This window comes from Schistocerca cancellata, chromosome 3 (assembly GCF_023864275.1).
Source record: "Schistocerca cancellata isolate TAMUIC-IGC-003103 chromosome 3, iqSchCanc2.1, whole genome shotgun sequence".
Lineage (NCBI taxonomy): Eukaryota > Metazoa > Arthropoda > Insecta > Orthoptera > Acrididae > Schistocerca > Schistocerca cancellata.
The window spans coordinates 76,354,136-76,498,314 of record NC_064628.1 but is presented as its reverse complement, the minus strand read 5'-3'; the positions used below and the strand labels follow the sequence as shown (position 1 = coordinate 76,498,314).

At 43.3% G+C, this 144,179-nt stretch overlaps 3 protein-coding genes across 4 annotated transcripts in view; all 3 read left to right on the top strand.

The window, feature by feature from the left end:
- The first annotated feature begins 9,639 nt into the window (after positions 1-9,639).
- On the top strand, positions 9,640-12,515 carry LOC126177041 (cuticle protein 16.5-like). The gene is made up of 2 exons (XM_049924275.1): positions 9,640-9,688; positions 11,914-12,515. Exons 1-2 carry the CDS (start codon positions 9,677-9,679, stop codon positions 12,385-12,387), a joined length of 486 nt encoding a protein of 161 aa, XP_049780232.1. The 5' UTR covers positions 9,640-9,676; the 3' UTR covers positions 12,388-12,515.
- Positions 12,516-45,389: 32,874 nt separating this feature from the next.
- Positions 45,390-96,641, top strand: LOC126177044 (cuticle protein 18.7-like). The gene is made up of 2 exons (XM_049924278.1): positions 45,390-45,433; positions 96,058-96,641. The coding sequence occupies exons 1-2, from the start codon at positions 45,422-45,424 to the stop codon at positions 96,508-96,510; spliced, it is 465 nt and encodes a 154-aa protein (XP_049780235.1). The 5' UTR covers positions 45,390-45,421; the 3' UTR covers positions 96,511-96,641.
- A 24,357-nt stretch (positions 96,642-120,998) lies between these two features.
- LOC126177042 (cuticle protein 38-like) overlaps positions 120,999-144,179 on the top strand; it is a 24,735-nt gene continuing 1,554 nt past the window's right edge. The window contains exons 1-2 of one of the 2 annotated variants that reach the window (XM_049924276.1): positions 120,999-121,042; positions 122,616-122,915. In XM_049924276.1, the coding sequence (XP_049780233.1) occupies positions 121,031-121,042; positions 122,616-122,915 (312 nt within the window). In that variant the 5' untranslated portion in view covers positions 120,999-121,030. Of the gene's footprint in view, positions 121,043-122,615; positions 122,916-141,730; positions 141,830-144,179 lie in introns of those variants that run through there. The other variant, XM_049924277.1, reaches the window with a different exon arrangement.

Genomic DNA, 144,179 nt, shown 5'->3' with positions numbered 1-144,179 from the left:
GGGGCAGGTGGAGGCTTTGTCTGTTAGGCTCATCGAGCTCGAGGCGCAGGCGTCGGCTCGTAGTGGCGTTGGGGCAACTGTGGTGAGACCTATGCCTACTCCGGTGGCCTTGGAATCACATGGAACCCCTGATGTCGCTGCGTCTTCCGGCAGTGAGCATCTTACCGGTCAGCCATCACTCCAGGGTGAATGGCGGACAGTGGTGGGCTCTCGCGTGCCTGGCCGAAAGGCGAAGGTGGGATCTGGCCGCGTGGCAGCTGCCTTACCCCTTTCCAACAGGTACGGGGTGCTTCCTAGTGGTGATGACATCGTTTCCGAGCCACCACAGGATGCCTCGCCTGTTGGGCCAGTGGCCGATTCTCCGGCAAGGTCCCGACAGTCACAGAGGGCGGGCCTATTAGTTATAGGGAGCTCCAACGTTAGGCGGGTTATGGAGCCCCTCAGGAAAATAGCGGGTAGGTCGGGGAAGAATGCCAGTGTGCACTCGGTGTGCTTGCCGGGGGGTCTCGTCCGTAATGTGGAGAAGGCCCTTCTGGCAGCTATTGAACGCACTGGGTGTGACCGGCTGCAGATAGTAGCACATGTCGGAACGAATGACGCCTGCCGCTTGGGTTCTGAGGCCATCCTTGGTTCCTTCCGGCGGCTGGCTGATTTGGTGAAGACAACCAGCATCGCACGCGGAGTGCAAGCTGAGCTTAATATCTGCAGCATAGTGCCCAGAGTCGATCGCGGTCCTCTGGTTTGGAGCCGTGTGGAGGGTCTAAACCAGAGGCTCAGACGACTCTGCGACTATAATGGTTGCAAATTCATCGACCTCCGTTATTGGGTGGAGAACTGTAGGGCCCCCCTAGACAGGTCAGGCGTGCACTACACACCGGAAGCAGCTACTAGGGTAGCAGAGTACGTGTGGCGTGCACACGGGGGTTTTTTAGGTTAGAGGGACCCCCCCTTGGGCGAAACGATAAAATACCTGACGGCTTACCAGAGAGGACATTATCATCGTTGATAAAGAACGTCCGTCCTCAGAGACCAAAAACAGGAAAAGTTAACGTAATATTGGTAAACTGCAGGAGTATCCAGGGCAAGGTTCCTGAATTAGTATCTCTTATTGAAGGAAATAGTGCGCATATAGTATTAGGAACGGAAAGTTGGTTAAAACCGGAAGTGAACAGTAACGAAATCCTAGACACAGAATGGAATATATACCGCAAGGATAGGATAAACGCCAATGGTGGAGGAGTATTTATAGCAGTAAAGAATTCAATAATATCCAGTGAAGTTATTAGCGAATGCGAATGTGAAATAATCTGGGTTAAGCTAAGTATCAAAGGTGGGTCAGATATGATAGTCGGATGCTTCTATAGACCACCTGCATCAGCAACCGTAGTAGTTGAGCGCCTCAGAGAGAACCTGCAGAACGTCGTGAAGAAGTTTCGTGATCATACTATTGTAATAGGGGGAGACTTCAATCTACCAGGTATAGAATGGGATAGTCACACAATCAGAACTGGAGCCAGGGACAGAGACTCTTGTGACATTATCCTGACTGCCTTGTCCGAGAATTACTTCGAGCAGATAGTTAGAGAACCAACTCGTGAAGCTAACGTTTTAGACCTCATAGCAACAAATAGACCGGAACTTTTCGACTCCGTGAATGTAGAAGAGGGTATCAGTGATCATAAGTCAGTGGTTGCATCAATGACTACAAGTGTAATAAGAAATGCCAAGAAAGGAAGGAAAATATATTTGCTTAACAAGAGTGATAGGGCACAAATCGCAGAATATCTGAGTGACCACCATCAAACGTTCATTTCTGAGGAAGAGGATGTGGAACAAAAATGGAAAAAATTCAGAAACATCGTCCAGTACGCCTTAGATAAGTTCGTACCGACTAAGGTCCAAAGCGAGGGGAAAGATCCACCGTGGTATAACAATCATGTACGAAAGGTACTACGGAAACAAAGAAAGCTTCATCATAGGTTTAAGAGTAGTCGAATCATAGCTGATAAGGAAAAGCTGAACGAAGCGAAAAATAGCGTAAAGAGAGCAATGAGAGAAGCATTCAACGAATTCGAACATAAAACATTGGCAAACAATCTAAACAAGAACCCTAAAAAGTTTTGGTCATATGTAAAATCGGTAAGCGGATCTAAATCCCCTATTCAGTCACTCGTTGACCACGATGGCACCGAAACAGAGGACGACCGAAGAAAGGCAGAAATACTGAATTCAGTGTTCCGAAACTGTTTCACTGCGGAAAATCGTAACACGGTCCCTGACTTCAGCCGTCGCACGGACGCCAAAATGGAAAATATTGAAATAAACGATATCGGAATTGAAAAACAACTGCTATCACTTAGTAGCGGAAAAGCATCCGGACCAGACGAGATACCCTTAAGATTCTACAGTGATTATGCTAAAGAACTTGCCCCCTTTCTATCAGCAATTTATCGTAGATCGCTGGAAGAACGTAAAGTACCTAGCGACTGGAAGAAAGCGCAGGTCGTTCCCATTTTCAAGAAGGGTCATAAATCAGATGCGAATAATTATAGGCCTATTTCGCTTACGTCAATCTGTTGTAGAATAATGGAACATGTTTTGTGTTCTCGTATTATGACGTTCTTAGATAATACAAATCTCCTTCATCATAACCAACATGGATTCCGCAAACAGAGATAATGTGAAACTCAGCTCGCCCTATTTGCCCAAGAAATTCACAGTGCCGTAGACACTGGCGAGCAGATTGATGCCGTATTCCTGGACTTCAGGAAGGCATTTGATACGGTTCCGCACTTACGTTTAATGAAAAAAGTACGAGCTTACGGAATATCGGACCAGGTTTGTGATTGGATTCAGGATTTCCTAGAAGAAAGAACTCAACATGTCATTCTTAACGGTTCAAAATCTGCAGACGTAGAGGTAATTTCGGGAGTACCGCAAGGAAGCGTGATAGGACCTTTATTGTTTACAATATACATAAATGACTTAGTTGACAACATCGGTAGCTCCGTGAGGCTATTTGCAGATGACACGGTTGTCTACAAGAAAGTAGCAACATCAGAAGACTCGTACGTACTCCAGGAAGACCTGCAGAGGATTAATGCATGGTGCGACAGCTGGCAGCTTTCCCTAAACGTAGATAAATGTAATATAATGCGCATACATAGGGGCAGAAATCCATTCCAGTACGATTATGCCATAGGTGGTAAATCATTGGAAGCGGTAACGACCGTAAAATACTTAGGAGTTATAATCCGGAGCGATCTGAAGTGGAATGATCACATAAAACAAATAGTGGGAAAAGCAGGCGCCAGGTTGAGATTCATAGGAAGAATTCTAAGAAAATGTGACTCATCGACGAAAGAAGTAGCTTACAAAACGCTTGTTCGTCCGATTCTTGAGTATTGCTCATCAGTATGGGACCCTTACCAGGTTGGATTAATAGAAGAGATAGACATGATCCAGCGAAAAGCAGCGCGATTCGTCATGGGGACATTTAGTCAGCGCGAGAGCGTTACGGAGATGCTGAACAAGCTCCAGTGGCGGACACTTCAAGAAAGGCGTTACGCAATACGGAGAGGTTTATTATCGAAATTACGAGAGAGCACATTCCGGGAAGAAATGGGCAACATATTACTACCGCCCACATATATCTCGCGTAATGATCACAACGAAAAGATCCGAGAAATTAGAGCAAATACGGAGACTTACAAGCAGTCGTTCTTCCCACGCACAATTCGTGAATGGAACAGGGAAGGGGGGATCAGATAGTGGTACAATAAGTACCCTCCGCCACACACCGTAAGGTGGCTCGCGGAGTATAGATGTAGATGTAGATGTTGCAGTCCCATCGTCCCTGCATCCTCAAAAAGTACTGGTCTGGGCCGCCATTTCTTCCAAAGGAATCATTGGTCCATTTTTCAGATCCGAAACGATTATTGCATCACGCTATCTGGACATTCTTCGTGAATTTGTGGCGGTACAAACTGCCTTAGACGACACTGCGAACATCTCGTGGTTTATGCAAGATGGTGCCCGGCCACATCGCACGGCCGACGTCTTTAATTTCCTGAATGAATATTTCGATGATCGAGTGATTGCTTTGGGCTATCCGAAACATACAGGAAGCGGCGTGGATTGGCGTCCCTATTCGCCAGACATGAACCCCTGTGACCTCTTTCTGTGGGGACACTTGAAAGCCCAGGTGTACCGGCAGAATCCAGAAACAATTGAACAGCTGAAGCAGTACATCTCATCTGCATGTGAAGCCATTCCGCCAGACACGTTGTCAAAGGTTTCGGGTAATTTCATTCAGAGACTACGCCATATTATTGCTACGCATGGTGGATATGTGGAAAATATCGTACTGTAGAGTTTCCCAGACCGCAGCGCCATCTGTTGTTGACAATTGTAACTACTGTAATTTCGAAAGTTTGTCTGCCTGAAAATGTACTGTTGTCCCAAGCATATTGCAACAAACGGTGTATTTCTATCGCTGCTCGTTTAGTTTTTATTGCCGTTTCAAATATACCGGTCATTTTTGAAACACCCTCTACGAATTCCACATATTCGAGATGCTGACTGATAACAAAGCTACAACTCCGGCAGTTGCGGCTTTGGTCGGTCGCATCCAGACCTCAGTTTAAGAATAATATATCTAAACGGCGTTGATGCCGTTCATTGCTTGGCAACTTGTAATAGCGATAGTGGCGTTTCGTTTTCTTAGCGTGTTCACTGGCGCCACTACGTTTGCTAGCCTTGTCTGTCAGCGATTGGCAGCAGCAGCGGTTAGCAGTAGCACGTACTGTGCTACCATCTTTGGAGCGGCCTCTAGTATTTCCGGGTCGTCGTGTGTCGAGCGAAGCAGCAGTGAGGTGCGGACAGCCAGCACCCGCCCGACCGCTGGCGTCACACACATGCACTGTCCGATGGAAGGATGTGGTCGCGAGAGTGCACGACCAAGTCAAGGACCGGATTCAGCGAGTTTTAGTTGAATGCAGCGTGATATTCGAGTAGTGTTTGTGTGTGTGTGTGTGTCCGCCCGTCGAAGTGACCTCATGGCAATAAGTCGTCAGTCGACGACTTATACTGGGATCTTCCCCGTGCCTGACTTGACTTGGGACGATCGTTGGTTGGTCGTTCGGTTGGTCGTCGCAAAGGACGACGTGCATTTGGTCTTCTCACCGCTTCTGGCTTCTTTGTGTTTGTGCCGACTTATAATTCGTCCGTGTTGTTTCACAGTGAGTGGTTTTAGTATTGTTGGTGGAATTGTTTTCCCGGATCCGTGTGTATCTTGTGCTTTGAATGAGCAGTTATTTTAATGCTGTCTGCGTACTGGATCTGAAAGGAGTTACGAACAGACATGAGTTGGGGCTTCGGACGGAGCAGCGAGGAGCCCCACAGCGTGAGGGCGGGCCGGGCTCACTGGAAGCGTGCAGGCACTGTCGGACTGAGGGGCCGAAGCCGACGACCGAACCCAGGACGTTTGAAGTTGAGTGAACCGTGTCCAGTACTGAAACCTCCACTGTTTCAGATCACGCTGTTGTTGGCACGTTGCTGCACCCAGAGTCGGTGAGACCAACAGCAACAGGTGGAATAGGTCAGGTTGGCGGAAGTTACTAGCCACCTTCTACTCCTTGATGTTAGTTTGGATTTAGTATTATTCTTATTAGTGAAGTGCAACCAGCGGTATTTTCTGCCTTGTGGCCGCTAACGCCCCAGTTACCTGCCCTGGAGGTTAGCGTACTTTTCCGGCAGTGTACCTTTCCTCATCGTGTTGATGCTGTTCGACACAGCGTGTAGTTCGACAGCCTCTTGAATTGTACTGTGCATATGTTTTGGGGGGTCTACCTTGGTTCTCGTGTTTTCTTCGGTCTTGGGTGTGGTTCTGAAGACGTGATGCTGTCAGGCTCTTTGCCCTTGCCTAAAAATATACCGTCTTTGTACCGGTGATCGCGCGTTAGGCGGATTGTTTAGTCGGTCGGTCGCCGCTTAAACTACCTCTAGTGTGAGTTGCCATCCTGGTGCGTGAGTACGACTCTTGGCGGCCTGTCTCACTGCTTACACAGCTGTAGTCACCTTCCTCAGATTGATCCAGGGAGCACTGTCTGCCGATCACTCCGTCTTATTTGGACAGGTTCTCATAATTGTTTGAAATTTACCCTAATGTGTTAACATGTTATTGCCTTCCCAACTGTGATTCCGGCTTTCAGCCGTTAATTGTTTGTAATACTTACTATTAAAAACAGTCTTGATCACGATTTATTTAACAAGGTGACCGGTTTCGACCACTACTGTGGTCATCTTCAGACCATTGAGTAGGAACCCCTTTCTGTTGGATTCTGTTGTGATTCTCCAACAGAAAGGGGTTCCTACTCAATGGTCTGAAGATGACCACAGTAGTGGTCGAAACCGGTCACCTTGTTAAATAAATCGTGATCAAGACTGTTTTTAATAGTAATTATTTACAAGACATTGATCACTGCTGTTCCCGTAATGCATTCAATAGTTTGTAATACTGCTCGTGACCTTCAGCTGACAAATAATTTTCAATCTTGTTTTAGTAAGGCCTTCTGCCATCACTATAGCTTGTTACAAGTTATTAAGATTAATAGAAAGGGTTTTAGTATTTTTAAAAATGTAATTGTCCACCTTATTTGCAATTCAGGCCTTCAGCCCTTGTGTATTCTGAAATATCTTGTGGACTTCAGCCCACGAATAATTTTCAAGCTTCTTAAGCAGCCCTTCAGCAATTGATTGTGTGTAACATTGTTTGTGGCCTTCAGACGATCAATAATTTACAATTTTTTCTTAATAAGGCCGTCAGCCAGTACTATAGTTTGTTACCGTTTTGACTGTTAAGAAGAAAATATCTTAGTATTTGTTAATGTGTAACTGCCTTCCTCACTTGTAATTCAAACCTTCAGCCGTTGTGTATTCTGAAATTGCTGCTGGCCTTCAGCCGTTAATTGTTTGTAACATTGCTTGTGGCATTCAGCCGACAAATAGTTTCAGTTCTGTCTTGATAAGGCCTTCGGCCGTGACTATAACGTGGTACAGTTATTAAGATTGTTAAAAGGGTTTTTTGGTATTTTTAAAGTGTAATTGTCCACCTTACTGGTAATACAGGCCTTCAGTCGTTGTGTATTTTTGAAATTGCTTCTGACCTTGAGCCGACGGATAATTTTGAACCTTCTTAATCAGTCCTTCAGCCGTTGATTGTGAGTAACATTGCTTGTGGCCTTCATCCGACAATAACTTGCAATCCTTCTGATAAGGCTGTCAGCAGCCAGTGTAGTAAAATCTTTTAAAACTGATTGTTGAGAGTTTTGCTTTTACAAATAATGTGTGTTTTCCTTGCACCCAACAGTAACTGATTAGGCCCCGTCCACACCTTCCCTGCTTTCCCTAAGTCCCACGTTTCAGCTAACTAACGGTAAACATTAAACATTATTCAAACAAACTGCGGAAACGCAGCTGCGTAATGTCTTCGACACATGCCGATATTTCGATAGTTGAAGAACCCGTCACTTTAGAAGCACAAATACAAGAGAGAGCTGGGAAACTACATTTAACACCTCGGTATGCATAGGTACGCCGATCAAGAACTATAAACATTGGTCATCTTTGTTTACGTGGGGGCGCTAACTTTTCACAATGTGAGTGTGTGCGTGTGTGTGTACCTCGTCCTTCTCAATATGTCTCTACTGTAGTTCTTGGTCGGCGTAGCCACACATATGGGGGAAGTATGTTTTCTTGCACAGAGTTCTCTCGTCGCATTTGTCCCTTGAAAATGATGGGGTGTTCACCTGACGAAATGTCGGCAGTTGTCGAAGAAATCACACGGCTGCGTTCCCTTACATTGTTTCAACATTTTACACTCGGGGAGAATTTCGAAGCACCCTTTTTCTATGAGTAGCATCTTTGATTCGTAATCAAAACGTCATGTTTCTGAAGTCTGAACTCAACCACCGCTTAAGTTTTGAATAAAAATCGATCAGCAATGGCGGCCGTGGATTTTCGGCATTAGAAGTCACCACCACTCGGCCAACGGCCTTGCAAAGTAGGTGTAGGAGAGGTCTCTCTTGACCCTTATGTGGGAAACTGCCACGAAAGGCGGAAGATTCAGCAATGAAGGCGCAAAACACAATGGAAACCTCTACACAACCGTCGTATACTGTTCATCCACAGGACATGTGGCCTGTAATTGAAAAATGTAATAATGATCTCTCCAGCGGGAAAATATTCCGGATTAGTACCTCGTTTGGATCTCCGGGAGGGAACTGACAAGGGGGAGATGAGCATAAGGAAGAGATCTGATCATGCAAAATGGTTTCGAAACTCTTTACAGAGCTCTTAAGTTTTCATTCATAGCTAGGCCCGAGGAGGTGGTTTACACGTCATGGGAGTTGCTTCTAACGTAAAAAATAAAAAAATAAAAAAAATAGCTTCAGGATTTGACATACGGTCTGAGACATTTGATGTCATTCCGCCCAATTCCTGAGGTACTTCCTAATTGTTCGTGAAAGGCAAACTCATAATGCATTGGAGAGTACTAGATAGTATGCATATGTTGCCTCAAAACTTAATGAAAGAAATTGTGCTGTTGATTTAATACCCTAAAGAGAGAATTTTTAAATGTTGTAGTTTTCAGTCTGATGACTGGTTCGATGCAGCTCTCCAGGCTAATCTATTCTGTACAGACTTCTTCATCTCTGCATAAATTCTGCAGTATACATCCATTTGAAGTTGCTTAGTGTGCTCAAGCTTTAGTCTCCCTCCAACATTTGCCCCCCCTCCCCCTCCCCACTTCCTTCCACTACCAGATTGATTATTCCTTGAAGACTCAGCCTGTGTCGTATTAATAGATTCCTTCTTTTAGTTAAGCTGTGCCATGTATTTCATTTCCCACATTACAAATGCTTCTATTCTCTTCTTGCTGCGCTTCTCATCGTTTACTTTTGTACAAGGCTTCACTCTTACAAAAACTTCCAGAAAAGACCAATATTTAAATTTGTATTCTAAGTTTACAAATTTATCTGTTTTCCAAACGCGTTCCTTGCTAATGAGGGTCTGCAGTGTAGTTGTCTCTCCTTCGACCATCATCGGTATTTGGCTCCCAAATAGCAAAACTCATATGCCTCGTGCCTCATTTTCAAATCGAATTTTATTAGAAGCACCTGATTTAATAAGATTATTTTCTATTATCCTTACTTTACCTTTGCTGATGTTCATTTTATAAACTATATTCAAGACACTGTCCATTTCGTTGAACTCTGAAATTATTTGTCTCTGGTATCTTGTATTCCTGAATTTCGCCAATGCAGAGAAAAATCACTCAAATCAGGGTACTGCTGAGGCGTTAGCTCAGAATTCTTCTAACTGTATTTCTCCTATAGAAATATGGCGAAAAGCTATGGAAAGTATCTGCTACTAGCTATAAATAAAATTCATTGCTTATCATACGAGCAGCAACGACCTGGGTACCTTCGTCGCATGTAGGGTGTATTGCGTCAGCCGCAGTGCATAGTTAACGCCCAAGGAAGACGAGGCTGGAAGGACATTCGCAAGCACTTTCACGCCAGTGGGTCGCTGGACTAGGGTATAAATAGCGCGGGTGCGCTGCCCGTAGTCACAGTTCAGCAGCTGCAACAGCCGACAAACCACTGAGCCTGCCATGAAGACCCTGGTGAGTGCAAGTGTCTACCCTGATGTTCACAGAAGTTCTGGATGCGCCGCCTCTTGGATGTCGTCACCCATATCGTTATCACCTACATGGTGCTCATATCTGCAGTTTCGCTCCGACGAGATGTGCTGCTGTATCCTGGCAACAAATATGACTTCATTAAGCAACACAAAATACGATGGAGTTGCAATGTCGGTAGTTCACACTCTGTCCACAGTAGGATGTAGAATACGACTTCTAATACTGATCACACCTATCTGATCCGAGGCATTCGTGGATTAATGTAATGCTGCTAAGTACACGCAAAGTTAGTACCTGGAAACAAAGGCCGATGTGTATCCGAACTAAAAATAAATAAAGTCCTTGGTCAAATGCATCTCGGACTGTTTCGCATTTAGATTTTCCAAGTTTTAAGCTAATAGGAGAATATAAAGATTAATGCTACGAAGAGGGTAAGACAGAATAATTGCCCCCTTCTGATACCGCAAGACATCTGGTGATTTTTTCCGGAAATCTGAAATTAACACCAGCATCATAATTAAAATTGCTACACCACGAAGATGACGTACTACAGACGCGAAATTTAACCGACAGGAAGAAGATGCCGTGATATGCAAATGATTAGCTTTTCAGAACATTCACACAAGGTTGGCGCCGGTGCCAACACCTACGACGTGCTGTCATGAGAAAAGTTTCCAACCGATTTCTCATATACAAACAGCAGTTGCCGGCGTTGCCTGGTGAAACGTTGTTGTGATATCTCGTGTAAGGAGGAGAAATGCGTACCAGCAAGTTTCCGACTTTGATAAAGGTCGGATTATAGCCTATCGCGATTGTGGCTTATCGTATCGCTATATTGCTGTTCGCGTTGGTCAAGATCCAATGACTGTTAGCAGAATATGGAGTCGGTGGGTTCAGGAGGGTAATACGGAACGCCGTGCTGGATCCCAACGGCCTCGTATCACTAGCAGTCGAGATGACAGGCATCTTATCCGATGGCTATAACGGATTGTGCAGCCACGTCTCGATCCCTGAGTCAGTAGATGGGGAGATTTGCAAGACGACAACCATCTGCACGAACAGTTCGACGACGTTTGCAGCAGCATGGACTATCAGCTCGGAGATTATGGCTGCGGTTACCCTTGATGCTGCATCACAGACAGGAGCGCCTGCGATGGTGTACTCAACGACGAACCTGGGTGCACGAATGGCAAAACGTCATTTTTTCGGATGAATCCAGGTTCTGTTTACAGCATCATGATGGTCGCATCCGTGTTTGGCGACATCGCGGTGAACGCACATTGGAAGCGTGTATTCGTCATCGCCATACTGGCGTATCACCCGGCGTGATGGTATAGGGTGCCATTGGTTACACGTCTCGGTCACCTCTTGTTCGCATTGACGGCACTTTGAACAGTGGACGTTACATTTCATATGTGTTACGACCCGTGGCTCTACCCTTCATTCGACCCCTGCGAAACCCTACATTTTAGCAGGTTAATGCACGACCGCATGTTGCAGGTCCTGTACGGGCCTTTCTGGGTACAGAAAATGTTCGACTGCTGCCCTTGCCAGCACATTCTCCAGATCTCTCACCAATTGAAAACGTCTGGTCAATTGTGGCCGAGCAACTGGCTCGTCACAATACGCCAGTCACTACTCTTGATGAACTGTGGTATCGTGTTGAAGCTGTAGCTGTACACGCCATCCAAACTCCTTTGACTCAATGCCCAGGCGTATCAAGGCCGTTTTTACGGCGAGAGGTGGTTGTTCTGGGTACTGATTTCTCAGGATCTATGCACGCAAATTGCGTGAAAATGTAATGACATGTCAGTTGTAGTATAATATATTTGTCCAATGAATACCCGTTTATCCTCTGCATTTCTTCTAGGTGTACCAATTTTAATGACCAGTAGTGTATTTCATTTCTAGATAGTTTAGAGGCTGATAATGTCTGCATCAAAAATATATATCTTCATGCTTCTCGCACATGTATTGTCGTGTAGATGGGGATTAAGTGCATAAAGCACACGTGGCCATTATTGAATGAGGCTCTTCAGTCAGCAACAACTATCGAGTATTATTATTAGTAGGCAAATAAATGTACGAGTGGAGTCAGTGGCACTGAAACGCCAGAGATTAAAATCAAACAACTGGATTCATGACTACTGTGAACATAAATTAGTAAACGATTCTTTCGTTTCAGATATATGTCTTTTTTCCTCCAGGTCGTCCTGAGCGTGGTGCTGGCCGTGGCGGTGGCGAAGCCCGGCTACCTGGGCGCTGGACTGCTGGGTGCCGGTCTGGCAGCCCCGGCCATCGCAGCCGCCCCCATCGCCGTGCCGGCGATCCCGCAGCCCCCCGCCAACATCATCATCGGGCCTGGTGGCGTGCCCCTGGACACCCCTGAAGTGGCGGCAGCCCGCGGCGCACACCTGGCCACGGTCGCCCAGACGCGGGCCCGCGACGCCATCATCAACTCGGCGCCCATCCTCGCCGCCCCAGCCGCCATCGCCGCCCCCGCCGCCATCGCCGCCGCCCCCGCCGCCATTGCCGCCGCCCCCGCCTACGCGGTAGGTGCCCCCGCGCTGATCGGCGGCCTCGCCCCCTCGATCGCCGCCCTGGGCCCAGCGGTGGCTGGAGCTCCCGGAGCCCTGGCTGCTGCCGCCCACCTGCAAGCCAAGGCTGCCCTGCTGGGCTGAACTGCACTCTACAACGACCTCTGTCGCCAGAGTGACCCTATGTATGTCACTGACCTTCCTTTTACACCACAACACAGAGGCTACAGACCTTTATGTACATAGGTTTTATAAATAAATATGCAAAATTACTTATCTATTTCATTTAGCCATGAAACACATTCCCACATTTTCGCCATAGCAAGAAGCATACAAGGCATACAGACACAACTGAGATATTTGAAAGAAAATAATTGACCAGGTCTGGATGGAATCCCAGTTCCGTTTTACAAAGAGTACGCTATGGCATTGGCCCCTGGCCTAGGGAGCATTCGTCGCGAATCTCTCACTCAGCGCACTGTCCCATGTGACCTGAAGAAAGCACAAGCGACTCCTGTATAAAAGAAGGGTGGAAGTGTGTGTGTGTGTGTGTGTGTGTGTGTGTGTGTGTGTGTGTGTGTTTGTGTGCGAAAGTGAAGAGAACTAGTAAAATGTGACCATACACATTGATGCAATCGGAAAGAAGAAAAGATGCTATACTGGAGGCTAAAACAGAAGTAAAACGACATAGGATCTAAAAGGAAGGCACAGGAAAATGCCACTGGATGGTCACTTACGTAAAATATGGACGAGCCAGTCACAATACGAACATATTAAAACCATCTCCCTAAACTCTTGTTGAAAACGTTGGAGAGTTCACAAATTTGAGACTCGAGCCACATTCATTTGATGAGCGCCTAAAATAGACTGTAGATCTGTCGGGAAATCAGACACGGCCCGTCGTTCGCAAAATAAAACGCAGTCCAATAAAATGTGCCTGGTGCACAGTGGTCAGTATGCCACAAGGGTCCTCTCGCTGGAGCAAAAAGCCGTGCATCATACGGCTGTGGCCTATGCGAAGGCGAGTGATCTCGTTCCATCGACGTGGCTGGAAGGTGGTAGGCCACGGTCTGGTTGTGGGCTTTACGATACGGAGCTTATTGTCGATTACTTCCAACCACTCATCCTCCCACCGACGCGATACTATGGAGCTCAGCAGTGACGTCATAGCACGCAGGGGGATGGGACACAGAAAGACCTGAGACACACCTCCTTGGAGGCTAGATCCGCGTTTCCCACAATTCCTTCGCGCCCTGGTACCCAGCAGATAGATACCTCCTTCCCTGGACGTTGTAAGTGGAGGAGGCCATCCTGGATAGTCTGGACTACTTTGTCTGCTGGATACAAACGTTTCAGAGAATGAAGGGCACTCAGAGAATTGGAACAGACCAGAAATTTATCACTTGAAGAAACTTTCATCTGCTCCAGTGCCCGCAATATTGCATACAATTCTGCGTCTACAACAGTATAGGCTTGAGGCAGTCTAGTCTTGAGGATACAATCCGAGAAAACAACATAGGAACCAACAGAATCCGCCTGTTTCGACTCATCCGTAAAAAGAGCAACATAATCGTGGCGTTGAGAAAAAATGGTGGATAATATCGCATTAAAAACGGAAGCAGGAGTCCATAATGAGATTTTCACTCTGCAGCGGAGTGTGCGCTGATATGAAACTTCCTGGCAGATTAAAACTGTGTGCCGGACCTAGACTCGAACTCGGGACCTTTGCCTTTCGCGGGCAAGTGCTCTACCGACTTTTTTTTTAGTGCTCTATCATCTCTCTTTTTTTTTTTGTTAAGTTGCAGGTAAGGAGAAAACAAATAAACACCTCTTGCGTATGAAAATAGAAGACAACATTCTTCATCAAATAACACAATATCCTTGGAAAACGTAAAACATAAAAGGTAGCTATATTTCCGCAACGGCCTTCTTTTTTTTATTTATTTATTTATTGTTTTTTGTTACATGTGTAAGGAAAAAAAACTTAGAAGAGGAGGAGAAAAGAGAAGTGAAATAAAATAGGAATACTTTCCGCGCCATGCTCCACTTCGGCGCGCCATCAGAACAGAATGCATTCTATCATTGACCATTAAAGGGGAACGTGGGATCGTCCAGTCTTGGCTGGTACAGTTCGTTGAGATTCCAGCTTTGAGGCGGGTTGGTGAAAATACTCTGTAAATAGTTCGCGAAAGTGGCCCGATAGCATCGATGTCGGCGAAGAGTGTGGTGATGTACTTCGAGGCGCGTCCAAAAGTCCGCCGGATCGACGATGTCATCGCGGAAGAGGTAGTTGACAGCCATGCCACTGATCCATGTGATGGCGTGCCACTTCGCCGATGGAAAGTAGGTCGAGTCGGGATATATCATCATGGTAGGAGAAACGTCATGTGGTGGTACTCGGAGGTAGAAAGCCACAATCTTCTGTGCGAGGGTCTAGACAGCTGCTGCTGGCCCACACTCAAAACGATGTAAATCTGTATCTTCGACATTGCACTTGAGGCACAGGGGTGAGTCCACCAGTGCGATGCGATGCAGTACCGACTGAGCTACCCAAGCACGACTCACGTCCCGTCCTCACAGCTTTACTTTCGCCAGTACCTCGTCTCCTACCTTCCAAAGGATCGCAGGAGAGCTTCTGTAAAGTTTGGAAGGTAGGAGACGAGGTACTGGCGGAAGTAAAGCTGTGAGGACGAAGCGTGAGTCGTGCTTGGGTAGCTCAGTCGGTAGAGCACTTGCCTGCGAAAGGCAAAGGTCCCGAGTTCGAGTCTAGGTCCGGCTCACAGTTTTAATCTGCCAGGAAGTTTTCGGAAGCAGGAGTGTTATCTCTCCTGTACCGCACCAAATCTAAAATCACTCTGGGTCTCTCCAGTAACCAGGGCGGCAGACGGTTAAAATACAGGATTTGTGGTCGTACTGGCTGCACACACAGTGACTCCACGAAACGGCATTGTGGCTCGTGGATGGTTGGAAAAAACACTCTCCAAAGAAGGACTTAAAACACTATGGTGTTCTGATTAAATCGGAGCTGGAAGGAGCTGGCGCCATATGGTAATTGGTTTCCACGCCTCAGCACAGAGGATGGGTATGGGAGTGGTCCGATAAGCATCAGTGGCCAGCCGAATCCCCTCATGGTGGACAGCGTCAATGATCCACCAATAAGAGGGACTCGCTGACCCATATGACCCATACATCGTACACCCGTAGTCCAGTCGCAACGCACCAGAGCCCTATAAAACTGGAGGATACGCGCCCTGTCTGCTGGCCAAGACCTGTGGCTAAGGCACTTTCAGGCATTCAATACCTTCAGGGTTCTGCCTTTCAGGTCTCTCAGGTGTGGCAACCACGACAATCTGGAGTCAAAAATGAGGCTCAGAAAGCGCACTGAGTCTCTAAATGTGGGATGATGTACCCCACAAACAAAGCAGGTAAATTAAAAATACGACGAGAGCGATTTAAATGAACACACAGACGCTTATCCGTAGAAAACCGAAAACCCGTCTCTTCAGCCCACTCCTCTAACCACCGCTCTGTAAGTTGCAGCTCGCTGTGGCAACACAGGGGGATGAACAGAAAACAGCAGAATCGTCTACAAATAAGGACTCCCTACCGTAGACCTAATACTGTTGATGGCTGTTTTAAAGAGGTTAAAAAGAGGTTAACACCATTCTCAAGTTCGAATCGATATGACAGCGAGGCACCAACTCGGGTTTTAAAAAACTAGTGAGACAGGAAAGACCGTATGAAGCTGGGGAGGTTGCCACGAAAGCCCCATGCAGTTGTGCGAGAATGCAGTCTCCAAGTAGTATCAAATGCTTTACTGTTATCAAAGATTGCACCGTTACAATAATGGTTGCATAGGAAAGACAGCTACCTCTAGGGGGCAGGTTGTCGACATTGGACCAACATCTTCGGAAGCCACACTGAGAGTGGCTAAGGAGTTGTCTGGTCTCTAACAACCACACCAGACGACAGTTAACTGTTCGCTCCAGCGCCTCCCCTACACAGTTCGTTAAGGTGATACTCCTGTAACGACTGGGAGACGCACGCTCCTTTCCTCTTTCAGTAGAGGTACCAGAACCGCCTCCCTCCACGAGTTCGGGAAGTTGCCTGCCTGCCATATAAGATTAAAACGTTTGAGGAGGATTTCCATTGACGCCGCTGCCAACTGGCGAAGCATGCAGTACCGTATTTGGTCGTGACCGAGTGCAGAATCAAGAGTCTCAGGCAGTGCTGATTCGAGCTCCCACATGGAGAAAGAAGAGTTGTAGGCCTCAGTACGGTTGGGTCTGAAGTTCAACTTGCCTCACTCGACAGTTGCACGTTAGCGGCTAAATAACGATAAAACAACGCACCCGCAAAATTACCGACGAATATCCGTAACGCTTGTTAACTACAGAATCCCTGCACATATTCTCAGTTCGAATATAACAAATTGTCTTGAGACCGAGAAGCTTATGCTCACGAATCAGCATGGTTTCAGGAAGCATCACTCATGCGAAGCCAAGTTTGCCCCTTTTCTCACATGATGTACGGTTGTAAGGTGTCAGGCAAATCCAACACCTTCCATGAAAACCCTGACATGATAAGCATCTCTGTTACGTCAGGACCACCCCCCAGCCCATGTTAAAAGATAGAGCCCTCCAGAAGAACAGTATAGATCTTACGATAACACTAAAAGGACCACACCAGCTGCAAGTTTTAGCGTGAGACTTTTTCGCGTCTCTGTTACGTTGCAAACTTTAAAAACATTGCCCCACCACTAAAAGTATAACGTTTCTCATTGGATGGACAGAATTTTTGTAGGCGGAGCTTAAGGTTAACATTGAGACCCTGATTGGTCAGATGAAAACACAGCCAGATAGTTTTTTTTTAAACCAACTTCGGTAAATTGTAGTAAGGAGAAGTTAGGAGGGAGTTGCTTCCGAGACGGCGAGGTGAGCGGAGCTGTTCTGCCCGCTGCCCCCTGACGAACACCGACAAGGTAATGAACGCACGCGATGCCGCATAACAGCGCATAAAGCTTCACTCAGAACTGGAGAAGTCTCATCTATTACACCCCCTTTTTGCGTAATGCTAGTGTCGATCGTCAATTGAAGCTCATGGTATTCACATTTGCTACGTTAGTTAAAATCTGAAACGCGATGATTTTTCTGTTATATTGTTATTGAGAAGCGACATCAGCCACTGTAATTTACGACAAGTTAGATAAGTAATTAAAGATAATTGAGGGTCACTGAGACCATTTTGATAGTTTTTTCTTTTGTGAAACTTAATTTAAACCTAGATTATAGATGTGATATGGCGTAGGTCATCCTTCGATCCATTGTAGAACTTGGAAACCCATTCAGGGAATATTCGTTCACATTTTTGTTGAACGCAGTTGGTTTTCACCATCCTGTATTAAAACATTTCCTTTTATCAATAGTGCAATTTATAAACAATGTTTTGTGAGTAGAATAAATTTCCAATGCTAAACGTAACTGCTTTTTCGACGTTATTTTACCAGCTAACTAAAAATAGGGAAGCTTTGAACCACTACCACTAAATTTAGTTAGTATTAAGATTCTTTTACAGGGAGTGCAGTGGAGCTGACGCTGAAATCATTAAGTATTTGGCTGTATCATCGCTAGTCTCATTGAACTCTTCTGAACTCTACATGTCATGTGTGGTCTGGCGTCTCCTTACCAGCAACAGGTCCCAGGTTCAAACTAGTCAATTCCCTAAAAAACACGCTCAGAGCTTCGTTGCGCAAAAATGGTAGGGAGACACGGTATAGAACAAACAGACACCACGCAGAATGTTAGACGGTGATCTATGAACAGCCTCAGGCACATTCCATATTTCTAGATTTCAGGAAAACATTTGGCAACGTACGCTACTGCAGGCTGCTAACGAAGGTACGAACGTATGGAATAAGTTCACAGATATGTTAGTGGCTCGAAGACTTCTTAAGTTATAGAACCCAGCATGTTGTCCTCGAAGGTGAGTTTTCATCGGAAACAAGGTTGTCGTCAGGAGCGCCCCAGGGAAGTTGAAAGTACCGCTATTACTTTCTCTACATACATAAATAATTGGGCGGACAGGGTGGGCAGTAACCTGTGGTTGTTTGCTGATGATGCTATGGTGTACGGTAAGGTGTTTATGTTGGATGACTGCAGGAGGATATAATATGACTTACACAAAATTTGTTGTTGGTGTGATGAATGACAGCTGGTTGTAAATGTATAAAAATGTAAGTTAATTTGGATGAGTAGGAAAAACAAACCAGTAATGCTCGGATAGAACGTTAGTAGTGTTCTGCTTGACACAGTCACGTCGTCCAAATACCTGGGCGTAATGTAGCAAAGCGATATGAAATGGAACGAGCATGTGAGGACCATGGTATGGAAGGTAAATAATAGAGTTTGGCCTATTGGGAGAATTTTAGGGTAGTGTGGTTCATCTGTAAAGAAGACTGCATATAGAACGCTGGTACGACCTGTTCCTGAGTACTGTTCAAGTGTTTAGGATCCGTACGAGGTCACATTAAAGGAAGGCATCGAAAAATTCAGAGGCGGTCTGCTAAATTTGTTACTGGGAGGTCTGACCAACACGCAAGTGTTGCAGACATGCTTCGGGAACTCAAATGGGAATCACTGGAGGAAAGCAATGTCCTTTCGAGTAGCCCTAGTGAGAAAATTTAGAACACCGACATACTGAATCTGACTATCGAACGATTCTACTGCCGCCAACATATACTGCGAGTAAGGACCGCGAAGATAAGGTACCAGAAATTAATGCCCATATAGAGGCATACAAGTAGTCATTTTTGCCTCACTTTATTTGCTAATGGTAAAGGAAATGACTAGTAGCTGAAACGTTTCTTTTTATGTACAAATAAATTTAAGCCGAAAACTAAAACTCTGTATTTTGTATTAATTCCATGTATTGTCTTTAAATTGTCTTATAATATACAATTGAGATAAGTGATACTCTGTTTCTGTAGCTGTTTTTTAACCATGAACTATTGGTTAATGAATAAACTGGAACTGCTTATTTCCAACTATCTTCTTTTATAGGACGATGAACCAATTCTCAGTAGATCGTCATTATTCCCAACAACTCCTTTCCGCAAAAGGAAGGTATCTATCAACTTGAGGGAAGACAGTTGTTTCAAAACATAATTCCTCTGTACCACCTCCCTCCTCACTGACACTTGCCTCACCCACACCCCGTATACCAATTTATAATCAACCAAATAACTTACGCGTTTTCTGCCGGGTGACGTCGTCGACCACCGCCAATATTTCGACAAGAGCACACCCTGCCATTCTCAAGGCACAAATGCAAGGAGGAAGAAATGTGCAGGAAAATTTAGAACCTCGGTTCACAGAGGAGAAACAAGGAAGATACCACACACAGAACAAGTGTCAACACAAACAAAGATAACCAACATCAGAAATATGGATAGTGACTATTAATCAACAGGTGAGGTAGCACTAATTCTGTCCCTCTGTTTTTTGATGGGAGACAGATCTGGATTCCAAGCAGCATTTAATCAAAATCCACCATCTCTGTTAATAAGGTTGCTTGATAGTTTTATTTCAACAGCTTACTTAATACCGCTATCCCAATAGCTGGACGTGCAAGCCAGAATCTTCATGTTGTTGTATTCCATAGGATGACCGGTGTCAAGGCAATGTTCTGCAATAGCGGGTTGGCTTGGCTGTTGTAACCGTGTGTGACGCTTATGTTCAATACACCGGTCTTCCACAGTCCTGATTGTCAGACCCATATATGACATGACACAACTGCAACGAACACGATTGACCCAAGCCTTACGCAAACCAAGATCATCTTTTACGGACGCTAACAGGGCCTTAATCTTAGAAGGTGGTCGAAAAACAGATTTCGCGTCACATTTCCGCAAAATACGGCCAATCCTGTTGGAAATGCTTCCTGCGTAAGGCAAAAAGGCCGTAGACTTAGGTGCCACTTCGTCGCTGTCCTCACTCACCCGTTGCACAGAAGGCTGATGGCGCAACGCACGTTTGAGCTGCCTCTCACTGTAACCATTCTGACGAAAGGTGACTTCGAGATGTGCTATCTCAGCTGCCAAACTTTCAGGGTCTGAGATAACGTGGGCCCTGTGCACCAAGGTACGAAGTACTCCTTCACGCTGAGCTGGGTGGTGACAACTATCAGCTCGCAGATACAAGTCAGTGTGAGTAGGCTTCCTATAAACAGAATGTCCCAACGTACGATCAGTCTTCCTTTTGACCAACACATCAAGGAAGGGAAGGCGTCCATTTTTTTCCACCTCCATAGTGAACTCAATATTCGGGTGGATTGAATTCAGGTGTTCCAAAAACCGGCTTAAATTCTCACTAACATGAGGCCAAACAACAAAAGTATCGTCTACATATCTGAAAACATACGCAGGTTTCAAGGTCGATGACTCCAATGCACGTTCCTCAAAGTCCTCCATAAACAAATTGGCCACAATACGTGACAACGGGCTTCCCATTGCAACTCCTTCAGTCTGTTCATAGTACTGACCATTGAATAAAAAGTAAGTTGAAGTCAGCACATGTCGAAACAGATTTGTTAACTTGCCACCAAACTTAACCTCAATTAGCTGCAACGAATCAGAGTATAAAGGGAAACCACATGAAAACTGACTAAAATATCAGAGTCATTCAAACGCAATCCCTCCAATCGATGTAAGATATCTGCAGAGTTCTTAATGTGGTGTTCACACCTACCTACTAGTGGGCTCAACAAACTAGCAAGATGTTTAGCTACACGATATGTCGGAGCACCAATATTAGAAACAATAGGCCTCAACGGGACAACCTCTTTATGGACCTTAGGAAGGCCATATAATCTAGGCGGTACCGCACAGTAAGAATTAAGACTCTTGATAGTCTCCTGTGAGAAAGAACTTTTCTTCAGGAGGTTATTTGTCTTTCTCTCAACACTCTTAGTAGGGTCAGCACCGATTTTGCGATACGCCGAATCAGAAAGTAGACACTGCATCTTTTGAATGTAATCGTGCTTGTTCAACAAAACGGTGGCGTTAACCTTGTCCGCAGGTAAAATAACAATATCAGAATTCATTCTGAGTGAACGTAAAGCAGCCGCCCCAGCTGCTGTAATGTTACACTTGGGTGGACGGGCCCCAGTCACACACGACAAGCTTCCCTCCTAACCTCTTCCGCAGCCTCGGAAGGTAGTTTAAAAACAGCCTGTTCGAGAGAACTAATAAAATCAACGACTGACAAACTCTTAGGCGTCGGTGCGAAGTTCAAACCTTTCCCCAGGACAGACAAAGCTGTGTCGTCAAACATTTTCTCCGTGAGATTCATCACAGAACGTCGAGAATTAAAATTAGAATTAGACACTGAGCCAAGGAAACGTTCAAACTTCGCCGAATGACGAGCAGTTACAGATGGAAATTCCCAGTAAGACTGCGACCAAGAGGCACCGTCCACCCAATCCTAAGAAAATTCAGGAACATTAGACGCCATCATTAAATGAAGCTGAAATAATTCCTTAGAAAAAAATCTAATTGATGGCGAGTATAGTGGATCCTTTCACGAACAAGAGCTAAACCAGCACGTTGCTTGATGCGATTGGCGGCAGGATAATTAATATTACGCACAACCTAGACAAACGTTGGAACCACACAATGATTTCGACACCTGAATAATGAACAATCCTACCTCAGTCTACCGCTGCGAAGTTGATCCAACCTCCGCAAGCAACGATACATTTCCTCCCCGTAGAGGTAAACAATGTGAGACCTTAACTTTTCCCGGCGATTTGAATGTTCAAATAACTTACGGGTTTGCTGCTGGGTGACGTCGTCGACCACCGCCGATATTTCGACAGGAGCACACCCTGCCATTCTCAAGGCAGAAATCACCTATTGATTAATAGTCACTATGGATATTTCTGATGTTGGTTATCTTTATTTATGTTGACACTTCTTCTGTGTGTGGTACCTTCCTTGTTTCTCCTCTGTGAACCGAGGTATTAAATTCTCCTGCACATTTCTTCCTCCTTGCATTTGTGCCTTGAGAATGGCAGGGTGTGCTCCTGTCGAAATATCGGCGGTGGTCGACCACGTCACACGGTAGCAAACCCGTAAGTTATTTGAACATTCAATTCGCCTGGAAAAGTTAAGGTCCCATATAATTGATCAGATTAATATTTATGCACGACATTTGTTGTTTGTAAATCACTTTATTGTAGGACCCCTTTCTTCAGAACTGGCAGGAACTGACAGTCTTCAAGCTGCGTATGCTTTCTGTCTGACCACTGTCACTAATAATAATAACAACAATAATAATGTGTGGGCGCTACTGCTGTGTAGTAGCCATTACATACACTGAGGTTTTTGTCACCTCACCACCGAACATGGTGTCGGACCTTGTCTTGCCTTAGTGCAGCAACTCAACGTGGTATGGACCCCACGAGTTGGAAGTTATCTGCAGAAATATTAAGACATGCTGCATCTATAGCCGTCCACAATTGCAGAAGTATTAAGAGTGTAGGATGTTGTGCATGCATTGACCTCTCGATTATGTGCGATAACTGTACGATGGGATGCACGTCAGATGATTTGGGTGGTCAAATCATTCGCCCGAACTGTACAGAGTATTCATCAAACCAATCGCGAACAACTCAGCTCCGGTAACACAGCACACTGTCATCCATTAAAATCCCGCCATATTGTGGGGACCTGAAGTCCATGAATGGCAGCAAGCTGTCTCCAAGGAGACGATCATAAAAATTTAAGGTCATTGGTCTTCTCAGTTGGACCAGAGGAATCTGTCCATTTCATGTAAACACAGCCCACACCATTATGGAGCTACCACCAGCTTGTGAAGTGCCTTGTCAAGAACTAAAGTCCATGACTCCGTGGGGTCTGCGCCACTCTCGAATCCTACCATCAGCTCATACCAACTGAAACCTGGGAGACCATCTGATTAAATCACGGTTGTCCAGTCGTCTATGGCACAACGCTTACAGTATCGATCCGGGGAGAGGCGATGTCGTGCTGTTAGCAAAGGCACTCGGGTCGTTCGGCTGCTGGCATACCCCATTAAAGACAAATTTCGCTGCACTGTCCTGACGGTTACGTACTTCGTACGTTACACATTATTTTATGTGGCTATTTCACCCACTGTTGCTTGTGTGTTAGCACTGACAACTCTACGAAAATGCCTCTACTCTTGGTCGTTAAGTGAAGGCCGTCGGTCACTGCGTTGTTCATGGTAAGTATTTTTTTTTTTCGGTCATCAGTCTACTAACTGGTTTGATGTGGCCCGCCACGAATTCCTTTCCTATGCTAACCTCTTCATCTCAGAGTAGCACTTGCAACCTACGTCCTCAATTATTTGCTTGACGTATTCCAATCTCTGTCTTCCTCTACAGTTTTTGCCCTCTACAGCTCCCTCCATTGCCATGGAAGTCATTCCCTCATGTCTTAGCAGATGTCCTATCATCCTGTCCCTTCTCCTTATCAGTGTTTTCCACATATTCCTTTCCTCTCCGATTCTGCGTAGAACTTCCTCATTCCTTACCTTATCAGTTTACCTAATTTTCAACATTTGTCTATAGCACCACATCTCAAATGCTTCGATTTTCTTCTGTTCCGGTTGTCCCACAGTCCATATTTCACTACCATACAATGCTGTACTCCAGACTTACATCCTCAGAAATTTCTTACAATTAAGGCCGGTGTTTGATATTAGTAGACTTCTCTTGGCCAGAAATGACTTTTTTGCCATAGCGAGTCTGCTTTTGATGTCCTCCTTGCTCCGTCCGTCATTGGTTATTTTACTGCCTAGGTAGCAGAATTCCTTAACTTCATTGACTTCGTGACCATCATTCCTGAAGTTAAGTTTCTCGCTGTTCTCATTTCTACTACTTCTCATTACCTTCGTCTTTCTCCGATTTACTCTCAAACCATACTGTGTACTCATTAGACTGCTCATTCCGTTCAGCAGATCATTTAATTCTTCTTCACTTTCACTCAGGATAGCAATGTCATCAGCGAATCGTATTATTGATATCCTTTCACCTTGTATTTTAATTCCACTCCTGAACCTTTCTTTTATTTCCATCATTGCTTCCTCGATGTACAGATTGAAGAGTAGGGGCGAAAGGCTACAGCCTTGTCTTACACCCTTCTTAATACGAGCACTTCGTTCTTGATCGTCCACTCTTATTATTCCTTCTTGGTTGCTGTACATATTGTGTATGACCCGTCTCTCCCAATAGCTTACCCCTACTTTTTTCAGAATCTCGAACAGCTTGCACCATTTTATACTGTCGAACGCTTTTTAAGAATTAATGCCTTAAATTTGATATTCTCGTCGCACGCTCTACACTGTGGGTCCCAGAATACTGAAGTCACCGATGATTTCTTAAATCGAATGGCCCATGCGTCTAGCACAAACTATCGTTCCATGTTCAAAGTCTGTTAATTCCCGTAACGCAGTCATAATCGCGTCGGGCTCCTTTTCACATGAATCACCTGAGTACAGATGACAGCTCCACCAATGCACTGCCCTTTTATCCCTTGTGTACGCGATGCTACCGCCATCTTCATACCTGCATACCGCTATAACTTTGACGCCTAAGTGCATTTACTCTTGTGCTGTCAATTAGTTATTGTACCGAAGTGCATAATGAAGCAATTTATGGTTTATTCCGGGATCTACCAACAACTCTCAAAACGCAGTTGAAAGAGACATTTCTGTAAGTGTGATGTATAGTACAAAAAATAATATATGTGTTTAGCGTCTGGACTATGTCAAGTAAATGTTGTTAATGAATTCGTTTGATAAGGTATAGCCTCCGGCAATCTGTGTCCCATATTAACGCTAGTATTTTAAAATAAATTCTAACTGCTGGTAACTTTTGTAATCGATATTACAGTCTTACGAGATGGTGACAACAGTAAAGATTATTTAGCTTCACGACCGAAATGTAGTGGCGCCAGTATGTTTTTCCCACTCAAAAAATCTCATTTTACCTCTTAGCGGGGAAGTACCCCAATGTTGGGAACCATCGACCTGGAGTCTGGAGCCGCGCGGGATTAGCCGAGCGGTCTTAAGCGCTGCAGACACGGACTGTGCCGCTGGTCCCGGCGGAGCTTCGAGACCTCCCTCGGGCATGGGTGTGTGTGTTTGTCCTTAGGATAATTTAGGGTAAGTAGTGTGTAAGCTTAGGGTCTGATGACCTTAGCAGTTAAGTCCCATAAGATTTCACACACATTTGGAGTCTGGACTGAACCAGTCTCGTCCTTTGCTGCTCCGTGGACTGGATTTTGCCTGCCCTATTCGTGTAAAGCATGGTGGAAGTTGGAGTAAGATTACTGCCAAGATGGGTATTGATTTATTCATTTGAATGGCAACCTAGGCTCTCCGCCTAGAGTTAGTTAGTGAATTAGTGGCTCTGAGCACTATGGGACTTAACATCTATGGTCATCAGTCCCCTAGAACTTAGAACTACTTAAACCTAACTAACCTAAGGACAGCACACAACACCCAGCCATCACGAGGCAGAGAAAATCCCTCACCCCGCCGGGAATCGAACCCGGGAACCCGGGCGTGGGAAGCGAGATCGCTACCGTTCGACCACGAGATGCGGGCAGTGAATTAGTAATCAGCTCAATTTTGGCTGTACTAAAGCGATTCACTACGAGAAGACGAAAACTTTTCCACGTGTACGGTGGTAATGGACTACTTTCGCTGGTGAACACAAACAATTTGAACGATTTTCTCTAATGATGCTACATTTGAAAGAGAGGTCGACTTTTTTATCTCAGCGGCTTCCCCGTGGGAAGCAGGAATCAAATCTGTGAAGTCACAGCTCAAATGTGTCATTGCCATTACAGTACTGACATTCTAACAGTTAGCTACAGCGGTAACTCATAATAAAACATGCATAAGTTCAACGCTGTTCTGTGCCCTCTCTGACGACATAGATTCTCCATCTGCTCTGACTCGTGAACATTTACTCACTGGAGAGACACTTCGGGCGCATTCTGAACCCTCCATTCTTAAGATTCCCTCCCACAGATTATACAGGTGACCACGTGTACAACCAGCTCCCTTTGGAAGACATGTACACTGAGCTACTGCAGCAGTGAATGGACATTGAAAGCAGCATGGCAACCGCAGCCCCGCGAACATCTGCTGGTCAGGGAGGACAAATGGCTTCCGTTCGTGTAGAGACAGGGTCCCAGCGAGCATCTGTTTCCCGGTCCTGCTGAGCATGTTCGTGTAATGATGATAACTGCCAAAGAGCAGATTAGGAAATCTATAGAGAAATTATGTTCCCTTTCGTTTGTGTGGTGTACACGACGAAAGCCCATCACCAAATTGCTGTTCACACCAAAAATGTCGTAGCGCACTGTCTCACCTTAAGAGACTGTGGAAACTTTCTTGTAGTACGACTAACTACAGGGTAGTCCAAAAGTTCGGAAACACCCTGATAAAATCCAAATGGAGTAGGAAACAAGGAAACAGAGTCCCTACACACGAGGAACGGGAAGGGGGAAACTTTATAGGCTATGCCATCAACATGGCGGTCATCTTGAAAGCCGCCATCTTGGATTCAACTCCAAAATTTCAAATGGGAATGTGGTCACGTGACATATCAAATAGATAGAGAATTTCACCAGAAAAACAATGCCGTTGTTATTTTAAACATAGCTTTATTCATTCTCGGGTTATAGCCAATTACTTGCGGCAGCAGTGGGACGCTCGACAGCGTAAGTAGTACGTACTGAGAAGTCATAAAATGGAGTCTGAAACGGTGCAAAGTGACTATCCCATGCCTGATATGTTACATATGTTTAACTGTTAGGTATCATTTACTAATGCTAACGTTTTAATCATTGTTTCCTTATTTACAGTTTACAAAATGTCCTTAACACATGAAGAATGCATTGAAATCATCTTGATATCAGGAGAAAGAAACACACGGGTCATTGCTGAGGATTTCAACAGTCGTCACCCACCCAGACAGCCCGTCACTCACAGCACAGTTGCCAAGTTTTTGGCCAAATTCCGAGCAACAGGTTCTGTCGCAGATAAGCCTAAGGCTGGAAGACCTAAATCCGCCACCGATGAAGCAACAACAATGAGCGTGTTGGCATCATTTAGCAAGAGCCCGCAACGGAGTACTCGACGCCTGTCACAAGAATGTGGGGTTATCCGTACCTCCATACTGCGAATTTTATCGCAGCACAAATGACACCCGTACAAAAGTCAGCTGCTCCAACACCTGGGCGAGGATGACACAGACCGTCGGGTACAGTACGCAGAATGGGTGACACAGCAGCTACAGGTAAACCCACGTTTCCCCTATCAGGTGCTGTTCAGTGATGAAGCCAATTTCTTTATAAATGGCGAAGTGAACAAGAAGAATCACAGATACTGGTCCGACAGAAATCCACACTGGGTTGATGCTTGCAAAACGGTCAACTCACAAAAAGTGATGGTCTGGTGTGGTGGGCGGGGTACCAAAGTCGTTGGACCATTTTTTAATTGATGGTACGTTAACAGCCAACGGTTATCTGAGGTTATTGGATGAAGATGTGTTTCCCTCGTTGTTAACAGAGGACGGGACATTACCGGAATTCTTCCAGCATTACGGAGCCCCACCACATTATGGGTGCAATGTGCGAGCATACCTGGGTGTGCAGTTCCCTGAAAAGTGCATTGGTCGTAGGGGTGATGTGGAGTGGCCACAACGTTCACCAGATTTGACTCCTTTGGATCTTTATCTTTGGGGTCATGTCAAAGCACTGGTTTATTCTGTGAAAATACGGGATTTGCATCATCTATAGCAGCGCTTTGTTGATGCGTATGGTCAAATTCAGCAAGATGTGTTGGTCAAAGTTCATCAGGACTGGGTTCGGAGGATAGCATTAACAATCCAACATAATGGACAACATATCGAGCCATTCCTATGACTGTTGGTGGTCTCTTGGGACTGTGTAACATCGGCGTAATGTCTCTTCGGCACATAACACACATGCTGCCGAGCGTCCCACCGCTGCCACATGTAACTGGCTATAACTCGAGAATGAATAAAGCTATTTTTAAAATAACAACGGAATTGTTTTTCTGGTGAAATTCTCCATCTGTTTGATATGTCACATGACCACATTACCATTTGAAATTTTGAAGTTGCATCCAAGATGGCGGCTTTCAAGATGGCCGCCATGTTGGTGGCATAGCCTATAAAGTTTCCCCCTTCCCGTTCCTCGTGTGTAGGGACTCTGTTTCCTTGTTTCCTACTCCATTTGGATTTTATCAGGGTGTTTCCGGACTTTTGGACCACCCTGTATTGTCAGTATCAATTTCTTAACGGTCATATTGTGTGCAGTAATATATTTTGTGTGTTCAAAATGTTCATGTCTTTTGTTTTATGTGCGCTGGCATTGTGTGTAGAAATACTTTCATGTTGTACATGATTTGCAGTTTACATTTTCGGTTTTTGTGTAACGGCACGATAGCCACGAGCCTCGTAGTTGAGTGGTGAGGGTCTGGGTTAGCTAATAAACGCATAATACTGTAAAACACATTTATTACATATAACATTTCCCAGAGCATAAATAGAATCTTAATTGTTCCTTTAATTGATCACGTCCACAACGGACTTAAGCAAGCAACCATTAAAGATGAAAACCCAGTCGTAACTTCTCATTTCATCATGAAACGCTCCGTTAACTTTAAACTTGAGAAATTTATTGCAGTTACAAGCCAAAGAGTTATCACAGTGACAAAATTTACTAGTGACCAAAGTAAAAGTGCATGACAGAAACTTGGAAACCAGTTAAAAGCTGACACAGCATTCTGTTAAATGAGTTACTTCCTGAGTCACTTAAAGAACTAAACTTCACACACTTACAAGGCCGCACGTTGTCTCAATAATTACAGTAATAACACATCCAGGCATCACGCCCAGGACCAGCGGGCGTATATAGTGGCATCTGGTGACTGAATAATTACACGTAGTGGAGACAAACGACTACTAAGCCGTGACATACATACCGCTCGTCAGCCAGCAGTAGAAGCTCAAGGATTTACAAGCACAGTTATTGAGTTACATGGAACACACGAAAGAAATCAGAGCACTGGCTCGGAACAAACGAACACACACTGGTTAAAAGGAGCCTGTTCGGATTTCCACAAAGGAACGGAATTTAACTACCTGGACTTAAGTACCTTCGTGCTGACTAAGGAACCGACTCGGAAGAACCATTTAAATGTATCAATGGCTCCGACCAGTGTCTTGCACAATTAGTAATTACTAAACCAACGTGAAGATCTCAGTCTTCAAATTTGCCCGCGCTCAGCACACTTTAATTACTTTGCAAGTACCTGGACTAATTTTATCACATCTCGGAGACTTCACGGTGCGAAACAACGAGAGTGCGATAAGGCTGATAGGTTTCCCCATAACAATAATAGTTTCGCAAGGAAATTCATCAGAGCCCACCATTAAACAAAGGAAGTTTTCACAACAAGTGGATAAATCGAGCAGGAGACACAGGACGTTTACGATCCAGCTGAGGATCTACCATCGTACGACCATGTGGAAACAGCCATTGCTCCTCTCAAGGCGTGCAGCAAAAGTTTCCGTCCGCTATGCCCCAGGTCAGCCAGTCCTCTCGCCGTGGCGCGCTTCAAACCACGACGGCAGTGCAGGCGTGATCCATCCGTTCGCCACTCAAGTTCATAGCAAGTGCCCAACTTCCACTAGGCGCGTACTAGAGCTCCCGCCATTCAACGAGCGTCATAAGCTTGTTTCTCTCCTGGTCGCTCGCCAAGTATGCACTACCAAGCATCATCTCCCCTCTAGCCTAACTGCTGTCACTACCAAAGAGTCGACTACTACGATCTACCAAGCAAAGAGGATACTCACGCAAGGTAAATCGAACGCCCGCGGCACAGTTAGTTTTTGTTTGTTGAATTAGTCCTTATCTTGTAAACAGAGGATGTTCATATTAGAATGAATTAAGTATGGTGAGTTGTCCCACTCACTTTTGCTACGCCTCCTGACGTCTGGTGACATCTTGCAAACTGGACGCGCCTGTCCAGCCTGCTCCCTGCCGACATGTGCTGTGGCGTTTTGTTCGGTCCACCGTTTGTTAAGGGAGATAGAAAGTGCTGTGGCGGACAGGCTCATTCTGCCCATTGTGAAGCAGTACCAGAAAAAAACGTATACTTATGTCGAATGTTGTGATCCTGTAATAGAGTGGAAGTGAGGGAAGGACAGTGAGCTCTCTCGAGCGATACACTGTACTAACGACGTCAGACGTCAAACGAATAGTCTTGTGATTCTGTCTGTCAAATTTGGAATACAGGAAGCTTATTGGGTCGGGTTAAATACGTCGTCCCTGAGAAAAAAATATTGATCGGACCTCTTACTTCACAAAGCATTTATTGTGACTCACCCATACAGTATGAGTTACGCACGACTCATGTATGTTTACCGACATCTTTCTGTAGTGATAAATCACAGAACACTGAGAATAGTATTCTCGCACACGTCGACTTAAATTCGCTTCCGCTGATTTGATACTTATACTTCTGAGTGTTGTCTTTGCAAACACACTATTTTAATCACACAAAATTCTTTTTACGCACACTCCATGATGTGAATGAACTCCACGGCTACCTTCTCCAAGGGCAAACAACGTTCTATCACTATCCTGGGCAATCTTAACAGTCCTGCTCGCCTCCCATTGGCTGGGTGACATTCCCTCTTCTCTTAGAAAACTTTACATTAATCTATTATTCCTATCTTGGTCATGATCTTTTCTATATACATACTGTTCTGCATATTTTACGTTACTTCCCTTTGTGGTATAAATTTTTCGTTCCGTTAAAATTACTTGTCATCGTTTTTTATTCTAAAATATTCTCATTTCCCACCGAATAATGTAAAATGGAGAAGCACTTATAGGTACTAGACATTAACCTTACCTAAATCGCGCGTTCCGCACTCCTTACCATATAAGGTAAGGTTGTGGTACAAAAAAAATGGTTCAAATGGCTCAGAGCACTATGGGACTTAACATTTTAGGTCATCAGTCCCCTAGAACTTAGAACTACTGAAACCTGACCAACCTAAGGACATCACACACATCCATGCCCGAGGCAGGATTCGAACCTGCGATCGTAGCAGTCCCGTGGTTCCGGACTGCAGCGCCTAGAACCGCACGGCCACCGCGGCCGGCCGTTGTAGTACAGCTAAGTTTTCCATTGCATGAATGAGGTAGACAAACAACTCTCTAGTGTGTCTTCGGGACATTCCTGATGTCCAGCTCCCAACAGCTCTATAAATGTTACACACTGTCTCCGTGTAGGTGATGGCAATCTGCTGATGCCTACAACGCGGTTTGTTTGCGGTTCTGCTTCATGGGAAGCTAAGTTAGCAACAATGTGTAGGTTGACTTCTTTATTTTATTTTATTGGCTTTGGGAACTTGCCCTTTCAGTCACCCAGTCATAGGAAACGTTATCCTGCAAATGGTTTTGAGAATTCGTGGGGTAGACATTATTTAAGTCGTCCCCTGGCACGATATAACAGAATTAACAAAGGACTGATTTATCACAAAATAAGATTTACAATACAAAAACGACTAAACAAGACGAAAGTGGAACACGCGATACGCACTGGTAGTGTACTATAAAAATCATACTGTTAACACAGTAATAAATGATAAATCGCCGTTGGTACAACACTGAGGTATTCCCAATTCAGTCCGCGTTAATGACTGTATGTCTAAATTAACAACAAAAGTTCTTCGTACGGCCTGTTACAATTGTTTCAAAAGCTGCGGATGAGAATTGAATATTTGTACAGGTCTGTGAGTTCCATCTAGACAGAATAAGAGATCAGTTTACAAGAACAAGAGGTGTGTATGACAGCCATAGATATAGTTACACAGGTATCCAGACTAGTACGCATAGAAGGCACAGAAGAGCTGAGCGTTCCATATTCAGTAGATAGCACGTGTGGATATAGTCAGTTAATTGATCTTTGGTCTTCTCCTGGCATTCTGTGTACCAGGCGTATTAGATTAACAGCACAGGGAGCTACATCTTCATGTTGCACTGTTGACGAGCTCGTACAGTCGCTTATACATTACAACATCGTTGGATGCTAACAAAGTTTGGAGGTTGCTCGGGAACTGATGACCATGAGCCCGAAGATTTATAGGAAGGACGTTTATGTCGTGCGTGTTCCGAGAACTTTGTAGAAATACATGATTTGGTTCTTCTTCCTCTCGTCAGACACGTAGAGAGGTGGCGCTTAGCTTGAACCGATAAAGGTGATCATTGAACTTTCAATGAAGAAATTTCATCCAGCTATAACTATCATGAAGCTCCTCGATGTTTGCGCCTCGAATAAAAATGTAAATGTCGTGTGACTAGGGCCTCCCGTCGGGTAGACCGTTCGCCAGGTGCAAGTCTTTCTATCAGACACCACTTCGGCGACCTTAGCGTGGATGGGGATGAAAGTATGATGATTAGGACAACACAACACCGAGATTCTGAGCGGAGAAAATCTCCGACCAAGGCGGGAATCGAACCCTGGCCCTTAGAATTGACGTTCTGTCGCACTGACCACTTTTTTTTCTATAGAACATTTATTTATTGGTATTCTAAAAAAAATCATTGTTAAACAAATCACAAAGTTAAAGGAAGTGGGATGTTGTATTTTTATTTTTTATTTATTTATTTATTTTCAATAAAGATCACTCAGTTAAAAGGAACACGTAGAACAGTTCATGGTAAAGTACGTGCATTACATACTGAGTGGCGAGAGAAGCGTGAGGTTCATTATCAGCTGTCAAATATGCACACCGACTGCACCCGGCACATCCCAACTGCGTGGTGGGTCGAGGAAGACTTCCTGAAGATAGTTGGCAAAGGTTTTCCGATAGTGTGACCATCTATGAACCTCACTGTGTGCTTGCTGCAAGAAATACCAAAAGTCAAGTCGCGACTTGGCAGACCAGTCAGCTACCGGGAGCGGACATTGTGCCTTATTATGCCGTGATACTATGGGAATCGTGGGGTGAACTAATACGTAGTGCCTACCTTTGATTTGACATGTACGCGACCACTCTTCCTGCCAGGCTGATGACAAACGCCTTCTGAGCATAGGTATCATACTTATGAGAGGGAGTTTATCATATTTAATTAGTCCCTGCAGAGATTCCTGCTGCCAGATGATCCAGAGTGGCCATTCATCCATACCATCACGATGTTATGACAGCCCCTCTGTACCCGCCACATGTAGACCTGCGTGGTTGATCGTCACGCAAAATCGGTGCATTGTAACTTTGGAAAATTGGTGACAACTCTTCTATAAAAAAGGCGTCACTAATCAGTTTAAGGAAGACAGAATTTCCCAAAACTCGTGCTGTAGCAGAAGTACCCTATCATCGCCTACTGTTTTGAGCAAAATCCATGATAGAAAGTAAATGCCGGTCTCTGCGAGCAACTAATGCGTAATTCGTCCTGTCCTGAACATTGCCAGAGGCTAGCTACATTTGGCTTTATAGTCAAATACTCTGTTATTAGACCAAGATACGCGCATTTGTTTATACTGATGTTTAGCCCGTGCACCAAGCGCTGATTATCATTGCTTCGCATCGAAAAATAATTTTCTAATAATGAGAGCTTGTAACACCATAGCTCTAATGCTGTACGGATTTATTTTGCCTTTTGTTTTGGTTTAATGTTATAACATTGAGTATTTGTAAATGTTGTTGGATTGAATCAATATCATGAGAGTGTTTATTCTTTTCTGTCTAAAAAACTTTGATGTCATGATTTGATTCTATGCAATGTAGTGTAACTGTCATTTAAATTCTTTGTCCCAATTAGAGGGAACAAAACTTACTGTATATAATTGTAATTTCTTTGTGAATAATTTTTTGTAGAAATGTCAATATGTGCAAATGTTCTGTTTTGTTTAAAATGATTGTTCGCCGTTATGTAAACTGCTGACCTTCACTTAGAATTCTTAGTTACCTTGTGTGTAAGAGATAGTATGGTTCCACTCGGGAACGGAACAAATTGTGGTTGGCCTAGGTAGAAAAGGTGGGACAAGAGTCAGTCGGGGACGAGCTACCAAACTGTGCACTGCCCATGTAAAAATTGTATATTGTGCTGGTTCTGAGAGAGGCTTTTCCTGCCGCTTTCCAATGCCTCGGATGGATGGTAAAGAATTGGAACTATTCTGGAACTGATGTCTACCATCACCACCAAGAAATGTTCAAATGTTCAAATGTGTGTGAAATCTTATGGGACTTAACTGCTAAGGTCATCAGTCCCTAAGCTTACACACTACTTAACCTAAACTAAGCTAAGGACAAACACACACACCCATGCCCGAGGGAGGACTCGAACCTCCGCCAGGACCAGCCGCACAGTCCATGACTGCAGCACCTCAGACCGCTCGGCTAATACTGCGTGGCCCACCAAGAAATGACAGAGTCCAGCAATTATACCTGCAATTCCACCTACCAACATGCAATCGCCACCACATTGAGCAATCACTATAATGGAACACTATAGTAATGTACCGTGAAGAATCAGCTCATTGGATGTTTTAGTGTGCACAAATATAAGGTAACTTATAACTGAATTTATGTACCTACCTTGAATTCTTCCCTATCACAACACCTCTCAGGTTCCTCTCCATTTGAACTATGATTACCGAGTGTCCTAGTTTGTGGAAAAAATGAAAGCCAAATAGTTAATTAAATAATGTTGTTTGATCTTTGGTAAGAAGGGAGTATTCAGATTTACTGTGGATTTAGTGAAATTGTGGAAGGTAGTAAATGTAGTTTTGTGAAAATCTCCCAGTGATGTATACAGTCTAATTTAAAGTTTTGTGGAGTTTCAAAGTCACCTATTTAATCATTTACTCGAAAGTAGAAGACGGTGTGTAACCTCCCCCTCACTTATCGACCTTAATGACAGTGAAAAATTAAACCGCGTGTACCTAATGGAAATTTGGGAAAAGCATTCGTCACCGAAGCTAATTTGTCGGTAAAGAGGGAGGAAAGGGTTACATCTAAATGAGAGGAAAAATGCAAGTGAAACTGGCGGAAATTAATTTTGAAAAGGGGTAAAGTTAATAAAGAAAGTAAATGTGCGGTCGTCACGTTAACAATTAATTGGCGCTAATTAGATATTTGAGATTTGGGGGAAATTACGGTCGCCCCCAAGGACAATTACTATAGTAACTGAAAAAGAAAGGTTATTACACATATAATTAGCACTAGAAGCGTGGCAAATGAAGGTTGACACGTGTAGTGTGAAAACTGAAAGTTTGTCAGAAGTAATAAATTTCGCTACACTCTGACTTAATTTAGCAAAAGAATTAATAAAACAGGAAAATCGAAAGTTAATTTAGTGACTGAAGTTAATAGTGAGCTTTCTTTCTGAAGCACATTGAAATTCAGTAAAATACGGTTAGTCTTGGACTACCTCAACAATCATTTCAAAAGCTACTTGAATCTACGCAATTTAGAAATAAGAGATTTAACTTTGAACTTGAATTAAATGATTCTGAACAATTAACAATAGTAAAATTTAGTACGTACCAAGCTGAGCTGTAGTCACAGGTAAGCTAAAATACGGTACCAAAACTCGCAGTCTTAATTTGTGCTTGTGTAATCTAAATATTGTAGCCAGCTATGAATACCTTAACTGAACTTCGAAATTAAAGCAGTGAAATCGGATGATGCTGGCGTTTGAATTTCAACGACACTCGGGTTCATTCCGGAAAAGGAAGGGACCGTGCTTGGTAATGCAATTGGGACAATGAGCAACAAACCTTCATGCTAAGTTGCTGTAATTTTGTGATGCAACAATTTTAAAAGTTTGAAAAGCTGAGGTCTGCCATACAGTTCTGAAACTTTACGTGCTTTTAGTTTTCCTTGTTGGTCGATTGAAGGTTTGAAGTCGTCGATCGAGGAGGTGGCGACAGTCACTCATTGTCGGTCGTCGCTGTTGCAGAAGCTGGATGTTGGCGCCTCTTCTTCTCGACACGGTCACCAGACGAAACGGGCTCTTGATGTACGCCAGCTGCTTCCCGTCCGCGACACCATGTCAGAAACTATCATCGCAAGTCGAGCACAATTACATGCTGCCCAACCCCGAAAGCGCGGCAACTCGCGGGAGCTTCACACAACACACCTGCTCCACTGCCCTACCCCAGCCAGACCCTCTCTGCTCAGCCCGCACTCCACGAGGCAGAGTTAGCACTACCAAAGATCCTACACACTTTGATTCTTCACACGACCTATCGATGTAGTCGTTCGATAGCAGTTTTCCCTAAGCAAGACCCAGCGTAAAAATACAAATAATATTTACGAAACAAACAAATTATACATCGACTTAAATGCATAAATATATATATATATATATATATATATATATATATATATATATATATATATATATATATATATACAAATAGTAAAACAATTACAATATGTAAAGACACAGAAATGTCATATATCCAGGTAACAAAAATAAGGAATACAAATTTATAGTACAATAGATGGAAATAGGAGGATATTAATTTCAGGCGTTACAAGTGGTAATAAAGACAATTTGCTGTTTTTTGCTTAGATAATGATCATAGTGCTGCCTGTAGTAAATTTTAAAAGGTGAGTCAGTTTCTTGCAAATTTGTCAGCATTGTGTCTCACTGTATAAAAGTGGAAAACTGCAATAGTGGAAAGTTATATACTCATGCTTGCTAAGTACTTGTTTCTTTTGGGTAATGAAAGTGCATATTAATAGTATAACAGGATCCACAGTTTGTCTATTGTGTTAATGCTGGGTAACAAGTAACGGGAAGACCACTATCTATGAAAACAATAATTTCTTTATTCAAAAGACAGTGAGAAGTAACCTGTTAGGGAATTCCATTTAACTTTCATTCTAAATAGAAAAGTATTCAATAGGGGAGAGGCTTAACCTGTGATCAGATCATAATTTTGCAGTGAACTACATTTATAATTTTATGTCAACTAGGAAAATGTTTGAAAAATAATACGTAACCTATGTCCAATTTTTGATTCTGCAGTGAATATTAATAGTAATGTTATAAAACGTATTCGGTTTGAATAAGCCCTGAAAGTAATAGTGTGTTCCGTTATCTGTTATATTTATGCAAATAGTCTGTCCTGCTCTGTCAGATTCCAATCTGAACCGTGAACATATGCAGGTGTCAGAGTTCATTGCACTCGCGTGTGGCAAAATATAGGGTAGACAGCCAAAAACTTGTTTGTTACTGTTCGAATACTTACATAATTCTGACTTTTATTTCCGATAAGCCACCTCCGTTAGGTACAACACGGTCAACATAATTATGCGCTCCGTGAGAAGCCACGGCGAACATAAACCCATGTTCGTCAACTGTTTACATCTGCTGTGCACGGTAATATTCCTATCACAGTTCCTTTTGGTGCACCGGACGTTACGTTCGTCTCCCTATTAACGACGACGTGCAGGGATATGTTTGGTAAGGATTCTTCAGTCCATCAGCATCCTTTCTACTATATTCTGCAAGCAAGATTTTATTAAGTACACAAGGTGACGGATCTGTTTCGAAGGAACTGAATAAACTTGTGCTTCGCTATCGAGAACCAAAAGTCGATAATGCATTACTTTTGAAAATTTTCCTGCAATCCCTCTTTCAAAATGGTATGATTTACACATTTTTCCAGTATCCAGGTACGCTTCATTGTCCCGGTGAACTAGTACAGACATATTACAAGAGGAACCAATTCATGACCATGTACAATCTAAGGGAAACCTGGTCAGCCCCAGCAGCTATCTTCCAATTGTGCGATGGTTTATTTTTGTATCTGTTACATTAGCACCTGTGTTGAATATCACTGCATGTCCTGTGACAATTTCTTCTGATGTCTAACTCAAAGGCCGTGTCTTTCTACGTGCACTTAGAAGCCTTGTGCGTTGGTTACGTTGACTAAGCGTTAGTCCGGTTTAGCCGGCCATGTAAAGCAAAGGAAGGTCACCTAGCACAACGCTTTCACAGTAAAACACTCTAGGTCGGTGAAACAGTCAATCTGTAGAAATATTTGCGTCAATATGGAACCATGAACTTCATTATACATTTATGGGGCATAATCAAGAGGTCAGTTCGAGCACAAAATCCAGCACTGGCAACAATTTCGCAATTATGAATGGCAGCACATCTCAATATTTCTGCAGGGGACTTCCAACGTTTCGAGTCCATGCTAATTCGAGTTTCTGCACTACGCCGGGCGAAAGAGGGTCCGACACGGTACTAGGGGATATCCCATGACTTTTGTCACGTCAGTGTAAGTACACGCACGTGCGCTCAATACCAGGACCTAAACGTTTACAAAAGTTCACATGAGGCGAGTCACATGGACGTCGTTGCTTCCAACTAACGACCAAACGTCAAACCCAACGCAAACTGAACTATAGACAGCGGGGATTTCAGCTAACTGCGGAGACGTGTGTTCAGTACTCAAGAAACGCCAAAAGACAAATACCAAAGGCCAGACACTGTTGTAGCAAGCGACAACATAACTCGGTGCACACAAATTCGTCGAACAAAGCGACAAGTTACAAGACAGTTCATTGCCACACAGCCAGCGTTATTTAACTCTCTCTTGGCCCTGGCCTTCGCTATCCACCCGTACATAAGTTAGTGAGCCTTATGACAGCCCATGGGACGATTAAAAAGGCACGCACTTTTGCTTCCAGAAGCATACAGCACGGCAGCTAACTCTGTACCGATTTCATTTTACATCGCGAAACTGACTAAACTAACACGATGTCACTGCCGTAGAATGGGACAGTTCATAACCGTAAGGTTACACAATCAAACAAATCTGTTTCGTACAACTGACGGTACGAAACATCGACAAATAACAGTGGAGAACGAAACCTGCAGCGAACATCACCTTTCCACCGGTAACCACACGTCAGAGTGGAAAAATCACAAAGTGACCCAACAACAATATCAATTGACGTGGTAGCTAAACTCTGGCGTGCCACAGGGGAGTGTTATGGGACCATTGCTTTTCACAATATATGTAAATGACCTAGTAAATGGTGTCGGAAGTTCCATGCGGCTTTTCGCGGATGATGCTGTAGTATACAGAGAAATTGCAGCATTATAAAACTGCAGTGAAATGCAGGAAGATCTGCAGCGGATAGGCACTTGGTGCAGGGAGTGGCAAGCTGACCCTTAACATAGACAAATGTAATGTATTGCGAATACATAGAAAGAAGGATCTTTTACTGTATGATTATATGATAGCGGAACAAACACTGGTAGAAGTTACTTCTGTAAAATATCTGGGAGCATGCGTACGAAACGATTTGAAGTGGAATGATCATATAAAATTTGTTGTTGGTAAGGCGGGTGCCAGGTTGAGAGTCATTGGGAGAGTCCTTAGAAAATGTAGTCCATCAACAAAGGAGGTGGCTTACAAAACATTCGTTCGACCTATACTTGAGTATTGCTCATCATTGTGGGATCCGTACCAGGTCGGGTTCACAGAGGAGATAGAGTAGATCCAAAGAAGAGCGGCGCTTTTCGTGACAGGGTTATTTGGTAAGCCTGATAGCGTTACGGAGATGTTTAGCAAACTCAAGTGGCAGACTCTGCAAGAGAGGTGCTGTGCATCGCGGTGTAGCTTGCTGTCCAGGTTTCGAGAGGGTGCGTTTCTGGATGAGGTATCAAATATATTGCTTCCCCCAACTTATACCTCCCGAGGAGATTCGATTGCGCACGGAGGCTTTCCGGCAGTCGTTCTTCCCGCAAACCATACGCGCCTGGAACAGGAAAGGGAGGTAATGACAGTGGCACGTAAAGTGCCCTCCACCACACACCGATGGGTGGCTTGGGGAGTATAAATGTAGATGTAGATGTAGATGAATAACTTCTCTGTCCTAATCAATATCTACACTACATTACGAAAACACTCGCAGAGGAACCAACACAAATTTCCGAATGCACAATGCAGAGCTGACTAGGAAAAGACACACGAAGACTAAAACCACTGCGAAACCACGCTGCGTCAGCACGCCGAATACTACACCGCGAAAGCATTACTACTGCTGGTAGAATGTAGACATTCTAACCGATGCTCAAATAGTTTTCCACTTAGTAACGAAACAAGGAAAACACCGAGAAAAATAGTGATAGCGTGTCCACTCGAGAATAACTCAGAACAGAATGCAGTTCGACTCACTCAGCTACCTATAACGGCGCGATCGAAAACATGGCACAACAACTTCTACATCCGTGACTACACGCCTCCGCGACACAACGAGGAAAATTATCCCACAACCGCTAAAGGCGGCACATACTGGCGGCAGTGACACACTGCACCGCTCGCTGTTACGAGAAGGGAGACAACGGCTCTGGCCGCTGTATTGCCTCAGGTCGTGGGAGCAGCCGCCAGAGGGCGTCACTCCGACAGCAACCTCGTACACGGCAGGTGGTGCGGTTTAAAAATCGTCGCAAGGGGGGGCAACTCGGCACAATGCGCTAATCTGCCCGACATAAGGCTGTCCACACCCATAACATATTCTGTACATCACGGGCGTTCTGAAGCCTAACAAATCTGGCAATTGTCAGTCCCGAACATTTAACGATTATGCTACCACATTTATATTGGAACCAACATAGTCTCTAATGCTCTGTGATTTTTATATGATAGAAAGTCACAAACTTGATTTCGGAGATTACGAATCTTCGCTGATGTATATGTTAGAGAAAACGACTTAAAATAATATTAATCGCATTAGGATAATGTACGCTTTGTTTCGTATCGAGATAAAGGTAGACGTCAGTAAGGTAAGATCAAAATGCATAATTAAATTCCGATACTCATTAACTCACCTGCACAATATGTCACAGTTTTTTTCGTAGGTGCATGAAGGAATGCAGATTTTGATAAAGAGGTTACATTCAGTATTGAACATGAAACTGGACTTCAGTTGTAAGACTTTAAAAGTGTTGAACTTTTATATCTGGCATTGTAATCAGTATTTAGCTCTCTAGTGAGAAACAAACAAAATATTTGATTACAAAGTATGAGAAAAAATTAAGAGAAGCAATACATCTGTTTTACAGTCAGTTGTTTTCCCCTGTATGTTGCAATTGATTAATTTTTCTCAATGCATGTGAGCTTTTTTGTTTTTTCTTTCATTCTGGCTTTGAACCTCATTTACATAGCATGCTACGTGTGCGTACATTAACGGGAGGTTTACTACCTTTTAGTTGAAAGAATCGAATTTTTTAAATTCCATTTTTGGAGCCATAAGAATGTTTAGAATCCACCCCTGAAACGGTTTGTCCGAATACGGAACGGATATGTTTGTTATTCGCGGTTGAACGAAAAAATGCACCTGCCTGAAATCGGCCTTTTCCACGCACCAATTTTGTTCTTTCGGAGGACGAGTTGGGAGGAAACACACAAAATTTAAATGAAAGTTCGAACGCGTGTGTTTGGAAGTTGACCCCCAAGCATTTGCATTCTGGTGCGAAGACTGTGGAAATTGCCACTTTCCTGACAGTGACAGCTTAAACGAAAGGTATTCAGCAATTCTGAAGACCATGAAAACGATGGACGTCACCCTGAGACTCTATTCAACGCGGTTCGCCAAGCATTCGGACGACCACCAGATTCAAGCGGCCGAAAACCGCCTGTCACCGGCCGCACGAGCGGCTCTGGAGCAGCGCAGGATGGCCCAGATTGAGCATAACGCCCTCTATGAGGAAGAGGAAGGATTAGTTTATGGTCCTGAGATAGCAGATTGAACGTAGGTTGCATAGTATTGCATTTACATGTAGTCAAAACTTCAAATGCGTTTTCCTCGAAATTCCGATCAATCAAGTATAAATATTTTTACTTGGCTGAAGAAGTCGAAATATCGATGAACAATACCCTATTTTTTTCAAATGGCCACCAGTTTGTTTCCTATGGTCCAAATAACTTAAGCGAAGTACAATTCCTAAAGAATCTTCTATACATCACTAACGTCAACTAAATTTTGATTTCAGACGATCCGGCTGACCTGTGCGGAGCGCGTGGAGGTCTACATCGAAATTTTGTTTCCGTCCGACGGCACTTCCGCCTTTACTTTTCAATATTTCCGGTCGAAAAAACTCCAGTTTATAGAGGAAATACCAGTAAACACTTTGACTAAATTTGACATTGATATCTATAACACGTCCCGAGAACAAAATTCTCAAAGAACATGCTTTTTACGGGTCAAAGATAGTAAACCTCTCCTTAATCTGTCAATCGTTCTGGATAAAGGTGATGTTTCCAATAATTATGATTACTACGAACTCCCGCTGTGCAGCGTGACAAATGAAAGTCTCATAGTTCGATGGAGTGGCTTTCGGCTATTTATCTGAGGAAGAAGCGATTAGATGAAATTTAAATACGTTATTCTTTTTCTCTGTAATGGTTCTTTATTTTGTAAGTTCCCTGTGTATAGTCTACATCTACATCTGCATGGATATTCTGCAAATAACACTTAATTGCCTGGCAGAGGGTTAATGGAATGACCTTCACAATAATTCTCTATTATTTCACTATCGAACAGATCGCAGAAAAAAACGAACACCAACATCTTTCCGTGCCAGCTCTGATTTCCCTTATTTTATTATGATGATCGTTACCCCTTTACAGGTCGGTGTCAACAAAATATTTTCGCATTTGGAGGAGAAATTTGCTGACTGAAATTTCGTGTTAAGATTTCACCGCAACGAAAAACGCTATTGTTTAATGATGTCCATGCGCAGCAGGATTGCAAAAAAGGACGTAGAAGCGTAGTGTAGGCAGTATCTTCAGTTAATCTTTTACATTTTCTAAGGGTTCTGCCAATAAAACCTAGTCTTTGCTTTGTCTTTCTCACAACATTTCCAATTCAAGTTGTTGGTAATTGTAATTCCTAGGTATTTAGTTGAATTACGGCATTTAGATCTCACTGATTTATCGTGTACCTGAAGTATAACGGGTTACTTTTAGCACACATGTGGATAGCCTCACACTTTTCATTATTTAGGGACAATTTCCAATTTTCGCACCATACAGATATGTTTTATAAATCCTTTTGGAATTTGTTTTGATCTTCTGATGATTGTACTGGACAATAAATGACAGCATCATCTACAAATAACCCAAGATGGCTGCTCAGATTGTCTCGTAAGTCGTTTATATAGATAAGGAACAGCAGAGGGCCTTTAACATTACCTTGGGCAACTTCAGAAGTCGCTCTTGTTTTACTCGATGACTTTGCGTGAATTAGTACAAACTGTAACCTCTCTGACAGGAAATCACGAATCCAGTCACATAAGTGGGCGTTATTCTATAAGCACACAGTTTCACTGCTAGCCGCTTGTGTAGTACAGTGTCAAAAGCGTTCTGCAAAAATCTAGAAAGACGGAATCAATTTGAAATACCTTCAACAATTCGTGGGAGTAAAGAGCTAGTTGTGTTTCACAAGAACATTGTTTTCTAAATCCGTGTTGACTGTGTGTGAGTAGACCGTTCTTTTCGAGGTAATTCAAATGTTAGTTATGACAAATGTTCATAATAACTCTTTATAATACCTATAGTCGTTCGTTTTCAAGTAGTATGTACGTTTTCAACCAGTGGTCAAACATATTACCTCTAAACGAAGAATAAAACATCACATACATTGCCAGCTCCAACACAGGCACAAAACTCAGCAGTGGTACCGAAGTTGCGACCAGCATGCTAAAAGTATCCAGATGTATCTTGAATTCCTTTTTCATTCGTCAAGTAAATATTAATGACCGATATTGAGAATAAATAAATAAAACAGCAGCTATTTGTAAACAGTTAGCTGTGTGTAGCAAGTTGTATAGATAAGGATCGTCAGTATCTCCATAAGATATTAATTGTTTTCATCGAAACCAAAATTCAGTTTTAATTTTAATTTAACAAACGGATTTACCATAAATAAATCCTTACAGGTTTTTATATGAAAAGAAAACTATGTTCGAGAAGAGTGGTAGTTGGTAATGAGCGGTACTGACGATAAATATGTTTCATTTTAAATCATATTTATGTTCAAATGTTTTGAATAATGATCCTCAGATATAAAATTACATTTTCTTATATGTGAGTAGTTTTCTGCTATATTCTAGCAGCCGAAATGACACTAATTAAGGGCCATAAAATCTTATAGCAGCAGCCTTTTTTAGACTGACAAGCTGTCGGCATACATTCACTGTCAGATTTGTTAAAAATTTTGACATGTGCTAAAGCACCAATTTCTCACAACGTTCCATTTGAAAATGGCCAAAGGTTGAAACTGAAATCGTGGATTTAAAAATAAATAATTTTTGCAGTTGAAGGTGACAATGAAATCTATAAAATAAATTATATCTCTGTGTCGTTATGTCTTCGCTTTTAAAGCAAATTCATAACCATTTACTGACTAAGATGTTACAGGTCAGAACGCTCTGGATGCATTCACTATCGTGGCCTTACTCATTGGCTACTTACTATTAGCCACAAGCGCAAGAAGCAATCTTTGGTTTTATCATTTTTTATGTCTGTAAATCGTTCAAACACCTATTAATCCAATATTTGTGTCCTGAAGTGGGACATAATCAAATATTTTATTCAAACACCATAATATTTAAGGCGGTAAATATTTCAATTCATTGTAGCTGACACCTTGAAAGAAATAGCTATTTAAATTAAAAACTTATATATTATATAATATATATCAGTTTGTAATATCAACCAGCAACATTTTCGTATGATTGAAATGACTGGTGGTAACAACATTTTTTGGAAGTATTTGCTGTCGATGAACTTTCCTACCATGTAATAAACGTCTTGAAACAAGAATAGTACGTCCATTTGGATGTATACTTCCTTACTAAAAGTGTGAAAGTTGTAGGAAGGGTGTGTTGCATCAGCCACAACGTGCAGTTAACGCCCAAGGAAGACATGGGGGGAAGGACACCCGCTAGTACTTTCACGGCAGCACGCCGTAGAACTGGAGTATAAATATCACGAGTACGCAGACCGTAGTGACAGTTGAGCAACTGCAACAACCTGCCTCCTAGCCGACCATGAAGACCCTGGTAAGTGCGTGCGCTTACCATAGAGCTCACAGCTGAGCTAGGTGCGTGACCGGTACAACTACACACCTTACTTCGTGCAAGCGTCCGCTCTCTTGAACAATAGGTAGGACGTCCATTTGCGCTTACAGAAACTCTCATACAGCTGCCCAACATCACACAAATATGTGATTTCTATGGTTTGCTTCTCGTTCCAGAAACTAAGTGGGAAACTAAGTGGCTACACGAGATTCCATTTCTGTTCACTAGTAATGATTATAACATTTAATTCTGAGATTTTCCTTAAAGATGCATGTCTATGGTTGGTCAGGTCCTATTGGCAGTTGTCGAGGAATCACAGTGCCGTGGAGATGGAATCGAATTCAGCAATATGTCGTTCAGAATCATTCCTCAGTAAGTAGCATTTTTTAGAATTTGTGTAACCTCCTCAAATAATTCAGTGAGAGAGTCAATCTTATACTTCTCAGCGGAAATGCCAATCGACATCTAAAGATCTTTCCGGCGACTAGACATTAATCCTGACGGCTAACACAGCTTAACAATAATACTTCTCTATTCGCGCTTGAGTCTGAATGCTGTATTATTATAAGAATCAGGACATATAACTGCAACCGTTTGCTGTAATCGATTCACTATGAAAAGGCGATTTTTACAATAATGCAATTCTATTACTAAAAAAAAATTGTAAACGACGCTTCAGTAATAATCCACTTCCTCAAGCAGTAGGAAAGTTTTACTCCCATCTAAAACTGATGAAAATTACTACCATTTGTTGTATACAAGTTTATTCCGCAACGTTACTAGGTACATAGTGTCTCATCACAAATAATGACCTCTGAATTAATGGAAACTGACATATCACCAAATAGAAGCATTCCTTGGACTCTACAAAATGCTTCGTAAGGTGAATACGGCCAATAAACCCTTGTGATGCAACAAACTAACAGGAATAAACATTTCCAAGCAGATGAAAATTAACTAGAAGTACATATACGGAACATAGCAATGCACTCACATAGGCCGAAATTCATTGGGTAGCCTTCAGATCTGAATAACAAAAGGGAGATGCATTCAATAAGGAATAAAGTATGAACCAGCTGTAAGAAGAAGCGTACACTATCACAAAGCAACGCTGTCTGGTCAGATATTGTAAACTCTTAGATCAGGAGAATGCTGGCTAAAATCCGGTCAATTAAGAGGGCTGGAGGTAGCACTTGGCTTCTTCAGACCAATATGTACGAGGGTTGTCCAGAAAGTAAGTTACGATCGGTCGCGAAATGGAAACCACAGTGAAAACCAGAAACTTTCAATTTGCAACAGTCAGGCACACCTTCACAGTCGCCGCTCCAACGTCGAGTAGTGTTGTATCAACTTTCCAACGTCCTCGTCATACAAAGCAGCCGCCTGTGCTTTCGGCCAGTTATCTGCGCTGGCCTGCACCTCGTTGTCAGTGGAAACATTTTGTCTTCACAGCCAGCGGTTCTTGTGAGCAGAGATGAGACTCAGGGGGAGCCAATTACGGACTGTATTGTGGCTGATCAAACACTTCTCATCGGAAACGCTGAACGAGCGTCTTCATTGCCCCTGCAGTGTGCGGCCGAGAATTGGCATGAAGAAGGAACTGCTCGACAGTTGTGTTATGTGGGCTGCATGACACAGGCGAAATCTCTAACTAGGCACTCATACTTGGCGGCAGACGCTAATCTCTAGGCATCTTTACGTGCTCACTGTTCACTCAAAACCGAAAAGAGCGACGCAACACGATCGACGGGCATACTAGAGACACTGCCCAACACATCTGTGCAAAGCTTTACCAGATTTTCTTAGTGGTTTCCGTTTCACGACCGATCGGTACTTATTTTCTGGACAACCCTCGTATGTTCCATTTCAGTATTCTGTGAAGGGTTTCTTGGAGTGATGGCACAGGTAAATGTTTCACCACCTTTCTTTTTTCGCATCACTGTTAACCACACATACGCGACACTGCAGTCTGCATGGACTGCTCACAAAGTCAAATTATAGCCTGACCACCAGACTCTATAGAAGATGAAGAAAAATAACTTGCTACTATGGTAAGAGTAGGGTATGGGACGTACGGTAGAGGAAAGTTTTCCATATAACCATAGGCCAGAAATACATAACTGTGGAGCTACAACCATAACTACCTCAGTCAAAAATTTTGGGTTGGAGACGTTAAATGGTTTATAATTTTTCAAATAACCGTTTGTCACAGATGTACCACTGTGGAGGTGAGTTCTAAACGACTGTCAATGATGAGCACTAAGAAGTGTGTAAGTACAGCCTATGTTGCCAAGCTAATAATTGTACTCGTTTCAGTATCCGCTATCATGATCCGACCTTATTAACAGGCTGTTTTTTTCCCCGCTATATGTTACTATATTAACGTTCTCCTTTAGGCTCACACAACTCAATTACCCAAAAATGGCTTTAGAAAAAAAAAAAGGCTCTGAGCACTATGGGACTCAACATCTTAGGTCATAAGTCCCCTAGAACTTAGAACTACTTAAACCTAACTAACCTAAGGACATCACACACACCCATGCCCGAGGCAGGATTCGAACCTGCGACCGTAGCAGTCCCGCGGTTCCGGACTGCAGCGCCAGAACCGCACGGCCACCGCGGCCGGCAAATGGCTTTAGCGAGTTGGCAATAATGGGCAGAAACAATTCATAGATTTCGAAACATTTCATGTTAAAAGACTGTCGAAGAAATACTTTCAGAGGCTACTGTTGAAGTTTTGTGCAAGCTTCTTGCGTAGGTTAATTGTTTTGTCTAGCTTTATCTCAGACTATAAATGGTGCAATCACTTGATGCGTGGGTTCCACAGATCATCCTGAGCGCGGTGCTGGCCGCGGCTGTGGCGAAGCCCGGTTACCTGGGCGCTGGACTGCTGGGTGCTGGTCTGGCGGCCCCGGCCATCGCCGCCCCCGCTGCCATCGCCGCCCCCGCCGCCATCGCCGCCCCAGTCGCTATCGCCGCTCCTGCCGCCATCGCCGCCGCCCCCGCCTACGCGGTCGGTCCCCCAGCGCTGATCGGCGGCATCGCGCCCTCGATCGCCGCCCTCGGTCCAGTGGTGGCTGGAGCCCCTGGAGCCCTGGCTGCCGCCGCCCACCTGCAGGCCAAGGCTGCCCTGCTGGGCTGAACTCGACAACACCGTCCTCTGCTGTCCACCGACTGACAGTCTCTATGTCCAACTGGAGGCGACAACACTGAGGCTCAGACAATGATGTATATAGATATTTATCAATAAATATGCAAATTTACACATCATTTTTGTACAAAAATTTCTAATTTTTTATCTATTGAGAAGCCACCATGGAGCTGTTTCGTGAACCGATATTAAGAATGTTGTGCACCAGCTATCAAATGTGTGATATTTTCGTCACAACATGTTTCAGTGCTAGATTTTCCTACTATCAAGTGCTATCAAACAAGGAAATAAATCGATGAATCGCACTCTTACACGTACTGGGATGCACATAAATTGTTTGTATTGTCCTGCATTATAACATGTCTCAAAGCATCCAGCCTGTCAAGAACCATCAAAATTAAAAACTCAGCAGCAAACATGCATGGTCACACATAAAACACTTCCTAGAACATCTCATGTTGGCGTGTTATTCTCTCAAGGCAGCTGCTGTCATCTATCCAAGCTCCATACCTCGATCGTAGGATAAAGAAACATCAATTCGGAGAACCAGTTATCAGTAGGAGAATTGGACCTGGAGGGAAATTAATTAAACAGTTCAGCGGTATGCTTCGACAATGGTACAGCTACAATGAAACTTTTTTGGTTAAGAGTAGACGGGAGGTGGCACAACCGACTCTAAAGGACAAATTATATGACGGTGCAAGGTTGGCTTCATTGGAAGTAATTAATTTGTATACATATGTGCCAGTTGAGGAAACGATAGACACGTTGGGAAACAGCTGATGTCAGCATGGTAAGACATATGAAGCTGAAATAGATGTATTTGTAGGATTACTAAAGATTGTATTCCAATTCAACCATTTTAAATTTAATTGCAAATTATATGTACAGGAGAACGGTTTAGCAACTGATTGTGCATTAGCAGGGCAGGCCATCGTTTTCAAATGCATATCAAACTGTTTATTTAAAGGAAAATGATAAGTACAGTGACACAATACGTTAGTCCAGAAGTTATGCTGACGTTATGCTTATAGTGTATCATGGATTCGAGGAAGAAACAAGTGAATCAGTGAGTGATCTTAACAAAATGCATAGGAATATAGTACTTGAATTAGAGCATGAACAGCAGGGAGTTTTAAATTATTGCTTTGAAGACCCAGAATAAGAAAAACGGGCTTGAGATAGGAATATTTAGGAAACATACGTTTACAGGTGGAGCAACTGATAAGACCTCACGGCATCCCCGTAAACACAAACTGACATTCTTGAAAAATGTTATGCGCAGCATTAATTTCATCCCACTAACTCACTTAGAACAAGGATGAAGAATCGAAAAAAAACTTAGGAGAATTTCGGTAGAAAATGATGTTGATGCAGCTTTAATTGATAGACTAGAGGCAGTCATAGGGCATGTAAACCAGCAAAACGGGAGAAAACCGCAGAAATATAGAGGCATGGTAAAATGTCGCGTTACTTCATATGAAAACGGCAAGGTTATTTGACAATGAAGGGTGAAACTTGCTTTCAGGACGGACAATAAACTTGAACCGAGGCTGAAGGATGAGATTGGCACAGGTGAGAACTGGATGGGGCAAGCGAGAGTTTGTGAAATGAAGTGTCAGGACTATGAAATAAAGTTGGTACAGGAAACGGGAAGAAACTTTAAAGTAAGGTTTAAAGACCAAAATTATAAAGAGAAAGACTCGTAGATAGTGGCGAAATACCTAAACAATAAGCAGAATTCGTTGGGTAACATGAAGGTGTTTCCCTTTTAGGATAATGCGTAGTTGTCGTATTGAGAAGAAATGAAGACTGTTTGCACTTTAAGAAGGGTACACTTGAGCGTGCTAAAAGAGAAGACAGATGTGCCCAAGGGGCGTTTCTGAACCCTCTTTAGCGATGTCCTCCCTGGGATTTTTTTTTTTTTTTTTGAGTCGCAGCCCGCCACGAATTCCTCACCCTGTCATTTCTTCTTGTCAGCGTTTTTCATATATTCCTCTCCTCTCTGCTTCTGCACAGAACCGCCTCATCCGTTACCTTTGTTACATTCTCAGTCATGACAGACACCTTTCCCAACGACTCACCGTGCTTTTGTTCACTGCCAGGCGTCCGTAGGTGTTCTGCAAGCGCCTGGTCATGATGCACTTGATTACAGGGTATATATGAATTATATGAGAGGTGTTCAGTAAGTAATGCAACATATTTTTTCTCGCCCAGTTTCGGCTGAAGAAATTCTGGATTTCTTATGGAACATCGTGGAATATTACCGCTTCGGCTTATAGTGTTATGACGTCCTGATAATGGCGGGTCCATACAAAGCCTTAAAAATAGCGTCTGTAACGAACATGCGTTCCAAGCTGAGAGATATCAATGACTTTCTTATGGATGAAAACCAGAGCGTCACAGATACTCGTAGGCGCTTTCAGAACGTCTACGGAGGCCTGGAAGTGAACAAAAGCACGGTGAGTCGTTGGGTATGCTGTCTGTCACCATCACAACAATATCGCGCAAACCTGTCCGATCTCCTGCGTGCCGACCGGCTGCATGCTGTGACTCCTGCAATGCTGAAACGTGCTGACACTCTCATTCGAAGTGATCGAAGGATCACAACAAAATACCTCGGTACGCAACTGGACGTCTGTGCTGTTAGTGCTGACACACTCGCCCACTAGTTGTGGTACTCAAAGGTGTGTGGCCGCTGGATTCCTAGCCGCGTAACAGAAGACCATGAAGTGCTACAAAGGACCATCTGTGTGGAGTAGCTTGCGCGTTACGATGCAACTTTCTGTTGAACATGGTCACAGGTTACGAAACATGAGTTGATCACTCGAACCAGAAACAAAACGGCAGTCGATGGAGTAGCGCTACACCACCTCTCCTCCAAAGAAAAAGTTCAAAGCCGTACACAAGCCGGTCTTCTGGGACTCTGAAGGGGTTATTCTGTTTGATGTCCTCAATCATAGAGCAACGTTCAACTCTGAAGTGGATTGTGCTTCCCTCAGGAAAATGAAGAAAATACTTCAGTGTGTTTGTCGACACAAAAAAAGGCAGACGAACTTCTTCTTTTTCAATGAAAACGCAAGATTTTATGCAAGTCGGCGCACCCTAGAAGAGCTCACAAAAGTTCATTGGACTGTTCTTCCTCACCCACCCTACATCCCGACTTCTCTCCGTTTGGACCCATGAAGTATGCACTTCGCAGGAGGCAGTAGGTGGATCATGATGAGGTTATTGGCGCAGCAAGACATTGGGTCCGACGTCGACCAGTAGGATGATACCATACGGCGATACAGGCCCTTCCAGTTTGTTGGTGTAAGGAGTCGCATGGAACAGAGATTACGTTGAAAAATGGGGTTTTTAGCCAAAAGAGAGGGCAATAATGTGCTGCCTTAAATCTTGAATAAAGCCGATCTGCTTTCAGGGGAAAAAATGTATTGCATTACTTATTGAACGCCCCCCGCAAAACCTAATGTTAGTGGCAATTACAGAAGGAACTCCTCCATCTTTTTGATTTGCTGCTCCTTGTATTGGTCGTGTTTGCTGTTAAAATTTTTGGATGTGAGGTCCGCCAGTTACGCAAAACACCGTTTTTCTCGGTACCCAGACATGTTTCGGCACCGCTGTGCCATCATCAGTGGGTTTTCGTTTTATTTATTCTGCAATGGGAACATTTTGTTAAAAGATTATAAAATTATGTGTATTTTTAGTTCAAACAACAGATCGTTTCTTTTTGTAAATACCTTTACATTTGGTGAAGATGACTTTTCTGGATCACTTTTTTTGTTAATTATTACAGATAGCTTGTCATCTGCAACCAAACGATGTTGATGAGAAAAGTTTTTTGCTGGGACTTAACCTATCTTCTAGAATGTAATTCAGTTTCTTGCGATGAATATTTTTCCAGTGGAGAGATTACCATGACCGCTCTTCAGTTCTACACTACAATTCCTGCGGATACGTATTACACTGTGTTGATGTAGCCATTTCCTTTGCCTTTTGAAACCCCATGCCGTTGATCGTTGGTGTTTAGGGACACTTTACTACTCCAAGGATAAGAGCGTGACCTTAACTTCTATTTCCTCTTCCGCCTTCCTTGATAAGGCGAAAGGCAGAGTTACGGTGACTTCCTATACCGAAAGTGTTCGGGTACCATGGCTGATGATTTTTGTTTAAAATCCTAGCAGGCGCCTGGATTGAACCGATGCAAAACACTGGTTTTCGTGTGCACTGGTGGATCGAAACACCGAAGACAGGATATTCTATCCATTTTGTGGTAGCGTATAATTCTGGGATTTTGATATTGTAATAAAATACTAGACCACAGAGAAAGCCGTCTTTTTTTCGTTGTTCTACAGATTGTAAGTCATAAAATTTTCCAAGATAATATCTAACACTGGGGTGCGTTCAAAAAATAATGTAATTTTTTTCTGAAAATAGGTAAGTTTTATTTTGGATCACAATACACCTTATTATTCCCGACGTTTCCGGCTACAAAACCCTATTTTTCAACATGATTTCCGTTCAATGCGACGGCCTTACCTCACCATACTGGGAGGATTTATATGGCTATGTGGTACCACTTTACTGGTCGATAGCGGAGCCAACGTCTTGCTGTAGCAATAACCTCCACGTCATCTTCGTACTGCTTCTCGCGGAGTGCATCCTTCACTGGGCAAAGCAGCTGGAAGTCGGAAGGTGCGAGATCGGGGATTGAGGGTGGATGTGGGAGAGCAGATTTTGCCCGACCTTGTCGCGATGACAGCTCACCGTGCTTTTGATCACTGCCAGGTCTCCGTAGACATTCTACAAGCGCCTACGAATATCTACGACATTTGGTTTTCCGCCAAAAGAACATTAGTATCAGTTCTCTCTCCTTCGAACTCACCTCCGTTACAGACACCATTTTGAAAGTTACATATAGCGCCACCACCTACTGGAATTTTGGGATACTATAGGGGCTGAAGCGGGAATATTCAACAATTTCCCACAACAAGTTCCGTTTTCTGTCAACCGAAATCGTTCGATAAAATGGTGTGTTGCATTACTTATCGAACACCTCTCGTATAATAGATTTCAAGTGTCTCCACCATAGCTCGTTGATGATCAACTGATTGTCATCAGATGCTTTATCTGCCACTGCTGACAGTCATCTCTATGGAAATTTCACAGCTCATACTTTCAGATTTGCCAGCCCAAGTACACTCCTGGAAATGGAAAAAAGAACACATTGACACCGGTGTGTCAGACCCACCATACTTGCTCCGGACACTGCGAGAGGGCTGTACAAGCAATGATCACACGCACGGCACAGCGGACACACCAGGAACCGCGGTGTTGGCCGTCGAATGACGCTAGCTGCGCAGCATTTGTGCACCGCCGCCGTCAGTGTCAGCCAGTTTGCCGAGGCATACGGAGCTCCATCGCAGTCTTTAACACTGGTAGCATGCCGCGACAGCGTGGACGTGAACCGTATGTGCAGTTGACGGACTTTGAGCGAGGGCGTATAGTGGGCATGCGGGAGGCCGGGTGGACGTACCGCCGAATTGCTCAACACGTGGGGCGTGAGGTCTCCACAGTACATCGATGTTGTCGCCAGTGGTCGGCGGAAGGTGCACGTGCCCGTCGACCTGGGACCGGACCGCAGCGACGCACGGATGCACGCCAATACCGTAGGATCCTACGCAGTGCCGTAGGGGACCGCACCGCCACTTCCCAGCAAATTAGGGACACTGTTGCTCCTGGGGTATCGGCGAGGACCATTCGCAACCGTCTCCATGAAGCTGGGCTACGGTCCCGCACAACGTTAGGCCGTCTTCCGCTCACGCCCCAACATCGTGCAGCCCGCCTCCAGTGGTGTCGCGACAGGCGTGAATGGAGGGACGAATGGAGACGTGTCGTCTTCAGCGATGAGAGTCGCTTCTGCCTTGGTGCCAATGATGGTCGTATGTGTGTTTGGCGCCGTGCAGGTGAGCGCCACAATCAGGACTGCATACGACCGAGGCACACAGGGCCAACACCCGGCATCATGGTGTGGGGAGCGATCTCCTACACTGGCCGTACACCACTGGTGATCGTCGAGGGGACACTGAATAGTGCACGGTACATCCAAACCGTCATCGAACCCATCGTTCTACCATTCCTAGACCGGCAAGGGAACTTGCTGTTCCAACAGGACAATGCACGTCCGCATGTATCCCGTGCCACCCAACGTGCTCTAGAAGGTGTAAGTCAACTACCCTGGCCAGCAAGATCTCCGGATCTGTCCCCCATTGAGCATGTTTGGGACTGGATGAAGCGTCGTCTCACGCGGTCTGCACGTCCAGCACGAACGCTGGGCCAACTGAGGCGCCAGGTGGAAATGGCATGGCAAGCCGTTCCACAGGACTACATCCAGCATCTCTACGATCGTCTCCATGGGAGAATAGCAGCCTGCATTGCTGCGAAAGGTGGATATACACTGTACTAGTGCCGACATTGTGCATGCTCTGTTGCCTGTGTCTATGTGCCTGTGGTTCTGTCAGTGTGATCATGTGATGTATCTGACCCCAGGAATGTGTCAATAAAGTTTCCCCTTCCTGGGACAATGAATTCACGGTGTTCTTATTTCAATTTCCAGGAGTGTATTAAGAGGCCACTCTACTACCTTCTAAGCCTAAAGAAACTCTTAAAATTGTCTATACATGCGTATACTTGATTCACAGCAATCCACAGTGATTTGTCCTTAAGATGAGTACCTGTTCTATCTAGATCCAAATAACAACTAGTGTTGTGTTCCTTACATGACAAACCTCTTTCCTACTCACTAAGAAGTCATTGAAGAGATGAAGTAAATTTCATGAACTAACGCTAGCCTATTATCACAACACCTGCATGTAAGAAATTGATGTTAAAATATGAAACAATCAATAATTCCTCAATGATTGACAGTACTGGGACACAGTTGTCAAGACGAACCATTGTGTAAAAGAGACGGACTGCGGCCACAGGAAGTACAGTGATCTAAAATCAGTGTAAGTAAATATATTTATTTGTTTAACTGGTTCTTTGTGGGCTGAAAAGTCTTCACTTTTAGAAGGGTGAAGCGATGAAATCAAACATTCTACAAATCCGTTTACTAACTCCTCAAAGAAAATATGATAATCTAAGGGCTATGAAGTTATTCAAGGTGTTTTAATAACAAAAAGTATATTTTTCAAATAAATGGCGAATATTTTTCGCAATGAACACTTATCGACCATCGCCTCTTCGAAAAAGTTTGTCCTCGCATGTCTGCCCAGTTCTCTTTCCTGTAAGATTCTAAGACCACATTACCATTTGACAGATATCGTAGAGTAAAAGTTTCACGTATGTAATCCTTTTGCTATTGGTTACCAAACTTTTATTACTTAAAACCTGAACATTGGAGTGAATGCCCTCTTTCCATTCCAAGATCCTTCATAGGAATGGAACGCAAGTCTGACATATGGTAGAAGCCGGCCGGAGTGGCCGAGCGGCTTTAGGCGCCACAGTCTGGAAACGCGCGACCGCTACGGTCGCACGTTCGAAACCTGCCTCGGGCATGGATGTGTGTGATGTCATTAGGTTAGCTAATTTTAAGTAGTTCTAAATTCTAGGGGACTGATGACCTCAGCAGTTAAGTCCCATAGTGCTCAGAGCCATTTCAACCACATGGTAGAACATGTAGTCATCTCCACTGCATCTTCTCCAACACAGTTACGTTTAAATCCTTAAGACGTCTCAGGCCTTATATTATTAGAAACTAAATTTATTTTGAGGCTCTAGATAACTTGACTAGGTTAGCACTCGAAATGTTGAACTGTTCGCTTCTTTGCTCCTGGTCAATTGGAGTTCCTTCTATTCATCTTTTCGAAATGATAATTCCAGTCAGTGGATCTCTTACGAAGCAAATGAATCAATTCTACTATTGACTATTCTGTCCTTCCGTATTTGGTTCTCCATTCCATCCAGTGAGATATTCCGACGTACATGTCTTCCTTAAATCGTTTGGACTGCTCTAGCAAGTCAGCGGATTTAAATGTGTGACAGATTTCATGTTTCTTGGCTTCAATAGCGTCTAGGGGATTAGCACAAGCCGGTCAAGTACCCAATAAATAGTTTCCCTAATTATCTTAACAATCATTAGTTCCAGGCAGGATTGGCGTCCCTAGTACAAAAAAGAAGTCCTAAGCACCAGATGAGGAGTAGAAGTGATATTTCATTTGTCTGCCCACACTCATTACCGAATATAAGACTAAGTAATAACGAAGCTTAAGGTGAATAATGTAAATAATAAATTAATGTTTAAGGAGTTGGAAAACATGAAATAGAAAATATGTAATTAATTGAAGCGATCAGCATGTAAATCAAACTTATGGTTTGACTTCTGTGCAATTTTAAATCTAGCGGAGTAGCAAGTGCAGCTAAGTTTGACATTGTTGCGAAAGCCGAGAGAACAAACAGCCGAGCGAACTGTGGGGACGCCGTTGTGGGAGGAGAATGAGACATGGCGAGGGGTTAAAGTGGCTTCTGAAATCTTATAGAAGATTGGCATATGGGTACATTGCCGGACAAAACAGAAAGTGGCATTTAGTTTGAGTGGAGAGACACCGACGGCTGCAGTGGCCGAGCGGTTCTAGGCGCTTCAGTCTGGAACCGGGCGACTTCTACGGTCGCAGGTTCGATTCGTTCCTCGGGCATGGATGTGTGTGATGACCTTAGGTTAGGTTAGGTTTAAGTAGTTCTAAGTTCTAGGGGACTGATGACCTCTGATGTTAAGTCCCATAGTGCTCAGGGCCATTTGAACCATTAGGAGGGACACCACTTGAGCTTGTCCATGTGTATGAAGTGGGGGAGACATGAAATACTTTATCACTAAAGATAAATTTTAGATAATAAACGTACATACTAAAATTTTCGTAACAGTTGATCAGTTGATCCGAGTGGATATAAGAGTTCGTCACACTTCGCCTAAAAATATATTTCAGTTATGTTTGCTATGCAGACGGGTGTATCTGGCATCACTAGCGAGAAAACCTTACAAATAAGGGTAGTGGATTCAACTTTGAAGTAGATCATGATGAGATTTGGAAAAGCACAGATCACGTTGCTGGTTGCAGGCGAATCTCAGTGGAGCAATAAGCTGAATCGGCGGTATATTTCATATTGCTACTCGAAATATGTTTGTTCGCATAGGAAATGTCTTTAAGACGGAATGGTAATAGTAATTACAGTCTTAAACATAGATAGATCAAAGGAACAAAGCTTATGCTCTTCCATTGCGTCATTTTTCTCCGCTGTAACGGAAAGTAGGACTATGCTAACTATCCTGCTGCAAATATTCTGTGTTCGTTTATACGATTACAGATGGCTCTTTGATCATGACTGAGTGGGTATACGATATAGAATTGGAGTAACCGTCGGTGGATGGTGCCAAACAGTATTTCAGTATCCTGGCGTTTGGTGTTCAAGGCCCCGCATTGCAGAATATTTTGTGGAGACGTCGTCGAATATGTGTGAGTAATACTGACCTGACTGTTTTATCTCCCTTCTGTGTTACGAGATCGTACAGAGTACTTTGGGAAGACTCGGAATTAGAGACTTCTGTGACTTTGTGATGGATCCTTGAATTCTTGAATTCTGGTATTGTGCACATATCGCTGCGGTTATGAATGTGGTACTTTTGTATACGAATTAAATTCGAGGACACAGACTCTCAACAGTATAGTCTGTTTCTGCCATACGAGTTTGGCATTTACATTGGTGTCCAAGATTATAGCAACAAACCGCTATTTTCCCTTCCTGTTTTCTAATTCACGATATAATCATACAAGCTGTCACCCAGATGTCCGTACGATTGTGTTCTGCACGGGAGATGACAGTCCGGTCAAGGAACAGCCATGCCAACGATGACGTCAGGCCACTTATGATGCGAGATAGTGTTTGCCGGGTAGCCCCACATCCCCAGTCGCTGTGTACACAGTCACAGACGGTGCAGTATGGCACGAGCAATATGCCTATCAGACTCTTTGCGGGGGATGGCCGTAGAAAGAAAGGAAGCAGGACAGTCGCCAACTGATTTGGCCCGATGGCTTAATGTGAATCGTTCTGTTGTTTCTCAGACGTGGAGACTGTTTATAGAGACCGAAATTGTATCCCGAAGGCCAGGGCATGGCCGACCACGTGTGGCTTCAGAAGAGGGGACCGTTATTCGGCTGTAAGTGGGTGACATTGCTGCCTTAGTACTGCACGGTAACTGGCACGTGAACTCGCGGCATCCACTGGACCTGTTGTATCGAGGCAAACGGTCTGCAGAAGGCTTCGGCAGAATGGCCTTTATTGTCAGAGACCTGCTGTAAGGTACCTCTGGTGCGTCTTCAGAGAAGAGAACGTCTAGAGTGGAGTCATCAACAAGACACCTCGGCGGTCGATCACTGTTGTTTTCATAGATGAGTCCCGATTTAGTCTGGAGCCGGCCGTTGTAGGCGAGCGGTTGTAGGTGCTTCAGTCTGGAACCGCGCGTCCACTACGATCGCAGGTTCGAATCCTGCCTCGGGCATGGATGTGTGTGATGTCCTTAGGTTAGTTAGGTTTAAGTAGTTCTACGTTCTAGGGGACTGATGACCTCAGATGTTAAGTCCCATAGTGCTCAGAGCCATTTGAACCATTTTTTGTCTGAAGAGTGATTCTCGATCGATTCGCATCGGAAGAGAACGTGGAACGCGAGTTGTGGAAAGCGACTGAGATCCAGGAGGATCCCTAATGATGTGTGCAGAGGTTAGGTTTGCCACTCGAACCCCTCGTCATGATATATGTGGGTGACGAGGTCTTGGGACCTCATCCGCGGTTGCTGCGAGGTGTTGTGGCCGAGACGTTGTACTAATGGACGATCATGCTTGACACCATGGAGCATGGGTGGGTGACGTTTTCTTGGAAACGGAAGATATTGCACGCATGGCGTGGTGCGTTCGCTCTCCCGACTTGAATCCTATGCACTATGAAGACGGCTTGCATCACATCAGCATCCACCAAGCACTCTCCGACCCTGCGAGCAACTCTGGAGGAAGAATTGGCGTTACCGCCTCAACATTCACTGCATGCTCCATCGTTGTCAGGCCTGTATTGCTGCCAGAGGTAGTCACACCCCGAATTGACAGTTGTCGGAATGTGTGTGCAAATCCGTTAAGTTGGAAGAAACCGTTATGCATTTTGCAGTCATTTGTGTTCTGTATTCTTTACACTGTTTATAATTTACTATAACCTTTTTATAGTGTTTTGTGACAAAATAAACGCAACCCTGCAAAATTTCCGTTCATTACTTTAATTTTGGTCACCAGTGTATTTGCTAGCCGACCGACCTCTTTCCCGGCCTCTCATCTCAATCAGAATGTATGAAAGTCGAAACAGACCACGTTAGGGCTTGTGCAATGGAAGGGTAGCAGGTGAATTTTAGAGGCTGCAGCGTCGTTGAAGTCATTCGGAATGTGTGAATGTCTCTCCAGACAATGTTAAAGCTTGTGCAATGAAAGCGTGGCCGTTGAGTTTTACAAGCTAGGGCGTTGTTGAACTCGGCGACTGGTCAGACCAAGACGGTGAGCGCGAGTCAGAGTGGCTGTAACTTGGCTAGCCGCCACTACTGTGAGTTCCTTATCCTTGAGGCGTTGTGTTTTTTTGCTTTTCATTTATCTGGTAGAAACCGTTGCAGAACTAGGAAATCAGTGAATAAATTACAAACCGGTTTACGTTTATAATTGTAATTGTTCATTAAACCTATATTCATGTGAAAGCAACACAACAACAGACAGAGTCCTTAGCAATTACTGCACACAGTGTTACTGTAAAACGTTAATTTTCCTGTGGTTAACTGCTGAAAAATTCACAAGTCCACCAAGCTTCCATTTAAAGTTAATATTCGCTGAATTAAAAATTACGAAGTTTTACATGTGCCAGCGTTTCACCAGGATATCTACTGAAATGTTAGCAAGTCCACACACTAACTGCTCTGATGTAAGATCTACGACACAGACAGCATGAAAGGCCAGGTGCGTTTCTGTACAATAGTTAAAGCTCGTCATTCTGTCAAAACACTTCCAAGTCTAATTTGGTAACTGCTCAGCGTTAGAGTCCATAAACTAACTTTAGAAACTGTACTAAGTCAGCGTCACTGTCGCCCTCAAACTCTCAACCACTTACGGCCCGGTTCTCATTCAAACGAGCAAAAAATAGGCAACGTTTGGAAATTTTCTTGAGACTGTCAAAGATATACAAAGGGGATTAGGATTGATCAAGCTTTGAACTTTATTTTAGATTTTCAGTGGAAAAAATAAGAAAATGGCACCCATAATTACGGTCTGATCAAGGGCCTGCGAGTTTGAAGTGCTCAGACTGCGTGCAGTGCAGCTCCTCAGGAGTTATCTGAAATAAAAAATGGGTAAAATAAGTCGATACTATATTAAATTTATGCGAGATTATACCTAAAAACAATGAAGCAGCCTTAAATTTAACAACACATTTCTAACTTGAACTTTGAGTTCGATTTTTGAGAGTTTGTTAAAAACATCAGTAAATTTCATATATTGCAGTTACAAGCTCTGAAGAAATCTGTTTACTTTTTGGGGTTCAAAGGTAGAAGTTAACACACTTAATCTTTTTTTTTTTATTCTGCACGCAAACTTCAAAAATCGTTTTTCGAGAAAAATCTGTTTAAAGTTTAGGGAAAACATTTACATGTATTAATATTTCAATTGCCATAAAAACTACACGTTATTAATTATTTTGATGTCGCCGAATGCAAATCTAAAGTTAGATTTTCAAAATTAAAAATGACTCCTCCAGTATGATGGATCAAAAATTATGCTAGAAAATTTTGACGATTATTTGACCAGAAAAGTGTTTTCGATATTTCCCTTTAGTCTTCAATTCCAGGACCGTCTATCAACACTTCCTGTAACTCGAATTGTTCCTGGAGAGCAATTCCCTCGTTCTTCTTGGCGAGAAAAGCCAGTCTGGCTGATGTGGGTATGCTGCGTTCGGCAGCTTTCACATATTAATCGTCAGCTTCATCTGTACTCGGCCAACTTCCAAAGTTAACTGTCCAGAGCAAATATGTACGTATCCGTATGTAGACACAATCTGTCATTACGAGATTCCCAAATTTAAAGTTAACTTTTTGTTAGAGTAGCCGCGCGGGATTAGCGTCTAGGGGACTAGCACAAGCTGGTCAAGTACCCAATAAATAGTTTCCCTAATTATCTTAACAATCATTAGTTCCAGGCAGGATTGGCGTCCCTAGTACAAAAAAGAAGTCCTAAGCACCAGATGAGGAGTAGAAGTGATATTTCATTTGTCTGCCCACACTCATTACCGAATATAAGACTAAGTAATAACGAAGCTTAAGGTGAATAATGTAAATAATAAATTAATGTGTAAGGAGTTGGAAAACATGAAATAGAAAATATGTAATTAATTGAAGCAATCAGCATGTAAATCAAACTTATGGTTTGACTTCTGTGCAATTTTAAATCTAGCGGAGTAGCAAGTGCAGCTAAGTTTGACATTGTTGCGAAAGCCGAGAGAACAAACAGCCGAGCGAACTGTGGGGACGCCGTTGTGGGAGGAGAATGAGACATGGCGAGGGGTTAAAGTGGCTTCTGAAATCTTATAGAAGATTGGCATATGGGTACATTGCCGGACAAAACAGAAAGTGGCATTTAGTTTGAGTGGAGAGACACGGCCGGCTGCAGTGGCCGAGCGGTTCTAGGCGCTTCAGTCTGGAACCGGGCGACTGCTACGGTCGCAGGTTCGATTCGTTCCTCGGGCATGGATGTGTGTGATGACCTTAGGTTATTTAGGTTTAAGTAGTTCTAAGTTCTAGGGGACTGATGACCTCTGATGTTAAGTCCGATAGTGCTCAGGGCCATTTGAACCATTTGGAGGGACACCACTTGAGCTTGTCCATGTGTATGAAGTGGGGGAGACATGAGATACACTCCTGGAAATGGAAAAAAGAACACATTGACACCGGTGTGTCAGACCCACCATACGTGCTGCTGACACTGCGAGAGGGCTGTACAAGCAATGAACACACGCACGGCACAGCGGACACACCAGGAACCGCGGTGTTGGCCGTCGAATGGCGCTAGCTGCGCAGCATTTGTGCACCGCCGCCGTCAGTGTCAGCCAGTTTGCCATGGCATACGGAGCTCCATCGCAGTCTTTAACACTGGTAGCATGCCGCGACAGCGTGGACGTGAACCGTATGTGCAGTTGACGGACTTTGAGCGAGGGCGTATAGTGGGCATGCGGGAGGCCGGGTGGACGTACCGCCGAATTGCTCAACACGTGGGGCGTGAGGTCTCCCCAGTACATCGATGTTGTCGCCAGTGGTCGGCGGAAGGTGCACGTGCCCGTCGACCTGGGACCGGACCGCAGCGACGCACGGATGCGCGCCAAGACCGTAGGATCCCACGCAGTGCCGTAGGTGACCGCACCGCCACTTCCCTGCAAATTAGGGACACTGTTGCTCCTGGGGTATCGGCGAGGACCATTCGCAACCGTCTCCATGAAGCTGGGCTACGGTCCCGCACACCGTTAGGCCGTCTTCCGCTCACGCCCCAACATCGTGCAGCCCGCCTCCAGTGGTGTCGCGACAGGCGTGAATGGAGGGACGAATGGAGACGTGTCGTCTTCAGCGATGAGAGTCGCTTCTGCCTTGGTGGCAATGATGGTCGTATGCGTGTTTGGCGCCGTGCAAGTGAGCGCCACAATCAGGACTGCATACGACCGAGGCACACAGGGCCAACACCCGGCATCATGGTGTGGGGAGCGATCTCCTACACTGGCCGTACACCACTGGTGATCGTCGAGGGGACACTGAATAGTGCACGGTACATCCAAACCGTCATCGAACCCATCGTTCTACCATTCCTAGACCGGCAAGGGAACTTGCTGTTCCAACAGCACAATGCACGTCCGCATGTATCCCGTGCCACCCAACGTGCTCTAGAAGGTAAGTCAACTACCCTGGCAAGCAAGATCTCCGGATCTGTCCCCCATTGAGCATGTTTGGGACTGGATGAAGCGTCGTCTCACGCGGTCTGCACGTCCAGCACGAATGCTGGTCCAACTGAGGCGCCAGGTGGAAATGGCATGGGAAGCCGTTCCACAGGACTACATCCAGCATCTCTACGATAGTCTCCATGGGAGAATAGCAACCTGCATTGCTGCGAAAGGTGGATATACACTGTACTAGTGCCGACATTGTGCATGCTCTGTTGCCTGTGTCTATGTGCCTGTGGTTCTGTCAGTGTGATCATGTGATGTATCTGACCCCAGGAATGTGTCAATAAAGTTTCCTCTTCCTGGGACAATGAATTCACGGTGTTCTTATTTCAATTTCCAGGAGTGTACTTTATCACTAAAGATACATTGTAGATAATAAACGTACATACTAAAATTATCGTAACAGTTGATCAGTTGATCCGAGTTTATATAAGAGTTCGTCACACTTCGCCTAAAAATATATTTCAGTTATGTTTGCTATGCAGACGGGTGTATCTGGCATCACTAGCGAGAAAACCTTACAAATAACGGTAGTGGATTCAACTTTGAAGTAGATCATGATGAGATTTGGAAAAGCACAGATCACGTTGCTGGTTGCAGGCGAATCTCAGTGGAGCAATAAGCTGAATCGGCGGTATATTTCATATTGCTACTTGAAATATGTTTGTTCGCATAGGAAATGTCTTTGAGACGGAATGGTAGTAGTAATTACAGTCTTAAACATGCATGAAATACAAGTCGAATGTTTCCACCACGAAACTGACCCGATCGCAGTGGGGTAGTCGACCTGAAACAATCGGAACGTCTGCAATTGCACTATGCTATTCTGTTGCAGAATATGCCTGGCCTGTTTGTTATAATTCAACTCATGCCAAGCTGATGGATGTAACTCTCAACGAAATATGCAGAATTATAACACGTTGCTTTAAAACCACTCCAGCCGAATGGTTTTACCACGTCGCAGAATAACTCCACCACCTGTTCGAAGAGAGATAGCTGCAAACAAGAATAGAAGGGCAGTAAACAGGAAATTACCCATCCTCTATATGGGCATGAAGCGAATCTGCAACGACTGAGGTCAAGGAAGAGTTTCCTTAGGACATCAAAGGAACTTAGAACCACTGCTGAAAAAGCTAGGTAACAACTATGGAGGGCTACGGCCTACCTTCCCCCTGATGGGAAAAGAGTTGTTGCAGCCTTATCTCTAGGCCATACCGGGAATGGACAATTTGGATTTCCCTGAAAAGTCTGAGATCCAGAGTTGGAAGATCAAAAGTTAACTTGGCAAGATGGGGATATACTGATCCAAATGGTATTCGGTGTAACTGTGGAGAAAAGACAGCTCGGCACATGCTTCAGCGTCAATTGTGCCCAGCCTCCTGTACAGAAGATGATCTTCAACAAGCAGCAGAAAATACACCGGAATTGGTCTAAAGTAATTTAATCATAACTGTGTAAAATGTATACTACTGACCATTAAAATTGCTACACCACGAAGATGACGTGCTACAGACGCGAAATTTAACCGACAGGAAGAAGATGCTGTGATATGCAAATGATTAGCTTTTCAGAGCATTCACACAAGGTTGGCTCCGGTGGCAACATCCACAACGTGCTGACGTGAAGAAAACATCCAACCGATTTCTCAAACACTAACAGCTGTTGACCGGCTTTGTCTGGTGAAACGTTGTTCTGATGCCTCGTGTAAGGAGGATAAATGCATACCATGACGTTTCCGAATTTGATAAAGGTCGTATTGTAGCCTATCGTGATAGCCGTTTATCGTATCGCGACGTTGCTGCTCGCGTTGGTCGAGATCCAATGACTGTTAGCAGAATATGGAATCGGTGGGTTCAGTAGGGTAATACGGAACGCCGTGCTGGATCCCAACGGCCTCGTATCACTAGCAGTCGAGATGACAGGCATCTTATCCGCATCACTGTAACGGATCGTGCAGCCACGTCTCGATTTATGAGTCAACAGATGGGGACGTTTGCAAGAGATCAACCATCTGCACGAACAGTTCGACGATGTTTGTAGCAGCATGGACTATCAGCTTGGAGACCATTGCTGCGGTTACACTTGACGCCCCATCACAGACAGGAGCGCCTGCAACGGTGTACTCAACGACGAACCTGGGTGCACGAATGGGAAAACGTCATATTTTCGGATGAATCGAGGTTCTGTCTACAGCATCATGTTGGTCGCATCCGTGTTTGGCGACATCGCGGTGAACGCACATTGGAACTGGCATATTATCCGGCGTGATGGTATCGGGTGCCATTGGTTACACGTCTCGGTCACCTCTTGTTCGCACTGACGGCACTTTGAACAGTGGACGTTACATTTCAGATGTGTTACGACCCGTGGGTCTACCCTTCATTCGATCCCTGCGAAACCCTAAATTTCAGCTGGATAACGCACGACCGCATTTTGCAGGTCCTGTACGGGCAGAAAATGTTCGAGTGCTGGTCAATGGTGGCCGAGCAACTGGCTCGTCACAACACGCCAGTCACTACTCTTGATGAACTGTGGTATCGTGCTGAAGCTGCATGGCCAGCTGTACTTGTACCCGCCATCCAGGCTCTGTTTGACACAATGCCAAGGCGTATCAAGGCCGCTATTACGGCCAGAGGTGGTTGTTATGGGTACTGATTTCTCAGGATCTATGGACCCAAATTGCGTGAAAATGGAATCACATGTCAGTTCTAGTATATTATATTTGCCCAATGAATACCCGTTTATCTTCTGCATTTCTTCTTGATGTAGCAATTGTAATGGCCAGTAGTGTATGTTCATGTATCTGTATGTTTCTGACTGAAGAATAATAATAATTTATTAAGTCAATACATATTACCAAATGTTAGATGTATACTGTCTTAAGTAATATTCTCTCTTCCGAATGGATGTTTAGACGCCCTTCCTTGTCACGTTTTTATCATTTCTTTTGTGTTCATGTCTTGCTTGTAACTGTAATGATTCCAATTTTATATATTTTCTGGCCGTGAAATGCAGTTTTGGCCACTGACTCTGCATCATGATTGTACCTTACACCACCAGCATGATGCCACCACCAAGTACATGGATTTTTACCCACCTCATAGTAACACTCCAGACTACAACCGTTCTGCTGTTAGCTAGCTTAATTTACGGCCTTTCATTCCGCCAAATGCAGAGCTGAAAGTGTCACTAATTATCAGAAATTTACAGTCGCTAGCTTCTCGCAAATGATGCTCGCCAGTTTCCAAACTTGCGCTCAGCAACCCCTTTCATCTATCAATTTCTGCATTTCTGCAATGCCTCGATTAGCCAACTTGCTACTCCAGAATGTAGAAAGTATAGTCGGAAGACGTATCAAATGTACCTACAATTCTGGCTGCCAAAGAGTCGTACTTTTTGAAGTACACAGAATATTTTTAAAAAATGTTAAGCTGTAGCCCTTGAGACCCTTTATCCCAGGAATGGACGTGGTGATCCGCATATGATATGTTGTAATGTTAGCAGCCGAATCTACGTTGTGACAGCCAACTGAGCGAGTTCTGGCAGCTGCGGCTGCCCCTGCTGAGTTGGACGAGCCTTGAACTGTCGTCAGTGGGCGGCGCCACCTTAGAGGCACGATAATTGGCAGATCTCAAAGTACGAGAAATCCTGAGTGCAGGTCAGCTAGCTGAGACTCTGACCACACGGTTGGAAAAACCTGTACGTTAGAGCGGACATGGGACGGTAGCCGCCAAGGCCAAATGGACTGAATAAAAAGATGTTGAAAAAGGGAAGCAAAATAAAAACTAAATCAAGCCATTGACAAAGAAGGCAATCACATGGTTTTAAGACACAAATCAGACGAGTGCACAAGTAAAGGCGCGCTCTCGATACTAGATTTCGTTTTCTAATTATTTAATGTTTTACATACAAAATTATCTTTAAAAATCAATAACTCACTAAAGCCTTAAGCGATTCATACAAACATAGTGTCTATGGATAGGTCTCAGTGCGTACTTCTATACTGTTATGGTAGATCTTCTGTGAATATTACGTTGTTTAAATTACAGGCCGGAATGTATATTCCGTGGATGAAAAAAGGGGAATTTCTTCTAAATAAAACATGAAATGGTGAAATCAGGGAGATATTCCTAATTAAATGTAATCAGTTTAGTTGTTCAATATTTACTGATGTTACGAGATAAAATAGCATCCGTATGAAGAAGAACACTAAACCATTACACCTACACAAAGACTACGATCAGAACCTAAGAGATGATAATATTTGCGTCCAAATTCGTGAATGATACATATATATAACATACAATTTATAGTTTAGGTATGTGTTCGGAAGTCAGAAGGGTACGAGTTTTAACCAACGTAGTTGTGAGGCTATAAGCAGCGGTGGCCGTTTTCGCACGGGTATCTTTGCAGTCAAGAGTCAGACGGAGTGGCCACAGGTCGCTTCTTGTGCAAGTGTGCATCAAAAATATTTTCTAAGTATTTGATCATGGACTTGTAAAAACTTCACGTGTGATGATCAAGACGTCCCTGAGACATTTTTAGCTTGTGAGGACTTAGAAAAATTAGCTTCAGGTGCTCTAGTTGCGTTGGGCCCTGTAATATTTCCCGTGTGTCAGTCAGAAAGCCTTTGAAATATTTTCAGTGTGAGGACTCTGAATAACTTCGGGATAGGCGACTTAGTCTACATTTACAAATACTGTTCTGCAGTTAACTTTGATAGTGATCTGCAGTTAGAATATTGTCAGTTCGTGAGCTTGGAATTTCAACCTTAGATTTATGCACAAGCAACTTTAACTACTTTTCGTGGATTTTCGAAAGTTCAAGCAAATACTTGACACTGGTAATTCTACTTAAACTCTCCATAGACAGATGTTATTTAAATAATGAACGATTTTATGTAGGGTTAAGACGATGGATGCATTGGTTGGGCCATGGATAGTAATGTAGCCAAAATTATGAAATCCATCTCGCATCAGGACGCCCGACGAACAGCGTTTATTCTTGTCTTCATTCAATTTTTAATTTGTTCTGTTGGACATGGTGGTTCACAAATCGTTAAATGCTGATAGCAAAATTTTTATCATTGTCCTCTGTCAATTATTTATCCAACAGGTACCAGCAAGAAGGACTTTTAATGAACATTCATTATCATTTAAACACTGTACATAGCAATCGCCAGAAAATCGTCGAGTAAAACAGAAGTGATACCTGACATTCCCCAAGGAAGTGTTATAAAACCTCTGCTGTTTCTAATCCACATAAACGATTTAGAAAATAATCTGAGCAGCCCTGTTAGATCGTTTACACATGAAGCTGTCATTTCCTGTCTAGTAAAGTCATCAGAAGATCAAAACCAAATGCAGATTGACTTAGGAATGGCATCTGAATGGTGCAAGAAGTGGCTGGAACTTGTTTCTCAGTAAGGGAAAGTGTGACGTCATCCACAAAAAGAAATCTATTAAATTTCGACTATTCCATAAGTCACACAAATCTAGGGGCTCTCAAATCGAATAAATACCTAGGAATTACAGTTACGAACAACTTTAGTTGGCTCGATAACATAGATAATGTTGTGGAGCAGCAAACCAAAGACTACGTTTTATTGGAAGGATACATATAAAATGTAACAGGTCTACTAAATAGACTGCCTGCACTACTCATGTGTGTCCTCTGCTAGAGCGTGGCTATGCTGAGTGGGATCGTTATCAGTACTGACGGAGGAGGTCAAAAAATTTCAAAGAAGGGCAACTCGTTTTGTATTACCACGAAATATGGGAGAGAATGTCACGTGTATGATAAGCCAGTTGGGATGGTGGTAATTGAAACAATCTGGTTTTTTCGTTGGGAGGAGGTATTTTCACGAAATTTCAATCAGCACCTCTCTCCTTTGAATGTGAAAATACACTCCTGGAAATTGAAATAAGAACACCGTGAATTCATTGTCCCAGGAAGGGGAAACTTTATTGACACATTCCTGGGGTCAGATACATCACATGATCACACTGACAGAACCACAGGCACATGGACACAGGCAACAGAGCATGCACAATTTCGGCACTAGTACAGTGTATATCCACCTTTCGCAGCAATGCAGGCTGCTATTCTCCCATGGAGACGATCGTAGAGATGCTGGATGTAGTCCTGTGGAACGGCTTGCCATGCCCTTTCCACCTGGCGCCTCAGTTGGACCAGCGTTCGTGCTGGACGTGCAGACCGCGTGAGACGACGCTTCATCCAGTCCCAAACATGCTCAATGGGGGACAGATCCGGAGATCTTGCTGGCCAGGGTAGTTGACTTACACCTTCTAGAGCACGTTGAGTGGCATGGGATACATGCGGACGTGCATTGTCCTGTTGGAACAGCAAGTTACCTTGCCGGTCTAGGAATGGTAGAACGATGGGTTCGATGACGGTTTGGATGTACCGTGCACTATTCAGTGTCCCCTCGACGATCACCGGTGGCGTACGGCCAGTGTAGGAGATCGCTCCCCACACCATAATGCCGGGTGTTGGCCCTGTGTGCCTCGGTCGTATGCAGTCCTGATTGTGGCGCTCACCTGCACGGCGCCAAACACGCATACGACCATCATTGGCACCAAGGCAGAAGCGACTCTCATCGCTGAAGACGACACGTCTCCATTCGTCCCTCCATTCACGCCTGTCGCGACACCACTGGTGGCGGGCTGCACGATGTTGGGGCGTGAGCGGAAGACGGCCTAACGGTGTGCGGGACCGTAGCCCAGCTTCATGGAGACGGTTGCGAATGGTCCTCGCCGATACCCCAGGAGCAACAGTGTCCCTAATTTGCTGGGAAGTGGCGGTGCGGTCCCCTACGGCACTGCGTAGGATCCTACGGTCTTGGCGTGCATCCGTGCGTCGCTGCGATCCGGTCCTCGGTCGACGGGCACGTGCACCTTCAGCCGACCACTGGCGACAACATCGATGTACTGTGGAGACCTCACGCCCCACGTGTTGAGCAATTCGGCGGTACGTCCACCCGGCCTCCCGCATGCCCACTATACGCCCTCGCTCAAAGTCCGTCAACTGCACATACGGTTCACGTCCACGCTGTCGCGGCATGCTACCAGTGTTAAAGACTGCGATGGAGCTCCGTATGCCACGGCAAACTGTCTGACACTGACGGCGGCGGTGCACAAATTCTGCGCAGCTAGCGCCATTCGACGGCCAACACCGCGGTTCCTGTTGTGTCCGCTGTGCGTGCGTGTGATCATTGCTTGTACAGCCCTCTCGCAGTGTCCGGAGCAAGTATGGTGGGTCTGACACACCGGTGTCAATGTGTTCCTTTTTCCATTTCCAGGAGTGTACTTTACTGTCGCCAGCCTACGTGGGGAGAAATCATCACAATAATATAAAATAAATCAGAGTTCATCAGAGCTGTTATAGAGTGGAATCGTAAAGAAATAATCTGAAGGTGGTTCGAGGAACGCTGCCAGGCGTTTAAGTGTGAACTTCACAGAGTAGTCATAAAAATAGGAGTAGCTGTAGATAGATTTATGGGTGCAGGTCCGGGACTGGTTCTCAGCGAACCGACTCAGTAAGCAGTGCAGGTTCGTGTCTCAAGGCAGTTCAGCGATCTGCACCGAACGTGTCGCCGAGTGCCGGGCAGTACCGGCGCACTGTAGTTACTGGGCGCCGAGCAGCCAGCTGCAGGGAAAAGTGGCGCGGAGCCAGCGGCGAGTTGCAGCCGCGGTCACTGCCAAGCAGCACGCCAGGTCGCGCTGCACTACGCCAGTTCACCACAGCTGGCAACAACAGCAGTCATGAGCACTAAGGAGAGTGATTTTCAGCTCTGTTGCTAGCCACAGCAATGGATCACGAAATTTAGAAACCAACAGTTGACTGTGCGTCTGTGGCTAGTAGCCTATTCAGTTTCTGTTTTGTAACAATTTTTTTTTCCTCAGCGGTGTTTCTTGGGGTGCTGAATCCCGAATTGCATTTTTCTGCTTTGTAGAGGGTCGGATTCCCAACGAAAAACGCAAAAAAACCTCAATATTTTTACTCTTTTTCCAGTTACTTCCTTATATCGCGGAAAGAATGCGTTTTGTACAAAATTAAAAAAAGAAGAAAAAAGGTCCTACACCGTTCGCTAGTACTGTTTGTTTGATGATTGGATCGGCGCTACAGCGCTCTGAAAAGCAGCGATTTCTTGGCTCTTCTTCGGTAACATAACAAACACCGAATCTCACCCCTCACAACTCGAAAAATATACATGTTATCACTAGAGACCACCAAGCCACTAACATTAAATTTTCCTATAAGTAGGGAAGGAGACAAACGAAAATTACGAGCCGTGCGGTTCTAGGCGCTACAGTCTGGAGCCGAACGACCGCTACGGTCGCAGGTTCGAATCCTGCCTAGGGCATGGATGTGTGTGATGTTCTTAGGTTAGTTAGGTTTAATTAGTTCTAAGTTCTAGGCGACTGATGACCTCGGAAGTTAAGTCGCACAGTGATCAGAGCCATTTTTTTGAAAATTACGAAAAGTGCCATCTGCACCCTACACCTGTCCTTCTCTGGCCGGCCCTATACTTTCGTTATATTACACTTAAAAGAGGTCGATTTGAATCAACTTAAGGGCGCAGCATGTTGGATGAAGTCATTAACAAATTACATTTACAAATTTAAGGTACATGACACTGAATAGAAAGACATATTTGAAATCTGTATGCAGGAACGTATCATGAAATGAGTTAATCTCGAGAGCAGGATCGGATCATCACTTCGAGTAGATTCTCTATTTGTAAAAGAAAGAAGCATTTACTGACAGAATATATATAGAAAATGCAGATAAGTTGTATAGTGAAAGTCCGCAGCTCGTGGTCGTGCGGTAGCGTTCTCGCTTCCCGCGCCCGGGATCCCGGGTTCGATTCCCGGCGGAGTCAGGGATTTTCTCTGCCTCGTGATGACTGGGTCTTGTGTGATGTCCTTAGGTTAGTTAGGTCTAAGTAGTTCTAAGTTGTAGGGGACTGATGACCATAGATGTTAAGTCCCATAGTGCTCAGAGCCATTTGAACTATTTTGTATAGTGAAAAATAAACTATCGATGTATGAAGAAATACCAGCCAGTGGTAATTAAGTCAACTACTCTGTTTCAAAGATTGGTTGTCGCCAAACAGTCATACGAAGAAGTAGAGGATTTCTTAACCTAAAAATCAGCTCCACATACACTAGCTTTATTTGATCAGAGCGAAATGCGAAAAGGCGCAACATATGTTTTGTACAAAGGTTTTAAATCTCTTCCAGACGCCACACAGTTCGGCAGCAGTACGTTATATGTGACAGATGTTGCCGTTTTGTTGCACAAATTCGTATGGTCGAGTAGGCATACAATCGAACAAATTTGCGTTATGCCCGACGAAAGTATAGTCAAAGTGCGACAGCTGTGTTAAATGGGTGCTCGAACGGGCGGAAGACTACCGAATCGACGAAGCACTTCATGCGGTCATACAAAAAGCAGAATATGGACTTCACTTAAGCAGCACCATGAAGCCAAAAGTGTACAAGTAAATTTTCTGTCGAGTACGAAAAACGAGTACAGACTGATCACTACACTCATCACAAAAACTCAATGAAATAGGAATCGCCTCCGAGTAGTCAGATGGTTGCAGACACACTAATAGTGCTGACATCAGAATCTCTGACTTTGACCCCTAAGCTTGTCGCCATTGTCGGGAAAGATGTTGACATTCCGGTCATCATAATGGCTTTCCAAACTCCAATCAATATTTAATTCCTCGCGCCATGGTGATTTACAACTCTCAGCTCCTCTACTATTCGAGAAGTACAGTGGAGAAGCGTGTTGCCAACCACATGCTCTTCCCCATAGTCCTCAAGCTCTTCCCCTACACAAAGAGTGGTGGCGACTCTAAATCCACGTTATTCAACCAAGGCAAGGTTAAATTTCTCTTGATCCTCTTCAAAAATTAGTATCTCGAATCATACATTACTAAACTTACTGACCTTTCAGCCTATCATAACGAAATAACAGTTGCCAGTGAAATATATCTGATTGCTCTTTATGCTGATCTCCCAACCACACACTCAACAATCTGAGGTACAAGCAATATGTGACATCAGCATCACAAAGCATCATCAGGAAGAAATATGGCTTCCATACCTCCCACTGCAGCTCTACAACAGAGCTCAGAATTTTCGATCAGATGCGGCAGCGGATCGGAAACTATGTGGATCCAGACCCATGAGGAGAGAAGTTGCAAAAATATGGATTGGCTCCCATTACACACTGAATCTCTCCCCCCCCCCTCCTATCTCCTCCCCCCCCCCCCAACACTTATGACGAAATTGAATGTTATACTTGTCGCTTGTAGCAAATTTAATGCACTTTCACGTTCTGTATGGGTGTCTGTTGATAACGTGCACATTTTTCGAGTTTTAGGTTTTGGGAGTGGCCGTTATTTACGTTTTTGTAGCATGGTCAAATATCGTAGCTTTTCGGTACGCTCTAGCGCCGATACCGCTCTTCATAAAATTAAACTGGACTTGTAAATTTTGTAGGGAATAGTACCTAATTTTGTATGGGCTGTATATCTTCGAAAAAAGACATATTTTTTGCGATAGAATTAAAAAACTGAAAGAAGTGCGAGGATTTTAAAGGTTTTTGTGTTATTCGTTGTAAAGCCGACCTCCTACAAGGCATCATACATTCGGATTAGCACCCAAAAAAACCTATATAAATGCTGAGAAAGAAACTACCGCAATTTTGTTATGGAGAAACCACCACTTGACTGAGCTGTAGTCGGAGTGAACCTCATTGTCCGCAAGGCAGGAAGAGGTAGAGGAGCTGAACACGATGGAAATGCTTCGTTCACTGATGAGCCAGATGGATAGTTTAGATAGTTCTGCGGAAACAGAACATAAAATTCTATGGGGGTTTAATACATTGAACTACATGGTCGGTTGAAAGATTCTTGGATTTCAGAGAGAGAATGGATCAGACATTGCTTCATAAACCTGACCTTGAGGGTAACAATCACTGAAACAATCAGAAGGATTACCATTACAATGTAAATGACAGAAACTGGGGAAACAATCCACAGAAACAGAATAGAAATAGGAGTCATAATGAGAGTTGGAGAGGGAACAGGGGAAAGTTCGATGATGAATGCAGGAGCCAGAGGGGCCATGGGAAAGTAATTACAGGAATGAAGCAAGGGCAATAAATGGAAATAAAGCTAGAAACTGAATAAAGGTGGCAACAGAGACACAATTGAGAAATCTGAATTCTGTTCCAACTAGTGTCTGCTTTGGGACAAGACGGAACGTAAGAGATGGGAAAAAGAAACTGAAGAATGATATAGGCACAACAGCAAGAGATATTGTAGTAATGAAAGCAAGGAAGCAAGAGATGAGAGGATATATGCAACAGAGGCAGTCTTAGGAAATAATAGTGTATTTTGATGCTGGTTTAAGCAAGATGATGAAAGAATTCTCATTAGAAAAATGTTGGCAGAGAAGTTAGAGAGCAAGTGGAAGGAATTGATATTAGGCCCTATTTAATGAAAAGGATGATTGTATTGCGAATGCAGAGGAAAACAGTGTTGCTTTGGCATCTCTGTACAGTAATGAATCAGATTCAACTGTGGATCATGATCAAATTAATGAGTGTTATGGTGTTGAAAATGAGAGTGTAGTTTGCAACAAAAATGATATTGAACTAGGTGAAATGGAATCTACTACAGTGGAAGTAAATCTTAATTGTCTGGCGTCAATAGTGCCTGAATCTAACGTTGGTTTGAATAGGTGTATTCAAGGAGGCACCTGCTGCAGTGATGTGATGTGGTCAGGATGTTTTTCCTGTATCAAACGGCAAATGGCGTTGGTGGTGAGTTTTGTGGTATGCAGTATATAACTGCATATAATGATGATCTTTGTAGTCAGGCAGTTGTTCCTGTATAAGACGGTGTTGGTGGTGTCTTTCGTAATATGCAGAATATAGCTGCAGATGATGTTGTTTTTGTATTAGAGGCTATTAATCCTAATGATGTAAATTCTGTAGCAAATTGTATGACTGAAGAAGTGGGACATGCATCTTTATTGTTGAAACTTGAGAGTAAGAATTCGGCTGATTTCGATTCTAAGGACTGGACAGCCAGGTCCAAATGGTTCCAAAACTGGGCACCTGAAGATCAGAAGCTCAGTAGACATGAATATGTTAGGCAATTAAAGAAGCTAAGTGAAGAGAATTGTGCGTACAAGGACGTTTTGGAAGCTGTTGCCGGCCGGAGTGGCCGTGCGGTTCTAGGCGCTACAGTCTGGAGCCGAGCTACCGCTATGGTCGCAGGTTCGAATCCTGCCTCGGGCATGGATGTGTGTGATGTCCTTAGGTTAGTTAGGTTTAATTAGTTCTAAGTTCTAGGTGACTGATGACCACAGAAGTTAAGTCGCATAGTGCTCAGAGCCATTTGAACCATTTTCTGGAAGCTGTTTTCAAACGAAATAAATATTTTTGTTATAAGGGAAAGTATGTATTTATGTAGAGAAAAGGTAGCATGGCAAATGATAGTACTGTGGATGACAATCCACTTAGTGGAAATCATGAGGATGATAATGAGATCCATATGTTATTGATATAGGATATTATTTGAAAAATTTTGCCAGCATTTGATACCAGGGATGTGGGAGAAAGAAAAGTATAATGTTAGCAGAAAGTCAGAGGGATTAAGTGTAGGAATTTGAAAATTTAAAGAAAACTTTAATTTGTTATGTGCACAGGATGATGAGATAGAACTATTTAGTAGCGGTGAGATGTGCATCATGATGAAACATTGAGTACACGACATGGAGTGCGTTCTTCTATTAGAGACTGAATTAGGGCATGATTTTATTAAAAAAGTTCAGCCTATAATAAAATCTGAAGCGGGAGAAATATATGCGTCTGCTTTGCAGCATTGTGGGAGTTCAGTTTGCGGGATAGAAAGTAATTTTTATGAGCACATTGACAATAAGAAAAAATTTGAATTTTCAGTCACAGGAGTCAGAATAAAAAATGCTACTGGGAATTACAATGAGCCAATAAGAAAGGTAGTAGCATTGTTTGTAGACATCGCGTTTCTTGCGTGCCAAATCTGAACATAAATATGGTGCCAGGCAAAGACTTACTGGTTAATCAAGGGGCACTTAAAATAAATGTTGGAGATGCCAGGAAGAAAGTTTAGTTTAAGACTGCTTTGACTGGGAAGGACTTGGTGGCCAGCTTATGTGTGTACACTGATAGTCCAGAACATTATGGCAACTGACCATCGCGTCGTTGGATGCTCCCTGGTGACTCTGCGGACACGTGATGCGGTAACAAAAGTATGTAAGCGGAACAGACCCTGACGGGGGATCACACTAGCGAAGGTATGGGCTGCAAATCGGAAATCCATTGAAACAAGCGACTTTGACAAAGGGCAGATCATTATTGCGCAGCGCCTGTAAACGAGTATCGCGAAAACGGCGAAGCTGGTCGAATGTTCACGCGCTACTGTCGTGAACATGTACAGAAGAGGTAGGAGGACAGTGAAGCTACCACTTGGCGGTAAATATATAATATTATACGAGTTGGAGGGGTAGAGAAGCTAGAAAATTTGGAAAGTAAGATGCAAAGACACAATGCATTTGTAATTGAAGGGACAGTGAAGTAAACAGAAAGGAGAAAATCATTTCTGTTAAGAAGTATGTCGGATTATATTAACAGCAGCACAAGAGAGTATAAGAAGACTAGGATTCATTGTGCATAGAAAGATAGGTCAGAAAGTGAGTTACTTTGAGCACTTGAGTAATAAGATTATTCTCATGAGAATCAGTAGCAAACCAATCCTAACAACAATAACTGAGATATGGATACCGATGTCACAACCAGTAGATGAAGAATATGAGAGAATATATGAGGGCTTAGAACAGGTAACTCAGTATATAAAGCGAGATCAATTAATTGTGGGGGACTGGAATGCTGTGGTGTTGAAAGAAACTGAAGACGGTGCTACGGATGAAATAGTGGTAAGAATGAAAAGGACAAAGACTAATTAAACTCTGCTAGTAGTTGCGAATACGCTGTTCAAAAATAACGAGAGAACGAGGTACACTTCGGAAAGGGCTGGAGACACGGGAAGACTCCAGCTGGATTACATCAAGTGACAGAGAACGCGAAATGCGGCACTGGACTGTAAGGCTTAATCAGGAGCATTGCGCAGATAGTACTAAGTATCTACGATCGGACGACTTGTATAATAAATTATTCACACAAAACGTCCTCGTAAATCAGTCTGCCTGTTAGTGAAAACCGTATTATAATCCCTACAGTAATTCTTGAGGTTAGTATCCACATGCGGACAGAAACAGGCGGCTAGGTACTTTATATCGTCCGTCCAGAACGGTCATTGACTGATTCTGTTCCTTGTGGATAAGTAACGTCAGAGCAATGACTATGGTGGCAGTTTGGACTACATCTACATCCATACTCCGCAAGCCACCTAACGGTGTGTGGCGGAAGGTACCTTGAGTACCTCTATCGGTTCTCCCTCCTATTCCAGTCTCGTGTTGTTCGCGGAAAGAAAGATTATCTGTATGCCTCTGTGTCGGATTTAATCTCTCTGATCTTATCCTCATGGTCTCTTCGCGAGATATACGTACGAGGGAGCATTATACTGCTTGACTCCTCGGTGAAGGCATGTTCCCGAAACTTCAACAAAAGCCCGTACCGAGCTACAAAGCATCTCTCTTGCAGAGCCTTCCACTGGAGTTTATCTATCTCCTCCATAACGCTTTTGCGATTACTAATTGATCCTGTAACGAAGCGCGCTGCTCTCCGTTGGATCTTCTCTATCTCTTCTATCAACCCTATCTGGTACGGATCCCACACGGGTGAGCAGTATTCAAGCAGTGGGCGAACAAGTGTACTGTAACCTGCTTCCTTTTATTTTCGGATTGCGTCTCCTTAGGATTCTTCCAAAAATAAATCTCAGTGTGGCATCTGCTTTACCGACGATCAACTTTATATGATCATTCCATTTTAAATCACTCCTAATGCCTACTCCCAGATAATTTATGGAATTAATTGTTTCCAGTTGCTGACCTGCTATATTGTAGCTAAATGATATGGGATCTTTCTTTCTATGTATTCGCAGCCCGTTACACTTGTCTACATTGAGATTCAGTTGCCATTCCCTGCACCATGCGTCAATTCATTGCAGAACCTTCTGCATTTCAGTATCAGAACTGTAAACAACAGATGTGCATTCGACAAGTCCGTTGTGAACAGGCAGTGTTAATCAGTGGAAATGTCACCGTAGTGCGTCAACGTTGTTGCCTCATAAAGCGCAATGCAGGAAAGTGCTGAAGATATTCTGTTGAGTGTTTAGAAAAAGAGAAAAGTGTGAGCCAAGATTTTATCGCACATCTTGACTCCTGCACTTAAACAACGACGAACTGATGACTAGTGCAACTTGTCTGAAATGAAGAACGCGCACGGTTCCTTTCTAGGAAAATCGTCAAGCGTGACGAGACTTGGTGTTATTAGTACTAACCTGCCACAAAAAGACATAGTGCAGAATTTGGCGCTGAACGTTCACCAAGACCGAAGAAGAAAAAAATTTAGCCTGCCAATGTCGCCGAGCGGTTCTAGGCGTTTCAGTCCGGAACTGCGCTGCTGCTACGGTCGCAGGTTCGAATCCTGCCTCAGGCATGGATGTGTGGGAACCATTTTTTGAAGGAGCAAATTTGCGGCGAGGGTTGAACAACATTTCAAAGAAAGACCTTTGTGACACTTTAACTTGTTTGTGTGGAAATTCTGTTCGTTTTACTAAAGGGGAGAAGCGTTTTTATTAATCCAGTTTCGAAACTGGTTTGACTGACGAGGTGTATAAACTCTGGTCAAGCTCTGCTGCGCTCTGTAGCTGCGGCGGATCTGTACGTTACTGCTTTCCCAGTCTGATTCTGTCTCTGTTCTACAACTCCTTTCATAACCATAAGATTTCATTCCAAATGCCTGTTAAATGTGGAACAGATAAAAATACGTATGTTAAACTCACCTCTGTTAGTGATTACAGTAGCGATATCCGTACAGTAGTTTCTGAGATTAACACTTACATACAGTCGGAAAACCACGCCGTGTGACTATAATTTTAACAGGTACATATGCAAGAAATTCTGAGAATGTAGATTTGTGGTAGTGAAACATGGACTCTAGGAAAAACGGAACAGAGGAAAATCAAAGCATTTGAGATGTGATGCTACAGAAGAACGTCGAAAAATTGAATGGACTGGTAAGGTAAGAAATGGGAAGGGGGGTGTGTTTCCACGTAGATTCGTCGAGGAAGATAGAAATTGGAATACATACAGAAAATGACTGGGGACGTATGTTGGGAGTGCTACTTTGAGACGCAAAGCTTGGCATAGGAGAATTCGTTGTGGGCCGAATCAAACCAGTCGAAGGACTAATGACTAACAAAAAAAAAAAAAAAAAAAAAAAAAAAGAAAAAAAAGACTACACTGAAATAAAAGGTATCGTCTGGAAGAATCAGAGTGGAAAGAAGTGGGATATTCAAGGGCTGAGGAATGATGAGATGCATTCAAAGCTCTCTGAGGCTGTAGATACAGGGACACTAAAAACTGAAGAAGGCATTTGCTGAAAAAAGAATGGACATATCTAAAAAGGGCAATCACATAACTTGGACGGACTAACATACTGAGGAATGATGAGATGTATTCAAAGTTCTCTGAGGCTGCAGGTACAGGGACACTGAAAAGTGAAGAAGGCATTTGGTGAAAAAAGAATGGTCATCCCTAAAAATGGCAGTCAGAAAACTTGGACGGACTAATATACTGAGGAATGATGAGATGCATTCGAAGTTCTCTGAGGCTGTGGATACAGGGACACTGAAAACTGAAGAAGGCATCTGGTGAAAAAAGAATGGACATCTCTAAAAAGGGCAGTCACACAACTTGGACGGACTAATATACTTACGAGGGAAGTAACGATGAAGAAACGCTGAGTAACAGAAGAAATATCTCAGCTGACCGACGAAAGAAGGAAGCCCAAAAAACAAGAGAAAGAAGTCCAAAAATTCTCCGTAAAAGTCATGAATACAGCAATACAAGTCACTTGCAGATGAAATAAAGAAGAAGTGTAGGGAATTTAACGTGAAACGGCAGCAGAAAAAATGTGAAGTGGACGCGAAATAAATGGTCTTCGGGAGTACGGATTCAGCATTCAGGAGAGTATAAAAAATGGAAAGCAAAGGTGTGAACACTAAGACCGTAGTATGAATTTCGTTTTTAATTGTAGATAGAGGAAGGTAAAAAGAATACAATGACGGCACCTGCAAGGGAAAGGCACTACCTGCTGTCGTGATGGAAGAAGAGTTGGAAACGGATCTGGAATACACACGTCATTCAGTGTTACAGTCAGAGTTTGACAGAGCTGTGGAATATGTGTCACTAAATAAAGCAGAAGGCACAGAAAACACTCCTTTGGAATTTTGATAATCACTGGGCAATGTGGAAATCAAAAGACTCTTGAGGTTGATGAGTAGAATCAATGAGAGTTGAGAAATACCGTTAGACTTTCGCGAAAACATCGTCCACACAATTCCGAAGATATCAGGAATAGTTACGTGCGAGAATTAGCTTAAGATCAACATAAAAGCTCTAGAATTGAAGTTGCTGACTTGAATAATGCACAGAAAAATGGAAAAAAATTAAGGATCTCTTGGGTGAAAATCATTTTGCGTTTAGGAACGAAAAAAGCACAAGAGTGGCAGTCCTGGGCTTGATAGTGGAAATCAGGCTTTAAAAAATCAAGACATATTCGTACGGTTTCTCGTACAAGTAGCAGCTTTCTACAGTGTAAAAGTAAGCAAGGTGTTTGAAATTGTGAGGAAAATAGGAGTAATCTATGGGGAAAGACGGATAATATGCAATTTGTATAAGAAACAAGAACGAATAATCAGAATAGAAAAACAAGTACGGAGTAATCAGATTAAAAACGGTGTAAGACAGAATAGCACATGTTCCCCTCTTGCTGTTCGGTCTGCACATTTGAGCCGTGTCGTTTGCCACGGTTCCTGTTTTTCCCTTGGTTTACTCCTGTTTGGAGTTTCCGCGCCTTCCTAGAGGGCGTTGCGGAGCTTCCGCGAGCGCGTTGCATCCGCGCCCGCTGGGAGGAGGCGCTGTGTGCCGTGCCGAGGGCGGACGAGAACTTGAGACGAGTGTTTGGCCCTGGACGACCGTTTTGCAGCGGGACGCTCGGGCCCTCTATGCTAAGTCTGGATGGGCCCAAAAACCTGGGGCGTGAGGACACAAGAGGCCATAAATCTGTGGACAACGTTTGTTTCCGTTCATGGGCGGGGAAAGCTATAAATTCAGTCTGCGTCTGCCAATGACCTCAAGAAGGTGGTGTCGTGACCGAAAAGTAAGATTTTTCATCTGGTTAGTGCAACGGTCGTCGTCTGGCGGGGCCAATCTCCCGGTGTTGTGGGAGCTATAAATAACTGTGTGGCAACGTTTCTCTGCTTTGAGTTTGAGATCGGAAATTGCCTTGCGTGTGCGTTACTGCCCCCTTGCATGATCGTGCATCTGATCGCCATGTTTACTTAAAGCCCGCGTCTTAAATTAAAAAGAAAGAAAATTTTTAGGCTGTGGACCTTCTGCAAGCCGTTGTTTTCCCATGGACGGCGTAGTCACTGTTTGGATAAGCACGTTGTAAAATGTTAAATAACCTTGTCCTGTCTGGCGGAGAGATAGAGCCAATTAATTTTATGGATGTCTGAAATGCGAGGTTATGTTAATGATCGCCAATATGTGTTATGTTTTAATACGTAGGCATATTTAACTTTAGTCGTTGTTATTGTGTATATATTCTTGTGTTAAGGAGTTAAGTCCCCGCGGCATTTAAGTGCTCTATTCAATTATATTTAAGGTAGTGCTAGAGTTTCTATTTGGTGATCCACCTAGTCACGACTGATGTCGGTTGCTCGGTCTGTCTGAAATGTTGGGCCTATTCGGTAGAGACCGTTGTTGACTTGCTCTCCTCAGCTCCGAAGTACCGTATCCATACTACGGCGGTAGTTCTGCCAGAATCTCACTTGCAGAAGTTATCAATTTTTGTGAGCACAAATAAAGCTACCTTTGCCTCTGTAATTTTCATCTGATAGCAAGCAAGCTTCGGTTAATGATTAAAAATCGCCATCCCTGTCTTTGTCCAACCTAGTGGCTCGTGTTAGAAGAGTTCCCCTTCCAGTTCGGGTAAATGTTTCCTGGTGGAGCCATCCTCTTCCCGGAGCCACGCTGGGGTAAAAGTTGCCCGAGTGTCTATTGCCACTCAGTGTTTCAGGAGAATGAAATAAGAGGTTAATTGAATGAGATTTTCACTCTTCAGCGGAGTGTGCGCTGATATGAAACTTCCTGGCAGATTAAAACTGTGTGCCGGACCGAGACTCCTGCGAACTGTTCGCACTAGAGCTTCTGTAAAGTTTGGAAGGTAGGAGACGAGATACTGGCAGAAGTAAAGCTGTGAGGACGGGGCGTGAGTCGTGCTTGGGTAGCTCAGTTGGTAGAGCACTTGCCAGCGAAAGGCAAAGGTCCAGAGTTCGAGTCTCGGTCCGGCACACAGTTTTAATCTTCCAGGAAGTTTCATACCAACGCACACCATACTGCAGAGTGAAAATCTCATTCTGGAAACATCCCCCAGGCTGTGGCTAAGCCATGTCTCCGCTATATCCTTTCTTTCAGGAGTGCTAGTTCTGCAAGGTTCGCAGGAAAGCTTCTGCAAAGTTTGGAAGGTAGGAGACGAGATACTGGCAGAAGTAAAGCTGTGAGGACGGGGCATGAGTCGTGCTTGGGTAGCTCAGTTGGTAGAGCACTTGCCCGCGAAAGGCAAAGGTCCCGAGTTCGAGTCTCGGTCCGGCACACTGTTTTAATCTGCCAGGAAGTTTCAAGAGGTTAATTATCTACTCCACCGTTATGCACAAAAAGGCTTATTAACCGCTGATCTTTATTGTTTATGGTCTTAAAATATTTTCATAAAAAGCAATAATTTTAGATTCGTATTGTTTATTAAGTAATTCTTAACCTATATAGCAAATATTTCCTCATTGTTGCACTTGCTTGTTCTCGGGTTTACGCTGAAGGGCGTGACAATAAATGCAAAATCTAAAGTGAAGCGTTGGGGCGAATTAATTCTTTCCCTTATCATTACCGTGAAAGATAACTGATTCTCTGTCGCTTGTTACTGAAATTGGTTGGGAGAATAGTTTATTGGTTGCCCCCGTAGAAAGAGTATGTCAACATCGAAGAAGCAATGATGGAAACTAAAGATAGGTTCAGGAAAGCGACAAAATCCTAGGGGAAAGAATGTCGATGATAAGTTTCGCTGATGATATTGCTATCTTCAGTGAGAGCGAGGAACAATTACAGGGTATCCTGATTGTAATATACAGTGTAATGAGCAAAGAAAATGGATTGATAGCAATCGAAGAAACATGGAAGCAATGAGAAGCAGGAGAAATGAAATTAGTGATAAACTTAATATCAAAATTTAGGTCCACAAAGTAGGAGAAGAGAAAGAATTGTGATATCTTGGAAGCAAATATATGGTAGACGAAGTAACGTGCAAAATATATAAAAAAAATCTTGTATCAAACACTGGCCTCAATTTGAGGAAGACATTTCTGAATATGTACATCTGCAGCAACGACTTGTATGGAAGTGAACCAGGATTGTGAGAAAACTCTAAGAAGAAGAGACTCGAAGCGTTTGAAATGTGGTGCTACAGAAAGGTATTGAAAACTAGATGGACTGATAAATAATGAGGACGTTCTTCACAGAATCGGTGAGGAGAGAGATGTACAGAAAACTGAAAAGATGAAAGAACGGGATGATAGGGGGGTCTTGGGGACATGTGCTAGTCTTAGGTGAAGAGGCTGGCATAGCCGAGATAGCCGGGCTGGACTGCATCACTCCAGCCAGAGGACTGATGATATCCCCTCCACTCCCCCGCCACCCAAAACAGTATATTTAAATTATGCAATTAAAACTGTAATTCGACACACTTGCTGTATAACACAAGTGATCAATGCTGTGTTTGATCCTCTGTGTACTGAAAGTATCTTTGTTTCTAGTTTTTACAAACTAGTTTCCATTGTGAACGATAGTTGTTTCCTGACAATGGTCGAAAACCGGTTCTAAATTAACAAACATTAGTAGAACGAAAACGCAGTTACTTTGTTTTTCAGTTTTAAGTATCAGCATTATATTACAAGCAGTGTAAAGATTATGAATCAGTGACAGTTAGTGATACGGAAATATATTAGGAGGAAATAAGGGTTCGTAACATTAGGAGAAACAAGGAACCAATTCGTACCCGAACTGGTTTCTTACTTAACACCTACATGAAGTAGAAGATAATTATTCTTGTAAACCAAACCAACTTCAGAAAAAAGAAAGTGGAAAATTATTTTCCTTCTAACGTTGTAGTTTGTGACACAACTGTTACTTTCGAACTACGGTAGACTATTTACAGCAAATTTTATTATGAAAATAATTATAATATTGCTACTGTTAAATGTAAGCGTAGGCTTCCGCGGCCGTTGTCTTCTTCAATAAAATTCTTCAGGGTATCAGACCGCATCGTCACAATTTAAAATGCGCCAACGTTTCGGCCAGCGTTGCAGCTAGCCTTCATCAGGGCCTTACGTTAACTGCCAAACGCTGGCCGAACGTTGGCGCATTTTAAATTGTGACGATGCGGTCTGATACCCTGAAGAATTTTATTGAAGATTGCTACTGTTGTTGAAATGACCATAAATGAACAAGAAATATTACTCTTACCAGATGTTTTATTCAGCCTTTTAGGACGAGTCTACTGCAAATTTCAGATCGTTACTATGAATGCCACAGGAAAGTTAGCATGCTAGTGCTCTGCGGCTTGGATGCGTCTTATGGCTGAAAGCAAAGAGTACGCTGAGGAACTTTGTTGAATGGAGTGGCAGCTGATATGAGAGAAAAATAATGTAGAGTAGAAGAAGGGAAAGAGCGTTTTGTTAAACTCTAATTCTTGGAAGACATAATACTAAATGAGAGAAAAGAATTACCATATCAACAAAATAAGATTACGCATCTGGGAAACAGGAGACGTCTGAAGCAGACTGCCCAACAGAAGTAATATTTCCTTAAGCAACAAAAATTCAGATGCCCTCAAATATTGACATGAAATGTAGAAACTAAAATTATGTTAAAATTAAATGAATAATTAAGTACAGAATTTGAAGTAACATAAATACTGTAACAATATAAAAGTTAATTGAAAACCCTTAACAGCAAAATGGACAGGACAATATGACAGACAGTCGAGTATCCAGTACTACTTAAACGGGACCTGTCGCTAACAGCAGATGAGGTAGCTGTAGCGACATAGCTTATGATATGTGAGTCAAATTATTCTGGAAGTCTTGTGTAAGAGATACGCCGAGTTACAAAATACTAGTGCAGATTAGAATCCCAGTAATTTGACAGATAATTACCAAAATAAAAGCAATAACAATACCAATATATCTCACAATGTTGTCATCTTATAGTAGGGTAATGTTTCTGTAGTCATTCGTGGGAGGCAGATAAAAGCTTTACTTTGCCGTACATGTTTTCATTGTTTTGTCGTCTGACGGTGGGTATATGAAGGTGAGGTTAACGAGGTATTTCGGAAGAATTATCTGGAATTAACATTCTCTTATTCCATCTTGTTCCACTGAAATGGAGTGTTACATTCTTTAATCTACTGGTGAATTATTAAATAACTTGCATTACTCAGTTACGACGTTTGCTGACATATTATGTATCGTTAAAAGAATACTAGTAAAATCATCTTGTAAGCGTCCAAATATCTACCAAAAATGACACAGTTTTGCTTGGAGAATATGCTGCAGTTAGTAGAGACAATGCAAGTTTATTAATAAACTATCTTCCAGTTATCATTTATGTCTGCTAAGGTGTACGACAGTTGTATCAAGGGAATGCTGATATTTTCTGAAATACAGTTTTTATAAATAAATCGATCCACAAATCTATCTGCCGGCCGAAGTGGCCGTGCGGTTAAAGTCGCTGCAGTCTGGAACCGCAAGGCCGCTACGGTCGCAGGTTCGAAGCCTGCCTCGGGCATGGATGTTTGTGATGTCCTTAGGTTAGTTAGGTTTAACTAGTTCTCAGTTCTAGGGGACTAATGACCTCAGCAGTTGAGTCCCATAGTACTCAGAGCCATTCGAGCCACAAATCTATCTGCACTGCGGCGGTTTATGTTGGTCTCTAAGGCAGAACAGAGATCCGTCAAAAACTGCAGCCGTATAAGAATTCCTGTACTTGTGATAAAATTGTACAAGTTTCCTAAGGGATCAAGATAGAGGAGAAAAATCTATGCAGTCGTTTTCGTTGTTGCTTGTTGCATATGGACCAGTAAGGGAGGAGACAAAAATTCGAGCGACAGTTGTTGATAGATGCTATCTGCTACCTCCCTCTATCTCTGAGATGGAATACTCATTCATTACAAATCTGGCCCCTATTGTTGCAAACCATAGCTAAAACTTTAATTCCAGAATTAGATTTTCACTCTGCAGTGGAGTGTGCACTGATATGAAACTTCCTGGCACTTTAAAACTGTGTGCCAGACCGAGACTCGATCTCGGGACCTTTGACTTTCGCGAGAGAGCTTCTGTGAAGTTTGGAAGGTAGGAGACGAGGTATTGGCAGAAGTGAAGCTGTGACGACGTGGCGTGAGTCGTACTTGGGTAGCTCAGAAGGTAGAACACTTGCCCGCGAAAGACAAAGGTCTCAAGTTCGAGTCTCCGTCTGGGACACAGTTTTAATCTGCCAGGAAGTTTCAAACTAGTCATGTGATAGTTGAGTGGTATACGATGCAGGTGCTACTCAGAGTTCGTTAGTAATTGAATGAAGAGTTGTAAAGAGTCAAGACATACTGATGAAAAAAAGCAAAAAGCACTCCGTCTTCATCTCACGAGTGGCCTACTGGGAGCATCCGACCGCCGTGTCATCCTCAGAGGAGGGTGCGGATAGGAGGGTCATGGGGTCAGCACACCGCTCTCCCGGTCGTTATGATGGTATTCTTGACCGAAGCCGCCACTATTCGGTCGAGTAGCTCCTCAATTACCATTACGAGTGCACCCCGAAAAATGGCAACAGCGCATGGCGGCCTGGATGGTCACCCATCCAAGTATCGACTACGCCAGACAGCGCTTAACTTCGATGATCACACGGGAACCGGTGTATCTACTGCGGCAAGGCCGTTGCCACATGCTGATAAAATAATTGTTTATTTATAATTCTTTGTTCACTGACGGTTACAGTCCTTCGATCAACTTCAAGTACCAGGTAAATGATACCTGAGGAGGATGACATAATCGAAACCAGTAGTATAAAAACAGTTACTTTATAAGTAGCTCATGCCAGTTTCGAAATACACTAATAGAAAAAGTCGCAACACCAGAAAATAATTACTGTAGAGTAACGGAATTTCGGGAATACATTTGTCTAGGCAAAATATTCAACTGATATACATTGTTAGATAACAGGCTAATGTAAACTCAAGAAAATCCATCGACACTGTGAAACCCTTGTACGTTGATATGTGGTGTAAACGCCAGAATGTTGAATGTAAGCATGCATTGTGTTGTACATGAACCGGATGTCAGTTTGTGAGATGGAATTTCATGCCTGTTGTACTTAGTCGGTCAGTACAGGGGCGGTTAGTGCTGGATGTGGGCGGCGCTGAGGCTGTCGTCCGATGATGCCCATACAAGCACGCTTAGAGATATATGCAAAGGCTCAATCTAGATATAGTAGGGGTCAGTGAAGTGAAGTGAAAGGAAGACAGGGATTTCTGTTCAGATGAGTATCGGGTAATACCAACAGCAGCAGAAAATGGTATAACGGGTGTAGGATTCGTTATGAATAGGGAGGTAGGGCAGAGGGTGTGTTACTGTGAACAGTTCAGTGACCGGGTTGTTCTGATCAGAATCGACAGCAGACCAACACCGACAACTATAGTTCAGGTACACATGCCAACGTCGCGAGCTTAAGATGAACAGATAGAGAAAGTGTATGAGGATATTGAAAGGGAAATGCAGTATGTAAAGGGGGACGAAAATCTAATAGTCATGGGTGACTGGAATGCAGTTGTAGGGGAAGGAGTAGAAGAAAAGGTTACAGGAGAATATGGGCTTGGGAAAAGGAACGAAAGAGGAGAAACGCTAATTGAGTTCTGTAACAAGTTTCAGCTAGTAATAGCGAATACCCTGTTCAAGAATCACAAGAGGAGGAGGTATACTTGGAAAAGGCCGGGAGATACGGGAAGATTTCAATTAGATTACATCATGGTCAGACAGAGTTTCCGAAATCAGATACTGCATTGTAAGGCGTACCCAGGAGCAGATGTAGACTCAGATCACAATATAGTAGTGATGAAGAGTAGGCTGAAGTTCAAGACATTAGTCAGGAAGAATCAATACGCAAAGAAATGGGATACGGAAGTACTAAGGAATGACGAGATACGTTTGAAGTTCTCTAACGCTATAGATACAGCAATAAGGAATAGCGCAGTAGGCAGTACAGTTGAAGAGGAATGGACATCTCTAAAAAGGGCCATCACAGAAGTTGGGAAGGAAAACATAGGTACAAAGAAGGTAGCTGCGAAGAAACCATGGGTAACAGAAGAAATACTTCAGTTGATTGATGAAAGGAGGAAGTACAAACATATTCCGGGAAAAATCAGGAATACAGAAATACAAGTCGCTAAGGAATGAAATAAATAGGAAGTGCGGGGAAGCTGAGACGAAATGGCTGCAGGAAGAATGTGAAGACATCGAAAAAGATATGATTGTCGGAAGGACAGACTCAGCATACAGGAAAGTCAAAACAACCTTTGGTGACATTAAAAGCAACGGTGGTAACATTAAGAGTGCAACGGGAATTCCACTGTTAAATGCGGAGGAGAGAGCAGATAGGTGGAAAGAATACATTGAAAGCCTCTATGAGGGTGAAGATTTGTCTGATGTGATAGAAGAAGAAACAGGAGTCGATTTAGAAGAGATAGGGGATCCAGTATTAGAATCGGAATTTATAAGAGCTTTGGAGGACTTACGGTCAAATAAGGCAGAAGGGATAGATAACATTCCATCAGAATTTCTAAAATCATTGGGGGAAGTGGCAACAAAACGACTATTCACGTTGGTGTGTAGAGTATATGAGTCTGGCGATATACCATCTGACTTTCGGAAAAGCATCATGCACACAATTCCGAAGACGGCAAGAGCTGACAAGTGCGAGAATTATCGCACAATCAGCTTAACAGCTCATGCATCGAAGCTGCTTACAAGAATAATATACAGAAGAATGGAAAAGAAAATAGGGAATACGCTAGATGACGATCAGTTTGGCTTTAGGAAAAGTAAACGGACGAGAGGCAATTCTGACGTTACGGCTAATAATGGAAGCAAGGCTAAAGAAAAATCAAGACACTTTCATAGGATTGTCGACCTGGAAAAAGCGTTCGACAATATAAAATGGTGCAAGATGTTAGAGATTCTGAAAAAAAGTAGGGGTAAGCTATAGTGAGAGACGGGTCATATACAATATGTACAACAACCAAGAGGGAATAATAAGAATGGACGATCAAGAACGAAGGGCTCGTATTAACAAGGGTGTAAGACAAAGTTGTAGCCTGTCGCCCCTACTCTTCAATCTGTACATCGAGGAAGCAATGATGGAAATAAAGGAAGGTTACGAGTGGAATTAAAATACAAGTTGAAAGGATATCAATGATATGATTTTCCCGGGTTCGATTCCCGGCGGGGTCAGGGATTTTCTCTGCCTCGTGATGGGTGGGTGTTGTGTGCTGTCCTTAGGTTAGTTAGGTTTAAGTAGTTCTAAGTTCTAGGGGACTGATGACCATAGATGTTAAGTCCCATAGCGCTAAGAGCCATTTGAACCATTTGAATGATACGATTCGCTGATGACATTGCTATCCTGAGTGAAAGTGAAGAAGAATTAAATGATCTGCTGAACGGAATGAACAGTCTAATGTGTACACAGTACGGTTTGAGAGTAAATCGGAGAAAGACGAAGGTAATGAGAAGTAGTAGAAATGAGAACAGCGAGAAACTTAACATCAGAATTGATGGTCACGAAGTCAATGAAGTTAAGGAATTCTGCTACCTAGGCAGTAAAATAACCAATGACGGACGGAGCAAGGAGGACATCAAAAGCAGACTCGCTATGGCAAAAAAGGCATTTCTGGCCAAGAGAAGTCTACTAATATCAAATACCGGTCTTAATTTGAGGAAGAAATTTCTGAGGATGTACGTCTGGAGTACAGCATTGTATGGTAGTGAAACATGGACTGTGGGAAAACCGGAACAGAAGAGAATCGAAGCATTTGAGATGTGGTGCTATAGACGAATGTTGAAAATTAGGTGGACTGATAAGGTAAGGGATGACTAGATTCTATGCAGAATCGGAGAGGAAAGGAATATGTGGAAAACACTGATAAGGAGAAGGGACAGGATGATAGGACATCTGCCAAGACATGAGGGAATGACTTCCATGGTACTAGAGGGAACTGTAGAGGGCAAAAACTGTAGAGGAAGACAGAGATTGGATTATGTCAAGCAAATAATTGAGGACGTAGGTTGCAAGTGCTACTCTGAGATGAAGAGGTTAGCACAAGAAAGGAATTCGTGGCGGGCCGCATCAAACCAGTCAGTAGACTGAGATATATCTGGTGATCGAGCAGGCCTAGGAAAAACATGTCGACGTTCTGTAGAGCGTGTTGAGGTACAACAGCGGTGTCTGGGCCTGCGTTATCCTTTTGGGAAACACTCCCTGAAATGCTGTTCATGAATGGCAGCATAACTAACGCTCACGACCGTTACAGCGTACATTGAAAGCAACCTTGACTTGCAGCCTCATAGTTTCGCCACTCTTTTGCGACTGGCATGCAATCTGAGTAGACATCATCTTTCAGATGTAGAAACACGCCTACCAACTTTCGTTTATGTTCCAACATTCATACTTGGTGTTGCGATTTACTTGCCGTCAGTAGGTGAGGTTTTCCGATCATTATGTATCCATTCACTCTAGAGTACAGTGCATTAAGGAATCATTAGCGTGATGAAGTATCTACATTTACATCTCTACTCCACAACCCACGGCGTGTGGCAGAGGGTACTTCTGACACCATTAACCTTACTTCCATTCAAGTTAAATTAGCGAATGGCTTGTGGGTAAAATAACTGTCGGTAAACCTCTGTATCAGCTCTAATTTCTTATATTTTTTCGTTATGGTCATTTCGCGAGACGTATGGGAAAGATAATGAAACGTCCCCTTAGAAACATTTATGAATTACAGTGGTGATAAACCTCGATTTTCAAACAGCTGAGCAGAATTGAACGTACTCAGACATTTCTCTCTTTACTTATTCTGATCAACGCTAAACTGAGACACAATATTTTTAGCGCAACGCAATCTGACTTTCAATAGACGCTACAAAAGAATTGCCCTGACTAACAATAACCTATACCTTTCATGAATCACTTACCTCTCAAAAGTCTTCGTTACTCGAACTACTGCAATACAGCGAGCGCCAATACTGCCAGCTAAATAAAAGATTCTAACTACTGAAGTCACTAACTACTGATAGGTATAGTTAGCAAATGAAAGATTTTGACAGAGAACAAACAATGTATTTAAGTTTATAATGTTCAAAAGTCATCATATATATATAGCAGTTCATGATATTACAAATTTACTCTTTCTGATGGACACAAGTCCAGATCGTCCGCTCCCAAAATTCCTGCCATCTCCCTTCCCACATCCACCACTGCTGGCGCCTCACCTCCAACTGCGCAGCGCTACGCGCTGTTCACATCCAGCTGCCCAACACTACAATATCAAATATTCCAACAATGCCAACCAGCCACAGACTTCACACAGCACAGTCAGTGATTTTCATATAGAGCGCTACGTGGCGTTACCAACATAGAAACCTAAACAGCCTACTTACAATAATAATACTTGGTCTGTCCCTTTCCGGAACGAACACTCTCGAAATCTCAACAGTAAGCCTCTCTGTGTTGTGATACGGCTGTATTGTAAAAGCTCGCATGTAAGTTTCAAAATGGTTCAAATGGATCTAAGCACTATGGGACTTAACATCTGAGGTCATCAGTCCGCTAGACTTAGAACTACTTACACCTAACTAACCTAAGGACATCACATACATCCCGAGGCAGGATTCGTACCTGTGACCGCAGCAGCAGCGCGATTCCGGACTGAAGCGCCACGTAAGTTTTTTGAGCATCGTAACACTCTCGCCCCGAATAAACGATCCCTTGACGATCTTCTCTATCTCACCTATTAACCCAAATTTTATACAATCCCACACTAAGGAGCCACCCAGAAGAATCGGACGAACAAAAATTTTGTAAACCACATCTTTTGTTGATAAATTACATTTTCTTTACATTCTTCTAATGAATCTCTATCTGATGCCTGCTTTTTATAGTTTGTTTTATGTGGTCACTATATTTAAGGTCGCTGCGGGTGATTGCTCCTAGATATCTTCCGCTGTCTACTGTTCCCAGAGATTTTTCACCACTAGTGTAACTGAACAATAGTGAATTTCTTCACCTACTTATGCGCCATATGCTACTTTTATGTAGGTTCGGAGTCAACTACAGTCCCTCTGCAGGTCTTTCTGCAAATTGCTACAGTTTCCTGGCGTTACTACATTCTTGTATACAAGGGCATCATCTGCCAGCAGGCTCTTCCGATTTAAGCTGCTGGACCATTTACATATATTATAAATAGTAACTGGCCAAACAACACTCCCTTTTGGCATTTCCGGAGTTATCCTTACATCTTCCGATTTTATTCCGTTCAGAGAGCCGTGCTGAATTCTGTCACCAAGGAAGTTCTCAGTCTGTCACAAATCTGGTCCGATACTCTGTAAGCTCACCTTTCGTTCACTAAACGACGGTACGGAACTGTATGAAATGCCTATCAGAAATTAAGAAATTTCAGTATCCATCTGGGTGCCGAAGTCTGTAGAGCCCTGGATCTCATGGACGAATACGGCGTGCTGATTTTAGCGAAATCTCTACTTGAATTTTAAAGAGGAGAGTTTTGTTCTCCTGAAACATAATACGTGCGTCTTGAACGCGTTTCTTAAATATATATAAATATATAGTAACTTTTATGATTGGTGCACACCTACACAAAAAGTTAATATAGCCAACTGTAATACCAAACGTTCTGGGTGGGATTCACTTCCGTACATATACTTCGAGTTCTAGCGAAATATATGCCTATAATTAATCATCACAGTGACTCGTCGACGAATTAGCCTATTCACCTCAGTACTATTGAGAAAATATCGCTGCGTTACGAGCGTTGTATGCACTGTGTGTTGCATCAGCCTCGACACACGGTTCTCGTCCAAGGAGTACATGGAGGGAAGGACAGCTGCCGGTACTTTCACGTCAAGGCACCGCCGGACAACGGTATAAATAGCGTGGTACCCGGAGCCTGGTCACAGTTCAGCAGCTGCAACAGCCAACAAGCCCAAGAGCCGGCAATGAAGACCCTGGTGAGTGCAAGAGCGTCATCTAGTGTTTACAGCTGGTCTCGGAAACGTCTAATCACTGTGATGTGGTTTGCCACACACAGTTATGTAGTATGGAACACACAATTTGTTTTTGTGGTTTCCATACTGTTCCATGCTAGGCATGTGGGAGGACAGTTTCTTAGAAAAAGCTGACTGAGGAGGTACGTTAAAGCTCGAGTGCCTTCTAACCAGATTTCTTCTCACCATGATCTGCATTATCTGTGACCTACCTAAACCACACAAAGAACTATTCTACTGGTTCTAAGGAGCATGAAATAACTAGTAATTTAGAGTGTTTTCCTTTCGACAAGATGGTCATGAATCATTCTACTGGGAAGGTTAGAATAAGATATCCGTATGACACAAATTTAGTGCGCGTCATGCAATTGTGCACTTTGCCCATAATGGACTAACGCACAAAAACTGGAAAAGCAGTTAAGTTATTCCTAAAAGTGCTAAAACTATCGACTAATTTATAACATCGATAATCATAAAATAGCAGCATAATGGAATGATCATTTCTGACATTGCTCCACTGTACTTTCAGCAAGTTTAGCATTGGGTTACTTTCAGAAACGACCAACGTCCAACAGTAATCCAACGTCATCCAGCATGATATCATCATCGACTCATTCAGGTATAACAAATTCTGCTGCACTTTCAGGATATAAATTTCATAAGTAAGAGGAACTCTGATACAAGTGATAGAGGGTAAAAATAAATAGAGGATGGCTTATTTAGGCAGTGCAGGGATAGTCAGATTAGGGAGTGAGACACTGAAGGTGGCATATGAGTTTTTGCTGTTTGGACACCAAGATAACTGACATATCAGAAATATTATAAATGGCGAGTGATGAGAGCCTCCCGTCGGGTAGACCACTCACCTGGTGCAAGTTTTTCGATTTGACGCCACTTCGGCGACTTGCGCGTCGATGGGGATGAAATGATGATGATTAGGAAAACACAACACCCAGTCCCTGAGCGGAGAAAATCTCCCACCGAGCCGCAATCGAACCCGGGCCCTTAGGATTGACAGTCTGTCGCGCTGACCACTCAGCTACCGGGAGCGGACATATCATAAGTAGAGAGGGTATTTAATGCAAACTGGCACTAGAAAAAAATGGGTTTTGGATAAAGATGTGTGTTAACATGAAATACAAATTTATATACAACTCTACTGTTTATGGAGATATTTGTCAGGACTGTAACCTTCTACACATGAAAATGAGCAAAATAAATCAATACAAGAAGAGAACAGAAGGTTGTGAAATGAGGTGGTGCCAAACGCTGATGAGGACGAACTGAAGGAATTATGAAAAAAAGTATCACATAGAAGGGATCGGTTGATGAGACTTATCCTGAGGTATCAAATTGTCAACAGTTTGATTACGGAGGAGAGTATGGAGCAAAAAATTTTACATGGATGCCAAGACTCGCCTACAGTAAGCAGGTTCAGATGAGGGTTGGTTGCAGCAGTTATGCAGAGATCAAGAAATTTGCGCAGGAGAGAGTAGTGTGAAGATCCGTAACAAGCTAGTCCTCGGATGGAGAACCGCTGCAATAGCGTGAAAAAATGGTCTTAGCTGAAACTGCTGTCTGTCTTAGATCTGAATTCTTATCGATAATGAGTTTTCCTCCATGTATATAATTCGAACTGATCTGAAACTCAGAAGGTTAAAACACAATAATGAGTATGATTTTTCTGTCCCATAGATCGTCCTGAGCGTGGTGCTGGCCGTGGCAGTGGCGAAGCCCGGCTACCTGGGCGCTGGACTGCTGGGTGCCGGTCTGGCAGCCCCGGCCATCGCAGCCGCCCCCATCGCCGTGCCGGCGATCCCGCAGCCCCCGGCCAACATCATCATCGGACCCGGCGGAGTGCCCCTGGACACCCCTGAGGTGGCGGCAGCCCGCGGCGCCCACCTGGCCACCGTAGCTCAGACGCGGGCCCGCGACGCCATCATCAACTCTGCCGCCATCCTCGCCGCCCCCGCCGCCATCGCCGCCCCCGCCGCCATCGCCGCCGCCCCCGCCTACGCGGTCGGTCCTCCCGCGCTGATCGGCGGCCTCGCCCCCTCGATCGCCGCCCTGGGCCCAGCGGTGGCTGGAGCCCCTGGAGCCCTGGCTGCTGCCGCCCACCTGCAGGCCAAGGCTGCCCTGCTGGGCTGAACTGCACTCTACAACAACTTCTATGTCGACTGAGCACAAATGAATATGTCTTAGAGCTTTATATTAGAGCACCACACAGAGGCTACAGAGATTCATGTGCATAGATATTTATAATTAAATCTACAAATTTATTCGTGTGTTCTCCTCTCTGGAACCTACTTATTTAATCCACAGTAGTACAGTGCAAAACGTTCAATTAGCTGAACGACCCTGTGTCGACTGAATACGCGCTATCGTAGTAACCACTGCTAATCAGTCCAGAAAGGTCCCATTTCCTTTCACAAGATGTCAATACAGACATACCTTTGTTTACAGGAAGCATTTATGTGGGTGCCGTTGATTTCAATGGGATCTAGTTCAACAAGTTTTCTCTGAAATGATACATTTCCAGCTGCTGAGCTCTTGGGACGCCATCGTTAATCATTGCTAACAACGACTCTCTGGTCAAATAATTGATGAGTACGCAGCTGGGTCATATCATCGGTAACTGTCAATACTTCGACAGATGACTACCCTGTCATCTTCAGCGTGAAACTGCAGCACGTAAGCGCTATACTATTCAACTTAAAGCCTCAATTTGCAGAGCAATTCCGGAAAGATAAGACACCTACACCCGCACACACACACACAAATACACACACACACACACACACACACACACACACACACACACACACACACACACACACATTGTCAATGCTAACACCACATCATCCAAACATGACCCTCACCAGAAGTTACTGATTATGAAGATTACTAAACAAAGGGTAAGTTGGCATTAACTCTACTCCTCTGCTTTTTGACAAGGGAGAGAGCAGGTTTCCAAGCAGAATTTAAGGAAAAACTTCAATCTCTACTTGCAAAGTTACTTGCTAATTTCATCTCAACTGCTTCCTTAATAACACTATCATTGGTGAAAGCGTATGCCTGAATCTCTGGCTTGTTATAATCCTTAGGATGACCTGTGCCTAAACAATTTTCTGCTACAGCCGATTGTCTCGGCTGTATGTGTGACGCTTATGTTCAATACACGGGTCCTCCACGGTCCTAATTGACCAATGTAAAACGTGCCGCATCTGCAGGGAATACGATAGACACCCAAGATCATCTTCAAGGGAACCCAAAAGACGCTAATCTAGGATGGAGATCAGAAAAAATATAAATCATGTTGTTGATGTTGTTGATGTTTATGTGGTCTTCAGTCCTGAGACTGGTTTGATGCAGCTCTCCACGCTGCTCTATACTGTGCAAGCTACTTCATCTCCCAGTACGAAGTGGAGGCTACATTCTTCTGAATCTGCTTGATGTACTCATCTCTTGGTCTCCCTCTACGATTTTTTCCCTCCACGCTGCCCTCCAATACTAAATTGGTGATCCCTTGATGCCTCAGAACATGTCCTACCAACCGATCCCTTCTTATAGTCAAGTTGTGCCATAAAATCCTTTTCTCCCCAATTCTATTCAACACCTCCTCATTAGTTATGCAATCTACCCATCTAATCTTCAGCATTCTTCTGCAGCACCACATTTCGAAAGCTTCTGTTCTCTTCTTGTTCAAACTATTTACCGTCCATGTTTCACTTCCATACATGGCTACACTCCATCATATATCCTCGAAATGCGACCAATGTTATTGGAGATGATCTCTGCATAAGGCCGTAGACCTTCGCAGCAATTCGGTATTATCAACACTCACCTGGTGCTCGGTTTGTCGTTAGGGCAAGGTACGTCTGATCTGCCTTTCAGTATATCCTTTCGGATGAAAAGTGTCCTCAAGATGGGCTGACTGTGAAAAGGCTGAGAGACATGTGTGTACCAAATTGTGTTCCATGGTTTGGAAATACAAGTCGTGTTCATCATGGCAAACGCAACTGATGCACTAAGTGTCTGGTGACAGCAATGAGGAAAGCTGATTTTGATAGAACATAGTGAAAGCCACTACTCCGCATGGTTGTTTTAAATAGACCTAAGGAGGGATCTCAACGATCCAAGGTCGAACAAATGGTACACAATTCTGAGACGACCATGAATAAAGCACAAACGTGCGATATTAAGGAAATTCTAGCTGTAGTGCGTAAGATAAAATATCGAGAATGTATATAGGAATGATTGTAACGATACTTGTCTCGACCGTTGATTAGCTTGTATTTGAAGGAAAGAGTGTTCCACGACCTGGTTAAGGGAGATAACCAGTTTAGCGTTCCGTGTTTGAAATGGGCCACAGGTAGAGATCGAAACAACCATTTCGGTTATCACCTCATGTAATCTACGAAAGCCATGTGAAATTTATGCCTGGATGGACGGATGAAAAAGTGATCCCCACATCTCTAGAATACCGGTCCTAACCATTGCTACACCTCACTTGATACTACCGCACGAAACTGTTTGGAGAAGACATCCCATTTCTACGGCCTTTCAGCGTAAGGAACACGTGTTATCAAACAGCCCTACTTAACAAACAATTTATTTGAGTGATACCCAAAACTATTATGAAAGTATAAAAGAATTACAAAATTTGATAGTTGATTACCAAAGATCAGTACACAGTGAAAAGTCACTGAATTCTTAAATCCTGACAGCTAGAATACACAAGATCGCTAAATCAAGGAAGATGTAAGAAATAGATCTACGTCTACATCATATTCCGCAAGCCACCTAACAGCGCAGCGGAGGGACACTTCTGATACCACTAACTGATTCCCCCTCCCCTGTTCCACTCTCGAATGGCGCGACGGAAGAATAATTGTCGGTAAATCTGTATCCTACGTCTTTTCGCAAAATGTACACTACTGGCCATTAAAACTGCTACACCAAGAAGAAATGCAGATGATAAGCGGGTATTCATTGGACAAATATATTATACTACAACTGAAATGTGATTACATTTTCACGCAATTTGGGTGCATAGGTCCTGAGAAATCAGTACCCAGAACAACCACCTCTGGCCGTAATACCGGCCTTGATACGCCTGGGCATTGAGTCAAACAGAGCTTGGATGATGTGTACAGGTACAGCTGCCCATGCAGCTTCAACACGATACCACAGTTCATCAAGAGTAGTGACTGGCGTATTGTGACGACCCAGTTGCTCGGCCATCATTGACCACACGTTTTCAATTGGTGAGAGATCTGGAGAATGTGCTGTCCAGGGCAGCAGTCAAACATTTCCTGTATACAGAAAGGCCCGTACAGGACCTGCAACATGCGGTCATGCATTATCCTGCTGAAATGTAGGATTTCTCAGGGATCGAATGAAAGGTAGAGCCAAGCATCGTAACACATCTCAAATGTAACGTCCACTGTTCAAAGTGTCGTCAGTGCGAACAAGAGATGACCGAGACGTGTAACCAATGGCACCCCATACCATCACGCCGGGTGATAAGCCAGTATGGCAATGACGAAAACACGCTTCCAATGTGCTATCACCGCGATGTCGCCAAACACGGATGCGACCATCACGATGCTATAAACAGGACCTGGCTTCATCCCCAAAAATGACATTTTGCCATTCGTGCACCCAGGTTCGTCGTTGAGTACACCATCGAAGGCGTTCCTGTCTGTGATGCAGCGTCAAGGGTAACCGCAGCCATCGTCTCCAAGCTGATAGTCCATGCTGCTGCAGACGTCATAGAACTGTTAGTGCAGGTGGTTGTTCTCTTACAAACGTCCCCAACAGTTGACTCTGGGAGACGTGGCTGCACGATCCGTTACAGCCATCCGCGTAAGATGCCTGTCATCTCGACTGCTAGTGATACGAGGCCGTTGGGATCGAGCACGGCGTTCCGTATTACCCTCCTGAACCCACCGATTGCATATTCTGTAACAGTCATTGGACCTGGACCAACGCGAGCAGCAATGTCGCGATACGGTAAACCGCAATCGCGATAGGCTACTATCAGACCTTTATCAAAGTCGGAAACGTGATGGAACGCATTTCTCCTCCTTACATGAGGCATCACAGCAACGTTACATCAGGCAACGCCGGTCAACTGCTGTTTGTGTATGAGAAATCGGTTGGAAACTTTCATTATGTCAGCACGTTGTAGCTGTCGATACCGGCTCCAACCTTTTGTAAATGCTCTGAAAAGCTAATCTTTTGCATATCGCAGCATCTTCTTCCTGTCGGTTAGATTAAGCGGCTGTAGCACGTCATCTTCGTTGTGTAGCAATTTTAATGGCCAGTAGTGTATGTAGGAGGTATGCGTCGTCCGACTCTTCCCGGAAAGTGCGCTCTCGAAATGCCAATAGTAAACCTCTCCCTGATGATTAATGCCTCTCTTGTAGCGTCTGCCTTTGGAGTTTGTTGAGCGTCTCTGTAACATAAAATTGTTAAGGCTTTCGTGGCCACTTGTCGACCAACTGCCTGTTGGCTTCTGTGTCGTGTTCTTCAGCCGACGCCCGTCTGATGATTTTTCTGATGTTTCGCCAGCACGATTGTCAACGTTTCCCCCTCCATTGCTGGTGGTGGACAGAAGCCGAGTTCGCGGCAGCAAACTGTATGTACGTGGCGCACCAACGTCCGAGGGCTTCTCAGCGGTCATTTCCGCTGCGGTTGTCTTGCTACCTGCGACAGTCGTTCGCTGCAGCGTCTGAAGCCAGGATCCTTTACCTTGAGGCTTTCTTCTTTGCTGCTGAAGCTATTTATTTTTATAGATTTTCTGAACAAGCGGGTATGATGGTTCTTCTGTACAGCCAGAACTACCCTGTCGGCGAATTTTACTACGTGGGCCGCCTCACACAGCGCCGTCTCTGCCACAGCCGATTTCTGCACCTGCCCCAACCTCCAATGTCGCTTATGTTCTATGATCCTGGTGTTGGTTGATCTTCCAGTCATTCCAACTTAGCCGGCCGTTGTGGCCGAGTGGTTCTAGGCCCTTCAGTCCGGAACCGCGCTGCTGCTACGGTCGCAGGTTCCAATCCTGCCTCGGGCATGGATGTGTGATGTCCTTAGGTTAGTTAGGTTAACGTAGTTCTACGTTCTATGGGACTGATGACCTCATATGTTAAGTCTCTTAGTGCTTAGAGCCATTTGAACCATTCCAACATAAACTTTGCCACATGTGCGTGGTATGCGGTATATTCCTAACATTGCAAGGATGTCCCTTTTCTCCTTTGCTGATCTGAGACACTCTTTGATCTTCTTTGTCGATCTTAATCAGTCTTTCCGCCATATTTGCGCAATGTACGGCCGATTCTGTCCATCATTCTGGGAATGTATGGTAGAAAGGCCGTACCCGACATTTTTTTCTGATTTGTCACTTCGTCGAATGTTTGGCTCTGTTACACTTCTAATATAGCTTGTGGAGTACCCATTGCTCCTCAGAACATTTTTAAAGCGTTGTATTTTGCGCCTGATGTGCTGCGGCTCACATATTCTTGTCTCCTGTGATACGATCGTGCCGGACGGAGTGCTCGAGCGGTTCTACGCGCTTCAGTCTGGAACCGCGCGACCGCTACGTTCGCAGGTTCGAATCGTGCCTCGGGCATGGATGTGTGTAATGTCCTTAGGTTAGTTAGGTTTAAGTAGTTCTAAGTTCTAGCGGACTGATGACCTCAGCTGTTAAGTCCCATAGTGCTCAGAGCCATTTGAGCCATTTTGATACGATCGTATTAATCATGCCTCTTTTCTGGCTCTGTTGGTGATCTGAATGTTTCTGCAGGCATCGCTCCATGTGAGTTGGTTTTCTGTACACGCTGTGTTAAATCCAGGCTAGTCGTCACATATGGGGTGTATTGCGAACCTGCTTTCTCGGATCGCTAGACAACATACAAACAAATCGTGTTAATGAAATTTATCACAAAATGTTTCAATTGGCACTGAGGTCATTAGTCCCCTAGAACTTAGAACTACTTAAACCTAACTAACCTAAGGACATCACACACATCCGTGCCCAAGGCAGGATTCGAACTTGCACCGTGGCAGCAGCGCGGTTAAGGACTGAAGTGCCTAGAACCACTCGGCCACAGCGGTCGGCGAATTTTATTACAAAACGAAGAATTATTGTACCTAACTTTGTGTTACACAGATGTATCGCGAACAAAGGTCGACCGACAAAATAAGGAATCTCTTCAGTATAACAATTCCATGTTTGAGCTACATAGAACGTACAAGCAAAGTAATTAGTGCTGACACTTCTATACAGATCGCTAGTCTTGAAGCTTCTATAGATCTGGGCTGCGCGGCGCTTATGTCCTCTTCGCAAACGGGCCGTTGCTGCCGCGTTGTCGTCCTGGAGAGGGGTCATTCCTCGTGAGATTGGCTGACGTCTTCCCACAGCCCTCTTTGCTCTATCGTTCACGACTGGCGTGCTGGTGCTTGACTTTACACAGTAACATTCCTCCTCCCCTCCCCTGCCCCGCAACCCTCAAAGCGAAGGACCGTCGACGTATAAGGAGCACGTAAACAGCGGGAGAGCCAGGAGCGTGGGACGTTCTGAGGGAGTAGAGGCTGTGGCTGCTGGAGACATCAGATTTCCTGTCGTATCCAGCCTTCGCTGTGGTGGAAACGTGCCCCGTAAAACAGCCACATTATCCAGAAAACTGAATTATGGTCCAACTAGTGTCCCCTTTCGGTCAAGACAAAATGTAGGACACAGGAACAAGAGATGGAATAGTGATTAGAGGTTCAATAGCAAGAGGTTTCGTAATAATAATAGCAAGGAAGTAAGAGAAGAGAGGATATATGAGACGGAGGCAGTCATAAGAAACAACAAATTTTTTGTATGTTGGTTTAAGTAAGATGATATAAGGAATCATCATAAGAGAAGTTTTTGAAGAGAAATTAGAAACCATGGGGAAGGAATTTATACTGTGGTCTATTTAATGAAGGTGGTGGTTCTGTTGCAAAGGAAAATAGTATTGGTTTGGCATCTCTGCTAAATAATGAATGAAATTCAGGTCTGGATACTGAACAAATAAATGAGTATTGTGTGTTGACAATAAGAGTTTAGTTGGCAACAGAAATATTATTGAATTAGAAGAAATGGAATTTACTGTGGTGGATGTAAATATTAACTGTGTATGGGGCAATATAGCCTGAATCTAGGAATGTTTTGAGTGGGTATCTTCAAGGAGGCACCTGTTCCAATGATGTGGGTGAGTTTAATGGTGGCTAAGTAGTGTTCCTGTATTAAATGGTGTTGATAATGATTTTTGTTCCTGAATAAGATTATGTTGCTAGTGATTTTTGTAATATGCAGAATATAGCTGCAGATAATGGTGTTTTTGTGTTAGAAGCTGTGCGTAATACCATTAATATTATTGATGAAAATTCTGTTGGAAGTAGTGTGAATGAAGAAGTGGGACAGGCACCTTTATTTGTTTAACCTTGATAATAAGAAGGAGACTGATTTTGATTTTAGAGATTGGATAGCCAGGGCCAAGTGGTTTCAAAACTGGATACCTGAGGATTGGAAACTTAGTAAAAATGACTATGCTAGGCAAATCAGGGAGGTAAGTGAAGATAATTGTGAATACAAGGATATTTTTTAAAGAATTATTTAAATGGGATAAAAAATTTTAAATTATTTTGGGGAGAGTATGTATTTATGATGAGGAAAGGCAGTATGGGGAATGACAGTAGCGAGGGTAACAATCCATTTAGTGAAAATGATAAAAATGATGATGAGATTCAAAACTTTTTGATATTGGATATTATTTGAAAACTTTCACCGGAAGTTGATAATAGGCACTTGGAAGAAAGAAAGTTATAATTTTGGGAGAATGTCAGGGGGACTAAGTAGGGGAAATTGAAAATTTGAAGAAGCTTTTAATATTTTAATAGTTGAGCATGATGAGATAGAACCGTTTGGTGTAAATGAGATGTAATCTATGACGAAAGACTGTGTACAAGAGGTGGAGCAAGACCTTTTAGCAGAGACTAAGGCATAATTTTATTGATAAGATTCAGCCTTTAATATATACTGAAGTGGGAGAAATGTATGAGATTGCTTTACTGGGTACTGTGGGACAGCAGACTATTTTTGTGACCACATTGCAAATGAGAGTTCAGGTGAAATTTTAGTCACTGGAATAAAAATAAAGAATGGTAAATAGAATTACAATAAGCCAATAAGAAGAGAAGTAGTATTAGTTGTAGACAATGCATTTCTTATGTACAGATCTGAGCATAAATATGGTACTGGATACAGGCTTACTGGGTAATCATAGGGCACACATCGATTTTAAAGAACAGGTACGTGAAGTAAATGCTGGAGGTGGCAGAAAGAAAGTTAGGTTCAAGACTACCTTGTCTGGGAAAATGTTGGTGGCCAGCTTATGTGAGTACACTGATAAGTCAGATATAACATTACGATCAGTGCCCACCGCGAGGTTGGCGCCAACTCGTGGCGCTGCGAGCACGTGACGCAGTAACAAAAGTATGTAGGCGGAGCAGACACGGAAGGGAGATCAGCCTAGCGAAGATATGGGCTACAAATGGTGGAACCCACTGGGATAAGCGACTTTGACATTGGGCAGGTTATTGTTACGCACAGCCTGTGGAAGGATATCTCGAAAACGGCGAAGCTGGTCTAATGTTCACGTGCTACTGTCGTGAGCATCTACGGGAAGAGGAAGAAGAACAATGGAGGAACTAACACTAGGGGCGTAATGGTTCGTCCACGACTCTTAAAAGAACGAATGGTTCGGAGGCTTCTCTGTTCTGTAAAGTAGTGTACACAGTAGAGTAAGAGTTAGTTTATAGTTGACTTTACTTCGGTTTTGAACATTATTATATATTTGTGTTTAGGGATAAGATTTTTGGTGAAGCCTTGAGAGTGAGGCCATACTATGCAAGGAGCAGATGCTAACAGCCAGAGTGGTGTTGAATTAAGATGATGGATGTTTGAAGTGGATAATTTTGTTGTGTTTAGGTTAAAATTCTGGGGATCTTATTGCCTTGGGTGTATGTTTTGGGGACTAGTTTATTGTATATAGTATGTTAAAGATTTTTGGAGGTGTATGTTTTGTAGTGTTATGTCTGTTTTGTGGGTGTACTTTGGGGGTGTATCTCTTGGGAAATTGTTAGATGTAATAGTTTAGGATGGGTTAACTATATGCATTTTTATTTGATTGTGGGGGTTGAAAATATGAGGTACAAACCAAAGAGAGAGAAAGTGTTGTTCAATAAGCTGCAAAAGCTGTAATTATTGAATGGTAACTGAAAATGTTAATTTCAAAATACAATGAGGTTGAATTAAAGTGAGAATTATTGCATGATTAATTTTGATTTGGAAACTCACAATACTTCTTTTGGTGCGTGGGAGTCCACCTGGTATTTGAGAAAGTCCTGTTGGTGATTATGTAAATGACATAACAGCAATATGAAGTTGTTGCGTACGATGTCTGTGTCACTTTAATTTTGGGGAAAGATATTATTTTGGTCTGTGGCGTTATCTATTCTTTGTGGTTTGATTACATTCAAATACAATACTGTGTGCAGCATAGTTTAATATCTATTTTTTATTGTCATTAAGCTATTATGTAGTCAAATTTTGGTTTGCTTAAACTAAGAATTAATTTGTTTACTGATGATTGCTCATGACACTAGTCATATGTTTAACATTAAGAGCATTATTATTTACACCATATCGTAAGTTCACTTTAGATGGAGAAACTTGACAATGGCTTGGGCTGTTCTAGTTTCTAAAGGTACAAGTTATTGCTATAGAAACGGAAATGTGAATTTGGCATACATTCTTTGCGACCAGTACAATCTGTTTGGTCGTGTCAGGTTTCGTTCTAAGATTTGGTTTTAGGTTTTTTAATGTCTGTATAGCAGAGGGGCGTGGGTTTCGATCCAAGCTGCCCTTGGTATTAACAGGTTTATAAACGCTTTGCGAGTTGCGCGATGGAAATACGACTAAGTTGATACGTGCAACATATATCTAACTTGAACGAACGTTTGAAAAAATCATGGTACCTACTTGAGATGCTGAAATAACAGTTTCGGTCGACTGACGATCACCAGATTCATAAAAGTATTCACAGAATCATGTTACGTGAAATATAAAATCATTAACGTCAGATGATAAACCCATGAATTAGATACTGTTATTCTATCTTAATAGAAATTATGTTGTCAATCTATAAAAACTGTTGTACCTAATGCACTTATTCATGTTATAATTGCAGTCAGCATTAACACTGTGAACAGGTTCGTATAAAATTTGAAATGGTGAAGCATCATGTGAACGGAAGGGCATTGAGAAGCGGTCACTTCAGCTATTAGGAGGGGAGAGAAACATGTATGTATGAAGTTGTTTGTTAGGCACTGCTGCAAACGGTCATGTGGGCGAGTGTCATCAGATGAGCAGTGAGACAGTTTTATGTGGACTTGGAAAATTCGTCATAGTTTACTAAGTCATGAAACAGAATATTTTGGATGATGTTGAATTTTCTATATTTTGGCAGGCACTGGTGATATTTGATAGTTAATAGGTCTCGTGACTTATAAATATTGCGATTTTCCTTGGACTGACAGTTGTCGAATTACAATTATGCAAGTTCCCGGAGATGGGGATTTTTCGGAGGCTGCTTTGGACGTTAAAACCTTTTCGACGAAGTTGGACATGGAATACTTTCACATGAAGCCTGGTAAGTTATCAGACAGAGCGTTGATCATTGGCCATGGTATGAACATGGGGTCGCATCATGTTACTGTGTTGAGGAACTAATAAATGCAGAGGTTTTAACTTAGTGTTTCTTAAAAAGATCCCTTTCACTACATTGTAATAAGAGAGGCGTCACAGTTACAGCGATTGATTACTTCTTTAGATTTCGTTGGCCAAGAATATGAAAGCGAACTTCTCCTCTCTGGGTCTCCTAGACACCCCTGATTAATAGAGCCCTATATTATCGAAAACTTCTCATTTATATAAGAGCATCAAGGTCGAGGAATGCCCCAAGATAGTGTTTACTTAACTATTATTTTCTCCCAACATGTATAAATGCCTAGTAGATAACGACGGAAGTTCTATGAGACTTTTTGTGGATAATTCTGTTGTATGTAAAGAACTCGACACGCAAGAAAACTGTAACGAGTAGCAGGAACACCTTCTGAGGATCGACGTTTGGTTCAGTGATTGTAATTTGACATTCGATGTAAATAAAATGAAGCAATTGCGGATAAACAAGCTCAAAAATCCTTTAGTGTATAGCTAAACAATCTCAGAACAATCAATGGAGCAGCCACATCCATAAAATTTCTGGGAGTATAGGACGGAGTGATTTAAAGTGGAACAATCTCATCAAACTAATCGCGGATAATTTAGATGCCAGATTCATGGGAAAAATTCTCAGGAAGTGTAAGCCACCCAAAAAGGAGTAGCTTACTAAACACTTACTCAACCAATACTTCAATATTGTCGCCCAATACCTGAATATTGCTCGTCAGTCTAGGATCCGTACCAGATGTAACTGAGAGCGAGAATGGAGAAGATACAAAGTAGAACAGCGCGTTTCGTTGCCGACTCATTTAGTAAGCATGTGTCTATGGGCAGCATCAAATGCCTTGGGTCCCGATCTCGACTGGTGCAACTGCTTAAATTTTTGAAAACAAAAGTCGTTGGCAACTGCGGTCGACGACTTCTGGCATCAGGTAGCATCCTCGTCTACCAACGACCACATGAAAGAGAGCGTTGCAGTGGTTGGAGGGTCCGGATAGCCTCTTTCCAATGGGGTGATAAACCGCCATTGAAGTTGGAATAATCTGCAATGATCAATGCATGGTGAGGCAAAAGACAACCGCTTCATTATAGGTGCATAATTTGTTTGCTCATATCATGTGCCCACAATGGAGAAAGCGTCATGATGATATATCCATTGACGAAAGATTCCGAATCAGTCCCCGATTCGGATCCGTACGATAGCCTACCAATGGAGAGGTAACGACGAGAAAAAGATTGAATGAGTAACCACAGGGTAACGTTCTACAAGTTGGAGAGTAGGGAAGCTAGAAAATTTGAAAAGTGAAATTCGGAGGCACTGTGCAGGTGTAGTGGGGGTCAGTAAAGTAAGTAGAGAGGAGGTAAGCATTCCTATCTTGTAATATATATGATAATATCAACAGCAGCAGAAACGAGTATAACGCTATTAGGAATCTTTACTTATGGGAAGGTAGTTGAGAGATTGAGTTAGTTTGAATAATGGAGTAATAAGATTATTTTCACGAGAATCGCCAGAAAACCACCCCCAGCAATAAGAATTCAGATATAACTACCGATGTCACATTCAGAAGACGAAGAAATCGGGAAAATATATGAAGGCATAGAACAGGCAATTTATTATGTAAAGGGAGACGATAACGATTTAATCGTAGGGGACTGAAATACTGTGGTATTGTACGAAACTGAAGACGGTATTACGGGAGAAATTATGGTAAGAATGAGACCTCCGCCATTAGTTGGGAATACGCTGTTCAAAAATCACAAGAGGAAGAGGTACACTTGGGAAAAGCCTGGAGACAGGGGAGTACTCCACTCGGGTTATATCAAGTGAGAGAGAATTCGAAATTATGTACTAGACTGTAAGGCTTAATCAGGAGCATTGTGCAGATAGCACTAAGTATCTACGGTCGGACTACTTATATAATAAATTATATACACAAACATTCCTCGTATATCAGTCTGTCTGTTAATGAAAATCCTATTATAATCCCTACAGTAATTCTTGAGATTAATCTCTACATACGGACAGAAAAAGGCGGAGAGGTACTTTATACCGTCCGTCCAGAACGGTCAGAGACTGATTCTATTTCTTGCGAATAAGTAACGTCAGAGCAGTAACTATGGAGGCAGTTTGGGCTATGAACTGTAAACAAAAGATGTGCATTCGACAAGTCAGTTGTGAGCAAGCAGTGTTAACCAATGGAAATGTCACCCTAGTGTGTCAACGTTGTTATGTCACAAATTGCAATGCAGGGAAGTGCTGAAGATATTATGTTGAGTGTTTAGAAAAAAAAAGTGTGAGCCATGTTTGTGTCGCATATATTGACTCCGGAACAAAAAAATAACGACGCGAAAATGACTACTGCAACTTGACTGAAACGAACAACGCCCATAATTCTTTTCTGGAAAAATCATTAAGAGTGACGCGACTTGGTGTTATCAGTACAAACTCTCTACAAAACGACATAGTGCAGAATTTGTCGCTGAATGTTTACGAACACCGAAGAAGGAGCAAATGTGACGCGAGAGTTGAACGACATCCCCAGACGAAGACCTTTCTGACGCTTTCACCTAGTTGTATGAAAATTCCCCACGTTTTATTAAAGAGAGTAAACATTTTTATTAATCCAGTTTCAAAACCTCTTGGACTGACAATGTGTATAAATTCTGGTCAAGCTTCGCTACGCTCTGGAGATGCGGCCGTTGTCTACTTCAGTGCTTTTACAGTCTCATTCTCTCTCATGTCTTTCGTATATCTCTTCGCATCAACACAAAATTTCACTTCAAATGCCAGCTGAATGTGGAACAGATAACAATACATACGTTTAACACTCATCATTACTATAATTAAAACTATAATTATAAATTGTACACAGGAACCTTCCTCATGAATTAGTTTGTTAGTGAGTACCATATGAAGATCCCTACAGTAATTCCCCCCGCCTCTTACTATTTCCCTCGCAAGATATTCATACTTTTCTCTATCGGCGTATTACGTCCCTTTGGCATGACCATTCCCGCTCCCTTCATGGGAACAAACTCAGAGAAGTCAAACCTCTTCCAAGAGTCTGGTCGACTTCCTCCTGGCCGTCTCGCAGTGAGAAAGTAATGTTAGCTTGTTTGCGAAGAGGGCACTGCCGCTTTAGTTACCGCCACTTGTTGAGTGGCGACCCAGCACCCAGCTGTCCTTTCTGTAGCAGGCCATTAACAGTCAGACATTTCCTGATCCTCTGCCCCTATTTTAGCCACTCACGTCTCAGGGTCGGGCTGCCACCCGCTTTGCCGTACATTTCAGCGGATGACTTGCGAACTGTGGCTCGAGTTTTAAGATTTTTAAAAAGCAGTAATATAACAAAAGAGATTTAATTTCTACCTGTTGACTCCGGCGTCTTGTCTCAGTCTTTTAGATATTCTACCGTAAAGTCTTGATGTTTTAGATTTGTTTTTTCTTCCTTTCTGTATTGGACCTCGAAACGGTTTTTTACCCTCGCAGTCCCAGCATCCTATGCTTCTATACAAGGTGCTTATGACCTTAGATGTCTTGCTCACTAAAGCCCCACAAGAAAACCCACAGTAATTCCTGAGATCAGCCCTTACAAACAAACGGGAAAAACGGAGGGGGCTTTAATTTTACTATGTATGGATGAAAAAAATGTCTGATAATGTACGATTTGGTACTGAAACATGGAATCTAAGAAAAACGGCACAGAACAGGATCAAAACATTTTCGATGTGGTGCCACAGAAGAATGTTGAAAATTAGATGAACTGAAAAGGTAAGAAATGGGCAGGGTGTTGGTAGGAAGGGGGGGGGGGCGGGTTCTACATAGAATAGTCAAGGGAGTTAGAGACTGCAATATATCCAGCAAATGCCGGCCGCGGTGGTCTAGGGGTTCTAGACGCTCAGTCCGGAACTGCGCGACTGCTACGGTCGCAGGTTCGTATCCTGCCTCGGGCATGGATGTATGTGATGTCCTTAGGTTAGTTAGGTTTAAGTAGTTCTAAGTTCTGCGTGAAGAGTTTGACAGAGCACTGAAAGACCTGAGTCGAAACAAGGCCCCCGGAGTAGACAACATTCCATTGGAACTACTGACGGCCTTGGGAGAGCCAGTCCTGACAAAACTCTACCACCTGGTGAGCAAGATGTATGAAACAGGCGAAATACCCTCAGATTTCAAGAAGAATATAATAATTCCAATCCCAAAGAAAGCAGGTGTTGACAGATGTGAAAATTACCGAACAATCAGTTTAATAAGCCACAGCTGCAAAGTACTAACACGAATTCTTTACAGACGAATGGAAAAACTAGTAGAAGCCGACCTCGGGGAAGATCAGTTTGGATTCCGTAGAAATACTGGAACACGTGAGGCAATACTGACCTTACGACTTATCTTAGAAGAAAGATTAAGGAAAGGCAAACCTACGTTTCTAGCATTTGTAGACTTAGAGAAAGCTTTTGATAATGTTGACTGGAATACTCTCTTTCAAATTCTAAAGGTGGCAGGGGTAAAATACAGGGAGCGAAAGGCCATTTACAACTTGTACAGAAACCAGATGGCAGTTATAAGAGTTGAGGGACATGAAAGGGAAGCAGTGGTTGGGAAGGGAGTAAGACAGGGTTGTAGCCTCTCCCCGATGTTATTCAATCTGTATATTGAGCAAGCAGTAAAGGAAACAAAAGAAAAATTTGGAGTAGGTATTAAAATCCATGGAGAAGAAATAAAAACTCTGAGGTTCGCCGATGACATTGTAATTCTGTCAGAGACAGCAAAGGACTTGGAAGAGCAGTTGAACGGAATGGACAGTGTCTTGAAGGGGGGATATAAGATGAACATCAACAAAAGCAAAACGAGGATAATGGAATGTAGTCGAATTAAGTCGGGTGATGCTGAGGGTATTAGATTAGGAAATGAGACACTTAAAGTAGTAAAGGAGTTTTGTTATTTGGGGAGCAAAATAACTGATGATGGACGAAGTAGAGAGGATATAAAATGTAGACTGGCAATGGCAAGGAAAGCGTTTCTGAAGAAGAGAAATTTGTTAACATCGAGTATAGATTTAAGTGTCAGGAAGTCATTTCTGAAAGTATTTGTATGGAGTGTAGCCATGTATGGAAGTGAAACATGGACGGTAAATAGTTTGGACAAGAAGAGAATAGAAGCTTTTGAAATGTGGTGCTACAGAAGAATGCTGAAGATTAGATGGGTAGATCACATAACTAATGAGGAAGTATTGAATAGGATTGGGGAGAAGAGAAGTTTGTGGCACAACTTGACCAGAAGAAGGGATCGGTTGGTAGGACATGTTCTGAGGCATCAAGGGATCACCAATTTAGTATTGGAGGGCAGCGTGGAGGGTAAAAATCATAGGGGAAGACCAAGAGATGAATACACTAAGCAGATTCAGAAGGATGTAGGTTGCAGTAGGTACTGGGAGATGAAGAAGCTTGCTCAGGATAGAGTAGCATGGAGAGCTGCATCAAACCAGTCTCAGGACTGAAGACCACAACAACAACAACAACAAGTTCTAGGGGACTGATGACCACAGATGTTAAGTCCCATAGTGCTCAGAGCCATTTGCACCATTTTTTATCCAGCAAATAATTGAGGACGTACGTTGGAAGTGCTACTCTGAAATGCAGAGCTTGGTACTGGAGAAGAATTCGTGGTGGGCCGAATCAAACCAGTCAAAAGAGTCATGTCTCAAGTAAAAAGGAAAATGAAGAGTCGACAGAAATTTAAAGGTCTCGTCTGGAAGAAACAAAGTGGAAAGGAGTGGAATGCTGAAGCATAGAGGAATGATGTGCATTCGATATTCTCTGAGGCCGTAGATAAAAGGACAGTGAAAACTAAAGAAGGCATTTGGTTAAAAAAGAATAGACACCTCTAAAAAAGGCAGTCACTGAAGTTGGACAGACTAATATACTTGCTTGGACAATTTGCTGTGGTTGGTGAAGCCAATTCAAGCTTTTTAATTAAGTGTATTTCATTATCATTTACGTCTGCTAAGGCCTACGAGACTCGTATCAAGTCAGTGCTGATATTGTTTGTCCAAAAAAACTATATACATAAGCTGATTTACAAATCTGTCTGCTCTGCGGCCGTTTTTGTTAGTCTTTAAGGCAGAACAGAGATATACGACACACAGCAGTCATATAAAAATTCCTTTACTTGTTAATTAATTGTAGATGTTGCGTAAGGGTTCAAGATATACGAGAATAATCTGTGCAGTCGTTCTCGTTATTGGTTGTTGCGTCTGTACCAGTAGGAGGGGAGACCAAAATTAGGCCGACTGTTGTTGATAGCTGCTCTCTGCGCCCTCTCTCTCTCTCTCCCTCTCTCTCTGAGAATTGAAAACTTACAAATATGGCCCATATTACTGCAAACAATAACTGCAGTCTTTATTCGCGTGATAGTCGAATACTATACGGTGCAGGTACTACTCACAGCTCGTAGGTAACTGAATAATGAGTTGAAAACAGTCAAGACATGTTCAGAAAGTAATGGTTTATTTACGAGTACAATACTTTTCTCACTGCTGATTTCAGTCCTTTGGTCACCTTCAGATATCAAGTAAATGATACCTGTAGTGGATGGTATAATCGAAACCGGTAGTATATAAACCGCTACTTTATAAGTAGCTCTTGCCAGTTTCGAAATACACTAAAGTAAAAAAATTGCAAAACCAAAAAGAAATTAATGTAGAGTAATGAAATGTGGGGAATACATTTTTATAGGCAACATATTTAAGTGATTAACATTGCAAGATTACAGGCCAATGTAAGCTCAAGAAAAGACATTGCGACTGTGAAACGTTGGTACAATGATAAGCGTTGTAACCGCCAGAATGTTGAGCGCAAGAATGCAAACGTGCTTTCATTGTGTTGTACATGTGGCATACGTCAGTTTGTGGGATGGGGTTTCACGCCTGTTGCACTTGGTCGGTCAATACAGGGGCGGTTAATGCTGGATATTGATGACGCTGAGGTCGTAGTTCGATCAAGCCCATACACGCTCCACCAGAGATAGACCTGGTGATCGAGCAGGACAAGCAACATGTCGACATTCTGTAGAGCATGTTGGGTCACAATAGTAGTATGAGAGCGAGCGTTATCCTGTTGGAAAGAGGTAACTGAAATATTGTTCATGAATGGCAGCATAACGAGTCGAATAACTAGACTGGTGTACAATTTTGCAGTCAGGGACAGTGAGATACTCACGAGAGTGCTCCTGCTGTCGAACGGAAACACTCCCCTGACCATAACTCCAGGTCTAGGTCCGGTATGGCTAGCATGTAGACAGTTAGTTTGTAGGTCTTCAACTGGAGTCCTTCTAACCAATCTACAACCATCGTTGGCACCGAGGTAGAACCGCGTTTTATCGGAAACATAACAGGCTTCCACCTTGCCCTCAAATGACCTCTCGCTTGACTCCACTGAAGTCATAAATGGTGGTGGTTTGGGGTCAATGGAATGCACGCTACAGCATGTCTGGCACGGAGATGTCTTTGAAGTAACTGATTTGTAACAGTTTTTCGTGTCTCTGTGGTGCCAGCTTCTGCTAAATTTACTGCTGCAGATACAGTACGATGCACTACAGCCATACGCCGAAGGCTGTCCTAGTGGCCGTCTGGAGCGACCATACAATCTGGTGACCATTGCTGTCACAGCAAGTTTTTCTGGAATATAGCAGAAGCAACTTCCAGATCCTAGTAGCCCTCTTACACGATCTCGTTCAAACTCAGGAAGGTGTTGTTGATAATGGCGTATTTGTCACCGTAAAGGCATTCTTGACTAACATCAACTCACCATGTTCAATAACAAAGGTAACTAGCACTTAGGACCGTTCCTGTGTGTATTTAAAGCAAACCTCATTTGCTCTCTCAAAGTGGCACTGCTAGCGCCCCTGCTACGCGACTGGCGCCAAATCTGAATAGATATGATATTTCAGATGTAGAAACAGACCTACGAACTTTCAGTTATGTCGTACGTTTCCTTCTAGGTGTTGCGACTTGTTACCGTCAGTGATTGATGTTTTTCTATCATTATGAATCCATTCACTTTACAATACAATGCAACAAAGAGTCATTAGCATGATGAAGTATCTAAACCTACATTGGTAATTACTGCACAAACGGCTCTGTCCATGACCATTCAAAAAGAGATAGACTCAGCTTACATGTATCAAGAATAAATAAACATAAATCTCAAAACAGCATTTTCTACCAAGGAATAAAACTGTACATTAAATCACCAAAAGAGATTAAAGAAATTGCAAAAATACACTTATTTAAAAAGGCAGCTAAAAAGTACCTATTATGCAAAACATTTTATACATTGATGGATTACTTAGATGAAACAGAGTAGGGGTTTGATAAAAAATATTTTACAATTAAATAATAAAAATAATGATTATAAAACATGCAACGTTCCACATACACCTTCACTTTATGCTTTTTCTTCTTTTTTCCTTTCTAGAAATACGTACCCCGAAGCTATGCATAGCACAATACTAACACCTCCTCCTCTTTCTGAGCTCAATATCTCACCCATTATGGATGGATGCTGACTCATTTTTGCAGGATAACAGATGGGAAGTTGCGGTACAGAAAATGGCCCAGATATCAGCAGAGCGTGTGTTTGTGTGTGTGTGTGTGTATGTGTGTGTGTGTGTGTGTGTGTGTGTTTGTGTGTAGTGAGTGAAGTGTTATGAAACAATGTGTGTATAGTTTGTGCAGTGACTGATAGTGAGATATGAGTGAACAGTGTGGCATTACATTATTTAATAACTTCATTGTACAAAAGTGTTATATACCAGGAGTAAATCTAATGATTGTCTCTAACTAGAAGTCTGTAAATATATATGTATGCGAATTTGCTTATTTTAAATTGATCTACACTTGTAAATACTTTGACACGTCCTATATCCTTGTAAAAAGATATATAACGATGAATAAAGCTGCTACTACTACTAGTATTACTACTACTACATCCATACTCCGCAACCCACGATACGTGACGGAGGGTACTTCTGGCACCATTAACTTCACTTCCATTCACCTTACCATTCGCGGACGGCTCGTAGGTAAAATAACTGCCGGTAAACCTCTGTATAAGTTCGAATTTCTCAGATTTTTTCGTTATGGTCATTTCGCGAGACGTATGCGAAATGACGTAATATGTGATCTGTCCCTTGCCGGAAAGAGCACTTTCGAAATTTCAGCTTTAATCATCCCTGTGTTGCCCGACGGCTCTACTGTAGAAGCTCCTACGCAAGTTTGTTGAGCATCGTAACAGACTCTCCCCGAAAAAACGATCCTCTCATGAAACGTGCCACTCTTTGTCGGATCTTCTCTGTCTCATCTATTAACCAAACTTTGCAACGACCCCACTCTGAGGAGTAAAACAGAAGAATTGGATGAACAAACGCTTTGTAAGCCACACCTTTTGTGGATCAATTACACTTTCTTTAGTTTCTTCTAATGGATCTCAGTGTGGTACCTGCTTTTCATACAGTTTGTTTTCTATATGTTCATTCCACTTTAGGTAGCTGCGCGCGGTTACTCCTAGGTATTTTACGCTGTTTACTGTCTCCAGTGTTTTTTCGCCACTTGTGGAACTGCACAATAATGAATTTCTTCGCCTATTTACGAACCATATCCTACATTGATTTAAGTTCAGGGTCAACTAGCAGTCCCTCTGCAGGTCTTTCTGCAATTTGCTACAGTCTTATTATATACATCTACGTCATCTGCCAACAGACTTATGGCTCTTGCAACGTTATGCACTGAGTCATTTACATATATTGCCGCACCCTCTTTTGGAATTAAGCCGTGCGAGGCTCGTGTTTCCGCCATCATCTATTTGACACCCTGTTTTTAACGTACATCCACCTCACTACGTTAATTTAGGTTACTACCGTCACTGAGTTGCTGCTTTTCCTGACCGTGACCAGCGCTAGCAGTGCGTGTTGATATATCCCCTCTCGTAGAATCTTTGCTCGACTGCTATTTCTTCCCGGTTGTTGTCTGTCGTAAGGAGTTCGGGTCCCGGAGTTCAGGCTGTCAGTCAGATGGAACGCGTCTGGAGCGCAGTCCGGAATGCCTGTCGGGGAGTTGCAGTGCGGCACTAGTGCAGTCGGGTTGGAGCAGTGAGGTCTGTGTCGACATGGCTCGCCCGACCATTTCCACCACGCATCACTTGAGCCGGACCACGGTCTTGGAGGATCGTCGGTCGATCGTCCTACCGGACGACGCGTTTTGGCTCGCCGATCGTTCATGAGTCTGCTGTGTTTGTGCACCCATTGTTGATTTGTCTCCGTGCGTGCTTAGTTACTGATGGATATCGTTCAGGTCTTCGTGCAAGTGTTTGTCAGGTTGTGTGTGTAGTTAGCGTTATTTCCACTGACGTCTATTCTAGATGGTGTCGTCATTCTAAGAGAGTCAGTCGGTTGCTGCGGGCCAGGGAAGTTATCTCCGCGTGCTACAGACGGCTGGGTCCACTGGCGGTCCCTGCGCAGTGTCGGAGCGTGTGAGGAGCTGTCCAGCTTCGTGGTTCACCGACGCAGGACGTCAAAGTTGAGTAGTGGTTTCAAGCACCCAAGACACGTCCATTCATGTTGTGTGGTTCGTTTCGGTGGTTCGCCGTTGGGGAGGTTTTCCTGTGAGCAACACCGAGCGTTTCTATTGCTCAAATTTAGCCGCCATGCGGTGGAATTAACTATATTGTTTGATTGGAATTCAAATGCACCAGCGGAATTTTCTGTCTTGTGGCCGTTAGTGTTTCGGTTACCTGCCCTGGCCACTAACCTAATTTGGGCCAGTGTTCTTTCCTCACCTGTTGGCGCTGTCCAACACGGTGTGTAGTTTTGGCGGCTTAATACAGGGCTATTACAAATGATTGAAGCGATTTCATAAATTCACTGTAGCTCCATTCATTGACATATGGCTCAAATGGCTCTGAGCACTACGCGACTTAACTTCTGTGGTCATTAGTGCCCTAGAACTTAGAACTACTTAAACCTAACTAACCTATGGACATCACACACATCCATGCCCGAGGCAGGATTCGAACCTGCGACCGTAGCAGTCCCCGGTTCCGGACTGCGCGCCTAGAGCCACTAGACACCCGCGGCCGGCATTGACATATGGTCACGACACACTACAGATACGTAGAAAAACTCATAAAGTTTTGTTCGGCTGAAACCGCACTTCAGGTTTCTGCCGCCAGAGCGCTCGAGAGCGACGGGAGACAAAATGGCGACAGGAGCCGAGAAAGCGTATGTCGTGCTTGAAATGCACTCACATCAGTCAGTCATAACAGTGCAACGACACTTCAGGACGAAGTTCAACAAAGATCACCAACTGCTAACTCCATTCGGCGATGGTATGCGCAGTTTAAAGCTTCTGGATGCCTCTGTAAGGGGACATCAACGGGTCGGCCTGCAGTGAGCGAAGAAACGGTTGAACGCGTGCGTGTAAGTTGCACGCGTAGCCCGCGGAAAATTGGCTCATGCCACAACTGGAGACCGACAGGGCCGACTTCATCTTTCAACAGGATGGTGCTCCACCGCACTTCCATCATGATGTTCGGCATTTGTTAAACAGGAGATTGGAAAACCGATGGATCGGTCGTGGTGGAGATCATGATCAGCAATTCATGTCATGACCTCCACACTCTCCCGACTTAACCCCATGCGATTTCTTTCTGTGGGGTTATGTGAAAGATTCAGTGTTTAAACCTCCTCTACCAAGAAACGTGCCAGAACTGCGAGCTCGCATCAACGATGCTTTCGAACTCATTGATGCGGACATGCTGCGCCGAGTGTGGGAGGAACTTGATTATCGGCTTGATGTCTGCCGAATCACTAAAGGGGCACATATCGAACATTTGTGAATGCCTAAAAAAACTTTTTGAGTTTTTGTATGTGTGTGCAAAGCATTTTGAAAATATCTCAAATAATAAAATTATTGTAGAGCTGTGAAATCGCATCAATCAATTGTAATAACCCTGTACATATACATATTTGATTGTGGGTAATCACGTCCGCAACATTTTGTGTTTGAATTCTCATGTACCGATTAGTGGCGAGGAATCGTTTGTCGGCCGGTCCGTGGCTGTCCCTTGGTTGAGTTCCGACGGATCAAGTATAGTTGGGTCACCACCTGTGTCACCTAAGTGAACGAGGACAGACCGACGCCCTGGAGGCTTCTGAGTGCTGTTGTCTTTACTGTCTTTCTCACCAGTGTTTAATTGTCTGTTTATAGTCGATCATGGCCAATGATTTAAAAAATTCTTGGCTTTACTCTGTTTTATGTAAGTAAGTCTGAATTCCGGCAAGTGGATATTTGCTGTAAGGCTATTGCCGTTTTATTGTTTTTTCTTTAGTCTGGTTTCAGCTACTTGTAACTTAAGGCTGATGGTTATATATATATATTTTTTTAATTTTAGAAAATTAATTGTGGGCCTTTCAGCCTTGGAACTTTATTCTTAAAATTACCTTCCAAGCTTAAACATTGCAACCTTCTACCTTCGAAAGGTTACGGTAATTTATTTTAAAAACTTGAAAGTTTCATTGTGGGCCTTCAGCCGTTTATATCGCATCTTGATTATGTTTGTCTATCCACCCTTGCCTTGAGGCAAGTTAAAGTTAAAATTTGCTATTTTAATTGCATTTTTAACTTGTTGATTTTTAAGATTTCTTGTTTGGAGGCCTTTAGCCGTGAAAGATTTGGAGTCTGAAACTCGTAGTTGTAAAAGTCCGGCTATGTGCCGCTTTGGTTGTAAATGTGTTATTAAATTACAATAAATTACAGTAAATTACAATTTTAAGATAAAACTGATCCCAACCTTATTTGACCCTTTCCACAATCCTAATTACATGATTTGCCCAGCGAGTTTAGTGGGCGTCTCAGGCATTTCTGGAGCTTTGCTTGCATTTTTCGATTTTATTCCGTTAAGAGAGGACTGTTGAGTTCTGTCGGCAAGGAACCATTAGTCTACCAAATTTCTGGTCCGATACTCGGTAAGCTGACCTTTCGCTCATTAAACGATGTTACGGAGTTCCAGTGCCTTCCAAAAATTAAGAAGTCTCTGGATCCATCTAGGTGCCGGCATTTATACAGCCGTGGCTCTCACAGACTAATAGAGCGAGCTGATTTTCGCAAGATCTCTGCTTGAATTTTTATCGAGAAGATTTACATCCTCCTGAAACATAACACGTGCACCTTGAACATGTTTCTTAAATACATAAAAGCAGTAGTTACCTTTGCCATGTCCGCCTCCGTAGCGCAGCTCTAGCGTTACCGCCTATCACGCATGGGGGCCCGGGTTCGATTCCCGGCAGAGGAATAGGTGTTTCATCATTATTGACATGCAAGTCGCCAAAGTGGCGTCAACTAAAAACACTTGCAGCACGGCGGCCGAACGCGGAAGGGGATATCCCGGCCAATAAATGCCATACGATCATATATACATTTACGATTGGTCAAAACCTCCACAAAGAGCTAAGATTGCCAACTGTACTATCAAACTGTTTGGGTTTGAATCATTGTTATATGAATACTTGGCGTTCTAGCGAAATATATTCGTAGAATTTGTCATCCCAATCACTCAATAACGAATTAGTCGATTCACCTCAATACAATATAGGCAATATCGCTGCCATACGAGTGTCGTATGCACTAAGTGTTGCATCAGCCTCGACGCACGGTTCTCGTCCAAGGAGTACATGGAGGGAAGGTCAGCGGCCAGTACTTTCACGTCAAGGCGCCGCCGGACAATGATATAAATAGCGTGGTACCTGGAGCCCAGTCACAGTTCAGCAGCTGCAACAGCCAACAACCCCAAGAGCCAACAATGAAGACTCTGGTGAGTGCAATAGCGTCATCCAGTGTTCGCAGCTCGTCTCGGAAATGTCTGATCACTATGATGTGGCTTGCCACACATACTTATGTAGTATCGAACCCACAATTTGTATTTGTGGTTTCCATATTGTTACATTTCTCAGTAAAAGCTGACTAAGGTAGTACATTATAGCTCTAGTGCATTCTAACCAGATTTGTTCTCACCATGATTTGCATTATCTCTGGACTACTTAAACCACACAAAGAACTATTCTACTGGTTCTATGAACATGAAATCACTAGTAATTTGGAGCATTATCCCTTCGACAAGATTATCAAGAGTCAGTCTACTAGGACTATTTAGAATAAAATATCCGTATCATACACGTTCAGTGCATGTCATGCAGTTGTGGGCTTTGCCCATAATGGCCTAACACACAAAAACAGGAAATGCAGTTAAGCTATTCCTAAAGGTGCTATCACTATCGACTAATTGATAACATAGATAAGCATAAAATAGCAGCATCATAGAATGATCATTTCTGACATCGCTCTACCGTACTTTCAGCAAGTTTAGCAGTGGGTTACTTTCAGAAACGATTAACGTGCAACAGAAATCCAACGTAATCTAGCATGAAATCATCATCAACAAATTCAGATATAACAAATTCTGCTGTACTATCAGGATATAAATTTCACAATTAAGAGGAACTCTCATACAAGTGATAGAGAGTGAAAATAAATAGGGGATGTGGCTCATTTAGGCAGTACTGGGGTGGTTAGGTTAGGAAGTGAGACATTGAAGGTAGTATATGACTTTTTGCTATTTGCACAGAAAAGTAACTGACAAATCAAAAGTAGGGGGGGTATATAACGCAGACTGGCAACTAGTAAAAACGGGTTATGGAAAAATATATATTTGTTAATATGAAATTAATATTTACGATCAAGTATATCTTTTCTGAAGGCATTTGTGAGGTCTCTAATCTTTTACACATGTAAAACGTATAAAATAAATCCATACAAGAAGACGACAGAAGCTTCAAGCTTGATTACAGAGGAGATGATGATAATGATGCATGGTTAGTGGGGAGCTCAAGTGCGTGGTCATCAGCGCCATTACAAAGTCCCAATGCTTACACAGTCCAATTTTTGTCGTAGTCCAATATAGCCACTGTCATGAATGATGATGATGTTGAAATGATGAGGACAACACAAACGCCCAGTCCCTAGGCGGGGAAAATCCGCCCGGGAATCGAACCCGGGTCCCCATAATCCAGAGGCAGCAACGACAGCCACTAGACCACGAGCTGATGACTACAGAGGAGAGTATGGGGCAAAAAAGTTTAGGGGGATGCCAAGAGTCGCCTACAGCAAGCAGGTTCAGATGAGTGTAAGTAGCAGTACTCATGCAGAGATCAAGTGATTTACGCTGTAGAGAGTGGGACGGAGGACTATTGCAACAGTATGAACAAATGGTTTTAGATCAAATTGCTTTCTGTCTTAGATAGTTGTGAATTCATATGCTCTTATTTTGAACTGATCTGAAAATCAGAAGGTTAAAACACAATAATGAGTGTGATTTTTCTGTCCTACAGATCGTCCTGAGCGTGGTGCTGGCCGTGGCAGTGGCGAAGCCAGGCTACCTGGGCGCTGGACTGCTGGGTGCCGGTCTGGCAGCCCCGGCCATCGCGGCCGCGCCCATCGCCGTGCCGGCGATCCCGCAGCCCCCGGCCAACATCATCATCGGACCCGGCGGTGTGCCCCTGGACACCCCTGAGGTGGCGGCAGCCCGCGGCGCCCACCTGGCCACCGTAGCTCAGACGCGGGCCCGCGACGCCATCATCAACTCTGCCGCCATCCTCGCCGCCCCCGCCGCCATCGCCGCCCCCGCCGCCCCCGCCGCCATAGCCGCCGCCCCCGCCTACGCGGTTGGTCCTCCCGCGCTGATCGGCGGCCTCGCCCCCTCGATCGCCGCCCTGGGCCCAGCGGTGGCTGGCGCTCCCGGAGCCCTGGCTGCTGCCGCCCACCTGCAGGCCAAGGCTGCCCTGCTGGGCTGAACTGCACTCTACAACAACTTCTATGTCGACTGAGCACAAATGAATATGTCTTAGAGCTTTATATTAGAGCACCACACAGAGGCTACAGAGATTCATGTACATAGATATTTATAATTAAATCTACAAATTTATTAGTGTGTTCTCCTCTCTGGAACCTACTTATTTAATCCATATTAGTACAGTGCAAAACCTTCAATTATCTAAACGATATTGGATAAACTGAATGCACTATCGTTTCAACCACTGTTAATCTGTGCAAAAAGAGTCCCATGACCTTTTACTAGATCTCAATACAGAAATACCTTCGTTTGCAGCAATAATTTAAGTTGGTGCCGTTGATGGCAATGGGATCTACTTCAACAAGTTTTCTCTGGAATGATACATTTCCAGCTGCTGAGCTCTTGCGACGCCATCGTTTATTGGAAGACTCTCTGGTCAAATAACTTATGGGAATGCTGCTGGATACCGTCATCGGCAACTGCCGATATTTGGACCGGTCAGCAACGTGTCATTTTCAAGAAAAATTTGCAGCACGTAGGTGATATGCTACTGATCTTAAAACCTCAGTTTGCAGAGCATTTCCGGAATGATAAAACATACACACACACACACACACACACACACACACACACACACACACACACACTGTCAACGCTAGTGCCACTACATCCTAAGTGTGATCAACACCAGAAGTTATTGACAGTCAAAATTGCTAAAGAACAGGTAAGATAGCATTAACTCAGTCTCTCTGCTCTTAGACAATGGAGGGAGCAGGGTTCCCACCAGAATTTAAGGAAAAACTTTAGTCTCTATTTTCAAAGTTACTTCCTAATCGCCGCGCGGGATTATCCGACCGGTCTAGGGCGCTGCAGTCATGGACTGTGCGGCTGGTCTCGGCGGAGGTTCGAGTTCTCCCTCTGGCTTGCGTGTGTGTGTTTGTCCTTAGGGTAATTTAGGTTACGTAGTGTGTAAGCTTAGGGAGTGATGACCTTAGCAGTTAAGTCCCATGAGAGTTCACACACATTTAATCATTTTTGAACTTGCTAATTAAATCTCAACTGATTCCTGAATAACACTAGAACTTCCGTGTTGCTATATACCATAAGATGACCGGTGCCGAGACATTGCTCTGCAATAGCCCATTTACTCGGCTATTGTGTGTGAATGCGACTCTTGTGCTCAAAGCACTCGTCGTCCACAGTCCTGGTAGTCGGACCAATATAAGACATGCCGAAACTGCAGGCAATACGATAGACACCCACTTTACGCAAACCAAGATCATCTTTAAGGAAACATAAAAGACGCTAATGTTGGATAGAGGTCGTAAAAATTCATATATGTTCTCGAAATACGATCAGTCTTGCTGGAGATGATCCCTGTGGAAGCCAGAAAGGCCGTAGACTTTGGTACCACCTTGGTATTCCACCTTGGTATTATCTTAGCTGTTCTAGAGCACAGGTAGTCGATAGCTCAATGTACGTCTGATTCGTCTTTCCCTATATCCATTCTGACGACAGAAGGCCTGAAGATGCGCTGACTATGAAAAGGCAGAAAGACCTTGTGAGAGCTGAGTTGCTCCGTCCAGCACATGCAGTACCATACTGTATTCCATAGTTTGGAGATACAAACACAATTGAAGCACTAGGTGTCTGGTGACAACAGTGGAAAAGGTGACTTCGGAGATCGTAGAGAAAGCCACTACTCGATGTCATTGTTTTACATCGATTCTGGGAGAGATCTCAATGATGCAGGGTAGAACAATTCCTCCGTAGGTGAGTTACATTTCTTTAAGAGTCTTTCCATGGATCTCAGTCTGGCAGCGGGTTTTCCTACTGTTTGTTTTATGTGGTCATTACAGTTAAGGTATTTCTGTATAGTTCCTCCTAGATACTTTATAGTAGATACAGCTTGTATTAATTTCTCATCAACAGTGTAGTTGTTCAATAGAAGATTTCTTTTCCTAACAGAGCGGAGTAGAGCAGTGGCTAGACACACTGGATCGCATTTGGGAGAACGACACTTCTAACCTTCTTGGGCCACTGTTTAGGTTTTTCGTGATTCTACTAAATCGCTGAAGTCAAATGCAGGGATTGTTCCTTCGGAAGGTAACGGCCGCTTTTCTTCTCCATCTTTTCCTCATCCCAGCTTGTGCTCTGTCTGTAATGACCTCGTTGTCGACGGTACGTTAAACACTAATGTCCTCCACCTCCTCTTTTCCTCTGTATGCGCAATATGTTACATTTATTGGTGTTCAGGGTCAGTTGCCATAGCCTACACGATTCACCAATCCTCTGTATGATTTTCTGCAAACCGATCTTGTTACGTTCCTCCTTCTTTCTTATAGACAACCGTAGCAACCGCGAACAGTTTCGAAGAACATCCGACGCTTTCTACTAGGTCATCTATATACATTGTAAATGGTAACAGTCCTATCACATTTCCTTGTGGTACCCGGACGTCAGCTTTAGATCCGTTAACAACATGTGTTGAGTTCTGTCTCTAATGAAGTTTTGAATCCTCTTGCAAATCCGGTCCGATACTCGGTAAGCTCGTATTTTTTTTCACTAAACGGCAGTGCGAGGAGGCATCAAAAACTTTCGCGAAATCAAGAAACACGGCGTCAACCTGAGTACTGTTGACTACAGTGATATGGATCTTATGGAGGGACAAAGCGAGCTGATTTTCGCAAGATCTGTGTCTGCGGAATCCACTTTGATTTTTTTACAGGAGATTTGCATTCTTCAAAAACGTGATAATACGTGAGCACAAAACTTTTCCATAATTCCACAGTAGACGAAGAAAAATTTACTCAATGAAATGGCTCAACTTGGTGTTACACGTGTATGAAATCGAGGAAGCAGTTACAGAAGTTGTGCATCTAAAGCACTACAATGTGCGAGAAAGAAACTGGAGCACCAGAGTTTGTGGGAATGAGAAACTGGATGGTGTGGAAACATGGTGCTACAGAAAGATATTAGGCACTGAATAAACTGATACGGCGTGAATTCCATCCTACCAGACTTTCCCAGAGTGAGACCAAGCCAACCATTACATAAAATCCTTAAAAATAAAGAGCATTTTATAAATCCAGACAAATTAAGCACACACATTCTGATGGATGGCGAAATTACAAATAGAACGATCACAATCGCAGGTCGATTACATCTACTTAAAGGAAGTATGAAAACTTAATACGTATATCTCTCACAATGAATCAAATGCGCACGAAGTTCTGAAACTACCGAAGTCTTGTAAAAGGACAAAACTATCACACAGTGGTGTAACAACAATTACGTGTTAACCATATATCAATTTTTTATTAAAATTGAAATGTGGCTGGGGCCGTTGGGTGAAGGTCGTTTACCTTCATATTTTGTTCGTGGCCCATGTGCGCGCAGAAGGAGATGTTTATCTCTGTATCCTTGTGTTGACGCCACTTGGAGAATGCAACAGTAGAGCTAAAAAAATCATCGCCCTGCCAGAGGTAACAGGGATAGGTCAGTGCATTTACCCTATATGCTTAACAACAGGTAAATTACACAGGCTATAAAACTGCTGGTGACAATGTGGGACTCATCAGTCACACAGATTCCTTATTGTTCCATACATTTGTCAGATACGGTTCTTCGTCAATGTGTTCATGGAACAGCAGTCTGTCGCTGTTATGGAAAACAGCATACACTGACTTCCATTATCCTACATTCAAACGGGCAGATATCAGGCTTGCTATCAATTCCGTTATGTCGCGAGATTAGAGCATTTACAAACTACTGAGCAGAGATGAGTACGTATGACATCGGCACTAGGACTTGCCGCCCATCTACGTGGTATCAATGCGTTGGTGAGTGCTGCGGTCTATGCAGTCACTTGCAAGGAATCTATACAACTCTCATAGCTTGTGAACAACTCTCATATTTTATTCTCTCTCTCTTTCACTGCGTACCTTTTCTGCAAGTGAGTTTGAAATTCTATCAATTATCTTTGTTTCTCATGCAAGCATGGGAGTAAATTGGTCTGCTTCCAACTTGGTCTTTCCGTTTGTGATATACAGAACATATAATCCCGTCTGAGGCGTGCGATCATTTTTATGTTAATAATTGGCAATCAGTGCTGTAAATTCACAGTAAAGTCATGAGATGTTTAATTAACTCCTTTATTAGAACACGTTATGCGTTTCGGGATTACACCCATCTTCAGACATCTGTTACAGAAAAGTACAAAACATACGTAAACAGCACACTCTACACATCTCAACGTTACAAAAAATGAGATCAGGTCATATGAGTTACATACCACAAACGTTCCGTTTCTGACACGGCGTGGGCTGGAGTACGCGAATTTATTTATCTCTCTGTGACTTCTGTCTGTGTCATTCAGTGTCACCTGCAGGCCTATCTTGATCACAAATTCGTCTATATCATCTCTCCTGTTCTCAGGAATCATGAAAAGCCTGACATTATTGCTTCTCTGGCGTGGTTCAAATTCTTCAGACTTCTCGATCAGTTACTGCTCGAACAATCGTACCCTATTCTCAGTTTCCTTTAAAGATTGTTCGGACCTCTCTCGCATTCGTCCCCAGAGTCTCCTGCATTTGCGAAGTCACTGCCGCAGTGACAGCATCACTGATGGTCTGTACAACGAGCCCGAGGGTGTCTTGTAACTGGTGCGCGGCACGCACCTTAGCCTTCGGGAGCCCAGGGACTTCGGCGTTGCCAGATGATTAGGCCGTAATACCTTCCAGACTGACCGTTTGTGACGGTGTACGTTGTTCGACGGTTATCAAAAGTGGTTCAAATGGCTCTGAGCACTATGAGACTTAACTTCTGAGGTCATCAGTCCCCTGTAACTCAGAACTACTTAAACCTAACTAACTGAAGGACATCACACACACCCATGTCCGTGGCAGGATTCGAACCTGTGACTGTAGCGGTCGCGAGGTTCCAGACTGTAGCGCCTAGAACCGCTCGGCCACCCAGGCCGTCGACGGTTATCGATTTTAAATGTAGCTTCAGGTTACAGATTCTCAAAACCAAATGCTAAGGTGACGCTAGGCACTCGTCGCACAATTCTCGTAATATAAAGTGCGATTTTCTTTTGTTTTTTATTTTTGTTGTCTTGAGACCACTATGTACCTCGAAAATTACTCATAATTCGAAAAAAAATTTTCTACTGAAATGTTAATATTAATGTAGGGGGCATTGTGTATGCTACTAGTAGCCACCTCGTAACCACCTCTCTTGCGTGGGAAGGGTCAACATTGTATTGTGAAAACAGACACAGTTGATATTTGTCGATTACAGTGCCATCAATGGTTTGGTAAACCGTATGTATTTTTTGGCGTAGAATCCGAATATGCTATAAAATGGAGGGATTCCCATTACAAAACACGAAGTTGACGCCGCCCACGTAGGAGGTATGGTTAGCAGGTGTCCAGTTGTACGAGTACCATACGCAGTTGTCCCCGTTACTAATATTAACTTCTCACCCAGCGCATTTTCTTTTTCATTTGATGTCCGCAGCTCGTGGACGTCCGGTAGCGTTCTCGCTTCCCGCGCCCGGGTTCCCGGGTTCGATTCCCGGCGGGATCAGGGATTTTCTCTGCCTCGTGATGACTGGGTGTTGTGTGATGTCCTTAGGTTAGTTAGGTTTAAGTAGTTCTAAGTTCTAGGGGACTGATGACCATAGATGTTAAGTCCCATAGTGCTCAGAGCCATTTGAACCATTTTTTTTTCATCTGGTCCGTCGCTTTCAAGAAATTTAGCTGTCTCCAGTTAAAACAAACATCTGTAACAGCGGTTAGAGCTATTTACTTTCTTCAAGCATCCATCGTGTACTGCACTGATAAACTGAATTTCATCCACATTCATCATCACCGGTAAGTCCTGTTTCCTTTCACAACTTAATTGATAATTTAATTTATTTAACTTTTAATTTTTCGTTACTTCACAGCACTTCTCCTAACGTCCGTATCACTGATCTGCATACTAATTTTTACAAGTTAAGTAGATGGCAAACACGATATGTCCCGGGTATTCATTTTATCAGCTTCATCTGTCACGACGATGAACATCTCCCTTTCGTTTTTTATTACCTAGTATGTACTTTTGCAGTAGACCCGGTGTGGGACGATCCCGCACAGTCTCTGTATGCTAAACGCAGGTGCTTCGCGTGTCAGCAACAGGATTTTGTAAATGTCTCTGCGGAAACGCCTCTCCATAGCTCTATAGACGGCTGTAATTTTCAGCTAAAGCCGTTTGTGATTCGCAATTGAAATCTGTCAAAAGTGCTGCTAGGTCAGAGACATTCGTATGTTAACTGTAGGAGCGTCTTTGTAGTAAAGAATAAGTGTATTAAAGCATCAGGAATAATGCGAAATTTTTTCCGCATCTCAGTGTTTATGATGTCATATCCCTCGAACTGTGTGTCGTACAGTGGTATATTTGTGTAGGTACATTCAGTTTTATTATGGATACTGCCTGCGAAATATGTTTAGCATAGAGCAAAGAAATAATAAATTTATACGACATGCATGTTGCGACAGTTTTTCACGCCTCGTAGTGTTTAAGGCGTCATATGTGCTGATCTATGTGTCACAGAATGATATAATTTTGTAAGTACATTCTGCGATATACACTCCTGGAAATGGAAAAAAGAACACATTGACACCGGTGTGTCAGACCCACCATACTTGCTCCGGACACTGCGAGAGGGCTGTACAAGCAATGATCACACGCACGGCACAGCGGACACACCAGGAACCGCGGTGTTGGCCGTCGAATGGCGCTAGCTGCGCAGCATTTGTGCACCGCCGCCGTCAGTGTCAGCCAGTTTGCCGTGGCATACGGAGCTCCATCGCAGTCTTTAACACTGGTAGCATGCCGCGACAGCGTGGACGTGAACCGTATGTGCAGTTGACGGACTTTGAGCGAGGGCGTATAGTGGGCATGCGGGAGGCCGGGTGGACGTACCGCCGAATTGCTCAACACGTGGGGCGTGAGGTCTCCACAGTAAATCGATGTTGTCGCCAGTGGTCGGCGGAAGGTGCACGTGCCCGTCGACCTGGGACCGGACCGCAGCGACGCACGGATGCACGCCAAGACCGTAGGATCCTACGCAGTGCCGTAGGGGACCGCACCGCCACTTCCCAGCAAATTAGGGACACTGTTGCTCCTGGGGTATCGGCGAGGACCATTCGTAACCGTCTCCATGAAGCTGGGCTACGGTCCCGCACACCGTTAGGCCGTCTTCCGCTCACGCCCCAACATCGTGCAGCCCGCCTCCAGTGGTGTCGCGACAGGCGTGAATGGAGGGACGAATGGAGACGTGTCGTCTTCAGCGATGAGAGTCGCTTCTGCCTTGGTGCCAATGATGGTCGTATGCGTGTTTGCCGCCGTGCAGGTGAGCGCCACAATCAGGACTGCATACGACCGAGGCACACAGGGCCAACACCCGGCATCATGGTGTGGGGAGCGATCTCCTACACTGGCCGTACACCACTGGTGATCGTCGAGGGGACACTGAATAGTGCACGGTACATCCAAACCGTCATCCACCCATCGTTCTACCATTCCTAGACCGGCAAGGGAACTTGCTGTTCCAACAGGACAATGCACGTCCGCATGTATCCCGTGCCACCCAACGTGCTCTAGAAGGTGTAAGTCAACTACCCTGGCCAGCAAGATCTACGGATCTGTCCCCAATTGAGCATGTTTGGGACTGGATGAAGCGTCGTCTCACGCGGTCTGCACGTCCAGCACGAACGCTGGTCCAACTGAGGCGCCAGGTGGAAATGGCATGGCAAGCCGTTCCACAGGACTACATCCAGCATCTCTACGATCGTCTCCATGGGAGAATAGCAGCCTGCATTGCTGCGAAAGGTGGATATACACTGTACTAGTGCCGACATTGTGCATGCTCTGTTGCCTGTGTCTATGTGCCTGTGGTTCTGTCAGTGTGATCATGTGATGTATCTGACCCCAGGAATGTGTCAATAAAGTTTCCCCTTCCTGGGACAATGAATTCACGGTGTTCTTATTTCAATTTCCAGGAGTGTATATGGATACTGTCTGCAACACATTTTACAAATAGTACTGGTAGCAGAGAAGTAGTAAATTTGAACGTTATGCACAATGTGACAGTTTCTCACGTACCTCATTGGTTATAATGTCATATCTCCTGAACTATGCTATGCAGATGGCTGTTTCCTCCAGCGATTTTTGTCTGACAGCAAGGAATATTTGTATCAAGTTTGCTTGAAATCGATCCAGTGGTTTAGGGGGAGATGTGGAAAGCATACACACACACAAACACAAACACACACACACACACACACACACACACACACACACACACACACACACACATCCATTTCTACATGTATGAATTCTTCATTACTCTGGAACGTTTGAAACGTTACGTTACACTTCTCTAAACTCCATACCAATAATCTGAAACGGCGGCAAAAGTAAAACAAACACTTTTTCCGAGAATACTTATTTCTTATTAAATTTTCTTAAGAAATGAATAATTAAGAAAAACCAGAAACTGTCATATGTCTGCTAACTATTCTCTCCTGTATTCGAAGTTACCACGCTGCGACGGACCACAACGTGTGGACGGAGAGGGAGATCCTAAACCATATGGTGTTCCACACCATTGCAACTTGTCATCGACTCTCGAAAGAAGAACTTGTGAGACAGACTGACGAAAAAACAAAACTTGGATTTCAGCTTGATGGAGAAGCTTAGCGCAGACATAAACAAAATTCAGGGTTTGAGGGTAACAATTAGTGGAAGACAACGGCTTGGTGTTACCAACCTACCTACTTCAACTGCATCAAAAAATCAGTGTGACACACAGGGTTGGTAAACCAAACGTGAATACATTACTCAGAAAGGTTGTTTGCAGGGGAATTCAGTGGTAGTTAATGTACCATGTGTTGTCACAAGCGAATGGTTAACATAGAGCCCATTATAACTGGCGGCTAATGAGTGATACGCGTTAATTTGGCTCGCAAGTTTACCTTAACTTAGGAGGTGTTATTAAGCAGTTAGGTGTGTGCTGATGTATAAAAAGGGTATGTGTACGATGAACGATAGAATTTAAACAGTTGTTGGAACTTACGTTAGATTATATTAATTTCCATTTCAACAGAAAATTTTACCACCTAGCAACGGGTAACGCCATCACGGTTGTCAACGCATTAATTTCCATGAACAACCTGGAGCAAAAAATGTTTACATGAGTACCCAGAATCAGCTGAGAAAACGATATATATCGTTAAGGATACGCTGCCGGATCAATTTTTTGACTGAAAAACTATGACAAAATCGGCGTTGGGCGCCCTTAAGCTCCTTGACTGAAAAGGAAGGAAAATGAGATTAACGACGTAATTTGATGCTTAGTGCTTTACGTCATAAAATACACTATACTTTTGAACATGAATATAAAGAACTTGTTAACTGTCCTGATATAACTGCCTCCAAAGAAAGTAGCAGTCATAAATTCAGCATTTAAAGGTAAACAACCTACGCAAATTTCATCATAGACTGCAGTTTCATCATAGAATATACGTCATGGCATGCAACTTCGTAAAACGTGGTATATTTTTGTTTACTAATCAGCAGACTACTGAAACTACCATTAAGTTAGCAGGGAGGAAAAAAAGGAACAACCGTTCTCAAGCAAGTCAGTGTAAGTAATGGTTAGAATGTTGAGATAGTCACTAAAAATTTAAAACAGGACACAAAGGAAGAAGAGGTAATATTTCATGAAGAGAGAGATATTAAGCGCAAAAAGACTATTGATATCCATAGGAACACAGCGGTAGGGCTTCAGATATGATACCGTAAACTGCAGTAAAAACAGGCTTTCTCTCAAGTAAAAAGCTTCGTTTCAAAGTAAGGGAAGGCGAAGACATATCAAGAATTTCGATGCATCTGGTGTGTATAAAATTAAGTTAATTAAATTCGAAGTCTGTCCTAAACAGTATTCAGGTCAAGCTGTCAGAATTACTGAGTCCATTTTAATGAACACAACTCGCTACTATAAAGTACAGGGTGTCCAAAAAGGACTCCCTGATTTCAAAATTAAATATCTCGAAAACAAAGATCAATAGAGGAATGCAGTAAACGGTATGTTTATTGTGAAAGCTGTAAAAAGTTTATACAGCAGTTTGAAATAATAGTTACAAAAGCTGCTAACAGATGGCGCTGTAATCGCCATACGTAATGCCTGGTAAAAATAGTGATCCGAAGCCCAGAGCGATCAGTTCCACTATTGAAACGTGAAAGGAGGTTAGCGTACCGAAGGAAGAGATTAAAACCATGTACTCCATTGAACAACGCGTTTTTCTGGTGCTAGAGTACCACAGGTTAGAAGAGAGTCCTACGGCAACAAGGCGAAGTTTTCAAGCACGATTTAATGTTCCAAAAGGACCCGATGCGAAAACCATTCGTACGCTCTTCGCAAAATTTCAACGAACAGTCAGCGTAACTGATGATCTAGTGGGGCATGTTGGCCGCCAGAAAACCGCAGTTACGCCTGAAAATATCGCGTTTCTGGAATTATTCAGCGAAATCCAATGCCATCCGTCCGTAGAATTGCATCTGAGACTGGTTTGAAGCGTTCCATCGCGCAGAAAATACTGAGAACGAGCCTACACATGTTTCCATTCAAAATTCAAACGCACCAGGCCATACCCGTACGAGCTGTGCAACAAAGGGTTGCCTTTGTTAATCAGATGCTCACAATGATTGATAGTGAAGGATTTGATGTTGGCTGCATCTGGTTTACAGATGAAGCACACTTCCACCTGAATGGATACGTGAATAAGCAGAACTGGCGATTTTGGGGTTCCGAAAAGCCATATTGGTGTGAAGCGAAACCCCTGTATTCTCCTAAAGTTACTGTGTGGGCTGCAGTATGCAGCAGAGGCATTATTGGCCCTTTTTTCATTCGAGAAACGGTCACTGGTGCACGTTACGTTGCAATTTTGGAACAATTTGTCGCCACACAGCAAGCGTTAGAGGATCGACCAGGTACTGAATGGTTTATGCAAGATGGAGCTCGACCACATCGGACCGAACAAGTGTTTCGCTTTCTTGAGGAATACTTCGGGAATCGAGTCATTGCTTTTGAATATCCCAAATTTACTGGTGCAGGCGTGGATTGGCCTCTATATTCGCCGGATTTGACTCCCTGTGACTTTTTTTTGTGGGGCACAGTGAAAGACATGATCTACCCGAAGCATCCCGCCACGCTGGACGAGCTTGAATAGGCGATCTCTATGGCATGTGAATCCATTTCGGTTGAGACACTACGAAATGTGATGGCGAATTTCATTCTTCGTTTGCGCCACCTCTGTAGTGCCAATGGTGAACATTTTGAAAACATTGTGATGTGATTGTTTGCAAAGATTGTTTTCATACGATTATTTCACTTATGTACGCTGATATGAGCTGTACATCGTACAGCGCCAGGGAGCCCTTTTCTGGGCACCCTGTATTACAGCATTTGTAGGCCATGTGCCTTAGCGGTGCGCCTTACTAGGTAGGCATCGCGGCAGTACAGACGTGGACAGATTGTGTTCAGCTTACACCGGCAGAATCACACAATTCAAGACGCCCTCTGTTAGTAATTAGAAAATATTTTCGACCCATTTTTTATTTTTTCTTTAGACATTTGTCTTCTGACTGCTTTGATGCAGCTCAGCAAAAATTCCTCTCATGTAGAGCGTCAACCTTTTGCGAGTACGTCATCAGTTATTTTACTCTCTACAATTCCCTCCAGTACCATGGAAGTTATTCCCTGAATCCTTTGCAAATGTCCTGTTGTGTATTATTTCTGATCTTCTTGTCAGTATTTTCAATCCGTTCCTTTATTCGCTGACTCTGCGGAAAACAACCAGATTACTTACCATTCCACTTGATTTTCTACATTCTTCTGTAGCACCGAATCTCAAACGCACCGATTATCTTTTGTTCCTGTTTTACCACTAACAATGATTTAGTACCGTACAACGCTGTGATTCAAAACTACTTTCTCAGAAATCTCTTCCCCATCTTAAGGCCTATGTTTGAGACCAATAGACTTCCCCTGGACCGGAATGCGATATTTTCCTGTGGTCTTCTGCTTCTTACGTCCTCCGAGCTTCGTCCGTCAGGGTTTATCTTACTTGTAAGATAGAAGTATTCCTTAACTTCAGCTAATTCCTGACCACAAATTTTGATCTTAAGTTCATAGCTATTTTCTTTTCTGCTACTTCTCATTAATTTTATCTGTTTTCGGTTTATTCTCAGTGAATGTTCTGTAGTCATTAGTATGTTCATCACATTCAACAGATCCTGTAATTCTTCTTCACTTTCAGTGAGGATATCAACGTCATTAGCTAATTTTATCATTGATATCTTTTCTCCTTGAATTTTATTCCCATTCTTCCGTGATTGCCTCTTGTATTCACATATTGAACAGTTGGCGTAATAACCTGCATCCCTGCCTGACACCCTTTTTAATCCAAGCATTACTTTCTTGCTCTTTCATTCTTATTGTTCCCTCTTAGTTCTTGTTGACATTGTGTCTCACCAGTCTTTGCCTGTAGCTTACTTACTCTTTATTTTTCTAGGATTTGGAACATCTTGCATCATTTAACACTGTCGAAGACTTTTTCCAGATTAACAAATCCTATGAACGTATCTTGATGTTTGTTCAATAAAGCTTCCATTATCAACCGCAACGTGAGAAGTGCCTCTCTGGTGCCTTTACTTTTCTTAAGGCCAAATTATACCTTAGTTTTCTTTTCCATTCTCCTGTAACTTATTCTCGTTAGCAGTTTGGACGCATGAGACGTTTACCCAATTGTGCGATGGTTTCTACACCTATTTGCATTTGCTTTCTGCGGAACTGTGTGGCTGACACTTTTCTGAAAATGTAAAGTTTTGTCACCAGTCTACATACTAATCTGAATAGCGTTTGGTTGCCGTTCCCCTCTGCTATATACGATCTCTTCAAGAGCTCTTTTACATTCTCTCATACTGGACCCCCTACCCCTTCTAATCGATTCCACATTCTTCTGTCATGTCATTAGATAAATCCTTTCATAGAAGCCTTTAATGTACTCTTTCCACCTACCTGCATCAACATTTAACAGTGAAATTACTGTCTCACTCTTCATGTTACCAATTTTGTTTTCAGTTTCACCAAAAGTTGTTTTGACTTTTCAATAGGCTGTGTCAGTGCCCCAGATGATCATATCTTTTTAGATTTCTTTACATTTTCCCTGCAACCATTTTGCCTTGGCTGCCGGGCACTTCCTGTTTATTTCATTCCTAAGTGATTTATATTTCTGCATTCATGTCTTACCCTGATCATTTCCTCGCTTCAGTGATCAATTTGAAGTGTTTCTTCCGTCATCCAAGGTTTGTTGAGAGCTACCCTCCTTGTATCTATGGCTGACTGTGGAACATACATTATTGCCATTTTCTGAGATTTCCACTCCTTGTCAACTGAAATACTTGCTGTGATATTCCCTATCCCAGTGTCCCCATCCTCAGTGAACTTCAAACGCCCTCATCATTCCTCGGTACATCAGTATCCCTCTTCCTTCCACAAAATCTTCCCTATGATTCTCCTAAACTTCAACCTACTCTCCATCATTACTAAATTACGATCTGAATCTATATTTGCCCATTGGTACTTCTTACAGTCCAGTATCTGATTACGGATCTCTGTCTTACTACGGTGTAATCCAACTTGAATCATCGGGACTTTTCTAACTATACATCTTCCTCTTGTGATTCTTGAACAGAGTATTAGTTATTACCATCTGAAATTTGTTGCGAAACTCAATTAGTCATTCTCCTGTCTCATTCCTACCGCTTTGTCCATATTTTCCCGTAACCTGTTCCTCTATTCCTCCCCATAAAACGGCGTTCCAATCTCCCATGATTGTTAGCTTTTCATCCAGCATTCAAACTTCATTATCGGTTCAAAATCGTCATATAGTTTCCCTCTCTCGTCATGTTCTGCCTCCAACGCGGCATGTTTACTTGAACTATCACTATCGGCGTTGCTTTTCTGCCGAATATGATGCGAACAAATATACCAACGAACGGTTTACAGTAGCTCACTGTCTACTCGACTTTCCGATTCATAACAAATCCTACTCCGCCGCTGTTGATCCTATGTTTGTATCAAATCATATCCTTCTTTCCAGTTCATTTCACTGACACCCACTACATATAGACTGAGCATTTGCGTTTCTTTTTTTTTTAGATTTTCTAGCTTTTGTACAATCTTCAAGCTTTTGACATTCCATGCCCTGACTCGCAGAATTTTATTCTTTCATTGGTTATCCCTTTATTTCCCGTGGTCACCTCTCTCTCCATTTTCAGTCCCCTCTCAGAGACTGGAATTGGGGACTACTATGGAATCTTTTGCCGTTGAAAATATTATGGCAAATTTTCAATTACAGGTCACAAATACCGTAAATATACATCATGTGTCTGTAATTCAGCGGTTTCCATTGCCTTCTGCATCCTCATTCCGTTGATCATTCCCCCTTTTTGGAATAGATTTCCGCCATAAGCGTAATAGAGTTCCATGAACCCCTATCCGTTACTCCGCCCTTTTGATAAGGCCTTTGACAGAAAGCACAATGTAGTTGTCGTACCAGTACCCCACCATTTCCCTTCCCTCACATCATCCATGACACATTATCTTTATGATGTAGATTGGTACCTTACAAGACTGGTAAAGTGCCCTTCCTCTTATCTTACGGTTTATTCTACATTCTTTCACAAAAAACGACTTTCACAGAGTGATTAATCAGATGTAATTTGAAGAATTTTAAACTTTAAATAATTTCCATCTATGTTACAATCTTAAAGAGATACTTATTGATATTTTAGTTTTATTTAAGTACCTAGAGATGATCATTGTGGAGCTACACTACATCCACATGGATACGCTGCAAATCACATTTAATACCTGGCAGAGCGTTCATCGAACCACCTTCACGATTCTCTATCATTCTAATCTCGTATAGAGGGCGGAAAGATTTAAATTGGTTCAAATGGCTCTAAGCACTATCGGACTTTACATCTGGAGTCATCAGTCCCCTGGACGTAGAACTGCTTAAACCTAATTAACCTAAGGCCACCACACACATCTATGACCGAGGCAGGATTAGAACCTGCGATGGCAGCCCCGTGGTTCCGGACTGAAGCGCATAGAACGCGCGGAAAAAACGAATACTTATATATTTTCGTACGAGCTTTGATTTCCTTCGTTTTGTCTTGGTGATAGTTCCTCCCTGTGACGGGTGGGTTTCAACAAAATATTTTCGCATTCGGAGGAGAGAGTTGGTGATCGGAATGTCGTGAGAATATTCCGTCGCAACGAAACAAGCCTTTCTTTTAATGATGTCCACCCCAAATCCTGTATCATTTCTGTGACTCTTTCCTATATTTCGTGATAATAAAAAACGTGATGCCCTTCTTTGAAATTTTTCAATGTACTCCGTCAGTCCTATCAGGTAAGGATCCCACACCGCGCAGCGGTATTCTAAAAGAGGACGGACAAGCGTAGTGTAGGCAGTCTCCTTAATAGACCTGTTACATTTTCCATGTCTCCTGCCAACAAAACGCAGTCTTTGGTTCGCCTTCCCCACAACATTTTCTATATGTTCCTTCCAGTTTACGTTGTTCGTAATTGTAATACCTAGGTATTTAGTGGAATTTACGGCTTTTAGATTAGACTAATTTATCGTGTAACCGAACTTTAACGAATTCCTTTTAGCACTCACGTGGATAACCAACTTTTCGTTATTTAGGGTCAACTGCCAATTTCCGCACCATTCACATATCTTTTCTATATCGTTTTACAGTTTGTTTTGATCTTCTGATGACTTTATAAATCGAGAAACGACAGCGTCATCTGCAAACAACCTAAGACGGCTGCTCAGATTGTCTCCCAAACCGTTTATATAAATAAGGAACAGCAAAGGGCCTACAACACTACCTTGGGGAAAGCCAGAAATCACTTCTGTTTTACTCGATGACTTTCCGTCAGTTACTACGAACTGTGACCTCTCTATCAGGAAATCACAAATACAGTCACATAACTGGGACGATATTTCATAAGCACGCAATTTCACTACAAGCCGCTTGTGTCAAAAGCCTTCCGGAAATCCAGAACTACGGAATCGATCTGAAATCCCTTGTCAATAGCACTCAGCACTTCATGAGAATAAAGAGCTAGTTGTGTTTCACAAGAACGATATTTTCTGAACCCACGTTAACTGTGTGTCAATAGACCGTTTTATTCGAAATAATTCATAATGTTCGAACACAATATATGTTCCCAAACCCTGCTGCATATGGGCGTTAATCATATGGGTCTGTAGTTAAGTAGATTACTCGTAGTACCTTTCTTGAATACTGATGTGACTTGTTCACCTTTCTAGTCTTTGGGTACGGATCTTTCGTCGAGCGAAAGTTTGTATATGATTGTTAAATATGGAGCTAATGCATCAGCATACTCCGAAAGGAACCTAATTGGTATACAGTCTGGACCAGAAGACTTGCTTTTATGAAGTGATTTAAGTTGCTTCACTACTCCGAGGATATTTACTTCTACGTTACTCATGTTGGCAGTGGTAGCTTTTCTTGATTCGAATTCTGGAATATTTACTTCGTTTTCTTTTTTGAAGAACTTTCGGAAGGCTGTGTTTAGTAACCCTGATTTGGCAGCGCTGTCTTCGATAGTGTCTCCGTTGCTGTCGCGCAGAGAAGGCATTGATTGTTTCTTGCCGCTAACATTTCTCACATTCGAGCAGAATCTATTTGTATTTTCTGCCAGGTTTCTAGACAAAGTTTCGATGTGGAAACTGTTATAAGGATCTCATATTGAAGACCGCGGTAAATTTAGAGCTTCTGTAAAAGATCGACAGTCTTGGGAAATTTGCGTCTGTTTGAATTTGGCGTGTTTGTTCCGTTGTTTCTGACACGTTTCGTGTACCAAGGAGATTCAGTTCCGTCGTTTGTTAATATATTTGTTATAAATCTCTCAATCGCTGCCGATTCTATTTCTATGAATTCAAGCCACATCTGGTCTACATATATATTATTAATTTAGAAGGAGTGTAGATTGTCTCTCAGGAAGGCATTAAGTGAATTCCTATCTGCTTTTTTGAATACATATATTTTTCGTTTACTTTTGGAGGATTTGGGGGTTACAATATTCAGTCTCGCTACGACAACCGTGTGTTCACTAATCGCTGTATCCGTTTCGATTCTCGTTATTAACTCAGGATTATTTGTTGCTAAGAGGTCAAGTGCGTGTTCACAACGTTTACTAATCGCGTGGGCTGATGACTTGCTGGAAAAAATTTTCAGAGAATACTTTTAGCACAATTTGGGATGATGTTTTATGCGTACCTCCGGAATTAAACATATATTTTCGCCAAAATATCGAGTATAAATTAATGTCACCACCAACTATAATCGTATGAATCTTTTGATGGAAATAAACCATTTATACATATAGCAACAATTAAGGTTACGGATAATGTTAAGAAATGTGGATGCCAGTGTCATGTATGCTTACAGTGATGAATGATATTTTGCCCCATTCTCTACAAGTGCCTTGTGTGCTCTACAGCATTGCATGATATACAGCCCAGTTGTTGATAAGATTTCCCTTTTCAATACCTAGTAGTGTTCCATAGCAGGAAATGAACTGTGCCGGCCGGAGTGGCCGAGCGGTTAAAGGCGCTACAGTCTGGAACCGCACGACCGCTACGGTCGCAGGTTCGAATCCTGCCTCGGGCATGGATGTGTGTGATGTCCTTAGGTTAGTTAGGTTAAAGTAGTTCTAAGTTCTACGGGACTTATGACCACAGCAGTTGAGTCCCATAGTGCTCAGAGCCATTTGAACCATTTGAAATGAAGTGTGGGAACATCATATATGGTTGTGTACTGCGTTCCAACTTTCCACGACTAACGTCGATACAGAAACATAAGCAGTTTTCAAATGCAAGTCTCACATGCACAGCTCATTCAAGACATATTGCGCGAAATTTTAGTTTGGAACCACTGGTTCCGGATCTCCAAATATTGTGTTTAGAACCCTCTATCTCCCGTACAATTGACGCGCTTAAGATTCTCAACACTATATTTACAGCTTCAAACGCTGCTTGTTTTCTCACAAAGTTTGATGGTCATTATGAAAGCATGTAATCTACGGTTCTTCAGTGGTCTGAATAAAGCGCATTAAGCGTGCGCCACATGCATGAAGATGATTTCAAACATCTTTTATTAGCCGTATAAGCGCATTGCAGTATTGTCTATTTGAAATGAGACGTTTTGCTCGTTGATCTGAAAGTCTGTAAAGACGGTAAAAATGTAGAAATTGTCTGTAGTGGACAAGTTTTTTAACAACATGAATGAGAATTATTTTATTTTATTACAGTTTTTATTTTTGAAGTATGTTGCTAATATCTGACAATGGGTTCCGTTGGCTCCTTACCACAGTAGCAACAGCGTTGCCTACAATTTATTGTAATCAGGGTGTGTTGCGTCAGACACAGCGCACAGTCAACGCCCAATGAAGACGTGGAGGGAAGGACACCCGCTAGTACTTTCACGCTAGAGCGGTGCTGGACTGCGGTATATATAGTGTGTGGACGCAGTCCGTAGGCAGAGTTCAGCAGCTGCAACAGCCGATAACCCTCATTGCCGACCATGAAGTGCCTGGTGAGTGCGAGCGTTCGCAACGGCTCTGCGTCGCCGGCCGCTGAGGTGTCGTAATCCGTGCTGTGCGTGACTGCATGGCTCTGCAGTCTGAAAGATGCGGTTTTCTCCAGAAAACCTGTTGACTGAATGCCAAATCGTCTAGGTTCATAGGTCACGTCGTATTTCACCTTCATTTCTTCTTGCACAGCTGACATTTTGTTGTCTCTGCTTGGATATTTGTTCCCGGTTAGCTGACATACAACACTGAAACTTCCTGGCAGTTTAAAACTGTGTGCCGGACCGAGACTCGAACTCAGGAGCTTTGCCTTTCGCGGGCAAGTGCTCTACCATCTGAGCTACCGAAGCACGACTCACGCCCCGTCCTCACACCCTTACTTCCGCCAGTACCTCGTCTCCTACTTTCTGGAAACATCCCCCAGGCTGTGGCTAAGCCATGTCTCCGCAGCGTCCTTTCTTCCAGGAGTGCTAGATCTGCAAGGAGAGCTTCTGTGAAGTATGGAAAGTAGGAGACGAGGTACTGGTGGAAGTGAAGCTGTGAGGACGTGGCGTGAGTCGTGCTTGGGTAGCTCAGATGGTAGAGCACTTGTCCGCGAAAGGCAAAGGTCCCGAGTTCGAGTCTCGGTGCGGAACACAGTTTTAATCTGCCAGTAAGTTTCATATCAGCGCACACTCCGCTGCAGAGAGAAAATTTCATTCTGGAGACATACAGCATTATTTGCAATGTAAGTGCAACGTTGCTAGTGTCGTGCCAACTGACCTCAAGAACTGACGTGGAAAAAGTATCTGTAAACTCATTAAAATACCTACTCAGTTGGAACAGACTCTGGATAAACGAATCTAAGACAGGCAGAACACTGAAAAATAGCCCAAATATCATTAAAAAGTAATTTAATACTAATCAGTTACCGACTCGTATTTTACTTTACTTTGTTTGGTCAGTACACTCAGGATAGCGTGCTATTGCTTCCAACGATAAATATACTTCTCGTTTCTTACCTCATCACTGAATAAAATAAAATGGTAGACAACATGTCGAGAGTAGCTTGTAATGAATGTTCTCAAGAAATTTCATAGCGCTGCCGGTTTATGCCGCCATACATTCCTCTGATTTGCCTTTCGTCAGCAGTATCTTGAAAATTTAGCTATGGGGAGAAAGAGAAAATCTAATTCAGCGTTATAATATTACATAACATTGCCATACACGAGGTATACATAAAATTAGTTTCTCACAAAATAAAATACAATCAAGTGTAACTCTCTAAGCAAAATGAGCTGACAGAGACATAACTATTGCTACTATCCTCACCTATGTATGCTCTCAGTAAAGATGCATGTACTCGAGTGGTCGCCATGTAGACTAGTCTGAGTGCATCATGGTGTGTAGAATTTAAAAATACGAAAACAGTCATTTATACCAGCATTTGAGTTCCTCAGTTTTTTGAGGTGTAGCAAACAATTGAACTTGGGCTGTGCACGAGAGCATTAAGGCAAACATTGTAAGCTTGAAAGTTATGTCGAAAACGTGGTCATTAAAGCAAATCTGGATTGCCACAAGGAGACTTACGCCATCCTTCCGATTGCCATTCGAGATAGCAAGGAACAACAAAGAGTTGTGTTTAGTAGGGTGCAATATTCAAAAAAAATATTTTGTCCATGAGAAACAGACGGAAATGGGGTGCTTTATAAAGAAAGTAAAATCGAGATGAATATCGAGTGTCTTACCTATTGCACAGACCTAGATAAATGCAAACAGAATCATTCTCTGTTATCAGAAGAGAAACTTCAACACATATTCTACTTCAGCTATCTCCTCACTGCAGAATTATGTTCAAGCACTCATTTCCCTGAAGTATAAAATAAAAGGGAGGTGTGTTATAGATATTATGCAGAGATTTTCACGTTGTCGTGAATAAAACATAATTTTAGTCACATAGTGTAAATTTTCCTTTAGAATCCCTTTCATTATGATGTACCTACTCGCTGGAAATATTTTCCTCCATGGGATACAAACCAGAAATAAAATTAATGATCAGTGTTGTTTTATTAATGTATACAGTAAATGGGGGGGGGGGGGGAGTGTAATGTCAAAATAAAAAATGCTGAAGCATTGCTTTACCCGACAGCTGTTGGAAAGTAATGTGGATTAAGAAAATTTAGATATACTTATGGGTTATGTATCAAGCACAAGGGTAGCTTCATGTGTCATTTACAGTCATCAACAACTTCTTAGCCGCCCGCGGTGGTCTCGCGGTTCTAGGCGCGCAGTCCGGAACCGCGCGACTGCTACGGTCGCAGGTTCGAATCCTGCCTCGGGCATGGATGTGTGTGATGTCCATAGGTTAGTTAGGTT